The sequence below is a fragment of the Astatotilapia calliptera genome, chromosome 16 (assembly GCF_964374335.1).
Source record: "Astatotilapia calliptera chromosome 16, fAstCal68.1, whole genome shotgun sequence".
Classification (NCBI taxonomy): Eukaryota; Metazoa; Chordata; class Actinopteri; order Cichliformes; family Cichlidae; genus Astatotilapia; species Astatotilapia calliptera.
Window position 1 is genome coordinate 16,423,542 of NC_137437.1, and position 120,953 is coordinate 16,544,494.

At 40.1% G+C, this 120,953-nt stretch overlaps 7 protein-coding genes across 15 annotated transcripts in view; 4 read left to right on the forward strand and 3 right to left on the reverse strand.

The window, feature by feature from the left end:
• Nucleotides 1-220, reverse strand: part of piga (phosphatidylinositol glycan anchor biosynthesis, class A) — a 10,733-nt gene extending 10,513 nt beyond the window's left edge. For both annotated transcript variants that reach the window (XM_026145118.2, XM_080290834.1), the window contains exon 1: nt 88-220. The gene's annotated coding sequence lies outside the window, so the exon portion shown is untranslated. The remainder of the gene's footprint in view (nt 1-87) is intronic.
• A 2,841-nt stretch (nt 221-3,061) lies between these two features.
• LOC113007351 (uncharacterized) lies at nt 3,062-18,676 on the reverse strand. 3 transcript variants are annotated; one of them, XM_080290833.1, is made up of 7 exons: nt 18,468-18,653; nt 6,715-7,041; nt 6,370-6,633; nt 4,206-4,532; nt 3,858-4,124; nt 3,563-3,682; nt 3,062-3,392 (listed from the first exon to the last, which is right to left on the reverse strand). In XM_080290833.1, exons 1-7 carry the CDS (start codon nt 18,508-18,510, stop codon nt 3,322-3,324), a joined length of 1,419 nt encoding a protein of 472 aa, XP_080146959.1. In that variant the 5' UTR covers nt 18,511-18,653; the 3' UTR covers nt 3,062-3,321. The 3 variants fall into 3 exon arrangements, 2 of the variants coding, with proteins under 2 accessions (XP_080146959.1, XP_080146958.1); XM_080290832.1 differs by lacking the exon at nt 18,468-18,653 and adding an exon at nt 9,380-9,588; XR_013902345.1 differs by lacking the exons at nt 3,062-3,392; nt 3,563-3,682; nt 3,858-4,124; ... (1 more) ...; nt 6,370-6,633; nt 6,715-7,041 and adding exons at nt 13,060-13,976; nt 14,148-14,279; nt 14,453-14,719; nt 14,801-15,157 and having other exon boundaries at nt 18,468-18,676.
• Nucleotides 18,677-18,757: 81 nt separating this feature from the next.
• Nucleotides 18,758-39,305, forward strand: LOC113007350 (amyloid-beta A4 protein-like). Of its 3 annotated transcripts, none has more exons than XM_026143797.2 (18): nt 18,758-19,166; nt 25,607-25,774; nt 25,863-25,992; nt 26,091-26,203; nt 26,460-26,650; nt 26,730-26,950; nt 27,132-27,299; nt 30,759-30,892; nt 31,316-31,390; nt 32,206-32,364; nt 32,560-32,688; nt 32,789-32,888; nt 34,672-34,739; nt 35,039-35,177; nt 35,278-35,331; nt 37,023-37,114; nt 37,204-37,350; nt 37,428-39,305. In XM_026143797.2, exons 1-18 carry the CDS (start codon nt 19,107-19,109, stop codon nt 37,527-37,529), a joined length of 2,250 nt encoding a protein of 749 aa, XP_025999582.2. In that variant the 5' UTR covers nt 18,758-19,106; the 3' UTR covers nt 37,530-39,305. The 3 variants fall into 3 exon arrangements, with proteins under 3 accessions (XP_025999582.2, XP_080146957.1, XP_025999585.2); XM_080290831.1 differs by having other exon boundaries at nt 18,965-19,166; nt 26,094-26,203; XM_026143800.2 differs by lacking the exon at nt 27,132-27,299 and having other exon boundaries at nt 18,965-19,166.
• Nucleotides 39,306-39,360: 55 nt separating this feature from the next.
• On the reverse strand, nt 39,361-47,292 carry gabpa (GA binding protein transcription factor subunit alpha). 3 transcript variants are annotated; one of them, XM_026143802.2, is made up of 10 exons: nt 47,153-47,292; nt 44,740-44,817; nt 44,504-44,648; nt 44,302-44,386; nt 43,985-44,209; nt 43,681-43,875; nt 43,536-43,592; nt 42,347-42,472; nt 41,761-41,953; nt 39,361-40,094 (listed from the first exon to the last, which is right to left on the reverse strand). In XM_026143802.2, exons 2-10 carry the CDS (start codon nt 44,814-44,816, stop codon nt 39,872-39,874), a joined length of 1,326 nt encoding a protein of 441 aa, XP_025999587.1. In that variant the 5' UTR covers nt 44,817; nt 47,153-47,292; the 3' UTR covers nt 39,361-39,871. The 3 variants fall into 3 exon arrangements, with proteins under 3 accessions (XP_025999587.1, XP_025999589.1, XP_025999588.1); XM_026143804.2 differs by having other exon boundaries at nt 44,740-44,820; nt 47,153-47,283; XM_026143803.2 differs by having other exon boundaries at nt 46,776-47,283.
• A 2,265-nt stretch (nt 47,293-49,557) lies between these two features.
• u2af1 (U2 small nuclear RNA auxiliary factor 1) lies at nt 49,558-56,490 on the forward strand. The gene is made up of 8 exons (XM_026145663.2): nt 49,558-49,683; nt 51,175-51,262; nt 51,485-51,551; nt 52,492-52,541; nt 54,080-54,178; nt 54,275-54,408; nt 55,976-56,068; nt 56,161-56,490. The coding sequence occupies exons 1-8, from the start codon at nt 49,640-49,642 to the stop codon at nt 56,300-56,302; spliced, it is 717 nt and encodes a 238-aa protein (XP_026001448.1). The 5' UTR covers nt 49,558-49,639; the 3' UTR covers nt 56,303-56,490.
• Nucleotides 56,491-57,617: 1,127 nt separating this feature from the next.
• Nucleotides 57,618-70,461, forward strand: LOC113008357 (cystathionine beta-synthase-like). Of its 2 annotated transcripts, none has more exons than XR_013902348.1 (15): nt 57,618-57,726; nt 61,864-62,152; nt 62,913-63,019; nt 64,665-64,799; nt 64,892-64,971; nt 65,041-65,245; nt 65,727-65,818; nt 65,970-66,089; nt 66,167-66,251; nt 66,334-66,439; nt 67,709-67,786; nt 67,890-68,049; nt 68,850-68,958; nt 69,055-69,139; nt 69,454-70,461. XR_013902348.1 is itself a non-coding variant. In XM_026145718.2 (15 exons), the coding sequence occupies exons 2-15, from the start codon at nt 61,866-61,868 to the stop codon at nt 69,576-69,578; spliced, it is 1,749 nt and encodes a 582-aa protein (XP_026001503.1). In that variant the 5' UTR covers nt 57,618-57,726; nt 61,864-61,865; the 3' UTR covers nt 69,579-70,461. The 2 variants fall into 2 exon arrangements, 1 of the variants encoding a protein (XP_026001503.1); XM_026145718.2 differs by having other exon boundaries at nt 67,890-68,024.
• An 801-nt stretch (nt 70,462-71,262) lies between these two features.
• LOC113008172 (cystathionine beta-synthase-like) lies at nt 71,263-82,157 on the forward strand. The gene is made up of 15 exons (XM_026145409.2): nt 71,263-71,404; nt 72,852-73,172; nt 74,392-74,498; nt 75,204-75,338; nt 75,476-75,555; nt 75,634-75,838; nt 76,613-76,704; nt 76,909-77,028; nt 77,106-77,190; nt 77,273-77,378; nt 79,050-79,127; nt 79,239-79,373; nt 79,910-80,018; nt 80,115-80,199; nt 81,289-82,157. Exons 2-15 carry the CDS (start codon nt 72,859-72,861, stop codon nt 81,411-81,413), a joined length of 1,776 nt encoding a protein of 591 aa, XP_026001194.2. The 5' UTR covers nt 71,263-71,404; nt 72,852-72,858; the 3' UTR covers nt 81,414-82,157.
• The last annotated feature ends 38,796 nt before the right edge of the window (nt 82,158-120,953 follow it).

Consider the following 120,953-nt stretch of genomic DNA (forward strand, 5'->3'; position numbering starts at 1 on the left):
TATAAACGTCATGGAGACAAACACCTCTTCGCATTTAACCTTAACAAGCATCGCAGCGAACCGCTTTCACAGTCCAACCTGCCTTACCGTGGGTGGAAAGTCAGTCTTTTTCCAGATTTGATTTCATTTCTACATGCTAGCCCCGAGCTAGCCACTTAGCCGCCTGTGTTACTTCCTGGTGTTTTCTACGTCACTGGGAACGTGGTAGCTGACGTATGCTGCAAGGAAGTGAAACTATATGTGACATTTAAACTTTGAGGGTTTTGTTTTTTTTTTACAAGTAAAATAAAACCAAAGGTTAAGATTCGTTTTTCTTTCATACTTACTTGTTATAAACGTCTTTAAGTGCGAATGCTAAATCCAGAAATTATCACCATGCATGTTTTTTGTGCTTTGTTGCTGTTGTTGTTTTAATATTGTTAAAGTCACACAATAAAGTGAAGTAATGGGGACGATTTACTTACACACTTTTATTCCACAGCATTATCAACTGGTAACTTAAATTACGGCTGTTTATAGACTAAGCCTTTACAATTAAGGTTTTGCAATATTTTCCTTAAATATATAAAATTCTGTGAAATACAAAACACTGATACAAATGACAGACTGAAGCAGTGATCCAAAACCAGGTTGGTATGTGAAGAATCAGGAAAAATCTAGTAACGAGTGGCTTAAAAAGAAAAGAATAAATATGTTGTAATGGCACAGTAGAAAGTTCAGCCCTCATCTCGACTCACTGGCTGTGGCAGAACCTCAAAAGAGTCACACATGAATGACTGCAAACCTCAGTGAATGGAAACAGACGGTCAAATATTTCTCCACAGTGATGTGAAAGACTGATAAAGCCACAATAGTAAAACTGGCTATACAATCTTTTGAATCATAGTGTGTACTTGATTTAATATACATGCTTTTGTATTTGGCTTATTTTTTAATCAATAAAAAATGACACTGAGGTAATATCTGAGGTTTTATTTACTTCATTTTTCATTCAAATTATGTCCTGTGTTGCATGACTGTACATTAGTTACAGCAGAGATCTACTGCATGTTGTTACTTTGTCACAACAAAAACATTTTTGTTGATACTGCAGTTTTGCATCACTCTTATGTGATGGAGTACTGAAAGTGTGCTACACTTGACAAAAAAACAACAACAACGCAAAAACAGGATCTGTGTTCTTCTTGAAGCATGTGGTGTGCAAGTGTTCATGGTTCTTTAAAGAGAAATGAAATATCTGACAAGGAAATAAAAGTTACCAATCATGCAGTTTAAAAACACTTTATTGCTGAACAAAATGTTTGTTTTACTCTCTCTCTCTTTTTTTTTTTAGATATAATTTTCTTTTTGGTGCAGAAAAGGGCCACACATTTACATTTCATTACACTTCTCCATTCGTCAAATTTTGGCATACTGTCCTGACTGCAGTCACAGATTCAAGGCTGCTGACCTAATTCCCAAAAAGGGACCAGAGCTGCATGGCTACGTAGTACAGTGATGTTTCACAGTTAAGCAACATCATTTGCAAATTTCTTACTTGGCTCCTGAATGTTTTTTCCTATACACACATTACCCTAAACCTACTTATTTAAGTTAGGTTAAAAAGAACAAGAACAAAAAACAAAACCTGGCATCTGATATATACAGTAGCTTGCAAAAGTATTCGGCTCCCTTGAACTTTTCCACATTTTGTCACATTACAGCCACAAACATGAGTCAATTTTATTGGAATTCCACGTGAAAGACCAGTACAAAGTGGTGCACACGTGAGGAGTGGAATGAAAATCATACATGATTCCAAACATTTTTTACAAATAAATAACTGAAAAGTGGGGTGTGCGTAATTATTCAGCTCCCTGAGTCAATACTTTGTAGAACCACCTTTTGCTGCAATTACAGCTGCCAGTCTTTTAGGGTATGTCTCTACCAGCTTTGCACATCTAGAGACTGAAATCCTTGCCCATTCTTCTTTGCAAAACAGCTCCAGCTCAGTCAGAATAGATGGACAGCATTTGTGAACAGCAGTTGTCAGATCTTGCCACAGATTCTCGATTGGATTTAGATCTGGACTTTGACTGGGCCATTCTAACACATGGATATGTTTTGTTTTAAACCGTTCCATTGTTGCTCTGGCTTTATGTTTAGGGTCGTTGTCCTGCTGGAAGGTGAACCTCCGCCCCAGTCTCAAGTCTTTTGCAGACTCCAAGAGGTTTTCTTCCAAGATTGCCCTGTATTTGGCTCCATCCATCTTCCCATCAACTCTGACCAGCTTCCCTGTCCCTGCTGAAGAGAAGCACCCCCAGAGCATGATGCTGCCACCACCATATTTGACAGTGGGGATGGTGTGTTCAGAGTGATGTGCAGTGTTAGTTTTCCGCCACACATAGCGTTTTGCACTTTGGCCAAAAAGTTCCATTCTGGTCTCATCTGACCAGAGCACTGTCTTCCACAGGTTTGCTGTGTCCCCCACGTGGCTTGTGCCAAACTGCAAACGGGACTTCTTATGGTTTTCTGTTAACAATGGCTTTCTTCTTGCCACTCTTCCATAAAGGCCAACTTTGTGCAGTGCATGACTAATAGTTGTCCTATGGACAGATTCCCCCACCTGAGCTGTAGATCTCTGCAGCTCGTCCAGAGTCACCATGGACCTCTTGACTGCATTTTTGATCAGCGCTCTCCTTGTTCGGCCTGTGAGTTTAGGTGGGCGGCCTTGTCTTGGTAGGTTTACAGTTGTGCCATACTCCTTCCATTTCTGAATGATGGCTTGAACAGTGCTCCGTGGGATGTTCAAGGCTTTTGCAAAGAAGAATGGGCAAGGATTTCAGTCTCTAGATGTGCAAAGCTGGTAGAGACATACCCTAAAAGACTGGCAGCTGTAATTGCAGCAAAAGGTGGTTCTACAAAGTATTGACTCAGGGGGCTGAATAATTACGCACACCCCACTTTGCAGTTATTTATTTGTAAAAAATGTTTGGAATCATGTATGACTTTTGTTCCACTTCTCACGTGTACACCACTTTGTGTTGGTCTTTCACGTGGAATTCCAATAAAATTGATTCATGTTTGTGGCTGTAATGTGACACAATGTGGAAAAGTTCAAGGGGGCCAAATACTTTTGCAAGCTCAGACTTTACTCTTTACAAGGAAATCTGATAAATGGCATACAGAGAATAGACTCCTCCCCCTTTAGCTTCCAAAATAGATGTAGTTTCCATGAGCAGGAACAAAAGATGAAAACTAGATTTCGCAAACAGCCACTATTGCATCAGCAGTGATTAATCACCTCCTTTGGTTCAGAATAAAGTACATTCACATCCTCACTTAAAGCTCGTCTGAGTTTGTTTTTGTCTGAGAGAAGTCACCATTTTGCACATTTCTGTCACTGGGAAATCCTTCACAAAGAGAAAATGAAAGATTAAATTATTGGAGAGACACAGTAACAAAGTCAAATGTCAACAAACACTAGCAAAACTGTTAGTGGCTGATAAAAAGCTGCAGCAAGAGCAACAGAGTCACTCTGGTTTAACCAGTAATGCAATAAATGTAGCATAAGGAAACTCACTGTGAGACGTTCCACGACAGTACCAAATCAGCAAAAATCCAAGCGCCAACACAACAGGGACCCCTTTAAATAATATCCTGAAAAGGGGGTCCAGGCTGGTTAATGAATATAGATAATTCCCTGGAAAAAGAAAAAAAAATACAATAACTGATATTATGAAATGTTCCACAGTTGTGTGTATCATGACTATTACCGTCTTTGCATTTAATGTCACAGCACATTTATTGTAGTAGAAGTACCAGGCAACACCTCAGATCAATCTTTGCTGAAATAACAATTTAAAATGAATAATTACCAGATGGGCATGTGACATTGACTTGACATCTAGGCTCTGAGAGGAAGTTGCTTTCAGTCTCGAGTCTACTGTGAAAATAGTGGACGTCAGTTTCTTCATCCAGGCTGTATGTGGTAGAGATGTTAGTCGTGGTTGAATTTGACAGACACGTTCCATTGTTCAAAGTCCACTGAATGTTAGGCTCTTTGTAGCTGTCAAGCTTTACAACACATTGGTAAACGTCTTCGCCATTTGGAAGAGTCTTCTTGTGCTGAAAAATATGTGTCCCTGGTGAGAGACGATTTTTGTTAAAATTATGAAATTACATGAGTATTAAAATACTGTTGGTATCCACAATGGATGACTTACCAAAAACCACAAGATTCACATAAAAACGTTTGTATTGTGGAGAATAAAAACGACAACTGTATTTTCCCTGGTCTTCTTTTGTGATGTTTTTTAATAGAACAGAACAATTACTGCTGTACTTATGAAAAAATGTTTCATATCGGTGGGACAGGTTGTCTTTAAAATCTAAGGTCCCATCATTATATCTGAAGATCAATTTTGCCTCCACCCCTCTCTCCTCATCTTCTTCCACTTGCCACTTGAAGTCCTTATTCAAATCTCTATTAGAGCAGTCACATGGCAGGAGCACATCGTCTTTCTCAAAGCCTTTAACAGTGACGCCTTCACCTGCAACAGAAAAGATGACCAATCATAAGTCCAGTTATAAGAATCACAATGTCAGTTTTCCTGCTGCATTAAATTATCAAAAGTAAACTTGACAAAATAGGAAAACACAGAACTTGCTGCTTCTCAAAAGTTCAATAATCACAGAGAAACTGAGGAACAACTTGTGGGCTTTACAGCTCTGCTGTTAGAGTCATTTTCAGATGAAAGTATTTCTCGTGGGAATCCAACCAGTGACTCTCCACTGTGCATTATATGTAGGATTTGCTGTATCTTCTAAAAGACTTGGCATAATCATAAAAACACAATTCAGTGATTTGAGTTCATCAATAGTACAAAAACTACACCTACACCCCCCCCCCCCCCCCCCCCCCCAATTTTTTTCCACATGTCGAGGAGCGTGTCAGGCTACATTTCACTGTGTGTTATACTTGTATAACTATGCATGTGACAAATAAAGAACCTTGAAAACAGCACAAAGTCAAGTGTTCTGAAGTGGCTGACCTCTTATTTGCAACCATCGATTTTATTTATTGAAAAATCTGGGCAGAAACATTTGGGGAAAATAGTAAAGATACCAATAAAGAGAACAAGAAACATATCTTTATATTGTTTTCTTTCATTGAAGAGTGTGGAAAGAGTGAATAAATGAAAGAATGCAGGAAATAAGTTATTCAGTTATGTAAATGATAATAAATCAAGTAAAATAAAAGTTTGTTGTGATTTCATATCAACTGTGTTTGAGTTAATGCCATCAGTCTGCTGTAAGTTGCCAGTTACTGTTTCACTTCTGGAGTTTATTTCTTTGACACTACAGAGCTGGTTTGTTATATTTATGTAGGTTATAGTGAGTATAATAAACTAAGTAAGTAACTAATAGTTAAAGCTGTACTAGTTGTTTTCACCTAGTTCTTGTGTAATGTTTAGCTTAGTACATTCCTCCCTGTGAAATATTAACAATCAGCATATTTCACAACTGTACATTTCAAACAATCATCCGGCAACTCCACATTTTTCATTTACCATCCACACAATCACTCATGTTTGTGTTTGTTACTCTTGTTTCACTTTCTGATAAATCTCCAGTACATCTGCACAGTTCTTTGTGCTTCATGTTTTCCATCTGTTATTCTTTTACACTTCCTGTGATAACTGCCTAAATACTTCTATATTCAAATTATAATCCCTTCCATCGTGACAATTGCAGCATGGAATTTTGCAACGTGTTCTGGTTTAGGCATGAAACTAAGATATGTTTGCACAACCACTCCTTGTTAGAGATTTGAGCCTCACTTTGTTTGCATTTCTTCAGATTAAATAAAGAAAGTAGGGCTGCAGCATTCATCGAGTATTTCGAAGAATTCGATAATTTAAAAAAAAAATTATCGCCACAAATTCTTTGCTTTGATGATGTAGCGCGCCACTGTCACCATGGAAACCCACATTTGCGACTTAAACCAGACCTGCAATAGAAACGTATTTAGTAGCAGCGTTTGAATAAAAAGTCTGACCACATTAAGCCCACACAGCCTCCAGCTTTAAATAGAAAGCCTGGTAACACTGATATAACACTGATAACAGCAGAAGTGATGATGACCGCAAAGAGCAAAGGGGCGAAGCTGTTACCGAGACGAGGGCTGTGGAGACCGCACGCTTGAAGTACGGTGTGTACTATAAGTACGAGAAGTGAGGAAGTGAGAGGCTTGTGAAATGGGACGGTCTAGCCTTCGTCGCGCTGCCCAGGTTGCCTAGCAACCATGATACTAACCGGGAGAAACGTTTCATACAGCATCGTTTGACAGAAATGATGATGAAATAACAATTTAAAATGAATAATTACCAGATGGGCATGTGACATTGACTTGACATCTAGGCTCTGAGAGGAAGTTGCTTTCAGTCTCGAGTCTACTGTGAAAATAGTGGACGTCAGTTTCTTCATCCAGGCTGTATGTGGTAGAGATGTTAGTCGTGGTTGAATTTGACAGACACGTTCCATTCAAAGTCCACTGAATGTTAGGCTCTTTGTAGCTGTCAAGCTTTACAACACATTGGTAAACGTCTTCGCCATTTGGAAGAGTCTTGTTGTGCTGAAAAATATGTGTCCCTGGTGAGAGACGATTTTTGTTAAAATTATGAAATTACATGAGTATTAAAATACTGTTGGTATTCACAATGGATGACTTACCAAAAACCACAAGATTCACAACAAAACGTCTGTATTGTGGAGAATAAAAACGACAACTGTATTTTCCCTGGTCTTCTTTTGTGATGTTTTTTAATAGAACAGAACAATTACTGCTGTCCTTATGAAAAAATGTTTCATATCGGTGTGACAGGTTGTCTTTAAAATCTAAGGTCCCATCATTATATCTGAAGATCAATTTTGCCTCCACCCCTCTCTCCTCATCTTCTTCCACTTGCCACTTGAAGTCCTTATTCAAATCTCTATTAGGGCAGTCACATGGCAGGAGCACATCGTCTTTCTCAAAGCCTTTAACAGTGACGCCTTCACCTGCAACAGAAAAGATGACCAATCATAAGTCCAGTTATAAGAATCACAATGTCAGTTTTCCTGCTGCATTAAATTATCAAAAGTAAACTTGACAAAATAGGAAAACACAGAACTTGCTGCTTCACAAAAGTTCAATAATCACAGAGAAACTGAGAAACAACTTGTGGGCTTTACAGCTCTGCTGTTAGAGTCATTTTCAGATGAAAGTATTTCTCGTGGGAATCCAACCAGTGACTCTCCACTGTGCATTATATGTAGGATTTGCTGTATCTTCTAAAAGACTTGGCATAATCATAAAAACACAATTCAGTGATTTGAGTTCATCAATAGTACAAAAACAGCACAAAGTCAAGTGTTCTGAAGTGGCCGACCTCTTATTTGCAACCATCGATTTTATTTATTGAAAAATCTGGGCAGAAACATTTGGGGAAAATAGTAAAGATACCAATAAAGAGAACAAGAAACATATCTTTATATTGTTTTCTTTCATTGAAGAGTGTGGAAAGAGTGAATAAATGAAAGAATGCAGGAAATAAGTTATTCAGTTATGTAAATGATAATAAATCAAGTAAAATAAAAGTTTGTTGTGATTTCATATCAACTGTGTTTGAGTTAATGCCATCAGTCTGCTGTAAGTTGCCAGTTACTGTTTCACTTCTGGAGTTTATTTCTTTGACACTACAGAGGTGGTTTGTTATATTTATGTAGGTTATAGTGAGTATAATAAACTAAGTAAGTAACTAATAGTTAAAGCTGTACTAGTTGTTTTCACCTAGTTCTTGTGTAATGTTTAGCTGAGTACATTCCTCCCTGTGAAATATTAACAATCATCATATTTAACAACTGTACATTTCAAACAATCATCCGGCAACTCCACATTTTTCATTTACCATTCACACAATCACTCATGTTTGTGTTTGTTACTCTTGTTTCACTTTCTGATAAATCTCCAGTACATCTGCACAGTTCTTTGTGTGCAGATTAAATGTGAACACAAAGTGCAAATCCCCCGTTCACTTGAGGGCACGTACACAGACATGCCGTCGGGTGCTGAAAGATGACATCTGACAGATTCCTAAGCTGCAGGTTCCGTCACTCTCAGACCAAAATTCACTCACAGTTAAAAAAACAAAACAAAAACAAAAAACAACTTTACGTAATTTTACACATTTCTTATAATTTAACTCCAAAGAGTCATGCTGACAGATTTCTTTCTTTGTTACAGGAGCTTTTTCTTTATATTGAAAAACAGTTAAATATGCAACTTCTTTACACTGACAGAATAGGAAACTTCACCGATCCAGCCCGCTGACACCAAAGTGGGCTTTTTGTGGCCTGCAGTGTAAAATGAGTTTGACACCTCGAGTTTGGACATTAATGAATACTAAAAGCCTATGAGTTTGAATTGAATATAACTTTGCCACATTTAACACATAAGATTAAACAATCAATACTAATAAAAAAATTGAATAAAATAAAATGAAAGAACTAAACACAAATTTTATGCCTTCCTATATAGGTTAGACTTGAACTCAACCTTTTTTCTTTTTCTTTTTAAACACTCTAGGCTGTTTAAACAGTGGTTTAGTGGAATGATATGGTTGATGAAGAACACATTTCCAATCACGAGACATTAGCGGTAAATGTCTATAGAAAGTTTTGCCACTAAAAAGGAAAAGAATGTGCACTGCTGTGTTTTGCAAATTTTATGAGTCCATTTTTTTTTATCACAGATAAGGCGTGGACTAGAAATGTTTTGCAATGAAGCTCTGTTAGTCTTTTAGTCCAGGGTTAGCTTTAATCTACATCTGAGAAACTGGGTGAACGAGTCAAGGTTGAACTAACCTTGATACGGCTTTTAGGATGTCATTTGTTACAAAATGTATTCCTTTGCATTTCTACCCATTCAAGTGTTTAATGTTTTGACTATTAGATAAGAGCTGTGCAAAGTTAATATAATTATGCAACTGTCTTAATAAGACTAATAGGAGATTATTTGACATTGGTTGGATGTGGTTTTCATAGGATAATAATGTGTGTACAAAAAAATATGTGTGAGATATTTTTAATCCAGCAGCTCTGCAAACCTCTCTTATTTACGTGTCACAGAAGACAAGTTTTTACTGTACACTGACTTAAAGATTGACTGACTTTATTGATTTATACTGAGCAGTGTCAACAATATTCTACAACTGTGTTAGGGTTAGAAATTTAACACTAAGTAGTCCTGATTTTCTAACATTGAAAAATCAACACTGGCATTTCTGTGCACATTTTCAGGAAAAGACATATATCTCTTTGCATTTAAGTAATTTGACTGACATGGAGACGTGCATACCTGCAGACACCGCAAAAAACGCGGAGAGAAGGAAAAAACGCATGATTCCTCCACGGGTAGACTGATGCTCGAGGTAGTCTGTACTTCCCAGCATGTGATTTATAATATGTGTGGTAGTCTGCTCTTCTAACTTTTATCCTCTTCTCCGTGCACCTCGAAGCACTTGAAAGGTCACAAATCCCCACTAGGGCCCACCTGTCCTGAACCATGGTTGCTGTTCATTGATAGGGCGGCCAAAACATTATCAACACCCAATAATCTCACCACACGTCAACACTTCTCAAACACTGTCAACAAAACCGCACATCGGAAACTTTGCAGAAGATTTGTAGCTGAGTTTTTGCATTTTATGTAACATTTAAAAAAGTTCGAATATGAAGAAACCTTTTGCTTTTATCATATTCATCCAAAGTAACCTTTGCAGCGCAGTCTGAATATCATCACATACATGTTTGCACAGTGTGCCATATCAGCTCATAGACTGTGAGTACTGCCATGTGTATAAGTTTCCTACTCCTACCCATAACACCAGCCGAATCAAAACACTTGTACAGATTTGCTGATGTGAGGTAGCAAACTCCTCTAAAGCGTAAATGCACTGAAGCTTACACCTGTTATGTTTAAATCATGGCGACAAACGCCCTTTCGCATTTAACCTTAAAAAGCATCTGACCACTTTCCCAGTCCAAACTGCCTTACCCAGGGTGGAAAGTCAGTCTTTTTCCAGATGTGGTTTCATTTCTACATGCTAGCCACTTAGCCGCTTGTGCTACTTCCTGGTGTTCTCTACATCACTTGAAACGTAGTAACTGGCATGTGGTTTAACGGTGTGTACCGCCAGATCTTTAGGAGAGACCGGGGATAGTTGTAACATTTTTGACATTTCTGGTTGTAGCTTGGAGCTCTTTTAAGGTGTGGATTCAAAATGTAATGCAAAGTATTTACATGTCTCTGCTATTAAATAGTGCAGCTATTTTCTCTGCAGCACAATTACTTATTGCATGGTGTGGTCTCAAACACAAAGAGTGAAATGTTACAATTAACCCCATTGTCTGGGTTAGTTGTAACATATGCTGGGATGAAATGTAACACAATGAAATAAGGGTTCTGACAAAATCTTAACATCTAACCTTTTTTATTCAACACCAGAATACACTTAGAACTATTTATGTAGCTGTGTGTGTGTGTGTGTGTGTGTGTGTGTGTGTGTGTGTGTGTGTGTGTGTGTGTGTGTGTGTGTGTGTGTGTGTGTGTCAGAATGCAGAAATCTAGCTTTTGAACATATTCCAACCCCCAAAAAAGACAAATTATGGAATTTTCAACAATTGAATATTTCATTCAATTTGGTTGGTCTTCCTTGAGTTTGGCCTCATTGGCTCAATGGGCATTGTAACCTACAACTCTTGCACCAACTTTTGAATATAACAATGAAGCTGAAAAAATGTAGTTGTGCATCACTTGTGTAGTTGTGCAATTCCATTGCAATGTCCATGAGAAGAATTACTTTTTTTCATGGCTTACATTGGTGTGGTTTGCAAAGTGCTTCAGAAAGATGAGGAAATCTGTTTCTTGCACCCACCCTGATTTATTTCCACTACCAATACTTCCTACTGGCCCATCTCTGACAAAGTGGTCTGCATAACGTATGCGTCGGAACACAAACATTGGAGGAATTGTGTTGCCAATGGCATTAACCGCATATACAAAGGTGACCAGTGAACCTCTCTCTGCTGATGTCATTGCCCTAACTTGTTTAAAATAAGTTAAAGTAATAGTGTGGTAAGTTGTAACATCTGCATTATTGTTACAGCTGACCCAGACTCCTATAGCCATGAACTAACTAATATTACAGACAACTGCTAAAACATTAGCACTAAAGACCTACACAGAATATATCACCATATAGAAGGTCCTGAGTTCGATTCCATCATCAGGCTGGGGTTTTCTGTGTAGAGTTTGCATGTTCTCCCCGTGTTTGCGTGGGTTCCTTCCGGGTACTCCGGCTTCCTCCCACCGTCCAAAGACATGCAGCTTGTGGGGATAGGTTAATTGATTAATCCAAATTGCCACTAGGTGTGAATGTGAGCGCGAATGGTTGTCTGTCTCTGTGTGTTAGCCCTGCGACAGACTGGCGACCTGTCCAGGGTGTACCCCGCCTCTCGCCCTATGACAGCTGGGATAGGCTCCAGCGCCCCCTGTGACCCTGAAAAGGACAAGCGGAAGGGAATGGATGGAGTTTAACTGCAAAGTAGATAATGCTATTAGAAATTGAAATACATTTTTTAAAAATTACTTTTTGGCATAAAAATTACTTTTCTTCTTCTTAAATTGTCTGTGTTTGCCAAAATTTGCTCATTTTTCACATGTGATAGAAGAACTGAATTGGGCATGTATAGAATGAATCACATCATTTGAAACTTGATGTTTCCCTGATTGGAGAAATTGGAAGTGTTACAACTGACCCACATTACAACTATCCGGTCTCCCTATAGACGTGTGGTATCTACAGATTAACTGAGCCTCAGAGAGCGAGAGCAGAGACTAGAGCAATTTGCTGGTTTGGAGCATTCAGGTGTGCTCAGACACACACCTGAAGAAACCACAAGACTTCTGGAGGAATGTCCTTTGGATAGATAAGACCAAAGTGAAGACGTTTGACTGCCTCATACTCAGTGAAAAGTACAGTGATGGAGGGACAATCAATTCAGCTTGCTTTGCACCCACAGAACCTGGGCACCTTGAACTCCTCCATATACTAGAGTCAAATGTGAGGCCATCTGATTCCAAACACAAGAGGAAATCTAGAAAGGAGTGGTTTAAAAAGAAAAGAATAAATATGTTGTAATGGCTCAGTCGAAAGTTCAGCCCTCATCTCGACTCACTGGCTGTGGCAGGACCTCAAAAGAGCCATGGACGAATGACTCCCTGCAAACCTCAATGAATGGAAACAATTTTCAACAAACAGACGGTCAAATATTTCTTCATGATGTGAGAGACTGATAAAGTCACAATGATAAACTGGTTATACAATCTTTTGAATCTTAGTGTCTACTTAAAAACGAAACTGTTTAATATCTGAGATTTTATTTACTTCATTTTAGAACCATCTTTTTTTTTATTATGTCCTGATGTGATTGTGTCACATGACTGTACATTAGCTACAGCAGGCATCCACTGCATGATGTTTCTTTGTCACAACTAGAACAATTTTCAGTGGATCCTGCAGTTTTCCATGCAGGACTTTCATGTGATGGAGTACTCTGAAAGTGTGCTACACCGGACAAAAAAAAAAAACAGGATCTGTGTTCTTCTTGAAGCATGTGGTGTGCATGTGTTCATTAAAGAGAAAAAGGAGAAATGAAAGCTCTTAAATAGACAAAAATTACCCATCATGCAGTTTAAAAAAAACAACTTTAAAAAACTTTATTGCTGAATTTAATTTTACAAATCAATCTTGAAAAAATATAGAAAGGTGTTGCAAAATATCTGACCAGATCTCAGGTAGATTGTGTGGATGTAAATCACACTCAGTTTCTATTGTCAGTATTGTGTGAACAACACTTCAACCTTATTGTATGTGGTTATTAAACATGTTAGAATTGACATTAAAAATCATACGTCAATATATCAGGATACAAAACTATACAGGGTGTTAAACAAAAACAAACATTATCAGCAACTTTGTAAAAAACAAGACAAAAATGTTTATTTTACTCTTGTTTATACACTTTTCTTTTTGGTGCTGAAAAAGGCCACACATTCACATTTCATTACACTCCATTCTTCAGATTTTGGCGTACTGTCCTGACTGCGGTCACAGTTTCAAGGCTGATGAACTAATTCCCAAAAAGCCAGAGCTGCACGGCGACTTAGTACAGTGATGTTTCACAGTTGAGTTAAGCAACATCATTTACAAATTTCTTGCATGGCACCTGAATGGGTTTTTTTCTATTAACTATACATTATACACATTACCCTAAACCTACTTGTTTATAAAAGTGAAAAAAAAAAACAAGTATTAAAAAAAAAAAAACATTCACAGTGCTCCATGTACCAAAAAGACAGTTACAGAAGAACAAATTACACCTTTCCATGTCATCAAAGAAAAGAAGCCTTTACACAGAAACTTACGTTTGGTAATAAAATATATACATTTCATACATAACAAATTAGTATTTAAGTACATTGAGATAAACAACGAGAAAATATTTTGGTACAAATATTAGACTTAGGGAAAATAAAGCCCATAACCGATTAGTGCAGCAATGTCAGAATAATGTTGAGTAAACTAGTTATGGTACATATATAAAATATGTAAATATGGCACTTAGCATCTGTTATATATAATTCAGAGTTTACAAGGAAATCTGATGAATGGAATAGTCTCCTCCTCCTTTAGCTTCCAAAATAGATGTACTTTCCATAAGCAGGAACAAAAGATGAAAACTAGATTTCGCAAACAGCCACTATTGCATCAGCAGTGAGTAATCACCTCCTTTGGCTCAGAAGAAAGTACTTTCCCATTTTCACTTTGGAGCTCGTCTGAGAGAAGTCACTATTTTACACCCATTTTACACATCTTCCCTCACCGGAAAATCTTTAACAAAGAGAAAATGAAAGATTAAATTATTGGAGAGACACAGTAACAAAGCCAAATGTCAACAAACACTAGCAAAACTGTTAGTGGCTGATAAAAAGCTGCAGCAAGAGCAACAGAGTCATTCTGGTTTAACCAGTAATGCAGTTCACGTGGCGTTACGAAACTCACTGTGAGACGTTCCACGACGGCACCAAATCAGCAAAAATCCAAGCACCAACACAACAGGGACCCCTTTACACAATATCCTGAAATAGGGGTCTGGGTTGGGGTCTTTGCTGGTACCTGACATTGAACTCATCGCTGGAAATAAAAAAAATTATAATAATTGATATTATGAAATGTTCCACAGTGACCTGTATAATAAGTGTTACTATCTTTGCATTTAATGTCACAGCACATTTATTGTAGTAGAAGTACCAGGCAACACCTCAGATCAATCTTTGCTGAAATAACAATTTAAAATGAATAATTACCAGATGGGCATGTGACATTGACTTGACATCTAGGCTCTGAGAGGAAGTTGCTTTCAGTCTCGAGTCTACTGTGAAAATAGTGGACGTCAGTTTCTTCATCCAGGCTGTATGTGGTAGAGATGTTAGTCGTGGTTGAATTTGACAGACACGTTCCATTGTTCAAAGTCCACTGAATGTTAGGCTCTTTGTAGCTGTCAAGCTTTACAACACATTGGTAAACGTCTTCGCCATTTGGAAGAGTCTTGTTGTGCTGAAAAATATGTGTCCCTGGTGAGAGATGATTTTTGTTAAAATTATGAAATTACATGAGTATTAAAATACTGTTGGTATCCACAATGGATGACTTACCAAAAACCACAAGATTCACATAAAAACGTTTATATTGTGGAGAATAAAAACGTTTGTATTGTGGAGAATAAAAACGACAACTGTATTTTCCCTGGTCTTCTTTTGTGATGTTTTTTAATAGAACAGAACAATTACTGCTGTCCTTATGAAAAAATGTTTCATATCGGTGGGACAGGTTGTCTTTAAAATCTAAGGTCCCATCATTATATCTGAAGATCAATTTTCTCTCCACCCCTCTCTCCTCATCTTTTTCCACTTGCCACTTGAAGTCCTTATTCAAATCTCTATTAGGGCAGTCACATGGCAGGAGCACATCGTCTTTCTCAAAGCCTTTGACAGTGACAGGAATGCCTTCACCTGCAACAGAAAAGATGACCAATCATAAGTCCAGTTATGAGAATCACAATGTCAGTTTTCCTGCTGCATTAAATTATCAAAAGTAAACTTGACAAAATAGGAAAACACAGAACTTGCTGCTTCTCAAAAGTTCAATAATCACAGAGAAACTGAGGAACAACTTGTGGGCTTTACAGCTCTGCTGTTAGAGTCAATTTCAGATGAAAGTATTTCTCGTGAGGATATGTAGGATTTGCTTTATCTTCTAAAAGACCTGGCATAATCATAAAAATACAATTCAGTGATTTGGGTTCATCAATAGTACAAAAAGAGCAGAAAGTCAAGTGCCTATAGCTTAATAAAGTGTTATATTTATGTAGGCTATAGTGAGTATAACGAACTAAATAACTAACTACTAGTTAAAACTAGTTGTTTTCATGTAGTTCTTGTGTAATGTTTAGCTGAGTACATTCCTCCCTGTGAAATATTAACAATCATCATATTTAACAACTGTACATTTAAAACAATCCACCCGGGAACGCCACATTTTTATTTACCATCCACACAATCACTCATGTTTGCTTTTGTTGCTCTTGTTTCACTTTCTGATAAATCTCCAGTACATCTGCACAGTTGTTTGTGTGTTTCATGTTTTCCATCTGTTGTTCTTTTGCACTTCAAGTGATAACTGCCTAAATATTTCTATATTCAAATTATAATCCCTTCTATTGTGCCAATTGCTACATGGAATTTAGCAACATGTTCTAGGCATGAAACTATACATGATTGCACAACCACTCCTTGTTAGAGATTTGAGCCTCAATTTGTTTGCATTTCTTCAGATTGAATAAAGAAAAGACATCGAAAGAAAAGAGCTGAAAGAGCTGATGATAACCAGACGATGTAAACAGACAGCTCTGACCTGACAGTTCAGGTCATCTCCAATAAACTAAAATAATTAAAACAGTCAAGGCAAAGGTCTTCTGTGACTTTTTACTGGATTTTACAAAGTAGGCGTGTTTGTTTCTGTATCTATAAATAATCAAATTCTTTTAATCAAAGTATTTCTCGATTCTGATGAGAAAGGTTTCAGATTTTTTGGGGAGAATGTATATATGTGCATTCAAATTGCATCTCTGAGGATTCGCATTAGGTTTAGTCATTACTAAATACTAAAAATGTATGAGTTTTATATATATAACTACATGTAATTGTACCACATTTAGCACATAATTTGATTTTTATTATTGATTGTTTAATCTTACGTACAAACTGAATTAAAACAAATACTAAAATGAAAGAACTAAAAACAAATGATTGCCTTCCTATACAGGTTAGACCTGAACTTGACCTTGTTGTTTTAACAGTGGTTTACGGTTGAAGAAGAACACATTTCCAATCACGTGACATTAGTGAAAAAACTTTCTATGAACATTCGCTGCTAAAAAGGAAAACAAAGTGTAACTTTTATGAGTGTTAAAAGATGTGAACCTTAAGTAATCTAATAGACTTTACCACAGCAGCCCAGTAGTTACTCCCACTTTAGCTCATAGCTAAAAGTATGATTTAAAAAAACAAAAAATGATTGCAATGTCTTTGATAAAGGAAGAGCTAAAGCTTTCATAAGTCTTAAAACTTAAGTTTCACAGATTAAGGCATGAACTAGAAATGTTTTAGTCTTTTAGTTCAGAGTTAGTTTTAATCCACGTCTGGGAATCTGGGTGAATGAGTCAAGGTTGAACTGACTTGATACGTCTTTTAGGATGTCACGCACTACAGATTTTATTGCTTTGCATTTCTACCCACGCAAGTGATTCACCTTTCTGATTTTTAGGTAAGAGCTGTGCGAAAATTAACATGATTATGTAACTGTCTTAATAAGACTATTAGAAATTGTATGATGTAGTTTTCATAAGGTGATAATGTGTGTACAAAAAAAATGTGTGTGAGCTTTTTTAATCCAGTTTTGATTATAAAAGAACAGCTTTTCAAACAGCTCTTACACTGTGGTATTTTTAATTGCTGTAGCAGAACATGTAATTGAATTGTTTAAACTATTTATGATTTGGTTACTCATTGAATGTGGTCTTAACTTCATCTAGTTCACACATTAGTACTTTTGGCTACTCCCCAGGTGGACGGATCTGTGTTTGATTTGGCACAAATTCTTCACTGGATTTTCTGATCCAGGCTCCTGCAATCAAACTGGGGATCTTTGCACATAAAGCAAACATGTGGAGCACTAAAACCCCTGTCCCAGCTCCATCTGAGTTCCATCTATATGGTAAATGGCCTGTATTTATATAGCGCTTTACTAGTCCCTAAGGACCCCAAAGCGCTTTACATATCCAGTCATCCACCCATTCACGCACACATTCACACACTGGTGATGGCAAGCTACATTGTAGCCACAGCCACCCTGGGGCGCACTGACAGAGGCGAGGCTGCCGGACACTGGCGCCACCGGGCCCTATGACCACCACCAGTAGGCAACGAGTGAAGTGTCTTGCCCAAGGACACAACAACCAAGACTGTCCAAGCCAGGGCTCGAACCGGCAACCTTCCGATTACAAGGCGAACTCCCAACTCTTGAGCCACAATCGCCCCTATACACAAACACAATCTGTCTAGCATATTAATAGCTTTTCATGTACAGTAAACAAGTAAGATTTTTTTCTGCTAAGATAACCTCCATATGGTATCCAAGATTTAAGATTTAAAAATTTTCAGTATCATTGTAAGTGTGATAGAATTGCTCCACCCAAGAATAAGCCTCATAACATCTTGACCAAAGATGTCTTAATGGACCGTTGATGCGACTCAGAATAAACAAGCAAACTGGGAGTGTGTTGCTGAATACCTCCAAGAGGGGTCAAGGGAACCCAGCTATGAGCTGAAACAGGGAGGGAAGCATAAAACTCACGACTAGCATTAAGTCTTAACTTCTTAAGTTCAAGAGTTTACTTTTGTGTTAAAAGCTGACATGAAAGTGTGACCTGGGAACGGACAACCGATTAACAGATGAAGGTCTTTTAAGCATTTACAGCAAATATAATGCAGAATTAACACTCAAGAAACATCGTGAAGATTTTTTGTGTTAAATCAACACTTTTGAAGTTGAAGATTGACTGACCTACTTAATTGATTAACACTGAGCAGTGCCAATAATATTTCTACACCGGTCTTAGCGTTATAAATTCAACACTAAGTCGTGCTGATTTGCTAACATTGAAGAATCAACACTGGCATTTCTGATGTGTACCCTTTTTATGAGAAGAGAACGACATAAATCTCTTTGCATTTAAATGTTTTGCTTGGCATGAAGACTTACCTGCGGACACCACAAAAAACACGGAGAGCAGGAAAAAACGCATAATTCCTCCACGGGTGGACTGCTGCTAGAGGTAATCTGTACTTCCCAGATTGCGATTGATAATCTGTGTTAGTCTGCTGTCCTGATCTGCTCCTTCTGACAACACTTTCTGATGCTACATTTTCGAGAGCTCTGTAACTTCTGTGCGCCTCGAGCCAAACCACTCCACTTAGATGTCGTGTTATTGGGAAATGAAAGTCCTCTCCGGAATACCGTCACACTACGCCTATAAAAGGAAATCAATAACTAACGCGGCGAAAGTCTCGCCACCTACTGAGGACAAAGAATATTAAAACACTCGTGGGTTTGGACATTAGAGACTTGCAGCATAAATGTATGAAACACAATCTTATTTGAAATGGGTGATGTTGTAGTTGTTATTGTAAAGGTTCTCAATGACATGTAAGCGCGTGCGCACACACACACGCGCTCCCTCCGCCCGCTCCCACCAATCCAAACACATCCTCCAGCCTCGCGCCGTCACCGGGAGCTGGATCAGCAGGATCAGGACTGCGTCGACGCATATTCCGACATTTCTCTTTGTGCAAACGGACAAATCGTGAACATAACGGCGCTGCTGGACACCGGGAGGACGGTATGGGGGAGCACGCGGCGTTTCTGCTGTTACTCGCGGCGACCTTGACGCTTTCATCCGAGGTGAGTTTAGCGGAGAAACCGCAGCCTGTGGCGGCTAACCGTTACCTGGGCCAGACTCTTATGCCACCGTAGCTGTCAAACACTAACCCCGACACCCCCTCTCCATACGCACACCGTGTTTAATCTTCATAACGACTATTAAAAAATAACATATGCAGATTAGATGGAGTCATAACAACACGGCGTGGCTGCTAATGGATGACATAAGAGCTATTAGAAGGTGCTGCTGCCAAAGATAACGCGATGTAAAGGCTTGTGAGCGGCCCACGCAGCCTTTAATCCTATAAATGGATGTCCTCTGTTTTTAACAGAGGTGAAAATATGCCCTGTGAATCCACCTTAATCGCAGACCTGCAGTGTACACACACAGAGTCGCTGCGCAAAATAAACCACCAAACCAGGAATGTCAGCAATGCTACCGCGGCCTACCGTTAGATGTCAGTGGTTGGTATCTTGGCCCTGTCATGTCGGATGTTATTAATCACGGAGTGTGTTTTTTTTCATTCTTCTACTACTCATTAATGTTTGATTTTTACGTTAAGAGAAGTATTAACAGTTTAACCGCTACGCCTTTCGCCGGGTTATAGCACCGAGAAGGGTGTAGGGAGCTAACGGTGGCTAGCTTTTTTCTAGAAAATGACAACACAGCTGTAAATGTCAAGTCCACTGTTAAATACCTGGACGGATTTAAACCCAGTACCATTCTAGAAAAACAAGAAGGGTTGTGTGTAAATAACCCAGCTGTGTCCGGTGACACCAGCCTTTTATTTATTTATTTATTTTTATATAGCGTAGATAATATCGCGCTGGGCCGCCTGGTCCAGCGGAGCTGCGGGGCGGTGAAACTGCTGAGGAGAATGGAAAAAGGATGCAGCCTTATTAGTTTCACACAAGCAAGATGGCGCCTGCAGCTTGGTGTTCCTCTGATGGACCACAGAGGAATATGTTGCCCAGGACAGCTGGAAAAAAGGATGAATGGGCACCTGTAAATCAATTAGTGCATTTTCCCTCATTGTCACGTTACATTCACGGCGAAGGGGTTGTTTTTCACGCTGCAGGCTCACCAGCCCCTGTGTGTGGTGCAGTGAAAATGTCTCCACAGCAAAATTATGCGGTACACACTATCGACACCATACCCGTGTCTGTCGTGACATTTGAGCTGCATTTGTTTTGTAACGTTGAAATCAGCATTGTGCTGCCTTTTACGCACCAAGCCTCCGGCGATATAGAGATTATAATTTTCCACGAGGTTTGTCACGGTAAGCATACCGAGGATTGTTTTACTCTCTTGCCAGTTTAGTTTACCCCAGCACACACAAGCCTATTATGCTGTAGTGATTTCGCTTTCTCTATTTTTGTTTTATTGTTTGTTTTGTTTTTTTTGTCGTAATGTGAAAATGATATACAAGCCCTGCAGCACCAAAATACATTAAGTTATTTTAGGGTAATCTTGGATTGGTTTACTAGTAACATGCGGCTTTATGAAAAACTGGTTGAGGCTTAAATATGAAAACAGGCAGCGTCACTTTGAAAGACATAAATAAGTAATGGAGTATATGGTAGTGCTGTGATAACGCAAATTTGATATCAATGTGATACCAAGTAAATCAAGGGCCAGTGTTGCCTATACTTTTAACCAGGGAAGGCAGTGTGTCATGATTTATCAGAGTCAGAGAGACTTTATTTATCCCCAAGGGGCAATTAAGATACAACAGAGCAGCATGACGTTTAAGAACGCAAAACTGTTCAGCTGACTGGCCGGTCGACCACACGAGCAGCGACCCAGAAGGAGGAGAACTCCCCCCAGACTGAGCTCCAACAGGAAATCAGTTTGAGAAGGGAGGGGGCGGGAAGCGGGGGGTGGGTCTGTGTCAGTGTACATGCGTACGTGTGCGTGTATGGGCTCAAATTGTGGTTAGAAATATTTTGTACTTGTAAATCAGGATTTGTATGTGTAAAAAGAATTTGTGTGTGCGTAAAAAAAGATTTGTGTGTGGGCTTAGCCAAAAAAATATGTGTGAAACTGCATTCAAGTTGCAAGTTACAAGTATGAATTTTGACCCTATTTTTCTTCTGTTTGTCCAATGTCATGTCAATCACAAATTTAACTATCCAATCAGAGAACAGATGGGTTTGGCTATTGGAGGGGTGCTTTATGGAGCTTCAGGTCCTTGAAGGGAATAAATGCCCTTTTACATGCCAGCAGTGCAGCACAGCGTTTTCCTTCATCACCACCAGAGATGGGCAGTAACGCGTTACTTGTAACGCGTTACTGTAATCTGATTACTTTTTTCAAGTAACGAGTAAAGTAAGGGATTACTATTGCAAAATCGGTAATTAGATTACCGTTACTTTCCCGTAGGAACGCTGCGTTACTGCGTTACTAAAACCGTGATTTTTTTTGCGAGAATGTCTCATGACAGTGACGTAAGCAAGTGCGACGTTGGTGACAGCAGCTGTGTGCAGATCAACAATGGATAATATATCGAGTGCGGGAGAGAGTATGAGCGTGCAGCGTTTAAAGTGTGGAAGTACTGACCTTACTTTGAGTTTGATTCCATAAAAAGTGACAAAAACATTAGCGTCCATCGTGCGTGGGAAGAAAACTTCTTTTTCCAGCGAAAAAAACCCCTAAACTTCCGAGCAAGCACCGAGTAGCTACGACGTGATGGGAAACTCACAGAGACACTCGCGCGGATTCTTCAACTGACCGCAGCACACCTACACCAGGGTAACCCTCCGCCTACCCTGCTCCTGCTTTACAGGTGAAAATAGAGCAAAAGGACTGCTGAGTCTTTGACTTTATTTATTTTCTGCTGTGTTTTACTTGCATCTGTTTGAAAGAGTGAGTGAAAACACAAAAAATATTTAATTTTATGTGCTGGAATGTGTAGAAAATAGGTATAAATGTTAAACTAATTTATTCAAGTCAGAGAATGTTGCATATAATTAAATGTTTTGCTTGATGCATAAAGTTAAAAGATTAAAACTGATAAAACAAGTTAAAAAAAGAGACTTTTGCATTTGATTACATTTTGTATGATGGATTATGTAGAAAAAGTAGAATTGGGCTGAAAGATCTATCACTTTATCACCTCTTCAGGTTGTAAATCGTGTTTTTAAAAAGTAACTAAGTAACTAAGTAACTAAGTAATTAATTACTTTTGAAAATAAGTAATCAGTAAAGTAACGGGATTACTTTTTGGGGGGAGTAATCAGTAATTAGTTACTGATTACTTTTTTCAAGTAACTTGACCACACTGATCACCACGAAGGAAAACAGTCTGTGGTGGTCCGAGTTTTGTGTCACAGGTTTACGTGCTTAATACAGGGACCTCCAGAGCCTTTTCAACAGCGTCAGAGTCAGAGATAGAAACGACAAGGAGCAGGTGCATCTAGTACAGGTAGAGCTGCTGCAAAAACCCACAGAGCTCAGCAGCCGGGTCAGCCCTGACTTTGTGTTAAACTCATCCTAAAGTAATAATGGTATTTCTAACCACTGATATACCACAACTTTATCCTTTCAACAGCTACTGAAAGTTAGGGGACCTAGCTTCTATCGGATATTTACATAGAGATCCTCTAGCTTCCAACTGTATTACCCTTCAAGGACCTGCAGTTCAAAAAAGTGCCCCTCTGACAGACAAACCCATCTATTCTCTGATTGGATAGTTAAATTTGTGATTGACATGACATTGACCAACCAGATGAAAGGAAGAAAAATAGGGTCAAAATTCGTACTTGTAACTTGAAACAAATCTTTTTTACGCACGCACAAATTCTTTTTACATATACAAATCCTGATTTAAAAGTACAAAATATTTATGACCACAATTTGAGCCCATATGCGTGTGTGTGTGTTTTCTCCGTGTTCAGCCGAGAGAAAGTCTCCCTTTACTCGATTAGGCAAAAGTCCACAATCTTTGGTCAACACGGGTGGCCTTGAAGAAGGTGGGAGAAAGTCACAAAAACAGTTTTGTTATCTAAGGGAGAATTTTGTTATTCCTATCAGCTTTTGCCTTGAGCATCCAGCTGGTGCCAGGGGGCAGAATGAGGTGAGATGGTAGTTGTTTTGGTCAGTGCGAACAAACTGCATCCAATTTTGCAGTTGGTCTAATGTCCATCACTGGCCACCAGGTCTCTCAATTCCCGTTGCAGTGTCACCTCAAGATCTTATCCATATTGCAGAGCCATGAGCTTCTCCAAGATCTTATCCATGTTGCGTTCAGTAAACACAGTCTGAGTACTCACAGCCCTGCCCATTGTCTATCATGTTGGCCAGCCTTATGGGAAACGTCTCCGCAGGACAATCGGGCTCTCCCAAGCCCCGGCTTCTCACCGAGAAGAGGTTGCTTTATGATCTAAAGCATCATCAATCTGCAAATTGTACAATGCAATACAGTTTTATGTGTATAGCAAATTTAAAATCAGAGGTACACCAAAGTGCTTCACAAAATCCAGTAAAAGTACCGGTAGTAGCAAAATGCAAATAAGCTAGCAGGTAGAAAGCATTGATTAATTAAGCATACAAGGTAAGCAGATATCAAAATAAAACTTCAAAGGTAAAATCAATACAAAACATTGTTCAACAAAACAGAAGAAAAGGGGTTCCATGAGAGTATACTTACAAGAAGCGTACTCTAGATAGCCAGGAAGGCTAAACCAAATAGATACGTTTTCAATTGAGATTTAAAAGTCTGGATCGAATCAGACACACAAATAGCTTGTGGGAGATTGTTCCAGATGTTAGGTGCAACTGGAGCGAAAGCACGGTCACCTCTGGTCTTTAGCTGTGACCTAGGTTGCACCAAGAGCAATAAGCCTGTTGATCTCAGTGCTCTCCTGGGAATATAGAGGCTGAGAAGATCAGTAAGGTAGCTAGGTGCAATATTTTTTATGATTTTAAAAGTAAGCAATAAGATTTTAAAATCAATGCGATATTTAATGGGAAGCCATTGTAGGTCAAAGAGAATTGGGGTAATAGACTCAAACCTACCAGTTCCATTTAAGAGGCGTGCCGCAGCATTTTGAGAAAGTTGCAGTCTATGTAGAAGGGCAGATTGGAGACCAGTGTATAGGGAGTTGCAGTAGTCTAATCTAGATGTGACAAAGGCATGAATATGTTTTTCAAGATCCTCATGTGGTAAGTATGGCTTGGCTTTAGAGATTAGACCTAGTTGGTAAAAACTAGGTTTAACTACAGAGGACACAAGAAGGTTTTTGAACACATTTTGATGACCACTAAATCATGATTTTCACAGCTTTCAGCTTTTCATGTAGTTTGAGACTGCTTTTTTGGGGTGAGACCTGGAATGCACATCTGCCCCTCTCTGAAGTGCTTTGGGTGAACTTCTGTTGTTTAAACGTGCTATAAGCTGGAATAAAGTAAATGTGACAGTCAACACAAAAAGTTTCAGACATTTTTTAAAATTAATATTTGAGCTTTATTCTTACATTTCCAAAAGAAAATATTTTTTTAACACAATTCAGTGGGCTGTATACTGAACTCGGAGGGTAGAAACAAAGTATCGATCCTATTGCGCTCGTATCGATCCAATACTAGTACCAGCGTTAGTATTGATGCTACAGATATTTGGAGCGAGACACCCACCTAGTATATGGGGTGAATAGCTATGAGTGGAATGATGTGCCCTTCAGCAGATATTAAACCACACACATCCTCAGTTGATATGCCCCAAGAAGATGTAATTAGAAATATAAATAAGTGAGTAATTGGGTAACATAATGCAGACCAGGCAGAACAGCTACTAGAAACAATGGGTTATGACATGCATATTCACAGGAGTCTAATTATGTGCTGTTATTCACAGGCAAACGCATCATAATGTCAGAATTAGTCATTTAATAATTGGCAACAGTTGGCTCAGAGGCTAGCGTTTTGTCAGTGTGCACCATCAGCTTTTTTGTGTTATCTGCCAGAAAATCAAGGCCTCACAAAGGCGAAAACACATAGAGACTTCCACCAATTGTGTCCCAAACAAAAAGGATGGAAAAATATGCTGATAGCAGTATCCTATGAAATCGACTGCCAAACCCGGTTCTATGGAAAGACATTATTTATACCTTATGGGGGTTTTTTCGTAGCTAGAATTTAATACCTTGTAGATTACTTTTATTTTCCCTTCTGAACACTCCCATTGTACTTTAACTAATGGAGTAAAGCCAGACTTGACAGACAGATTAAGAAAACAAAAAATGTGCTGTTCTATGGCAGTAGTATTGTTGAGGAATTTAAAAGCATTCATCTTTATGACTTACTAATCTCACTACTTTATATTTGAAGTATGCAGTAGAATGACTTCAGAGGAACTTGGTACATACAGTATAAGCTGCATGATGAGATATTTATGGATAAGCTATACTTTAGGGAGTTTGGTAGTTTTCGTTATTGTTCTGTTTTATACTTTTTCTCTGTCCAGGTGCCAGATGATGACTCGGTGGGTTTGCTAACCGAGCCCCAGGTGGCCATGTTCTGCGGGAAGCTCAACATGCACATCAATGTGCAGAGCGGCAAATGGGAGTCCGACCCTTCTGGTACCAAGAGCTGCATTGGCACCAAGGAGGGCATCCTGCAGTACTGCCAGGAGGTATTTCAACCGAGTAAAACAGCACTGCAGAGAGAGAGAGGTATGAAGTATTGCAGCAATAACATTCAAATCTCCCATGTTTGCACAGGTGTACCCAGAGCTGCAGATTACAAATGTTGTGGAGGCCAACCAGCCTGTCAGTATCTCCAACTGGTGCAAGAAGGACCGCAGGCAATGCCGCAGTCATGCACATATTGTGGTGCCACACCGCTGTCTGGGTGAGCTTGTTTTAGTCCCTTTGTTACTGAGTGTGTTTATGCATGGTTGCATCTTTAAAAGTGTACAATACATGCAAAAAGGTGTATTTCTGTTGCAGTAGGAGAGTTTGTGAGTGACGCCCTGCTCGTTCCCGACAAGTGTAAGTTTCTGCACCAGGAGCGTATGGATCAATGCGAGAGCCACCTGTACTGGCACACTGTAGCCAAAGAGGTGAGGAGGGTGGCTTTTTGTGTCTGTTTGCTTCCCTCATTGTCCTTCTGTTTCTGTGGTAGCGCCACTGTATGACTCAGTGCTGTCAGCCTTCCCTGGCACTTTCTTCTGAGTTATTCTTGCCCTTTTCTGTGCTGTTTATATTCAGTAAGCCATAGTTCAGGTTTCTGGGTTTGCCGCAATTAGCTCTCATAAGGATTAAACCGATTGAACATTATGGTGTTTGATTTTGGATGCTGTGTGCTGTTAAAATTAGTACTGCGGAGACCGCTCCATGAATCTCCACGACTATGGGATGCTGCTGCCATGTGGTATAGACCGTTTTCGAGGGGTGGAGTTTGTGTGCTGCCCGGCCTGGGCTGAACGGGAGTCAGACAGCGCACAGCTTCAGGGGGAGGAATCCGATGTGTGGTGGGGCGGAGCTGAGAGCGAATACTCTGATAACAGGTACGATCACAGGTGGACTTTGACTCGTTTCTGTGCACGCCTGTTGATACAAAGGCTGAACCACCCGTTCTGACCGCAGCATGACCCGCCCAACGGACATACAGCTGGCCGCCAGGGAGGATGACGAGGATGTGGAAGAAGAGGTGGAAACGTTTGAAAGGGATGACAACGGGGATGGAGAAGAAGATGACGAGGAAGTCGATATGACGGATGACCGAGATGGCGATGAGCCCAACGCTAGCATCGCCATGACAACAACGACAACCACCACCACTGAGTCAGTTGAAGAGGTCGTTAGAGGTGAGAAATGAAGCAGTTCTGCCCTCTTCTCACTCTCCTTAAGTTTTTTTGTTTGTTTGTTTTTTGTTCATGGTTTGATTTCCATCATGTGTCGCTATGTTGAGTTACTTCTGTCTCCCATAAAATTCCAAACCTCACCTTTTGCATTCATGTTTAATTTGCCTATGTGTACATGTCTCAGCGGTTTGTTGGGCTCGTGCTGAGTCAGGCCCATGTCACGCCATGCTGGAGCGTTGGTACTTCATGCCTGAGACGGGCCGCTGCGCCCCCTTCTTGTTTGGGGGCTGTGGGGGCAACAGGAATAACTTTGAGTCGGAGGAGTACTGCCTCGCTGTCTGCAGCAGCTCGTGTAAGTCCCGGGACTGAAGCTACAATCTGAAGTGTCCACATCAGGAGCCTGATTCCTGTCCTCAGGCTGCTACAGACTGTTTCTCTGGCTCGCTCGTTCTTTCTGTCTCTCACTGACCTTATCGTCTGAGGCCTGTTAACCTTTCAGAGCACTGACAACTGGCTGTAGTTTCATTCATTTCATCATTTTTTCCATCAAGATAGAAACTGTATTTGTAACTGTAAGAAAAAAGAGGGCCACAACATTACAAGGCTGTGAGCAAACCTAGTTCAAAAGGACCAAATCATTGTTAGTTCTACCTGAGGAGAAAAATCTTTCAAAAGTCAAAAGTGAAAATGTGGCACACATACAGTGTACCAAATAACTGCTGACACTCTGGGGAATATTGCTCATTTTGTTTTTTAGGTAAAAAGAGAACCCCCCCCCCTAACTCTAACATTAACCCTCTCAGGCTCAAATTAAACCTTTTGTTGCTAATGCACAACCAAGTCCTGCAGTGGTACTTCTGAGTAGAGATGGCACGATACCACTTTTTTATGTCCGATACCGATACCGATATCATAAATTTGGATATCTGCCGATACCGATATGAATCCGATACAGTGTTTTTTAATCAACAAAACTGTTTTTTTTTAATATCTTGCTGCATTTTGTATAAGTTCATACTCAAGTTTAAAACAACAACTACACTAAAGCTATTCTGTTATACCTATATGCAAAAAAAAAATATTTCATAGTTCAGCAATACTGATCAATCTAATAAACTTAAACCTACACCATCCTCCCTATTCTGGTATTTTAAAGAGTACTTAGCGTAAATATTAAGCAACCTAACTAATAGGGTTCCAACTCCCAGCAACAACAAAAATAAATAAATAAAAAATAGGGAATCACCCCTAACGCTCCACCTCATGATGCTTAATCGACGTAATCAACCTTAATTTGATGCAGTGTGAAAAAAAAGCACAGAAATCAATTATTTTTCAAGAAATATTAAATAGATTCAACATCTTTCTTCAACAAAATTGCAGACTGCACAGATGGTACCTTCCCAAAGGTACCATCTGTGCAGTCTGTACAGATGGTACCTTCCCAAAGGTACTATAGTACTTTTTCCTTCCCAAAGGAAAAAGTACTATAGCTTACTAGGGTATATATATTAGACTTAATAGTCACTATATACAGTAATTGACTTCTATTCATTTTACATCAAATTAAAACTTTGGGTGTAAGATTCGGATAATTATTTATTAAAAGCTAGACATTTTAAATGAGAATAAGAAAGAAAAGTATGTCTTTGTGCCCCCTTTTCCCTGTTAATGCCCTATCGGCCCCCCTGGCTAAACTTTGCTAGATCCGCCCCTGCACAGTTACCAGCCGTCAGCTACGTAGAAAAAGATCCTCGAGTAGAAAGTAATAATAAATAAATTCTAACAACAGCTGATCAAGCTTAAACGTGCTGCTGTTGTTCAGCCGCTGGTTTCCTCTTTCTGGTGCAAAGTGGGCCAAAAACAAACCAGAGAGACGGACTCGCGACAGAAAAGCCGATCAGCTGATCGTTAAGCAGTTTCATGATTGAAGTAGCAGCAAGAAGAGGCAGTCGCTCCATATATCGCTTGTTAAGCTTAACGCAGGAATGCTTTACAAACATTCAGAGATGGACTTACACACTTGCTTTACTTCTCTCGGGGATAACTTTGTCGGAGATGAAATGCCGGGTTGCTAGCGAAGCTCCACATGCTATCCAGACCACCGACAGGTCCCGCATGCCACAGCCGCTCTATCACGTGATGCATACTGCTCCGACGTGCTAACGTTCTGAGGTGAGTTACGGCGTGTTGAAAGTTTTGTGAGGTGCTTTCGTGATATTTAATGGATCGGATTACATTTTTTATTTTTCTCCGATATCCGATCCAGTAATTTAGGTCAGTATCGGACCGATACCGATACGTAATATCGGATCGGTCCATCTCTACTTCTGAGTAAAAAAAACTCATAAAATATGTATGTGGGGTAATCAGATTGTTAGTTGCAAATCGGCAACGCCTGCCTCGAGAGAGTTTAGCTGCTGCCTTTGTTATAGATTTCACTGTAGCACACGAGGTTCAAACACAGCGTTAAACAAACACATGTGGGGTTTTTGGCTAAGAGTGCAGCTCAAATGTTTACATAATTTTCAATAACATTCTTTTGTGTTCTTAACAGGTGTAGCTTGCACAATAGTGTACTCACCCTGTGGTAGCTCGATGTTGAAATACATCTTTGCTGGCGTTAACAACAGATAACGTGGCATGTAGATTTATTTTATTTATTTTTTTTGGAAATCCTATTTTCCTAGTTAGTTTTAATGTGTGAAATCCTACAAATCAAACTAATTTGCATTGAAAAGTGACTTTAACATTATATAAGTAATATTGTTAACGTGTCAGCAGGCTTCACAGATCTGTGATTTCACTGCTTCTTTGCAATTCAGATACCTCTTTATGAGAACTCCCTTATAAGTCAAACCCACATATGAAATATGAAAAAAATAAATTTCATTATTTAAATAGGCTGATTACTCCCTGAAACCTCTGGACACTGTGGGTTTAAGCAAATCACTAAAACAGGGTTAATTCTGCTTAATTAGAATGATAAACGAGGGATTAAATGAAGATAAACTGCAGTTTTATTAGTGCGTGACTCAGTGCCAGCAGTGTTCTGTTTTTGTTTTTTTTGTTTAGTTTAGTTTTTTAAATCCTACTGGCCAACGGGAGAGTTTCCATGGTGCAGAGTGGCCATGACACAGTCGTTCACCTCCAAACCATTTAATCACTCATTGAATCATTTCTAACCCGCACCGCCGTCATAACAGTGTGAAGACCCAACGGTGAATGCCACCTTGTGTCTGCATGCGTTTCTATACCCGTGTGTGTCTGCATGCTTCACACTGCAGTGTGTGTTTGTAAAAGAAAAAAAAAATTGTGCCTGCAGCTCTGTAGTAGTGAAGATTCCATCGGTGTGTCTTAACCAGATGTGTGTTGGTGGTGTGTGTGGAAAAAGGGAATGCACTCTTTTAAGTTTTAAGCTGGTTTCCGTTTCCTCACGGCGAAATCATCAGCGATACAGTCGGCCCTCATCCTGACTGAGCAGTCCTTATCTCCATGGTCCCACATTCAACAGACACACAAAACTGTGGGAAACACTTCACTTTCTGTCCCCTGAAATCCTGCTTATCTCTTATGTAAATATTTACATAGAATTTCCATTAATTTTCTGTGTGTACCTAATCTCTCAAGTCCCTAACCCACCCTTTCATCAAACAAGTGGAATTGTTTATAACTGAATGCATTGTGGGTTTCCAGCTGACCGATTTCAGTGTTTTTCCTGCATTTAAACATCTGTCTATCTCTGTTCTGCACCTCAGTTTGCTTTCAACTGCTCTGTGTTTAATTCCCATCTCCCCGTACTCTCATCCAGTACCAACAATGGCCCCCAGTCCTCCAGATGCTGTGGATCGCTACCTGGAATCACCCGGTGACGACAGCGAACACACAGACTTCCAGAAGGCCAAAGAAAGCCTGGAAGCCAAACACCGTGAAAAGATGTCCCAGGTGTGTGTTTGTGTGTTTTCTTATCGTAAGCATTCCTCTCAATGTGATGTAGACCAGCGGTCTCCAACCTTTTTTCGCGCCACGGACCGGTTTATGCCCGACAATATTTTCACGGACCGGCCTTTAAGGTGTCGCGGATAAATACAACAAAATAAAACTAGTACCGGTACCGAAAAAAAAAAAAAAGATGACACACGTAAAAAGACCCAGGAAAACCGAGTTAACGATAAAAACAATAACAAAATAACGCTGAAAACCGATTAAAACCCTGAAAACCATACATTTCACACCTGAGCCTCAACTCTCGCGGCCCGGTACCAAATGACTCACGGACCGGTCCGAGGCCCGGGGGTTGGGGACCGCTGATGTAGACCATGACAGAAGCTTAAACGTCTTGCTTTTTCTTTCAATCTGACACTTCAGGTTATGAAGGAGTGGGAGGAGGCTGAGAGGCAGGCCAAGAATCTGCCTCGTGCAGACAAGAAAGCAGTCATCCAGGTAGGAATCAGGCCACAGTGTCTGCTGTAAATGTCTAATTGCCAAAAAGAGTTACATTACATACATATACATTACATAACTGAGATTTATATTATCCAGGACAAATTTGGCAAAAGTTGAAGAGAAATAGAATTTAGAGTTTCTTGGTTACGGGTGCATTTATAAGGGAGATTACATTTAAAGCCAGTTAAGTGAGTTATTATATCTTAATTAACCCTAATGAATTGAATGGATTTAAATGTCCATGGAGTTTGCGATGGGGAGCTAAAAATAAGATTTAATAATTGTAATTGACGATGTGTCAGCTGATATTCTGAAAAGGGTCAGCGAGAGGTTAAACTTACACTTGAGCAGTAAAAGGACGATGGGGTGCTGTCGTCATCCCGATGGGTGGCTGGGCGAGCAGCATGGACATCCAAGTTTATGAACAAGACAATTCAAGAATGAGGCAACGTAAAATTTGAAAATTGATACCATATGTGCATCTACTAAAATACTTGACCTCAAGGTCCACATGTCAAGTCTTCTGAAAATCTTGTAAATGTGATAACTCAAGAAGGCTGAGGAGTAGCATTGGAGGTCGTCAGTATTTTTAACCCTGTAGAATACATTTCAGATAAATAAATGATGATGGCCAATATCAGCCTGTGATACTTGTTAGCCAATATATCTGTCAGGCCTGAGGTTGAAAGTGTATCATTGTATTTAATGGTGGAAATAAGACAGACCTCTTCTTTCCAAACACATGTTTCTACCGTAATGCAGTGTGGGTATTTGTTCATATACCGACTGTGTAAAAAGTACTGTATCTGCAGCACTTCCAGATAAAGGTGGAGGCTTTGGAGCAGGAGGCAGCGGGGGAGAGGCAGCAGCTGGTGGAAACCCACATGGCCCGGGTGGAAGCTCTGCTGAACAGCCGCCGACGCCGGGCTCTCGAAAATTACCTAAGCGCCCTGCAGGCCAATCCTCCACGGGTACGTGCACGTCCCCACACACCTAACAACATCCTAATAACAGGAACGCTACATTGATTTAATACTCTAAATTGGTGCCAAACAGTTTCGATCAATGAGTCTTTTGAGGTTGTTTATCAGCAAGGCGCACATGTTTAAGAAGCGTATCCAACGTGTTATAATTCCACTTATTACATAACCCTGTGCCACCACCAGCCCCGTCAAGTTTTGAGCCTGCTGAAAAAGTACATCCGCGCAGAGCAAAAGGACAGGCAGCACACGCTGAAGCATTATGAGCATGTCCGCACAGTCGATCCCAAGAAGGCTGCTCAGATCCGCCCTCAGGTATCTGGATCAAACAGTCAAAGTCTTTAAGCATCATAAAAATAAGTTACGGCTTTTAAAATAGACACAATCACAAAGTGGGTTTTTTTCTCATCTCCAGGTGTTGACTCATCTTCGTGTCATTGATGAGAGGATGAATCAGTCGTTGGGTCTGCTCTACAAGGTGCCAAGTGTGGCAAATGAGATCCAAAACCAAGTCGGTATGTGTTTATTCATGTCTTATTCTTAAAAGTCAAAGGTTGAGGACACTCATCACAGTAAATCCCCGAAACATCTATTACTGAGAATTCATCCAAATGTCATTTGTAGCTTCCAGTGCCTCACTGGTTTTAGGCAGTTGGTATTAAAATTAGGTCATAGGTTGCGAAATCTATGAAAGTATTCTTGTTGTTTTATTCACATGCTAAACGCGATTGCTCACTCAGCAAGAGGTACAAGTGCTCAGCAGACATAAAGGGATTATTTTGACAGTCCTATTAAATGGCTGTTTTGTTGCCTTCAGAATGGGAAAAACCTTCCACCTGTCAGCACTTGTCTTACTTGGCATATAATAATAATGGGTGGATGACTGGATATGTAAAGCGCTTTGGGGTCCTTAGGGACTAGTAAAAGCGCTATATAAATACAGGCCATTTGCCATTTACCATTACCATAATAGCATGTTTGTTTAATTGTTGTGAAAGCCGATGACTAAAGTTTTTCACTTATATTTTATGTTGTTTGTTTGTTTGGTTTGTTTGACGGGGCAGTTTACCTGCTGGGAGAAAGTCTTTCTCAATTCGTTCCTAAGGCATGCTGTTCAGGCATGGGTCAAAGGGACCATGCTTGAACAGAATGTAATATTAAAAAGAAATAAAGGCGAGCATGGTTCATCGAAAGACTGATAGCTTAGTTTTGATTTGCGTTTTAACCAAGAAAGGTGAAGCAGAGGAGATCTCATGTAGATATGCCAGTTACAGCATGAGGTGTGTACCAACTCCTACAGATTATATGTAACTGCAAAAGCCTGTATTTGACAATGGCAGAAATATGAATATGCCTTTCAACATTAGTGTAGGGCAAAGCATAAGTCCAGCCACAGTGACAGTAATATTCAACGGACAGAGTCTCAGCTCATAAAAGAGAGTGGAAAAAGTCAGATAATAAATGTTGCATCTTTCATCGGGTTTTTTGCAGTTCCCCTGTTTCACCGTTGTAGTCCACTACAGATGGCTACATATCGAATCAGACCAGTTTTGGCCGTTATTAAGAAAACAAGTGTAATTGCGTTCATCAAAAAAAGTGTGGGAAGCTTGTCTTTTAGGCCCCAAGGTCCCAAGATTCATTCCCTCTACCTGTCCCAAAGGGTCATGCGGAATTTGGAATTTCCTCCTGAAATAAGTGAGAATCAACTAAAACTTGAGGGACTGCTCTAACTTCATGAATTTAAGGCAATTTTTAAATTCCTCGGATGCAAATGTTTCGCCTGAGTATTATTACCTTTGTTTCCAGCATTATCCAGTTACTTTTACTGAGGTATTCATTTTTTATTGACAACAAAGTTTATAAATTTTGGTTGTTTCTCTGTTTTTATGTATGTTTATTTTCTAATTGCATGTACTTAACTGTTGTTATGTATGTGCTGCTACTTTGGGCAGCATATGTAAAAAGAGATTCTGAGATCTTATGTTGTCCTGATTAAATAGAAAACTTGAGATTATACAATCTGTGTTATGCAACAACCATCCAAACCACACTTATTCAGTACCCTTTAACTCCCTGTAGTGTGAATTAAAGCGATGCTTTTAACATGTGTTTGAAGTCCACTGATTACAGGACACTAAAACACTGATAATGCAGTTTCATTCCGCCATGATTACTTTCACCACTTTAGGCTATTGTGTAGCCTTGATTTGTTTTTCCCTCTAACCGCCACATTCCTTTCTCGGATTTGTCATCACTTAACCATCTGCTTCATTCTCATTTTGTTCCTTTTCTTTGTAGCAATTATAATGCAGCGAGTTCAGGCGGAGCTGTTTCAGCAAGTCTCTTCACTGCAGAGCGATGGTCGGGTGAGTCAAGTTGCACCAACTCACAAATGCAAAGTCTTCTTTGTGAACGTGGACATTCTGGCATAAATATTGGAATCACATAGACTGACATGACAAAACAAAGTCACTGTAACCACTGACGTGATGGGAGTAGTGTAATTAAAGCGATTAACAAAGAAAATGATGTTGTGATACTGCGCCTGTTTAAATGAGGTTTTATTAGTGATCTTTTCCACATAGACATCATAATTTGATCGGGTTATAAATAAAAAGCCACCCAAACGCCACGTATCCTGATTAACATTCCTCTGTGTTTGCAGATGGATGGCAGGGTGAGTTATGGCAACGACGCTCTGATGCCTGATCAGGCCTACAGCTCGGCTCCTATGGACCCTGGCCTGGATGGGCTGGGGTTCATTCACCCTGAGAGCTTCAATCAGCCCAACACAGAGAACCATGGTAACACACACTACATTTTGTGACATAAATTGAATTTTATTAACTTTTAAAAAATGTGGTTTGATATTGAATATTTTTGTTACACGCTGTATTTCTGTAGTTGAACCCGTCGATGCTCGTCCAATTCCAGACAGAGGACTCCCCACACGGCCTGGTATGTATGTGAAGTCCAAACGGAAACACAAGTACATACTTACATCCTCACTCGTATACATTTACTGCATATTAAGGACAGGTTTCAAAATTCAGGTCGTTTCTAACATTGCACTTGCCAGACCTCATGCTAAGAGTCAGTCGAAACAGCAGCACAGGTGCAACTTGTGCTCCTCTTAAGCAGATGAGAGAAGGAGACTGAAGAGAGAAACCTCAGGGAGTATGAACATAATATAACACTGGCTATATTCAGTTTCACTCAATTCCTGTTATTTAATAAGCACCAGTTCAACAACAGTTGTTATAAGGTGCTTTATACTATATGAAAAAGAGCCTAATATATTAGAGAGAATCCCCTGTGAGGACACACATGATGAAGAGACCTCTGGCAGAACCAGGCTAAAGGAGGGGGAAGCGTTCTGGCACGATTGGTTTGGGGATGAGGGAAATGAGAGGAGGAAGAAGAGTGGCGTCTAAAAGCATCAGGAGCGAAAAGCTAACCTTAAATGAGTGATTTTAAACTGTTAGTTGGAGAGCTGAAAGACAGCAATAAGTTATTACAGTTTCCTGAGTCTTTATAATTCCACTAAAGCTTTCAGGCTTTCTTTAATATTAGGTTGTAGCCTTTTTGATCCTTTTGGAAAAAAAAACATTTAGTGTTTGATAGAGAAGTGTCTCATAGATAAACATAAGTGAGCTCCATAACGGCAGCGACATCATCACCAAGAATCGGAGCACCACAGTGTGACAGGAGACTCACACCTAATGATGGTGGGATCATGAGGTGAGAAGAATATCTGAGAAATTTTTAAAAAGGTGGTACCCTGTATTCCTGACATTATGGTAGTAACTCATATTTCCCATAAAGAGGGTGAGACAGAGTAGACCGTGACTCACATGCTGTGGTGCTGATTGTGGTTTTGCAGTCTTACTGCACACATGTTCTCATAACACTAAACACACACAAACAAGATACTGGGCAGTAAAGTGATTGAAATACTCTACAATGTTACATTAATAAGTGGTGTGCATATGTCCATATCAGTGTTGCAACATCTGCACAAAGCTGTTGTAATCCTTTCCTGTAAATGATTTGTATTTGAATCACACGCAAGTTTTCTATCAGTTGCTGTTGGTGAAGGATTAATGATTATAATTGGATAATAGCAGTTGACACTTATGCCAAATAAAAACATCTCAAAATTACAAGGCAGGTCTATATCCAGTTTCGAGATTCATTTGAGATGTGGTTGGCTCCTGGGTTTCGATGAGACTCTTTTAAGTGTCCTTTGATCCACCAAAAATTGTTCAACTACTTGATAGATTAATACGGGGGCAAATAATCCCACGTACTCTGAGGACTTTACAGGAATCCAGTGTCAAATGAAATCACCTCCTCCCGCTGTTTGTGTATTAAAAGACAGTTTGGGGTTTTATTTCACCTCTAAATGTCTTTCTACTGCTTCATTTCCTATAAGACTAAGGATAAGAATCTTTTTTTTTTTTTTTTTTTTTAATCCCAGAGGGAAATTCATATGTCTTAAATAGCTCATCTGCTATTTGGATGAGAATTAAAAGGTCGATGGCTGTGGGTGCAAATGATTTTCTGTTTCTCTCTGTTTTAGGAGAGATGCAGAAATCCATGTGCTCGATTTCTGGGATTAATTTGGGTGATTGATTCTGTGGTTTCAGTGTCTGCCCTGAAGCCGGAGGAGATGCCAGAAGTGCGGATGGACACTGAAGAGAGGCAGAGTGCTGGATATGAAGTTTATCATGAAAAACTGGTAGGAAAACCCAGCAAACCCAGTCATCAAATATCATCTCCTTCAGGGATTTATGACTGACTTACTATTATTATTTTCTTTAATGTCAGGTGTTTTTCGCTAATGACGCTGGATCCAATAAAGGCGCCATTATCGGGCTGATGGTTGGTGGGGTGGTCATAGCAACAGTCATTGTCATTACCTTGGTGATGCTGAGGAAGAAACAGTACACTTCAATTCACCACGGCGTGATCGAGGTAAAAGGCTCACCAGTTTGTGCTCATAGATCAAACACGGTTCGCGTGTTAGTAACTCCTCATCCTCTTGTCCAAAGGTGGATGCAGCTGTGACGCCAGAGGAGCGTCACCTGGCCAAGATGCAGCAGAACGGCTACGAGAATCCCACCTACAAATTCTTCGAGCAGATGCAGAACTAAAAAGCTGCACAACAACATTTCCCCCACAGTGTCAGCCTGCGCTCTGTTCCATTCAGCTCCTTTGCCCTCAGCCCCAGCACCTTCAGCGCCCTGTTCAGGAGGTGAAGGGTGCGAGGATGACTGCATAGCCTGGTTTGTGTCTTTGAAAGTAAGGAAAGGAGACATTTTTGTCAGGGGTTTGGGCCAAAGAAAACTGATATGGAACAAAGCCTCCTTAAATCCCTTGATTGTACAGAGCTAAGCATTACCCAGCAGCCCGGTTAGACAAAGGTATCCTGTTACACCTACACATTTCAGTCAGCCCCTGGAGTTCTCATAGCATTTGTACTGGAAAACCCCTCGTCGACTGTTTATACGACATCACGGCAGTAAGACACCCACAGCCGAAACTTGTAATTTACCAATTACTCCCTCACTGCTCCTCAAACCGGTCCGACGAGAGCTCTCAGAGCGACCCGTCGCACGAATAGTGTTTCAGGTTTATTTTTCAAAAAATGAGAAAAAAATGAAGAAAAAAATACATAAATATATACAATCAAAAATATGTAAAAGCAGGAAAACATTTTTTTTTTAAACGTGTAATATATTAAGACAGAGATTAGCTGTAAGTATATGTAGTGCATGGCAATATTGATGACTGATTAAAAGTATACTGTATGTGAAGGTCCTCAGGACGAGGAGGGGGAGGGGGGGGGGGGGGTCCTCTCCCTAGATATTTTAGAAGGATTGTACATTTCTGGCGTCTTCTTTGTGACATGAAGAAAAAAACGAGTATTCAGAATCCGGTCTGCTTTGTCGTCACAGACTTGCTTTAACTGAATCTTGGCTCTTTATTGCTCATCTCCATGCTTCACTGTTGTGTTAGCTGCATGGGCAGAAAAAAAAGCTCTATGTATGTAATATATGAAGTGTAATAGTATCCGAAAGGAAGATGATTGTGTTACTTGTTTGCGTTCTATGCACTCTTGTCATTTTTGGGAGTTTTGATTATTGCCACCAAATATTGCTGTTACAGTCTCTGATGCCAACTGTCGCTGCACTTTGGATTTTTCTTAGAAAGAGGCTCGAGGTTCAAACCTTTTAAGATGGAAAGTTTTTATGAAAGCCTATCATTCCACTGTCTTTGCTGTAAATAATTCAGATGACGACACCTTCCTTCACTTCCATTCCCACTTCCAGTCATTTCTTTCCCAACCCCCCTTCCCTCATGTTTATCCTCTCCTTCTTGCTGTGTCAGCAATATTGTACATTGCGGCACTTTGGGACGTCGTATGTGAGCATTTCATAAATAGGACTGTTTGGGCGTGGGGAAATCAGACATTTTCTCCTCTGTGGACACATTCCTCCACCAAATGTCACATTCTATTTTTCTACATCACCAATGTATACGTGTACAGCGCTTCTGTTTGTCCTGTGCTCAATATTTCAGCTCCTGTCGAATCTGTAACTTATTAGGAGGAAACATGGCCCTCTCTCTAAATTATTAACCATGAATGTGACATATTGTGCATTTCTATGAGAAATACAACACATATCGCCTGCACATTGCACCCACACGTGGATAGACACTGACTGAAGCTCTTAATCAGGCCAATGTTTCAATTTGTATTGATGCTCACTCTGGGTATCTTTGGAGCCTAGTGATGAAACAAACTCTTTGTCCCTCTGCTCATTGATTCAGTGACCTTTCTCTGTGTGTAGTTAAATGAACAATTTGCTTAGAAAAAGCTTTCTACACTCACTATACCATCAATAAAATTTTGAATGTACATAGAAGCATTTGGGTGTCTGTCAATGTGAGTCTTAAAAAGAGAAACTTCTCACACAGCTATTAAGAAAATGCTTGCCACTTTATTCCCCCAGTGGACAAAAAGGGTCCAATAATTCAGGGAACAAACACTAAATAAAATACAAAACGGGTCCTCTATAAATGGAAAATATGAAAATACACTTGCCCTTGTGGCTATCAAAAACATGAAATACCGGTATATACAGTGGAAATGGTCCTAACTACAGACAAGGAACACACAACACAAAGCTCTTAACTGGATTTTTCAGTCACACTCAAGCATTCAATGACATGCACGCAACAATCAGTAATCAGAAAGACATTCTCCCTTCATCCTGAACACTCTTCTCTTGGTTAGAGTAACAGAAAAGCTAAAAAAAACTTCACCTGTCTCAGTCTAACTTGAATCAAACTGTAAAGACAATAATAAAGGTGGTAATCCACGCTGATCAGAGACCAGCTTTGCATTTCTGTGTCTGAGAGACGTTTTTTATCAGCAGTGGAGCGCACGTTTTGTCCGCAACACCTGACAAGCGCTATAATGTGACGACCTTCAGCTGTCCTTGTCTAGCGTCGTGGTGGCCAGGGTCACTGTAGTGATCGGCTGCCCGATGCCGTGCATCTGCATGCGAGCCAGTTTCTTCTGCTCGCACTCGGTCACCAGGCTGTTGAGCTCAGCAGCGCTGTAGCCAATCAGAGTCCTCAGGTCACACACAAACTTGTAGACAAAGCGCTTTCCCTGCACCTTGCAGATCATGTCCCCGTCGTAGTAGTATCTGAATGAAAATACAAAACTCAGAATCACACCAAAGTATATCAACTGATGAGAGACAACAGATATGCAGATGGCTTTCAACAAATGAATAATGGACAATACATCAGTGTATCCGTTCTTTTATATTACAGCAGCTTTACATTTTAAAATATCAGAATAATCAGGTTTGTTCTAAGTTCTCTTAGTAGCAGAAAGAACCTCTCTTCTTCCTCTTCATATCCTCCTATCTTGGATCGTCACTCCTGCCTACAGGCCATCACTACTAGGGTGACAGTCAATCAGCTAAATATCAATGGCAATAAAACTTATCCTGACTTCACAAAATAAACCATTTTGTTGTCTCTAAAGATGGTTGTCAGGTCCACACTTCCCAAAGCGTCAAAAGTCTTAAAGTCATCTTGAACAATATTCTTTATCGTCCACATCACATTCGGCCTACTACCACCCACTTAAGATTTCTAGACTTCTTTCTCAACACAGCACTCAAGTCCTGGTTGCCTCCCATTTGGATTCCTGCAATACCACTCTCTCTGATCTCCCAGAAAATCTCCTTAATCAGCTCCAGACGGTACAGAACTCTGACCATATTACAGCCATTCTCATCCAGCTTCATTGGCTCCCTATTCCTCAGCATATCCAATGCAAGATTTTCCTTCTCGGTGACTTGGCAGCCCCATATCTTTCAGACCTCCTTCATCCTTACACCCCTTCCCTTTGCTCAGCTTGAGCTGCTCTCCTGCTGAGCGATGAGTGCCAGAGCCTTTAGGTGTGATGCACTTTGTCTTTGGAATTTACTTCCACTTCACTTTTATCGCCTAAATTCTTTGACACAGTTCAAATCGCACCTCAAAACCCTGCTATAACTAAGCTACGACCATTTCATTTATAAAGTGGGCATGTTGCACTACATGTATAAAGGCTCATTTACACCATGGTGCCCTGCTCTCAAAAACCTGACAGATGTCACGCTGTCTGTGAAGCTGGATTTAAGATAAGTGTTTAAAGTTTTGAGCGCCATCTTGTGTCAGTACAGAATGTGTCATCTCCAGGTTAATTGGTTAATTACTGCTAATAGACTTACAGTAGTTTATTTTAGCTAACTAATAAAAACCCCCAAAAAAACCCAATAACTCAGTCAGAAAAAAGGGCACTGAAACTGAAAATAAGGGGATCACTCTTCTGCTGTCCCTGGCTGCAACAATGACATTTTTGTTAAGAAATCAAGGCTCTACTGTCCACTTTCACTCTGTCTCTTAAGCAGTAAGTGGTTCTCCGTTGTTTGGCTAGCTACACTGACAGGAAAATCCCCCTTTTAGCTGTAATGTTCAGGCTTGCAAAGGGTGTGTTTGAAGGGCGCCAAAAAATAAAATGTACTATTGTTTTTATTATTGTTATTACCACATAAGGGAAACAGTCAGCATCATCGGCCTACTACTGGAAATATTCTGTTTTAAGAAGACTGCTGTCTGCGTCTGCAGGAGGAAGCCTTGCTAACTTGCAGCTACACTCTAAATCGACTTTGTACTGGAAAGTTGGCAGCATGTTTAAAGTCAATCTCACTGCACCAGACATTTGTCTGCGGTGCCTGTGAGGTAATGGCTTATGTCTGGCTCCAAACTTTAGATAGAGTGCCACAAAAAGTTGCCATTAAACAAAAACACACAAACCTGAGGGCTCGACTGAGCTTCTCATAGTTCATGGTAGGCTTGTTCTTGCGCTGCCCCCATTTCTGTGCCACGAGCTCAGGCTGGTTGAGTTTGAACTCTCCCTCCTCGCCTACCCAGGAGATGCAGTCTCTTGCGTCCTTGTCGGTCAGCAGCTCGAGCAGAAACTGCCACAGCTGGATCTGACCATTGTTACCTGACAACAGAAAAACAACACAAAGTATTTGAAAAAGATTATTCAAATAAAATGTGTGTATCTGTAATAAAAAGACAATTTAACAGCCACAACTGATTAGAACATAACATTAGAAATGGTAATAGGAGTATTTTGTACCATTACTAAATCTGCCAATTCTAAATGTATTCAACTATTTAGTCTAAAATAGCGCATTAAGGAAGGTTTTGTCAGACAAAATGGCTAAAAACGTTGCATTTTCAGTTTGAATGCAAAGCAACATTACTGTCAGATTGTAAATTTAAAAACTAAAACCTAAAATTGGTGACAAAACTATCCCTGAACACTTTTGAAAACTTTCTGACTTTACAAAAAGTGAGTTGCCTAGAGAGCGGCTGTGTGCGTGTGTCCTACCTGTACGGTTCCCAGGTGAGCTGCGCTCCTCCCCTCCTGAAATGCGAGGTGCTCTGGGACCACGGTTCTGTTTCAACACCTTTATAGCAGTGGGTGTGCTCACTTGAGCTGGGATTATCTGCACAGCTGGAGGAACAGATGGGAAAACTCTTCATTAACATGTGTTTTGGATCTGAATCTATTTAATAAATAACTTCCTGTTAAATATATGGATTTTGTCCAGAGTTTAACGAGCAGAACTATGTGGAGGGCATGGTCATGTATAATCAGACAAGATAACCCAAACAACCGAGGGAATTTACAAAGTTTAAACATAGCACAATAAAGTTGATTATCTTTATCTGGACGTTGGTGATGAAATGTCTCTCACTGAAAACACAATGTTCCCTCTAATTTTTCACGTGTCTGAGCGAACACACAAACTCCCTGAGCGGTCCCTTGGACCACTGTGAGCAACAGCAGACTTGTACACTGTGGTCACGCCAGCATCGAATCCATCCAAGTTACATGGTTTATTAAAATAATCAAATTACAGCATTTACATTTATGTTAGACTGGTTTTAATTAACTGCTTTAGCCCACTTACAATGAAAATTAATAAATAAATCTTGTCCATGACCTGTTTAGTATGTTAACACTATTGGAACTCCAATTTTGAAAACAAAATTTTCTTTCTTCTTTTTTTTTTTTTAATAAAGCTGACTTGTATTATGAGTCAGTGGTCTGGGACAGAGTCCTGTAACTCTGTCTGCAAAATACAGTATATAATGACCAATGTTGGGCAATTAATTATATAGTTCTTCAAAAAAGAGTTATGCAAACAAAGTTTTTTGCAGCTGTTTACCTAAAAATGCGGCCAAGGCGGGGTTTTTTTTTTTTTTTTAAATAAACATTGCAAACTATTTACAGAACATCGTTCTAATTCCATACGGGAGCAGACAGTCACTTACTGACTAACACTGCAAAAGAGAATTGTCAGAGTATTAATTTTAATTTCAATTCAGGTTAGATTTTATTTTGTGCGCAACGCAGATTTTCTGTGCGCAGAGACCGTGCCAGCAGTGCGCAATTGCGCACACGCGCAGCTTAGAGGGAACATTTGTTCATCACTCATCCATTTGAGTTCTTCAGTGTAAGGTAAACAGTTATTTTCTTTGTCTTTTGGATGATTTTTCACGCTAACACTTACGCTGATCAATCGTGACGGTGGCGTCTCCTCCAGACTGGTCCTGGCTGGCCAACACGTCTGAAATTAGCACAAAATATTAGTTTCATTTTGGCATGAAAACACATTTTATTCCATCAGCTGAAACAAACATTTGAGTCAGACCTACATTTGCGAAGGAGTTCCAGGTGACTCCAGAGTATCTCTCCATTGGGCACTTTCTGAAGGAACTCCTCCTGAGTGAAAGTGCAGAGGTCTCGCCCCTGGATGTGAATGCTTCCTATTTCCATCTCATCAATGTTAAACTCTTTCATTACCCACACAGCCCAGTGGATCACCTGATCAGCAGACCAGAGCATAGGGTCTGAGGAGAGAAACCTCACACATTACCAACCGTGTTTGTGTCTTTGTTTGTTAGCACAATAATGATTGTTTTCCACTACAATAAGGTAGTTCATTCAAGTATTCCTCACCGTACGGTATGCCCAGGCGGACTTGCTCTTTCCGGTAGCCTTCGAGAGCTGCGGCCCAACGTGTAACCTGCTCTGAGGTCTCATCAGACAGGGAAGACCGCTCTACAGCAATAAGCTGTCCCTCCTCCACCAGAGCACCCTCTTCCCCTGCTGCATCTGGATCAATCACTACTTCAACTGTTTCTACTGGCTTTACAATCTCCAAGATGTTCAACCTCTCCTCTCCTAGAAACAAAAGTAAAAACAATGCATTTTAAAATGTACTCTCTCTTTACTAACTTGAGTACTTGATATGAAATGTGTCACGCTTTTGGTACCTGGTTTGGTTATTATCTGCAGGCTGAGCTGCACTGTGCCATCGGTCTTTACTCCCTGATCGAAGAGACTGTGATCAGGGTGGAGCTAAGAGGAAAAGAACAGATAAAGCGAGACAGCAGTGAGAAACAGTTCAACCCAGGACCAAACAAAAATCATTTAATCATGAACAGATTATGAAAGGTGTCATTATCTAATTCTTACCTGAATGTCCTGCAAACAAATTTCATAAGCATCCAATGAGATTTGGATACGAGGCTCCAAAAGCTTCTTCAGATTACCAATTGGTTCGTTTATGTCGATATCTTGCTGAATCAAGTCTGACGCAGTGATGGTCTGCTCCTCAACACTACAAATCAAATAACATGAGACAGAAATGTAAAAACACAGCTGCTGCATGAACAAATTAATTGTTTTATTTATGCAATCATCTCTCTCACCCTTCTTCCAGGCATGCCTGTTTCTCCCGTTCATCTATCTCGATCTCTATCATCTCTTCTGGCTCACTTTTAGACATTCTGCTGGGAGATAACGTTTTACCAACACGAATATAAAGTGACACATTAAACAAAAATTACTGTCAACCAGATAATCAGCATAAAAGAAAAGAACCAATAAACTCTTAATTAGGTAGCTGGTCACACTACCTAATTAATCACTTAAAAAATGCTAAAATTAAACTAAAACTATAATTAGCTTCTATCCTCCTCACTGTTAAATTAAACAGCTAATTTTAATTAGAAAACCCAAAAATCTATCCAGCACATCAAATTGATGTTTGTAGTGATTATTAATGGCATTCCATCCATCCATCTCCTCTTGCTTATCCAGTTTACGTTCACAGCTGGGCGGGAGTCCAACCCAGGTGATGGTGCTAACCAACACAACACCATGCTGCACTGACTTATCAATGCATGTGCTTTTGTTTTGGGTTTTTTGGAATAACTTTATAACATGAGATGCACCATTATTTTTTTTTCCAAAGTAGGCCTCTGGGGGTCACTACACATGTAAGAAGGACTGGTCCACATATATTTATATGGGGAAAGAGTCTTTGTTACCTTAGTTACTTTTAGACAATCCATAAACAAAAATATATTTTAATCAGAATTTAATTAACCCATTTGTAAAGACTAATATTAATTAAATTTATTTTTAAATCACAAAAATTATATTAAACAGCCAAAGTTGGTGCAAGCAAATTTTGGTTTTGTAAAACAAAATTATAACAAATACAGTATGAAATCATTAAACAAAATTTATCTTTTTAATCAACTAATAAATAAATCAAGTAATATTTTTTACCTAAAATTGTAAAAAAAAAAATAATAAAAAAGTTGATTTTTGATAGAACTAATAATCATTTAAAATACTAATTTAAAGTTAAAAAGAACTAAATAAAAGTGGATATTTAATTGATCTTTTATTCTTCTACTAAATTTCTAAACTTACTTTCTTAAAAATATTTAAGTAAAAATAAAGTGAAAATAAACATAAAAGTGGTTGTTTTGATATAGCTTGTAATCTTCTAATAAATTCCTAAAATAAAACATACTTGAAAAACGATATTTAATAGATCTTTTAAACTAATAAATTATTAAACGAATAATTACGTTCTTTAAAAAAGTTTAAAAATAAATATGAAACTAGGTATTAACAGGGCAATATCACTACAATAACACCTTTCTGTTGTAATTTCTTTAATCGAAGTAATACAAACAACTAATACATACTACAGTGTAAATAACAATAACGACTTCACTGTCGTGTAACTTAAAGAGCATACTGTGCCTGTTAAATAAAACAGGGCACTTTGATGGGGGTTTTCTACCATAAAGGCCTCTCAGCCTCGACTCCTCATTGGCCGTCTACAACAGTTCAGTGACTGCTAACGTTAGCCAACTCGAGGGCGAGGCTGTGGCTTCTAAAGGCCAACTAGTAGGCCAGTAGTTACAGAAAATAGTAACCACGTATAACTACACGTCCAAAAAACGTGTTGGAAAAATTCACCAAACTCAAATTTATGCGTTAGGCTACACGTGTACAGTGAAGCAGGCCTACAAAAAACAAGTTAGCTTCAATATAGCAACGCGGGGCGAGGCAGCTGCATTACACAACCATCGATCCCGGCGTGCTAAACAACCGTGAAAATATCCTATAAACTCCGAGTGCTTCGTAACTTCAGCAAATCTTTGTTAAAGCACACTTTAACTCTGCACGTAGAAAACTTTTAAAACGGAAATAGAATAAACGGAAACAAAACAGCATAGGGCAAATGGAAAGGAGCCGGAAATCCTGGCTAAGGTTTTACAGCGTTGCAAGACTTCCGAGAGCAGCGATGATCGATCCAACGACAAGTTTTAGAGGAAAGCGACCGAGATACACTGAAACAACGCTCGTTTAGACGTGTAAATGGATAATAAGGAGAAGAAAGAACTAAAAAAATCTGTTTCACCGCGTATGGAATTATACCCACCCTGAGTTTGTGGTTGGACGGTAATCAGCACCGCGACAGTACGCAGCTTCTCCACTGTGCTGTTAGCAAAACAGCTAACTAGCGACTGCTATAACAACCAACGTTATTTCTATTTTCAAGCCGAAGAGGAAGCAAAAGTCCGAGGGAGCCAGCGTTAGCCTAGCCTTTGTGGAAGTTGGCTAATACTGTGGGTTTCTGCCTCGTAGGTGGGCGGCCTCTTCCCAGCAGGCTGACTAGGAATCAACAACACGCTAGCTAGGTTAGCTTTGCTGCTTGAGCTACATAAAATAGCGGGAACACCCCAGATACAACAAACGTGACGACGGTGTGGTACATTTTCCTCACAACAAGCATATATGTCTCTGAAATAATCATACCTCTTAAAATTTAGACCTTCAGAGATGTTGATGTTCTATTGTGGAAGATAATCGGCAAAAAAATGCACACAGTCGAGAGATATCATGCAAGTTTTTAGCCAACTACACTCAATCTGAGGAGGGGCGGAGACTAACCGGAGAGACTGTAGTTACCTTAAAGTCTGTGTAGTGGAAAAACCGCCAGCTAAATGTTTCAATAGTAGCTGGACGTGCCTTTCTCAGCTCCAACTTTGTGGCAATTTAGGAACAAATGTCTAGTCCAGATGTATCCTGACTAGATAGCATTAATGGCTAAATAAAACTGCCTTTTAATAGGACCAACTGTAAATATAAAGGTAGTCTCTTGAAAATGTTACCATAAATTTAATCAGTTTTACTGCAACCATGCCCTCCCGTAACTGATTTTTAGTTTTTCTCCTTAATGTATGCTACAGACTGTTTTCAGTACTGAAAAGCATGTGAAAAGCAAAAGTTTTGTACTGGGCTATTTCAAATATTTGCAACAGTTCCTCTGGGCAAAGAAATGAGCTGTGTGCATCCCCACATGATCCTCTATCTCAACTTCTTTTTCCTTTTAGGAGTAGGCTGAATTTTCCGCCTTTGACACACACCACCTCTGTAAAAAGCAGATTTCTACTAAGATTATGTTATTCTCGCATTTTTTTTGGTGTTCTCTTTTCTAACATGTTGGGGTTTTTTGCTTTAAACTTCATTTTAAGTTGCTATTATATTTTTATTTCTGGTTATTCCTACTTTTTATTTTGTACAAAACACTGTGACTGTCTGTCTGTGAAAAGTGCTACATTATAAGTAAATATATAAACTTTTCAGGGTCTAGTTTCAGTTTTTTGTCCATGCCTATATTGATGTGCATTATTATCACTGATGGGATTATAACTAATAGGAAAGCTAAATCATTAAAGTTTTATAGAAAAGCGCTATACAAATACAGGCCATTTACCATTTACTTTGATGGGTATAGACCCTACATGTGTTTTTGCTTTTCTTTTTTTTTCATAAAGGAGCTGCAAACATAATGCAATGGACCAGCCAATCTATCCACTAAACATGTGGTTATGTTTCCTTTTGATTCCCTGTAATGTTTTGACATGTAAAATATAGAGATTACTAAATAAATATCTTCTGATGAAGTCCATAGCATTCATGTTTCCTTATTTTATTTGTAAAACATTGCAAGTCGGTTTTGTGTATCACTTTCATGTATTTCAAGGCGTTGGATGTTGCAGTAATTTATCATTTTGTTTTTTTAATGATGTAATATGAAAATGTAATCAAGAAAGCTAAATCGGTAAATTATTAAACCATTTCTAAGGAAAACAAATACACACACGTACATGTGAACTATTGTTAAATCCTTCATTTAAACAGGTTGATGCACTGAGAATGAGATCTCCTTTTCAAAAACATTTGTGTACAGAAAGAAAAAGAATACAGGGATTCAGATGCAGATCCAATGAAATCAGAGACTTGTTGCTTGTTCCATTTAAATCTAATTTTTGATTTAATAGTAATCAAAGAGTAGAGGTAATCAGGCAATCTTTGCAGTATAACTTTGGAAATAAACATCACACAATGCTACCATCACATCTTTTCATATTATAGCAAGGTTGAATAAGAAAAGATTCTGCTTTGATAAATTACAACTGTGAGACTGAATCAAGAAACTTGAAGATGGATGCAGAAGCATGTATATTAGCAATATTACCATAATAACACAGAGACAAAATTGTGACTTGTAAAGCTATGTGATGACTAATGATTGAAAAACAGAATTTGTTTCAAAATATGAATCCAATCTTTCCTTTTGATTTTCTTCACAGGTGTTCCACATAGGTCTTAAAAATGAGACTAGCATCCAGGCAGAGTCTTAAACATCCATAAGAATCAGTAGTTTCATTTTGTTTCAATATGGACTGGCTGGATACTTTTAAATAAGCATGTGTATAATATAGACCTTATTTTATCAGAATTTAAAACAAGTTTAAGTTGATTAGTGAATTCTGAAATATGTCAACTCTAGATTTGCTAGATTAAGGGTCGAATTAGCTGGATATAAAATAAATAATCAGATGTAAAATCTGTAAGAGTATGGGGCTTTTGTACAAATATAAATGATTTTTCTCTGTTGAGGAATATTTTGGGAGTTTCTAATCTTAAAAAAAGGGGCAAGAAACAAAAGAAACTTTAACTCTTGAGCCACACATAAATAAATAAATTTTAACCGTTCATTGTACAGGGGATAATTTAACTTAATGATGCCACCATTATGCAGTTGAGCACGTTTTACATTTTAAATTTAAAGGACAGTTCCCTATGCTGGTAAAAAAATAATTTTACAAAGATACTATGAATGGGTGCCTTATAAACTGTTAATTTTTTTTTATTATTAGCGCAGACAGAGGTTAGGCTTTTACTTTGGAGGCCCTTTACCGGAAATACAATTGTTGACGCTACAAGCGAGCCAAGATGGCGGAGTACCTAGCATCCATTTTTGGGACAGAAAAAGATAAGTAAGTATTTAATGTTAACTTGGTAATTTCAGTATTAATTTTCATCTGTTTATCCTATGGCTACTTTTTGCTGACAGGATTTGGTCTTGTGGTATTTACAGCATGCAGCTGGCTTGGCTTCTGTGGCTTTATCTGCTAGCGCGATATGCTAGCTTTCGCAAGTGAAAAACCGCGCGTGCTAAAAGCTAGCTAGCAACATCTGGGTGATGAACAGTGCTGAGCTGGTCAGAAAGCAATCACAGCGGGTAACTTTAAATGAAAATATAGTAAATTCATATTCCAAGTTGAGCGTAAGTGGTGCACAAACTAGACCCTTTATTGGCGTTAACAAATATCATACTTTGTAAAACTCACACGTGTTTGAAACAATGGAAACCTCCAACGTACTAGAAGTGCTCATTAATCGCATTTAGGTAAATGAACTTCGTCTTTGTAATTTGTCTAGACCGCTATTTTATTCATTGCACTTTTTTTTCTATTGTCCTCTTTCCGGGTTGTAACAGTTAATTTGCTGAACCGCCAACAAAAAAGCGTTTTATGCCCAATGAAGCAACGTAGCCTCGTAGAAATGTAAAGCAGACATTGAAATGAAAACGTGTAAAACTTCATGGGTTGTTATTAAAAAATTTTTTAAATAATAATACTGAGTGAAAACGGTTCAATACTGAGTAAAATGATCATGTAAAGTGAAAGTGGAATGTGTAACCAGCAGTAGTTTGGGTGTATTAGAGCAGGGCGATTATGAAGAAATTGAGCTGATTTTTTTGTACAGTAGAATTTTGAAATTTACCATTTAAGTAAATGGTACAACTCGAAGGTGACGGAAACGTACTTTTTTCAGTATTATAAACAATTCTGAAATATTGGGCCATACAGTCATCCGAAACAACAGTTGAAGAAGAGTGTGCAGGCAGGAGTGTCAGGGGTGAGACCTGCTATGATGCATGGTTTGGAGATAATGGCACTGACAAAAAAACAGTTGAATATGCTAGATTGACATTGAGAATGACCTTGATGGACAGGATTAGAAATGAGTATATATGTAAAATAGGATGACTCAAGTTAAGTGATTTGGAGACAACGATAGAGAAGCAAGGTTCAGATGGTTTGGACGTGGTGAAAATACTGGACAAAGGATGTTGAATATGGAGCTGCTAGGAAGGAGGGAAACAAGGAAAACAACAGATAATTGATGAATGTAGTGAAGGAGGAAAGGCAGATTGAGGTAGGAGCAGCTGGAAGAAGATACAATGAAATAATGTCAGTAGTCATGTAAACTACCAGGAGTTCACAGGGTTTTCCATACTTGTTCTTTTTAATGTTATTTGTTATGTGTTGCATGTTTTCTAGTCCCATCTAGATCTTTTAGGGTATCAGTTTGTTTGGTTTTTTTTGTATTCAGAAATATTAATAAACATTGTTTTTATGTTTACCTCACCTGAGAGTACAGCCTCCCATTTTTCAGTGCTCTTAATATATTTTGTTTTACAGGGTGAACTGCTCTTTTTATTTTAAAATTGGTGCCTGCCGACATGGTGACCGCTGCTCCAGATTACACAATAAGCCGACATTTAGCCAGGTAAGTTGCCGATCCTCGAGTTTTATTTCTAGTATTCAAATTGATAAAAGAGCAGCACAGACCTCACAGAAATGGCAGATAAGAGTTAATAAACTGCGCACAAAATAAAAGTGTACTTTACAATCACAATTTTTGATTTTGGGATTGGCTTGATCTGCTAAATATTGTAATTTGATACCCAATGTGTATAAGTGCTCATCATCATCAACGTTTGTGCTTCAGACGATTGCCCTCCTGAACATTTACCGGAACCCCCAGAACAGCGCCCAGTCTGTGGACGGCCTGACCTGTAAGTAAAAAAAAAAAAGGCCATTATTATTATATATTAAAATATTACTATTATTAAAAATGTGGTCTGTGAGTGTCTGAAAAGTTATTTATTTTTTATTGACCTTTACCCATGTTGTGTCTGTTTGCCACCCGTGCTGCTGCGAGTAGACAGCAGTTGAGGTTTAAAGTGACACAATGAAGCGAAGCTTATCAAGCCCTTTCTAATGGTTTTATTTACATAGTTAATTAAAATCAATGTGTTAGCTGTACTTACAGAAACACGCCAACTGAAAAGTGTCTTCTATCTGGAATATAGCAAAAATTACACTGTGTATAGATTATTCATGTCTACATCTTAAGCACTTATTCACTGGATTTATTTATTCTGTTATTTATAACAAACTGTTGGTTAGCTGTTTTTTAATCTTATTCGACATTTGTTACATTTAAAGGTTAGCTTGGTTTAACCTGTGTTGTTTGGATCACAGACAAATTAGACATTAGAGTCTGAGGTTTACTCTGAAAGAGCGTTCTGCGTACAGGGATTTTAAGACCGATATACTGATAATGACATTTGCTGATATTAAAATCTAAAATATTTAAATATATCTGTGGATATGTTTTATTTACTTTCAAGCATATAAAGTATAAACAGATTTCCCAAACAGATGCGAGCTTTCCCTGGCTCTGCTCAGATCAGTTCCTAATTTCTTGCTCCAAGCATAGGTTGCCAGTGCCACTCATGACGCTGTTTAAGGGTGTTTCTCAAGTCTCATTTATCAGATATTTTGAATGCTAACTCACACCTATTAATTTAAAGAAATGCATTTGCACGTTAATTACGTTTACCACCTGAAAACGAGCAGTTAATGTGAACTGACCATTGATGTCATTGCAAGCAATTATTTTATGCAACTTGGTGTTTGTTGCTGAAACTGTGAATTATCTTTAACCACTAGGTACCATCAGTGACACGGAGATGCAGGAGCACTATGATGAGTTTTTTGAGGTAATTCATTCCCTTGTGAAGTATTTCTCATGTTGTGCCTCTCTGCCTCAAACCATGACCGCACCGCTTTTCCACTGGTGCATTTGTTTCTAACCGTGTTTGAGGTAATTAATGAAGATCCATTCTCAAGAACTAAAAATAAAAGATGCAAAGTTGTTGGATTGGTGTGACATCATGCAAAATATAGTTTTTGTTGGGCAATTGGATGACAACTGATGTCATTCTGATGTCTGTATGGTGAACGTCAACCAGCAGTTAGTTTGCTTAGTCTAAGATAAATACTGGATATGGGGAACAGCTTGGGTTAAAACAGCTAAATGTTGTGTTCATTGATTTGGAAAAAGATCTATTTTGGTGCTCTTTCAAAGATTTTACATGCGTATCTTAACTAACTGATAGCTGCTGTTGCACATTCACTGAACAAACAGAAGAGTGGGTTCAGATATCTTCTTCAGCTTCCCACTGAGAAAGGAGTCGTGCATATTTTCCTTTAACAGGCTCTTAACTGATTTGTTGTAGTCAATGCTCACAATGCGCACACAGTGTTGGGAAGGTTACTTTTAAAATGTATCCCACTACAGATTACAGAATACATGCCCGAAAATGTATAAATGTATTTTGTAACGTATTACGTTACGTTACTCAATGAGAGTAATGTATTCTGAATACTTTGGATTACTTAATATATTATCATGTTTTTTACAACTGCATGAATGTACTATTGCTGTGTGATTTATTACTATTACTGAAGGTCCGCAGCTCCGAACCGTAGTAAAGGGACCTCTGACTAATACGGCGGGGTCCCTGTCGGCTCATAGCCGAAAACTAGCTTTACTTTGTCGTGTGAGTCAACTTTGCTTGCGAGAGACAGAGAGAGGGTTGAAAGGCTGCTCCAACGGAACTTATTGTTTCGGAGGAAAACAGGAACACAGTGTACAATTGAGTCTTAATAGCTTACTTACAACTGGGCTCGTCAGGCACTCTTCTTGGCTGAAGTGGTTATTATTATATTTACATGCTTCCAGCTCCCGTTTCTACTCGATGACAGCTTGTACTTTTCTACTTCCTTTTTCTCCCTCCTCACGCTCACAGACACATAACGTGTATGGCAGTCCATTCTCCCTGCAGCACAGACTACACTGCCCATGAGGCTACATTCTTTAGGGCTATGCCTGTAGCATTCTGTAGCTTAGCACAACAACAACAACAAAAAGGCGCTCTCTCACCCAGGAAACACACAGTCGCAGAGAGTCTGTAACCATGGCAACCATAACGCTGCCACCTGGAACCTAGCTGTCAAACAAAACCCAAACAGTCCTGACCCACGACAATATGAAACAGGAAAATACCGCCGTGTAATCCATTTATTTCAACAAAGTAACTGTATTCTAAATACCACCTTTTTAAATGGTAACTGTAACGGAATACAGTTACTCATATTTTGTATTTTAAATACGTAACGGCGGTACATGTATTCCGTTACTCCCAAACACTGCGCACATAACATCAGACTTGACTTCTCTATCATTTCCTCACAGGAGGTGTTCACAGAGATGGAAGAAAAGTACGGCGAAGTGGAGGAAATGAACGTATGTGACAACCTCGGTGACCACCTAGTTGGAAACGTGTATGTGAAGGTGAGTGTCAGGCTTCCACTTTCCCTGAAATGTAGTGAAATTTGGCTTTGATCCACTGACATAACTTTTCTCTTCGACTGCCATCTCTCTTTGTAGTTTCGTAAAGAGGAGGACGCTGAGAAGGCTGTGATAGACCTAAACAATCGGTGGTTTAATGGACAGCCCATCCATGCTGAGCTGTCTCCTGTCACAGACTTTAGAGAAGCCTGCTGTCGCCAGTATGAGATCGGGTGAGTTTTACATCAAAGGAAACAGCTTACAAGCTGTATTTAACCCCAAAAGGCCTTACAGAGGGTCCAGAACAGGAATATCCAACACAGTCAGGGTGGGCCAGCTTTCTGATACAGAGTCAGATTATAATAGTTTGGTAAATTCACAGCTAGTGAGCAGATGCCTGGTGTGTGTCGTTCCCCCCCCCCCGTTGCATTATTATTCGCTCTGTTTAGCCAGCTGCTTCAGCCAAAACCAACACAGTATTTCCAGTTGTTTAATGTTGTGTACCACATGTAATAAAGGACAGCTTCAGACTGTGTCCTAAACTGTTTTTTGTTTTTTCCAACATCAAGTTCATTTGCAAAACCAGCTATGTGTTTCCAGTAGTTCAGTATTTGTTTTATTGAACTAAAGTGAGGATGGTAGAAATATGATATTGTTTAGCAGTGGTGAAATTCTTGTTCAGTATAGGTTTGGCCAGTTTTGATTATTTTACCTTGTTTTATGTATTTATTTATTTATTGTAAAAAAAAAAAAAAAAAAAAAAAAGTGCTGGAGAGAAACAGAAACTCAGATCTGTTCGGCAATTTCTGATCATTTAATCAGCACAAGTAAGACCTATTTGCCAATTAGCTGATTCATTTTAGAGGTTTAAAGTTTAAAGCAGTGTTTGGTATCCTATTCATGGTGCGCCTAATGAAAGTCACTGTCACAGTCCACTCATGAGTACTTCTTTTTTTTTGTAAGTTCAAGGTAAAGTTTCTAACTAGAAACTTCTGTTTGTTCCTGGGAAAAGTAATTAAATTAATTTTTATTTATAAAACGCCAAATCACAACAATAGTTGCCTCAAGGCGCTTTATATTGTAAGGTAAAGTCCTTAAAATAATACAGAGAAAACTCAACAATCAGATGACTCCCTGTGAGCAAGTGGTTTGGCGAGAGTGGGAAGGAAAAACTCCTTTTTAATGAGAAGACACCTCCAGCAAAACCAGGTTCTAGAAGATTCTATGGAAGAGCTAGAGATTAATAATAACTAATGATTAAATGGAGAGTGGTGTATAAAGTCATAGTGATTGGAGAGAAAGAACGGGGAATGAAAAGGATACACTTAATGCATCATGGGAATCTCCCAGCAACCTACAGCTATTGCAGCATATCTAAGGGAGGATTCAGGGCCACCTGATCCAGCCCTAACTATATGCTTTAGCAAAAAAGAAAAGTGTTAACCCCAATCCTAAAAGTAGAGCAGGTGTCTTGTCTCCCGAATCCAAACTGGGAGCTGGTTCCAGAGAAGGGGACCTGAAAGCCATTTTACTTTTAACTACTCCAGGAACCACAAGTAAACCAGCAATCTGAGAGTGAAGTGCTTTATTTGGGTGATATGGTACTATGAGGTCTTTAAGATGAGATGGGGCCTGATTATTCAAGACCTTGTATATGAATTATTTTAAATTAGATTCTTGATTCAAGAGTGAACCAATGAAGAGAAGCCAGTATAGTAGAGAGATGGGTGAAATATGTCCTCTGGGTTCTCTGATTCTTGCTGCCCTGGTTTTCATATGCTTTGTGTGCTCTCTCCACAGGGAATGCACTCGTGGTGGTTTCTGTAACTTCATGCATCTGAAACCCATCTCACGTGAGCTGAGGAGAGAGCTCTACGGCCGTCGAAGGAAGAGGTACAAACTTTGCATGTCAGGCACGTCGTTAAACCTTCGGATGTTTCACATTTTTTCACGGTTCCTAATCCTCTACTTCCTCACACCTACAGCCGCATCAGGTCTCGGTCTCGGTCAAGAGACAGGCGGTCTCGCTCGAGGGACAGGGACAGAGACAGGGACAGGGGTCGAGGAGGCGGCCGTGACCATGAGAGACGTCGCTCCAGAGACAGAGAACGTTCGGGGCGATTCTGAACTTCGAGCAGTGACTACTTGCCCTCCCTGTGTTCATCCCTGTCTTTTTTTAAGTTTGTACCCTTGCAGATCTGTTTTGGGACTAACTGAAAGGTAGCTGTTTCGAAGATGTGAATCCACTGAGGAGTTTGGTTTTTCTTGATTTCTGAAAATGACTTTCACTTCATTAAATTTAAATTTGTACCAAACGATAATGATTACTGAGTCTCATTTCATATTTCATAGTAAGCATTCATTTCAAAATCAGATATAGCCACTGATGAGTCATTATTCCTCACATGTAGTGTGTTGTTGAACTTAGTCGTGAAGAAGTTCATGATCTAGGATAATTTCTTAGTTTAAAAATTTAAAAACAGGATTTTCTTGCCCACTCATTTCTGCTGCCATAGTTACTTCCATTTCTATTACATGTGATTCAAGATTTTATATCTCATATAGGCTGTAGACAGAAATTGGATCATTTGTTTCATAGGCGGATAAAACAAATCCGTCTGTGTAAAATGTAAATAAAAACAATGCAATGATTTGCGAATCTCATGAGAACATTTATTTGTTTGTTTGTTTGTTTTATTCACAGTAGAACAGAACTGAATGTTTAAACTACAACTGAGGATTAGGGCCACCGAGGGGAAAAACATGGGTATGTCCTTTTTCTTCTTTTCCAGAATTCTGAGAAAAAAGTCAGAATTCTGACTTTAATCTGGAAAAGGAGAAAAAAAAGAAAAGATGTGCCCACGTTTTTGTTTTTTGTTGGCCCTAATCCTCTTCCGTGGGGAACTGAGACCAGAGGCCCATACTATGAAGCACTTTTGTTTTATCCAGCTAATTTCAGGATTAACTCTGTGTTTCCTGCACATTTAAGGTGGTTCACTTCTTAAAGGAGGAGTGTCTCCATGGAAACCTATGCTGTGACCATAACCTGCTCTGAAGCCGGTTGTAGTTTTAAGATTAGAGATCCGCTGGTATGAAATCACCCTACTGACCAATCAGCTCTCTGGAAAATAATTTAAAGTATTATCGCTCTATAAATACACGATGTCAAAATAGAGCATTTATTTGTGTTTGCTGACATCAAATTTGCCCAGATTCTGGATTTTGTTCCGCTTTAAACAACAAATGCATAAAGATTTAATATATATATATATATATATATATATATATATATATTATAATCCCTAAAAGAATAACGCGACTTTACGATGGAGTTGTAATTTCAACAATATTGAATTCTATTAACCTCTTTCCCCGTGCTTCTAACTTCTTATAATATAGTTTTATCTCTCTGAAGTCAGTCGCACCGCTTGTGATTGGTCAGATTCTGCTAACGCCACCCCTTTCATGTGAACGCGCAGGGAAACCCAGGGTTAATAATCTATCGAGTTGATCGTGTGGCCGCTCATTGATTTGATTTGTGCAGGTTACAGGTAAGTTGATTCAGATAATGTGAAGATATCACCGAATGTGGCGAGCTAGCTTCGTTGTCCAGGACCCAGATGCTGGACTTTTGGGAGAGGACTGTTGTTCCATTGTTGTTTCATAGAGGATAAGTTGCTCGACAGCCCCGGGTCTTCTTTGTTGTATTCGTCATCATTATTTTTCATAATGCTCCAGATGTTTTCATTTGGTGAAAGGTCTGAACTGCAGGCCAGTTCAGCACGTGGACTCTTCTACTGTGAAGCCATGCTTGTTGTATAGATGCTGTATGAAGTTTAGCATTGTCTTGCTGAAATATGCAAGGCCTTCCCTGAAGTGGAGGGGGACATGTGCTCATCTGATCACAGAACAGTTTTCCACTTTGGCTCGGTCCATTTTGAACGATCTTTGGCTCAGTGAAAACAGCAGCATTTCTAGATCACGTTCACGCACTTTCTTTACACGATGGAGCTTTTGTGGTTGGTACAGTGAACTGCATTCACAGAAAGTTATTTCCATGTCTGCTTTTAATGCATTTCAAAGACCCAAACATCACGGGCATCCACTACAGATTTTCATACAGAACTTTCTCCAGATTCTCTAATTTATTATTTTTTTTTTTTTTGACGATGCACGGTAGCAGCACTGTGAACAGCAATGATGCCAGAAACGTAGTATATATTCTTCATGCCACAATATATTTTAGGAGAGTGGCAGTTTTTGTGATTTTAAATCAAACAATCATTATGCGGTTGAAGCCCGGACCTTTAAATTCATTTAAATTAGGAATGCCCCATTTTCAGAGGCCTAAAATCTGTATCGATGTAAAATTACAGATTAAAAACACGTTAATTTGAAAATTAAGAAGTTATATACATGAAAGTTCTCAGAAATGGCTTCTTTGTAACAGTCAAAACCACATAAGCGTGAAACTGAAAGCCCACTGCTAAACCCTGCTGTGTGAGAGACTTCTTTGTATGTTTGGATAGTAACGGTAGAAAATATAGATACATTTTGAAGTAAAAACAGTTCTATAAAAAGCATCCTGCGATCGCTGAACATTCATTGTAAGAAGCGTCCACGCTGCATGCTATTGGACATAAATGCTCAGGGGCAAGACCAATCACTGTGCGCTGATTGGCGGATAGGGCCCTGTTAATAAAGCGCAGAGAACTCAGGTGTCCATCTGACAGCTGCAAGGGTTCATGTCCGGCACACAGGTGAGTGCACTGCCCTTTTCGTGTTGCTCAATATGAATGGCTTTAAACACAGCAGAGATTCAGTACTCTGGTGCACAGCTGTGGAAAGACTGGTTTTGTTCTTATTTCCAGGCTTTCCTGAACTCACTTGTGCGTTATCAGGAAAAACAGAGCCCAAGTTTACCTGCTGAGATGTTACGACGTTATTACAACGTTGTTTTTTTATGCTAGTCGTGAGCTATTGTTATGTCGGGAGAAAATATGAACACATTTAACTATATTTGACACTATTTTGACACTATTGACACTATTAAATTTAAAGGCCTTTTATCTATTAATTGTCTAGCTTGTAATTCCCAAAAACTGAAGTTGTATAATGTGAAACGAGGAATGGCTATCACTTTTTAAATTATTAAATAAATCGATTTGTTGTTTACTGAAGCAAATGCCAATCAGGGAGAATGTGTATCATAATTTTTCCAATTCGTATTCATGTTTTGATTTTGATTCTGGAGCAAAAATGTGCTTTTGCTTGTTAGCCAGATGTCTAAAGCACTGCACTGTGGACAGTGTTGGGAAGGTTACTTTTGAAATGTATTCCACTACAGATTACAGAATACATGCCCGAAAATGTATTTTGTATTCCGTTACGTTACTCAATGAGAGTAACGTATTCTGAATACTTTGGATTACTTAATATATTATCATGCTTTTTACAACTGCATGAATGTACTATTGCTGTGTGATTTATTACTATTACTAAAGGTCCGCGCCTTGTAGTAAAGGGACCTCTGGCTAATAAGTCGGTTCTGTTGGTCTCATAGCCGAAAAATAGCTTTATTTTGTTGTGTGAGTCAACTTTGCTAGCGAGAGACAGAGAGAGGCAAGGCAAGGCAAGGCAAGTTTATTTGTATAGCACAATTCAACAACAAGGTGATTCAAAGTGCTTTACAGAGACATTAGAAACAAGAACAAATAAAAAGCATGATTTAAAATTGATTAAAACAAGCAAATAAACTAACTAACTAATTAACAAACAAACAAACAAACAAACAACAGTATATAAAATCAAAACAGATAAAATCAGAACAGTAGATAAAATCAGTAGTTAAATGTAAGTTTTGAAATTTAAGCTTAAAGTGTGGATTTGGTGCTTTATTCAAATGCAGCTGAGAACAGGTGAGTCTTCAACCTGGATTTAAATAAACTGAGTGTTTCAGCTGATCTGAGGCTTTCTGGGAGTTTGTTCCAGATATAAGGAGCATAAAAGCTGAATGCAGCTTCTCCGTGTCTGGTTCTGACTCTGGGAACTGATAAAAGACCGGATCCAGATGACCTGAGGGATCTGGATGGTTCATACTGGGTCAGGAGGTCATTGATGTATTTTGGTCCTAAACCATTCAGAGCTTTATAGGCCAGCATCAGAACTTTAAAGTCTATCCTCTGACGGACAGGCAGCCAGTGTAAAGACCTCAGAGCTGGACTGATGTGGTCCACTTTTTTGGTCTTAGTGAGGACTCGAGCAGCAGAGTTCTGAATGAGCTGTAGTTGTCTGACTTTTTAGGTAGACCTGTAAAGATGCTGTTACAGTAATCAAGCCTACTAAAGATGAATGCATGGACTAGTTTTTCCAGGTCCTGTTGAGACATCAGATCTTTTATCCTTGATATATTCTTGAGGTGATAGTAAGCTGATTTTGTTATTGTCTTGATGTGTTTTTCTAAGTTTAGGTCTGCATCCATCACTACACCCAAATTTCTCGCCTGGTTTGTGGTTTTTAGATGTATGGATTGAAGTTCTCTGGTGACCTGTAATCGTTTTTCTTTGGCGCCAAAGACTATTACCTCAGTTTTGTTTTTGTTTAGCTGGAGAAAATTGTGGCACAACCAGTCATTAATTTCCTCAATGCAGAGGGTTGAAAGGCTGCTCCAACGGAACTTATTGTTTCGGAGGAAAACAGGAACACAGTGTACAATTGAGTCTTAATAGCTTACTTACAACTGGGCTCGTCAGGCACTCTTCTTGGATGCAGCGGTTATTATTATATTTACATGCTTCCAGCTCCCGTTTCTACTCGATGACAGCTCGTACTTTTCTACTTCTTTTTTCTCCGTCCTCACGCTCAAAGACACATAACGGGTATGGCAGTCCATTCTCCCTGGAGCACGGACTACATTGCCCATGAGGCTACATTCTTTAGGGCTATACATGTAGCATTCTGTAGCTTAGCACAACAACAACAACAACAAAAAGGCGCTCTCTCACCCAGGAAACACACAGTGGCAGAGAGCGTCACCCTGTTACCATGGCAACCATAACGCTGCCGCCTGGAGCAAAACCCAAACAGTCCTGACCCGTGACAATATGAATCAGGAAAATACCGCCGTGTAATCCATTTATTTCAACAAAGTAACTATATTCTAAATACCACCTTTTTAAATGGTAACTGTAATGGAATACAGTTACTCATATTTTGTATTTTAAATACATAACGGCGGTACATGTATTCTGTTACTCCCCAACACTGACTGTGGCGCTGTGATATAAATGAGCAAAAAGTATAAAAACCGATTAAACACTAGAAAATTATGTAGGATCCCCCCCCCCCCCCCCATATAAATAAATTGTACCAGACACATATTTTGTGCGGGTCAGTGCTACTGCCTCACAGCAACACAGCTTAGGTTCAAGCCTGCTTGCATGCTTGGGCCTGTCTGTGTGACGTGTATGTGGCCAGACTGTACCAGTGTGGGTTTTCTCCCACTGTCCAAAGACAAAGTTGGATAAATGGAATGTGGAGACAGAGACAGAAGAAGCAACAAATTCTTAAAATTATAATTGGAGGATATCAACCCAACTGTTTAATGCTAGTTGTCTTTGAATTAATGCATGGTTAGATAAAATAAAAAAATACAGCTTGATGATAATATATGTCTCATCCCACTGCAGCCATGCCCTCTGTTTCTGGTGCTGCATCCTTGGAAGAAGTTCCTTCTCCTTGCACATCTGCAGCTAACCCAACAAATGCAGAAGTCACTTGTGCTACAGCAGCTGTGAACAGTTGTGACAGGTTATCTGCTGATGGTGAAGATAAGGATGAATCATTCACTGAGAGTCAGCTGGAGAACACAGACGAGACTCCTGATGAGACGAAGTGGATCCGTCCTGATTTGCCCAGCAGATGTACTTGGAAGCTGGGCGCGCCCATGTCAGAGTCGCCTCATAGCCACTCAGCATGGTAAGAGTCTGGAGAAATAAAGAGGTCGCTGTGTCTTTAAATAAAACTAGTGACTCTGTCTACTTACTTTTTGCAGCAGAGTTGAGTCACCAGCAATATTTAATTCTGATTTGACAAACAGATGTCACACATACACTGATGTGTCACTTTATTAGGTACACTTGTTCAACTGCTGGTTAATGCAAATATGTAAACCGCCAATCACATGGCAGCAACTCAGTGCATGTAAACACGATCTAGATGACCTGCTTAAGATCAAACAAAGCATCAGAATGAGGGAAAATGGTAATGTTTTTCCACCACATTCAGACGGCAGGGTTAGAATTTGATGTAAACAACATGAAAACATGGCTCCATCTTGCCATGTATCACATGTATCAGTGGTTCTGGCACTTTGTGTTGGTGGATTAGTGTACACTTTTTTTTACACTTTTCCCTCTTTAGTGTTTGTAAAGCTCAGATGATCTCAGCTCACAGGTCATCACATCTCAATCCAAAAGAAAATCTTTGTGAGGTGATCGAATTGTGTGATAGTATCATGTCGACATGGGTCAAAATCTCTGAGGAATGTTTCCCGGGTTGGTTTTCAAGCCAGTTTTGAAAACCAACCCAGTGCTTGCAAGGTGTACCTCACAAATTGCCCAGTGAGTGTATGATGTGATGATATTTCTGACAATTCCACTAATTTTGGTTAAACTCTCATCAGATACATGAAATCCTGTATGGTATCTCCTAGTGTGTGTTATCTCTTACATTACAGCACCAAGCCCTCTGACATCCTCTCCAGCATCCTTGAGAAAATTGGACACACACCTCTGGTTCGCTTGAACAAAATCCCCAAAGAGTTTGGGCTCAAGTGTGATATCTGTGAGTAAAAGATGTGACAAATTATGTAAAAGTAAGAAGATGATTTAAAAAAAAGACTTATTTTTGCTTACGGTTTTGCAAAATCTTTATTATTATTCTGCATTCAAGCAAATAAGTCTAATTGAAAGTTTGCTTGTAAAAGCAGAGGCTTGAATATTACACAACAGGGTAAGCTAATTAAATAAATAAGTAAAAAAGAAAGGAAAAGGAAACTTAGAGAAAGGTTCACATTTTTCATGCTTTAAGTTTTAGTACTATACAAAACAGATTTAAACAGAATTAACCTTTTAGAATATAAAACATGACATTAACCTTGATAAATAAATAACATGATCCTTAACCTGACTGCTATCCATGTACTTGTACTGCAAAGCTACAACTTTAATCCAAAAGATATGGGTTTATGGATATTTATGGATGTGAAATGTTAAGTTTTCTCTCTGAATAGTCCCCTTCGCTCACCCCAAAATGACGTTGATATGTCCTTGCAAGAAAATGAGCAGGAGTGCAGTCTTCTTATTTTCAGGATAGAAGATGCTTTAAATGTCCTAACAGCAGCTTTATTGTTCTCCCTCCTAAGCAGCGAGAAAGCTGATAAGTTTACTGTGTTTAGTGGGGTGAAAAAAACCTCTGCTTGGATGAGACTGTAGTTGAGCAGCAGCAGATTACAGAGTGACATCTCACCTGGCTTACCATATTTGTGTAAAAGAATGTCTTTTAGGGGATATGTTGTTAAGTTGATGCATCCGAGTGGAAGAGGTGCCGTTGTTTAAGCTAGGGCTGTTGAACCCACTGTGTCCCTCTTGGCTTCCTGCTCAGCTGTTAAAAAGGGAGCGTTGAAGTATCATGTAGCTGGTGGCCTTATGTTTTTTCACTGTGCAACTGTTGTTTTCTTGTATGAGGGGGCAGCTCGCTCCCCTGGATGGAGAGGTGAGACTGAAAGACTCTTTGTTCTGTCATCCAACAGAGTAAAAAGAAAACCTTTGCAAATAAAATGCAGCTCTAAACTTGAGAAATAATAGAGTTTATATTTGTTCCGGTACCTTAACAACATGTTGTTGCTGATGCAGTAGCTGGCAGGCATGTCATTATCCCTGTGTTGCTATGAGTTTGCAAAAGAGCAGATCCAGATCTCACACTCCACAAATTGAATTTCCTAATTCCTTCAAACACAGTCAGTCAGGATTACAGAGGGAGATCTGACATGAACTGTTCTCTGTGGAAATAAAAGACGTGGACTGGCATAGACACGCACTTTCAGCAGGACAAATAAAAGCAAAGTAAAAACTAGATTCTCGTGGGAACCAGAATCTAGTTACAGATGACCGAAGCATGCTTTTCATACTTGTTAACCTTTTAGCGGGTGATTGGGGAGCCATCTAAGTTTAGAGTTATATATAGAGGTTTTATTTCAAAAGCTTTAAGATGTTTCCTCTCAAATTACCAACCATAGATGGGTCGTCAGTGACCTGGTAAAGGTTAATAGATTAACTATTATTCTTCTCTCTGCACTGGTTCAGTCCTAGTTATTTACAATGCATATTAAATTTGTCACGCATTATCTAATGCAAACCTTTTGGATTAACTTTGAACACTCCCTGATGCAATATATCTTTTTTTGTTTTTAATGGGTGACTGTGTTTAGTGGCCAAGTGTGAGTTCTTCAATGCAGGAGGCAGTGTGAAAGACAGGATCGCCCTGCGCATGGTGGAGGACGCCGAGAGAGCCGGGGTCCTTAAACCAGGAGACACCATCATCGAGCCCACCTCTGGAAACACGGGTACATCAGTTTGAGCGAATGAGCTGACGGCTGTATTATAACTATATAATGAAGGAAAAAGGTCATTTAAATAAATCTTGCTCTTTGTGCAGGTATTGGCCTCGCCCTCATAGCTGCAGTAAAAGGCTACCATTGCATCATTGTGATGCCTGAGAAGATGAGCATGGAGAAGGTAAGTAGCTCTGTTTCTTCTTTTCAATGTGAGGAATGTATTGAAGTCTCATCCTCTCCTGTGTCCTAGGTGCATGTCCTGCAAGCTCTCGGGGCAGAAATTGTCCGCACACCCACAGCTGCAGCTTTTGATTCACCAGAGTCTCATATACGTACGGCCTGGCGTCTGAAGAACGAGATCCCCAACTCGCACATCCTTGACCAGTATCGCAATGCAAGCAACCCCCTGGCTCACTACGACACCACGGCTGAGGAGATACTGGGGCAGTGTGATGGTTCGAGCTGATAGAAACTCTGATTTTTGATGCATCTTCTAGCTTGAAGTTGAATTTTTTCAAGAAATGACCCCCCACACCATTAAACCACCACCACCTTAAACCATTAACACAAGATGATCTTATCTTTTATGCCAAATTTTGACCTTACCCTTCGAATGTGGCAGCAGAAGTTTCCCATTCACTCCTGTCAGTGACACCCAGTGTGGTCTTCTGCTGCTGTAGCACAAGATTTGTCTTGTGCAAACAGAGATGATCTTTTGCAGACCTTAGTTGTAACAAGTGATGATTTGCCTACAATTTCATGGTGTGTATTTTATATTTCCTGGAACTTAGATCTATACGTCAAACTGACATGAATGAAGGAAGGCGTAAATAGTTTTTCCTGTAACTGCGAATCCTCATGGAACAGGTGTTTATTTGAATCCCAAAAATATATGTTTTTTGTAGTTTGGAAAAGAAAATGTGTTTCTGTTTTTAGGTAAATTGGATATGTTGGTGGCCGGAGCCGGCACGGGCGGCACACTCACTGGTGTTGCTCGAAAGTTAAAGGAAAGATGTCCAAATGTCAAGGCGAGATTCCCAACCCACTTATCTAGAATCTGAAATAAAAGTTTTGTTTTACTGAAATTTATATTAATCAGTGAAGCAATCCGTATATTGGCAGCTCCAACCCTGCACCGTTTGCAGCCTCTTTCCTCAGTTCTCATCTCTGTTTTTTTAGATAGTCGGTGTGGATCCTGAAGGCTCTGTTCTGGTTGGCTCAGAGGAGAAAAGTGAAAAGGTTCCATTTGAAGTGGAAGGTATTGGATATGACTTCATCCCCACAGTACTGGACAGATCTGTGAGTATTTTTGTTAACGTGCACATTTGTAAAGTGAGTATTTTTGCTAAACGCCCGTCTCTGTTGAATCTGCACAGATTGTGGATGTCTGGTACAAATCAACCGACACAGAAACGTTCCTTATGTCCCGCAAACTGATCAGAGAGGAGGGTCTTTTGTGCGGTAAGTTCATATCAGTGAGTTGTGGTATGTTATGAGCAACCTCAGTTTGCTCTAAATGATCGATTTGCCTGTTTTGCTGAAGGTGGCAGCTCTGGCTCAGCGATGGCAGCAGCTGTGAAGATGGCTCAGCAGCTGGAGGAGGGGCAGCGCTGCGTGGTCATCCTGCCTGACTCTGTCCGCAACTACATGTACGAGACACAATGGCAGATACACTTTGAATCCAGTGAGAGTCTGGAGTGCTCACAGGCCTTCATGCCTTCAAAAATACAGTTGTGGGCAGACGTTTACATGCACTCATCATGCCCATGAACATCAATACTTTTTAAATAGGGGTGACGTTAGGACTTTTCAATGGTCATTTCACAAGTTTGCTATTTCCATTCCAAAACCAGTTTGGATGTGTGTTTGTGTCCTGCTGGAACACCTTAATGTGTCCAGGTTTTATCAGGTCAAGTTTATCTAGCTGTTAATTTGATGTAAAGTTTCAGAATTTAGAGGTAGTTTTCCTTCTTCATTATTTGTGCATCCATACACACTACTGGGCGCAAAACACCCTTGAGCATGAACAGATGCTATAATCTTCTTTGTTGTGAATGCCTCCGCTTTATTCCTACAAATACACCTCTTGTTACTGGCCGAATAGCTCAGTTTTTGTCCCTTCTGATCATAAAACGTTGCTTCAGAAGGCATTTGGCTTGTCTATGTGGGGCAGCTGCTCTTTTCCGTTGAACTTGAAGCTGCTGATTTTGGGCCAGGGGCTGGTACGTATACTTTTGATCCTGCGTGGATTAGAGAGAAAATGTATTAAAATTTCTGCTTCCATTCTTGTTTTTTTTAGATGATTAAAGATGTATGCTTTATAATCTTTCCCCATTTAAAAAGAACATTTTAATGAAATCTTTAAAAGCCAGTGAATGAACATATGTACCAAATTTAACCACAGACCATCCAATAGTTTTTAGCTTTGTCCTCAAAAATGTGTAAATGTGTGTAGAAATGATACAGTCCATTGAACAGTTTAGAGATCTTCATGGTTTCAAAGAGTTGGACTCTCTTCCTCTGAGCTATGTCTGGCTAAAAGCAGTAATCATGTGGCTCCCACCAGCCATTAGTTAGACAAGAATTTAACATAAAAGCACTTTCTTTTGAAACCCTTTGTGTGGATGTTTTTCCCATTATTAAGGACAGAACAGCAGTGACAGGAAATGAGAGAGAAAGAGACACATGTGTTTCAACTAGGATGCTTTCTTTCTTTCTTTTATTTTTACAGCCATTTCCTATCCCTAAAATAACCAATAAATCCCACAATAAAGCTGTCAGCATTAAAAAAAGAAAAACTGACGTAAAGCAGTGATGCAGCTGATAAATAACAGATTGTCTAGAGTCAGATGTGTTTTAGGTGGAACCCTGGCTGAACTTTAGCACACTTCTTCAAACTCACCCGTATCTTCCCGCAGGTCAAAGTTCCTGAGGGATCAGTGGATGTGTGAGAAAGGCTTCCTCTGCTTGGACGCTCAAATGGACCCAAAACCCTGGTAAAAAACAACAAAAATCCGCAAATCAGCTATAGCTTATACCCCTCAGAGGAGGTATGACGGGGCAGGTTGGTGTTAAAACCTCTGTTTTTCCGTCTTGCAGGTGGTGGAACCGGACTGTTCAGAGTCTACACCTGTCTGCCCCCCTCACCATCACACATTCTGTGTCCTGCCAGAAAACCATTGAGATCCTAAAGGAGAACTCACTGGGTCAGGCACCAGTCGTCACTGAGTCAGGGTATGTCTCTTCTTCTCAATATCAGGTTAGTATTATAAATGCTCTGTTTGGATATGACCTTGTATAAACAGGAAGAGGACAGGAACTTCCAGCATAAACACAAACAGTGGTCTCCATGGAGATTTCAGGGAAACAGATCTCATCCTCTGTATCGTCATCTTCGCTCGTGCAGAGCAGCTAAATGCTCGGCAGATGTTCCACAGGTCGTAGTTTGATCTCAGGATTTCACAATGAAACGTGGCTCTGTTCTCGAGTTGATGGTGGAAATTGAATTTCGGGATGACATCACAGTGTCAGGAAGAGATTCTAACACTTTGTCTGTGACCTTTGTCTTGTCTGATCTTTTTGTCTTATTTTCATCTTTATATAACTACCCAACTGAAATATTTTTAAACATAAATAATATGAACATGTGAAGCTTGTATTTCCCACAGCTTTTAAAACCTCAGTGATTATTTATGTTTTTATTAACACTTCCAGCAGTGTTGCTCACTTGTAGTCAGAGATGTTAAACTTTGCAGGGATGTAGTTTAAAGATGTGTGTGGGCAGCTGGACGTCTGATGGGTATATACACATACATTACAACTCTGTCCCTCCAGTGTAAATCCCCATGTGAGGTAGCTTTATTTGAGTGTGTAACCATATAAGTTGGATCTCGTCTCAAGATAAACTCTAGTTAAAAACTATATTGATTAATCGTCCAGTTTGGTTACCCATTTTTTAATCTTGACATTTGGTTGAAATAAGCAGACAGAGACATGATGGGTTAGTCTTCTCGTCACCTGAGTCTGATGGGAGTTTGTGGGTTTTGTGTATTTCCACAGGGCCATCCTGGGAATGGTGACTCTGGAAACCATTCTGTCCTCTCTGTTGGCGGGGAAGGTTGAACTTTCAGCGGCTGTCAGCGCGGTGCTCCTCAAAGCCTTCAAACAGGTCAGTCAGAGAATGCAGAGCTCTTCATGGCGACCTTTGATGACATAATGAACGTTTTTACACGCTTGTTTAATCTTCCTCCACTTGTGCTTTCAGGTGCACCTGACAGACGACCTGGGGAAGCTTTCCCATATCCTCAAAACTGATAACTTTGCCCTGGTGGTTCACAATCAAACGCAATGTGAGAAAATCCATTTCCTAAATAGTGTTTATGCAGGACATTTATGTGCAGATCATTATTATAATGAGCTGTTTATTGCATGGTTGATAAATGTCATTCACAAAGCTTCATTTTGGTTGTGACACCCAAAGACACTGATTTACAATCACACATTTGCATTCTCCTGGATCATGTTCACATATGGCTCTTTCTTTCCATCATTGAGCTAAAACCTGTATTTGTGGACGACATGGGAAACTTTGTTCATGAGCCTGTGCAGTAAACAAACCACAACAGTCTTCTGTGTTTAACAGGAGTTTTGTGTCTCTGTGCAGACGGGGTCGATGGGTCGGCCCTCCAGAGGGAGATTTTATTTGCTGTCGTGACAGCGATTGACCTTCTCTCCTACATCACCACACACGAGGGGCAGGACTGCAACCATCAAAGTCAGGCAGTGTAACCCAGTGACTGTGTCCTGTTTAACGTGGATTTTACTTCCTGTTCATTGAGGGACAGCAAACGATCACCTGTAGTGTCACTGAAATAATCATAATAATAATGATGATGATAATAATAATAGAGCTCCAGAGAGGACAGAGAAGTTGTAAAGCACTATTCAGAGCTATCTTTGTTCTTTTTTTTAACACTGTGCATCTTGTAATGAGTGAAAAATCTCCAGTTAAAGGGCAGCTTAGTTTTTTTTTGGAGGGACGTTACCATCATCTTTCTGGAACTGACTCTTTTCTCTTACAATACAGTAAAAATATTTCTATTCTTTCTTTTTTTCCTGCCACACATAATGTCTTTTTTAAGTGTGGTGCCTTTGTGTTTAGTGTTTTTTCTTTTTTTGTACATGTTTTTATCAATTTGCTTTATTTGCTCCGTGTAAGTCACTTAGCATTAGCCAAGAAGTTAGTTTATACATTTAAAAACTAGCAAACCAACATAACCTAAATTTGACTAAGAGAAGCCTACGTTGATAAAATAGTTTATTATGTTGTATAAATGAATATAGATACAATTATGTCCAGAAGTATGATATAAACAGAGGCATATTTTGTTTCTTCTGTGTACCTCACAATGCAAAGCATATAACATCATGACAATGTTATTGGTCAGTTGCAATGTTGATCATGGACCAATATTATGATGATGATGCAGAAACGGCACCAATAGGAGATATCAGATGTTGTTGGTGTTGTGCCAAAAAAGCCAAACAATGATTTCTGCTGTTCTCGTGTGCTTTTATGTCTAATATTTACTTACGTTGTAATTAGACTGTAGTGAACGGGGTTTATTATGTGGTTATATAGAAAATAAAGAAATAACCTGTTTTGCAAACATTTTATGACTCTGCCTTCTTGCAACTGCAGTATAATCAATCTAGTTCTTTTTGGTCTCTCAGCGTGTTCACAGAAATTGGATTTTTTAATTTTATTTCAGCTGCCCTCATGGCCGGATCACTCTTGAATAAAAACATTTTTAATGTTGGTGAGACATTAAAATTAAAAGGAAATATAACAGTGAATACACAAAAAATTGTTATCGCTGAGTCAAAATGACTTGATATTATATGTTTGGCATATCTTAGATGCCAGCAATCATTTATAACTGTTTAAATTCCAACAATCATCTTTATGGCAAATATTGGAAATCAGTTTTTGACACACTACCAGCACACAGGTTTGTGTCTTTCTGCAGACAGGGAGTGCAAATGGTATGTTTTAATCTGATTCAATTTATCTTGAATTTCTAAACAGCGGAGGAAGATCTATTCGTTCATGTGTATGGAGGTGGGCGTCACTCCATGCCTTTCTGTGAATGTTATTGCACACCACTCCTTTAACTGCAGTTAGTAGGAATTCAGCATTTCAGTACACAGTTAGAGAAACATGTTGATTCCTGTTTTTATCTCCAGGCTGCGGTTATGCTGAAACTAGGACTCACCTGTGTGCTATCAGCAGAAAGCAGAGTTCACTTGTTACAATGTTATTACAATGTAGCCCACTAGCAGCAACTCTCTGTGTGTCTTATTTTACATTCTGATTTAGAACTCCAGCTCTTAGGTTAATTTGTGTATTACTGAAGTTTGGATTCCCCTAGGGCATATACTGAAATTCTATTGGAGGGAGGAAACAAGTCCCGCCCACTCCGGTTGAACCTGAATGCAACAACACAGGAGTGGGAAAAAAAGCCTGTTGTTTCTTCTTCTTGTTGTTTAGGAATGAAAGTAAAAGTGATTGTGGTACCAGCTTGATAATGTCCAACTACTTTCTCATGGTCTTGGTGAGTAAATGTTTTAGTAAGTTTTTAGCTAAGCTGATTTAGCTAACTGTATCAGCCAGCGAGAGTTGGGTGTGGTTTCCTCACCTGGGTCATCCTTAAAATGCAGAAGTACATCTGTGCTGTGTACTTTTAGTACTTTTATGTTGTTGTTTTTTTAAGTTGTCAGTGTTTTCAGTAGTGCAGTATATGATTTAATTCACAAAATAAAGTATGTAATCATATTCCATGGTTTACAAAGTGAATGAAATTGTCATTATATTTATTATGAAGATTAAGCAGAAATGTTGGGTCCCTATAGCCACAGATGACTGTAACATTGTGACTGTATATATTAATGGTTTTATTATTATGCGGGCTGGGCGTTCTTGGAAGTCTTTTGAAACTGGAGTCGGAATATGTATTTCTTCTTTAGGCTGTGTGTCAGGCAGGACTAAGGTCCTAAACGTAGGACTCAGGAACAAGGCTACGATGCAAGAGAGACAAAGGGCAGGGATAATATATATATACACACAGAGGGTAATGAGGGAACAGACACACAAAGAGAGAAGGAACAGAGGAAAAATGAAATAAACAAACCTAGCAACTCAGGCAAGTAGGAGACAAAAGGCACAGAACACAGGATCATATCAAGCACAAGGAAAGTAAGCGTAACCCCACAACCAGAAAGCTGAAAAACAGCACAGAATAAAGGATCATACTACTACTGCGGTCTGGCCGGGGCCTGTCTGTGTGAAGTTTGTGAGGCCAGACTGTGTCTGTGTGGGTTTCCTTTCACTGATTAGACGTGCTTGCTAGGATAATTGATGCTTCTAAATTGTAGGTGGGGGTGTTATAGTGTGCGGTTGTCTTTTTCTCTGTGTTGGCCACGTAATGGACCAGCGACCTGTGTCGGCCAGTGGCAGCCAAAACAATGTGTGGGTGGACACAGAAGGAGCAACATATTCTTAAAATTATGTCTGGAGGACATCAATCAAACTGTGTCATGCAAATTGGCTTTAAATTAATTTAAGGTTAGATAAAATAATGTGTAGCTTATTTATTGAGTTCAATTCCACCATCAGGCCTGGGTCTTTCTGTGTGGAGTTTGCATGTTCTCACTGTGTTTGTGTGGGTTCTCTCCGGGTACTCCAGCTTCCTCCCAAATTCCAGAGACATGCAATTAGTAGGGATTAACTGGAAACTCTAAGTTGCCTGCATATGTGAATGTGAGTGTGAATGCTTGTCTGTGTCTATGTCTTAGCCCTGCGACAGGCTGGCGACCTGTGCGTGTACCCTGCCTCTCCCCTAAGACAGCTGGGATAGGTTAAAGTGCAGCTTTTTCTGATACAAGTCATTGATGAATGAGTCAAATTAAGTGGCCACTAAAACAAAAGGTCTTGCCAACTTGTCAGTAACTTTTGAAAGCTTGATGTAAATGTGGTGTAATATGTGTCCCATCTTGCTGCAGATGAACCATGCCCACTGATTTTGGTACAAAGTCCTTGGAAGAAGTTCCTTCTCCTTGCACATTTGCAGCTAACCCAACAAATGCAGAAGTCACTTGTGCTAAAGCATCTTCAAGTGTGTGTCAGGCTACAGCAGCTGTGAACAGTGGTGACAGGTTACCTGCTGATGATGAAGATAAGGATGAATCATTCACTGAGACTCAGCTGGAGAACACAGACGAGACTCCTGATGAGACGAAGTGGATCCGTCCTGATTTGCCCAGGAGATGTACTTGGAAGCTGGGCGCGCCCATGTCAGAGTCGCCTCATAGCCACTCAGCACGGTAAGAGTCTGGAAAAAATAAAGAGGTTGCTGTGTAGAGGAGAGAATGCTCTGAGCTTAAGCTCAGTCTTTAAATAATGAAACTCTATTACAGCTGTAAAATAATGTTGATTCACAAACAGATGTCACACATACACTCATGGGCAAACATATAAATAGTCAACCAGACAGCAACAACTCAATGCATGTAGAGATGATCAAGATGATCAAGATGATCAAGATGACCTGCTGAAGTTCAAACTGAGCACCAGAATGAAGAACGGTGACTTAATTGACTCAGAACTATCAGAAACTGCTGATCTACTCAGATTTTCTCACACAATCATCTCTGTGCTTTACTGAAAACGGTCAAACAAAGACAATAATATCCAGTTCTCTGGGGGGGAAATGCCTTGTTGATGACAGAAGTTAGAGGGAAAAGACTTGTTACAACTAAGTTATCAACATATCAAACCTAAAACAGATGGGCTACAGCAGCAGGCCACACTGGATGCCTCTCCTGACAGCTAAAAACCAGAAACTGAGGCTACAGTTCACAGGGACAACTGGACAATAGAAGGTTGGAAAAACTTCACCTGATCTGAATTTGGCATAATCAACATAAAAGCATGGATCCATCCTGCCTTGTGTCAGTGGTTCAGACTGCTGGTGGTATAATAATTTGGGGGGTATCTTCTTGGCTCACTTTGGGTTCCTTAGTATAAACTGAGCATCATTTAAACCCCACAGCCTCCCTGAGTACTGTTACTGACCATGTCCATCACTTTATGACCACAGTGTACCCATCTTCTGATGCCTGCTTCTAGCAGGATAGGACACCGTGCTGCAACGCGCAAATCAACTCAAACTGGTTTCTTGAACATGATGATGAGTCCACTCCACTCAAATGGCCTCCAGTCACCAGATCTCAATCCAGTAGAGCATCTTTGGGATTTGGTGGAACGTCAGGCACCTGGTCTGCAGCACCAAATGGGTCATGTCACCCATTTGATGCCATAAAGAATTAAGGCATTTCTGAAAGAAAAAAGGGCGTTAAACCCAATGATAAAAACGTGTACCTAACAAATTGGCCAGTTAGAGCATGTTGTAGTGATACTTCTGATACGGTATTTCTGGTATTTTGAAATTAAATTCTCACGAGATGTAATGAACATGACATGCTGTATGGTATCTCCAAGATGGTAATGACTGTTAATTGTGTGTTATCTCGTACATTACAGCACCAAGCCCTCTGGCATCCTCTCCAGCATCCTTGAGAAAATTGGACACACACCTCTGGTTCGCTTGAACAACATCCCAAAAGAGTTTGGGCTCAAGTGTGATATCTGTGAGTATGAATGTAAAATGTGACACACCCACACATGCCTGGATATCAGTACAAGCAGAATCCATAAGCTTCTCTGCACACAATCACTTTGACTATTTTTACTTTCAGTTTCTGCAAAATCTTCCAAATAAACATTAGAATGATTATTATGCATTTCGTGCAGATTCATTATGTGAATGAATCTGCACGAAACTTCGCTTGTTTAAATGGGAGAAGTAAACAGCAGGGCCTTGAATGACTGTGGCACAGCCGTAGAACAAGCAAAATAGCTGAGAAGGGAGCGTTGAAGTATCATGTTTCCTACTGTGAGACTGTTGTTGTTTTGTATGAGGAGGCAGCTCGTTCCCTGGATGGAGAGGTGAGACTGAAAGACTTTCTTTCTCTGTTGGATGAAAGAACAAAAACACCTGTAAATTAAATTGAGCTGGAAAGCTGAAAACTGTTTGCGCCACCTGTGTTTCACACTGGCGGCCCATCTCAAAATCCAGGTTCTTTGATCTTTTCAAACCTACGTTGATGATCCGAACGCAATGTGCCAAACACATTTAGCTTTTCCAAGATGAGAGTATAAATTCTCTATAGGCTCCTCTTGTTCATGCGTTTCTTTTATCTGTTTATTTATTCATTTCTGTTAGTTTAATTTCAGTTTTTACACATTATCTGTGTAGTATGACAGTATTCTTTTTAACGGGTGACTGTGTTTAGTGGCCAAGTGTGAGTTCTTCAATCCAGGAGGCAGTGGGAAAGACAGGATCGCCCTGCGCATGGTGGAGGACGCCGAGAGAGCCGGGGTCCTTAAACCAGGAGACACCATCATCGAGCCCACCTCTGGAAACACGGGTACATCAGTGTGAATGAACAAATGGGTTGAAGGCTCAGTGTTTGATACGGTTTAACATAAACCAAACTGAAGTGCAGTATTGTAGCTCCATGATGAAGGAAAAAGGTCATTTAAATAATTCTTGCTCTTTGTGCAGGTATTGGCCTCGCCCTCATAGCTGCAGTAAAAGGCTACCATTGCATCATTGTGATGCCTGAGAAGATGAGCATGGAGAAGGTAAGTAGCCCTGTTTCTTCTTCTTCTTCTTTTCAGTGGGAGGAATGCATTGAAGTTTCATCCTCTCCTGTGTCCTAGGTGCATGTCCTGAGAGCTCTCGGGGCAGAAATTGTCCGCACACCCACAGCTGCAGCTTTTGATTCACCAGAGTCTCATATACGTACGGCCTGGCGTCTGAAGAACGAGATCCCCAACTCGCACATCCTCAACCAGTATGGCAATTCAAGCAACCCCCTGGCTCACTACGACACCACGGCTGAGGAGATACTGGAGCAGTGTGATGGTTCGAGCTGATAGAAACTCTGATTTTTGATGCATCTTCTAGCTTGAGTCTAATTTTTGCTGTACATGTTTAATTCAACAACTGATTTTGAGGGTAATGAAAAGAAACACATGGCTCTGCCACTAAGTCTTTTCTTTCTCTCATTGAAGTAGAAAGTCTGAGCCTGGCTCTGAGGAGCAGCGTTAATTTTGTTCTCAACAACCATATTTTTTTTCCTGATGAAAACAAGAACGAGAAAAGACAATAACCAAATAAAAACGAACGCACAAAAAAAGTGTCAAAATTATGTTTTGACACTTTCATCAACAAAAAACAAAGTATAATGAGAATTTCTGGAGACATGAGGTGGGACGAGTTTGGAAGTGATCCAATCAGAAGTAATCTTTTTGTGCACTGAGGTTAGACTTGCACATTTGATCTGCCCATGGAGGCGTGTGAAACAGCACATTTAACTCCCGTTCCCACTGTTTCTCATGAAAACATGACAAAATGTCGACGGTTGGGAGGAGACGAACAGTAAACCTATGGACAGATTCCACATTATTTGCACAAATGTATTAAATTACTTTTAATCATACAAGAAACATGCCTGAAACACTGAGCTGTATATCAAACTGCACGAATATATGAAGGCATATAGCTTGTCCTCTTTGTTAAACCTTGAAAATTCCTCTAATCGTTCATATTAGCTTATTAGGCATGAATGTGAAATTATATTATTATTAAAAAAAAACTTTTTTACAGCTTGAAAAAGAAAATGTGTTTTTGTTTTAGGTCAGTTGGATATGTTGGTGGCTGGAGTCAGCACAGGCGGCACGCTCACTGGTGTTGCTCGAAAGTTAAAGGAAAGATGTCCAAATGTCAAAGTGAGCACCACACAACCTATCAGTCCACAGTCTTTAATGAATGGTTTTTATTTACTGTATTCTTCTTCTTATTATTTCTGACTCACACTGATGCATATCCATCAGTGAAGCAATGCATGTATTGGCAGCTCCATCAAACATTACTTGATAACTGTTTAACCCTGCAGTGTTTGCACTTACCCAATTCCTCATGTCTGTTTTTAGGTAGTCGGTGTGGATCCTGAAGGCTCTGTTCTGGAAGGCTCAGAAGGGAAGAATAAAAAGTTTCCATTTGAAGTGGAGGGAATCGGCCTTGACTTCATCCCCACAGTACTGGACAGATCTGTGAGTATTTTTGTTAACGTGCACATTTGTAAAGTGAGTATTTTTGCTAAACGCCCGTCTCTGTTGAATCTGCACAGATTGTGGATGTCTGGTACAAATCAACCGACACAGAAACGTTCCTTATGTCCCGCAAACTGATCAGAGAGGAGGGTCTTTTGTGCGGTAAGTTCATATCAGTGAGTTGTGGTATGTTATGAGCAACCTGAGTTTGCTCTAAATGATCGATTTGCCTGTTTTGCTGAAGGTGGCAGCTCTGGCTCAGCGATGGCAGCAGCTGTGAAGATGGCTCAGCAGCTGGAGGAGGGGCAGCGCTGCGTGGTCATCCTGCCTGACTCTGTCCGCAACTACATGTACGAGACACAATGGCAGATACACTTTGAATCCAGTGAGAGTCTGGAGTGCTCACAGGCCTTCATGCCTTCAAAAATACAGTTGTGGGCAGACGTTTACATGCACTCATCATGCCCATGAACATCAATACTTTTTAAATAGGGGTGACGTTAGGATTTTTCAATGGTCATTTCACAAGTTTGCTATTTCCATTCCAAAACCAGTTTGGATGTGTGTTTGTGTCCTGCTGGAACACCTTAATGTGTCCAGGTTTTATCAGGTCAAGTTTATCTAGCTGTTAATTTGATGTAAAGTTTCAGAATTTAGAGGTAGTTTTCCTTCTTCATTATTTGTGCATCCATACACACTACTGGGCGCAAAACACCCTTGAGCATGAACAGATGCTATAATCTTCTTTGTTGTGAAAGCCTCCGCTTTATTCCTACAAATACACCTCTTGTTACTGGCCGAATAGCTCAGTTTTTGTCCCTTCTGATCATAAAACGTTGCTTCAGAAGGCATTTGGCTTGTCTATGTGGGGCAGCTGCTCTTTTCCGTTGAACTTGAAGCTGCTGATTTTGGGCCAGGGGCTGGTACGTATACTTTTGATCCTGCGTGGATTAGAGAGAAAATGTATTAAAATTTCTGCTTCCATTCTTGTTTTTTTTTTAGATGATTAAAGATGTATGCTTTATAATCTTTCCCCATTTAAAAAGAACATTTTAATGAAATCTTTAAAAGCCAGTGAATGAACATATGTACCAAATTTAACCACAGACCATCCAATAGTTTTTAGCTTTGTCCTCAAAAATGTGTAAATGTGTGTAGAAATGATACAGTCCACTGAACAGTTTAGAGATCTTCATGGTTTCAAAGAGTTGGACTCTCTTCCTCTGAGCTATGTCTGGCTAAAAGCAGTAATCATGTGGCTCCCACCAGCCATTAGTTAGACAAGAATTTAACATAAAAGCACTTTCTTTTGAAACCCTTTGTGTGGATGTTTTTCCCATTATTAAGGACAGAACAGCAGTGACAGGAAATGAGAGAGGAAGAGACACATGTAACTGTAAATGTTACACGATGTGTCTTTATAAAGTCGGCGCCAATAAAATATTCAAGTTTCCAAAGTCCAAAGACTTTAATTCCAGTTTTTCTATTTGCTTTAAGGACTGACATAATGAAAAAAGCAAAATACAGCAGAGGCTGATGGGAATGCCAATTTGTTTTTATGGTATTTGAGGATTTAACAAAATGTTTTTGAAAAAACTTTGGCCTCAATCTCATGGTGCTGGATTTAAAATAAGGGCCTAAGGCATGAATGTGTGCACCAAATTTAACAGTACACGAGCCAATAATTGTTAAGCTAACTTATAAAACATTTCAACCGATGTTACTGCTTTTAAACATGCTAAAGAAAAATCAGTAACCTCTGCAGTTAGACATCAGTACACAAACACACTTTCTTTTTTATGTGGATTTTTTTCTACAAGACAAAGGTGAGAGAAAATGAGAGATGGCTTTCAGCTGTTATGTTTTTTCATTTTTATTTTTTACAGCCACGTGTCTTTCCTGTCCATAACTGAAATGCTGCAACCATTACAAAACAGATTTTCTAGAGTCAGACATGTTTTAGGTGGAAGTCTGACCAAACCTCAGCACACTTCTTCAAACTCACCGATTTTTACCTGCAGGTCAAAGTTCCTGACGAATCAGTGGATGTGTGAGAAAGGCTTCCTCTGCTTGGACGCTCAAATGGACCCAAAACCCTGGTAAAAAACACCATAATAACAAAACACCTCGAATCAGCTATAGCTTATACCCCTCAGAGGAGGTATGACGGGGCAGGTTGGTGTTAAAACCTCTGTTTTTCCGTCTTGCAGGTGGTGGAACCGGACTGTTCAGAGTCTACACCTGTCTGCCCCCCTCACTGTCACATATTCTGTGTCCTGCCAGAAAACCATTGAGATCCTAAAGGAGAACTCACTGGATCAGGCACCAGTCGTCACTGAGTCAGGGTATGTCTCTTCTTCTCAATATCAGGTTAGTATTATAAATGCCAGGCCTGAGGCTTCCTGAGCCTTGGTCCCTGTGGGACATGGGACAAGTTCCTGCCTTCCTGTGAATGTTGGTACTTGGCAGTTCTTGGTTGCCTGGGGTCCTGTCCTTGACTTGTGCCAGGATGACTGCCCTCTAGTGGACTTAACTACTCATTGCCTCTGGTCAATTGATTCAGCTTGCTAAGATGTGTATTGTAGTTTAAAGACGTGTGTGGGCAGTTGGACGTCTGATGGGTATATACACATACATTACAACCCTGTCCCTCCAGTGTAAATCCCCATGTGAGGTATCCTTATTTGAGTGTGTAACCATATAAGTTGGATCTCGTCTCAAGATAAACTCTAGTTAAAAACTATATTGATTAATCGTCCAGTTTGGTTACCCATTTTTTAATCTTGACATTTGGTTGAAATAAGCAGACAGAGACATGATGGGTTAGTCTTCTCGTCACCTGAGTCTGATGGGAGTTTGTGGGTTTTGTGTATTTCCACAGGGCCATCCTGGGAATGGTGACTCTGGAAACCATTCTGTCCTCTCTGTTGGCGGGGAAGGTTGAACTTTCAGCTGCTGTCAGCGCGGTGCTCCTCAAAGCCTTCAAACAGGTCAGTCAGAGAGTGCAGAGCTCTTCATGGCGACCTTTGATGACATAATGAACATTTTTACACGCTTGTTTAATCTTCCTCCACTTGTGCTTTCAGGTGCACCTGACAGACGACCTGGGGAAGCTTTCCCATATCCTCAAAACTGATAACTTTGCCCTGGTGGTTCACAATCAAACGCAATGTGAGAAAATTAATTTCCTAAATAGTGTTTATGCAGGACATTTATGTGCAGATCATTTTTATAATGAGCTGTTTATTGCATGGTTGATAAATGTCATTCACAAAGCTGCGAGGGCTCCACTTTTTTGACTGACTAATGGACCAAAACCAAAGATGTGTTAGGTATGGCTGTGTGCAGGCAGGAATAGGACCCAAGGTGCAGACTCTGGAGACAGACGTGAACTCAAAAAGGCTTTAATTTAAGACTCAAAATATAACATGACTGAAAAAACTCAAAACAAACTTAAACTAGAAAAATGACAAAACACACAGCAAAGTAAACGGTAGATCGCGACACGGACACAGAGAAACACAGGGCTTAAATACACAGAGGGAGCAATCAGGGAATGGGTAACAGGAGGGAAACACAGCTGGGGCAAATCAGAACTGACGAGACCAAAGAAGCATAAACTGAACACACTGAGAAAAGACAGAGACCTTCAAAGTAAAACAGGAAACACATAACACAGACTGAACAAAGACACAGGCTCATAAGCAGGCACTACAAAGGGAACAGAGACGTGGGAACAGGGCAGACACAAACACTGACTGAACACGGGGATATAGGAACTTAAGATACACATAGACGCGAACTAGACAAGGGGATGCAGGTGATAGGGGAGACAGAGCAACTAAAGACGACAGAGACATAAGCCATAAGACGGAACTCAAAGAAACCAAAAACTAGACAGTATAAATAATATCGTAAACTCAAAAACCCTGGGTCGACGACCCAGGCATCCTAACAAGATGTTGAATTACAGTCACACAAAAGAGACCCAGAGGCTGGATTAATCAACTGTTAAATGAGTGAATTATTACTCCCCCCCCTAAAAAAAGCTGATATTTTATTCACAATAGAACTGATTTTAAATTTGATGTCTGAATGAAGTTGGGACACGGCCGTGTTCGACACTGTGTAACATTGTATTATTATTGTAACGGTGTGTCTCAGTTTAAAGATCTGATATATTTTCTATATTGTAAATAAAATACGTGTTTATGAGATTAGCAGATCTGTGTCCATCAGCAGTTTTGTGTCTCTGTGCAGACGGGGTCGATGGGTCGGCCCTCCAGAGGGAGATTTTATTTGCCGTCGTGACATCGATTGACCTTCTCTCCTACATCACCACACACGAGGGGCAGGACTGCAACCATCAAAGTCAGGCAGTGTAACCCAGTGACTGTGTCCTGTTTAAGGTGGATTTTACTCTCTTCTCACTGAGACACAGCAAACAATCACCTACAGTGTCACCGAAATTATAAGATATACAGTCGCAGAGAGGACAGAGAAGTTGTAATTATATTTATAGCTGTTGTTGTTGTTGTTTTTTGGGATTTGTTGACAGTTGAAGCAAAATAGAAAATAACATTATCTTTTTTTAACTTTAATCCTGTCAGTGTTGTTACAAGTAATCTGAGTGTATTCACCTTGCAGCTTTAAATGCTGTATGAGGGACTTTACCATCATCTTTCTGGAGCTTTTTGACTCTTTTCTCCGACTTGTGCGAAATGAATGTGTTCCCTTCACCGTCAATAATGCAGCGACCGGCTTAGGTCTGATATCTACATTTAATCTTTGAATGGTGGAAAGCAGGCCTACAGTCTCATTTCTTACAGAATAGTTCAGTGTTTATATTCTTTGCATTTTACTCCTACTATTAAAGACTTGAGCCATACGGAAAGTGTGGGGCCTTACAGATTCTGGTTTGTTTTGCTTTTCTGTGACATGTTTTTATTAATTTGCTGTATTTCCTCTTAGCTAGCAGGTACCTAGAAACCTTCAAACCAGGTACCTGCAAAACAGAAAGTGATGATAAATTCAGCTCACTGTTTTACTTACTTACTTGTTAAGCTTAGTTATAAGCTTGTTGCACCAAAAATGCTTTTGCAGTGTAATTAAAGTGAATAGAGCTTCAAGGTTGTCCAACTTTTCTCTTTAACTAAGTTTACGGCACAGCTCATAAAACAGGGTTTGTGATCTGGTGTTGCTGCTTTCTACATTTTACTTCATTTAAAGGAGGAAACAACCTCAGTTTAACGTTTCAAACTTTTTTTTTCGTTTTGGCTAAATTGTCACTTGTGGCGTTGTTATTGAGGGTAAGGGCTTGCATTTCAAGCTTACATTAAATACTGTGAGGACACCTGATTATCTGTTTGTCAAGTTGCACCGTGGGAAATGTAGGCATCATGCAGTGAAAAGACAAAAGGTATCGGCTTCTTCTGCAGAGATACTTTGAGGCCTTTTCCGCTGTTTATACAGCGCTTATTTTATTAATTATTTTTTTCATTTGCTGCTCAAACATTAGTTCAAATGTCTTAGAACAAAGTAGAAAAGGGACAATGTCAGATTTTGTTTTATTCATTTTCTTATTTTTTAAAGTCCCTCTTGTGCTCCAAAACATGTTTGAGGATGTTTCTATTCTACTGCTTAATCTGACACTAGATTTCATTTTTGTCTATAGTCGATTTAAATAGAAGACATGCATAAATGCTGGCATGTGCTTTTTTTTTAATTGAGCATTTCTCTCACTTCTGTGCATAAACCTAATTTTACTCACTGCTCTGCGTTGAAGTGTAATGACTCACTAAACCACAGGGAGGGAGTATTGGCACAGGTAGACCAGCTGTGCAGCTCTCTGTATATTCAGTTCCTCCTGGACACACACAGATTGTAGGAGCGTCATCCTTCTGACCTTCAGCCAGTAATGTCAATAATTCAAGGTGTAACAAGGTGTAACTTAATGCCCTGCCTTGGATTTAATAAACTATCTTGACAACAATTAAAGCTGAGACCAAATGGCAGCTTTTTAAAATTGTTTTTATTGTATTTAATTGTTATTTTTGTTTTGAAATCTTTTATTGTACATAGATAAAAGTGCAAAAAGACCCAAATAAGAAGGAAATGACATGAAAGTCATGTCTGAATGCTGATTTAAAACAAAAAGATGCAAAAGTGGATAAAGGAACATGCCGTATTTAAACTTTCTACTTATTGTTGACTTTTTTTTTTTCTGCAAAGCTTTTATTTTTCTCAGCCGTGTTTTTTCCAGCAGCGAGTCTGGTCAAAGAGAAATGTGCTGAAAGTCTGCTGCTTCCTTCCTTCATTCTCACCTGTCGTTGTCAAGGAGCACATCACATTTAAAAAGCAACACACTGTGATGTATCTGTCATGTCACTGCACCATTATTTCCTGTCTTGTAAAAGACTTCGTTTTTAAACTAACAAGGTGACCCTCACATCAAAATGACCATTAACACCATCACTCTAAAGAGCCAAACTAGTCATTGCACAACCAATATCAGAGCAGATGGAAACCCACTGTCACACTCTCCCTGACTGTCCTCTGCACATCACAGCCTCGCCTGATCTGTCATCACCAGCAGGCAGAGGCAGTATCCCATGATGACGCTGGTCTCTTTCACACCAGGCTGTATCCATGTGCTTACACGTTGATTTCCAGAAACTCCAACTGGATTAAGTGACCCCCTGAGTGTAGAAAAGCCTTCTAAAGCAGCTATAACAATATTTTGTAGGTTAAAATGACATGGAAAGTGGTTTTTCATGGTAAAAGACACATAATTTAAACTTCTTATCATCAAGCATAAGGAATAAAACCACATACTTTGACTTTAGTAAGTTATAGTGCCAGAGGCACACAGACAGACGGGCTTTCACACTTTCATTTCCTTGTTTTAAATCTCTTCAATCTTTAAAGCCCTGCTGAGTTTCTTTACCCACTCTAACATAACACTACTGCATGCCGATGTGGGTCTATTTAGTTTGGAAAGATGGTTGTTTAGATCCGGCTGGTTTTTGACGTAAAGAGAAAATGAAACCATTTTCAGAATCAACAGGTTATCCAAAGTGCTGCAGATTGCTGCCAGTGTGTGACTGGCGACTAAAAACAGTCGGCGCATTCGAAAATTAAGCATGACGCACTTCCAGCTCAGGTCCTCTCTGTCTTTCAATGCTTCTTTTGCCTGCTGGGATAATTGCAGAATTGGAGGTTAATTATTTGCCCTGGGCCTGCAGGCTTGAAGCTACTAATCAGGAAGGGCGTGTTTGAAGTCACAAAACAGACTTTTAAAAGCAATCAAAGTTTTAATGTTACACCACAGACAGAGGGGAGCTCTGGAACACTTAAATGACCTTAAACGCAGAACCTGACTTAGTACAATACATCTGTAGAGAGAGTTTGCAGTTTACTTTTCAAGGCTATTACAATATGCCTTAATTTTAGGGGAGCGAGACCAGTAAGCTAAAAGACAAAAAATGAATATTGAGCAAAAAAGGAGTTCAGCTTATTGTTGAGGTCCTCCAGTTCTCATGTGGCCCCTTGGGAAAATTAGTAATCCACTATATCCAGCTAGTACGTTTACCTTCTTTGACTTTTTTCTGACATGGCTCTTTATTGAATAATAATAATAATGACAGGAATTACAAAGCCTCCTTTATAATTCCTAATAGTTTAAAAAGGTCTTAGTAAATTAAAATGAATAGACGTGTTCACTGCCAGACTTACATCTATGCATAAAATACAAATTAGCCTGTTAGCTTAGCATAGCACTTAGACCAAGCAGCACCCGAAGCCAAAGTCGGATGCCAAAAACAATGAATCCTTGAGGAGGCTGGCTTAAAAAGCCAGTCAATAAAAGATGGATGCAACCAACCTGGCTTGAGATTGATAAGTTGTTATCCAAATACCATAACTTACAAAACTGACCACATTTTCCATTTAATATCAACAAAATGCTTCTATAAACTAGAGTTCATGCTTACACAGGTCACACAGCGAGGGGGCAGTAGGTTGTTCCCCTACAGACATCTGTACAACATGTTCTATACAAAAGATGGACATACTGTAGCTTCTGGTTCTTAAAGGTGCCTTCTGCATTCTTTTCAACGGCCACCTGGGAGCAATAGCTGTGGTTGAAGAACACTTCTGGTCCTATGGAAGTCTGTGGGGGAAAACAGTCCTGCCCTGACCTTTGTAAGCATTTTCCTCATGAGTTTGTGGGTTCAGTTGCACATTTTGGGTCGCGCTGGACCGAAATTTTGGTCCATTTGGTAAATCGTGGTCATACTATGTTCCAGATTATCTAGATATGCTCCTTGGCTCATGAACTGTGAAGTCATTAGCTAATTGGTAGGCACGTTTCCCAGTCCGACCGCCCCTCTCTCATCACATCTGGTTTCAAAGCATTTTTATAATGTCTCTGTATAAGAGCCAGTAAAAACAATGCAGCTTAAAGGCAGTAACTCATTTTCAGGGGGAGCCACTTCAGTTTTTGCACTAAATATTATTAATCCCCACTGGTCAACAAGTCTGCAGTAGTCTTTTATTGCTGTGTACCCCTTTATGTTAGCATGATGATCGGTTTTAAATAAACCATGACGACTAAAAGAACCAGGCTTAAAGCTTTAAAATGCCCATGATGGTAGCTACGAGCATCATATATATGCGGTCTGTATGGTTTGCTCATGACAGGTAGATAAGAAGTGTGATACCACTCAAGCATTTGTATGTCAGATATGATGCAACAACCAGCATGCAAAGCCTACAAATGAGTGGAAAACTGTTTGCTGAACAATAACAAATTGCTCCCACAAGCATCTATAAAGCTCACTAATGAACACATTTTTATCTTGTTTGTACAAAAAATAAAGTGTAGAAACTCCACGCTGTGGCCTTGTGGGCGTGGTTATTTGTTACGTGCTGCGACGCTTGTTGGCTGGGAGCAGCTGTCGGGCAACTGAGACTCCAGGAAGGGAGATAAGATCTCGTAAAATAGCAAACTGACGTTTATGTCTCTGACTGAAAAGCTTTGCTTCGGGTAATTAGCTGCACAGTTCATGGTTTGGTTTGCGAACAATTGGCTACAATAGGCATGTGCACAATCACTAAACCTCAGTGGGTCTTGCAGACCAACAAATATTCAAATAAAATGGTATTACTCTGTAGGTAATACCTACATGAAGAGACTGAAAGTGTACTGTAATCATTCAGACATGTTTATGTTTGCCATTTAAAAATAAAGACGTGAATAGAGTAAATGTGACTAATATGAGGTCGCAGAGAAAAATTAAATACTAACGCTGTCTATAACATTATGCGTCATTATCTGTAATTACAAACGTCATTGCACACAAATGATGTCACACAGCACTCCACAAGCGCTCGGGTGCACTGCCCCCTTTATTCTGTGCATACAGGATGTTGTCTGTGCGGTGCTGTTTGTGAGGCACGAGCAGGAAGACGCGCAATCGTGAACGTGTCCTTTCCTGTCATTTCTTTTTTCTCTCTCCATATGTCACTTCCTTATCACGGCTTATCAGGGCCACTAAAGGGGGGGGGGGGGAACACAAGATTTTTACCTTTAAAGTGCCAAATGCCCATTGTGCTGTAGTTCTTGGTACACAAACACTATGACCTCATCCAAATCAGTGTGATGCTTTCTTCTGAATAGACCCAGTTCATGATAAAGTGGGTGATTCACACTAAAATCACAAGTATTTCTTTGTTACTAAATCCAGTTGAAAAGCCTCATGTAATTAGGTCATCTAATGTTGGCATAGTGCACACCAAAGAGATGTGCAAAGCGATGAGTTGCCTTGATGAAATAATTATATTTTCTGAGTTATTCCTGGCAAATTTGCCACTTTTCTCTTCAGTGGCCCTAATATGCCATTGTACTTAAACAGCTTAAAGACAACAATCTTTTCAGAGTGAGCAAAAACACATTTTCTTCATAATGATTAGAAATGTTAAATCAGCCTGTGACCTTCACTCAAATGCCTCCATGTTTGGAAAATACAACTTTACAATCTTGGTACTCGCCATCTCTGCCTTTCTCACGTCTGCATCTTCCCCATTTGGTCGTTAGCCCTCAGCCACAAAACCACTGAGGCTGACCCTCATGCAGGCTGACCGCTTTACAAGCTCACTTGAGATACATTTGCAAATGCAGAGTATTACTGTTATAATCACATTATCACATGCAGTTCTGGGAAAACTAAGTATATCCTTATTGCATCCATAAGAATTAAGAGCGTAAGCAACAGCCATGTGTTTCTTATCTAATGCACTTGAATAACTGACCATCATCAACTGTGAGCACCTCAATAAAAGCATTAGTTTTGACAGTTTTCTGTTCTGGAGCAATGCTATAATCTTCCTAAGAAAATTCACTCAAGCCTCAGACCCAGACAGAGAAACTGCAAAAAACCCAGGAGCTACATCTCAGACTCTACAGGCCTCAGTTAGCATGTTAAATGTTAAAGGTCACAACACTACACTTAAAAAGTCTGAATACTTATGCTGTGTTTGGAAAAGCTGCCAGGAGGAAGCCTCTTTCGCATTAAAAGAACACGGCAGCATGGATTAGGTTTTCCAAAACTGCATCTGAACAAGACGTCTGGAAAACCTCATACCAACTTTGACCCAGCCAAAGTCCAGATGAGCTGTAAAGAAGACTGCAACCAAAAGTCTGATTGCATTTTCCTTCATTTAGGTGTGCTTAATATAACAATATAAACTGACAGTGTACCTCATGTACCATGCCTCCATACATACATACAAACACATTTCACTGATTATTTTGGGCCCATTGTTCCTGCACATCTCTTATCGCTCACTGACTCTCAGCTGGTACTTTTAACCCTCACCCTGTGACCCTTGGTTCCCAGATGGTTAAAGACTGTGACTGATGCCTTATTCACTTGGCCCTGCATTGTCATTAAGTCTCAAGTTAACGTCATGTGGTTGGTGGTCATGCCACTGCAAAACCTCAGCTGGAAAGAAGGCAGGTTTAAGTCACTTCTGCAATGGCTTGTTTTTTGTTTTGGAGATATACCAAGAACCAGAACACAGACGTCAACTTACTAGCTAGCTACGTAGTGTATTATTAATTTCTAAAACTTCTGGAATATGATGTTTTGTTTTGTTTTTTGCTTGTTTTTTTGTTTTGTTTGTTAATGTGGTTCTGTTTTTACTAAAAGAAACAGCGCCTTTACTCTTGCCACTGTTCATAAGCTGAGCCACACAGCTTCTTCCTGTCAGAAACTGAAAGGTCTTCCGTGAGAAACCATGAAGCTAACACATCATCATAAGTGTCTGTAAATAGTGTGAATATATTTTGAAATCACTTTTACACTTTACACCTAACTTGGCAACATCTTCTCCAAGAGCTTGTTTGCTTTCAAGCATTTGGACCTAGTTAATCACTTTAGTCTTATAGACAGAAGAATGTAGAATTTAATATTAGATGTGCAGTCAAAAGCTCACAAAATGAAGAAACTAGCATGACAGTAGAGTTTGTCATTACTGTTAAGTGCAACACATCCCATTAAACGATGCATGTGGTTTAGGCCGACTGACATATTTTTTAAAGACTAATATTGAGAAAAATAAGGGGTCATTTAAAAATCCAATATATCAGCTGGTACTTTTTGGTACATTAAAAATGTTTTAATGTAAAGGAGACGTCTGCTACAGATAGGGTAAGATGGATGCAGATGATCTGCTGTGGAGACCCCTGCAAGGAGCCGGAGAAAGGAGGAGACACACAAACATTGAGTTTTCCCCAGCATGAGTCCTTACTGAGCTAATAAGACAATGCCTTTTCATAATAAGGTCGTTTCACCTTCACAACAAGTGACTCCTTGACGATCTGGCTCTATTCAGATCAGCTGGTTGGTGTGTTTGCAAAAACTGCAGGCTGCCCCCTGGTGGACAAAATATCCAACAACAACACTGGTAACATGGCTGAAGGGTGTTTCTCCCACAGCTTTTTCACTTTTTATTAAATTATTTTCCTTAAAAATACCAACACTGACATATTGGCAAATATACTGTTGGGCTCTAGCATGTAATATGAAACATACATACAATACATACATGTATTATGAGAGGAATCCACACAGAGATGTAATTTAGGCAATGTTAGCCTGTAGCTTAAACACAGATGTGCCATGTATGGTGTATATGTATGGTATGGAGCCACAGAATATATTAGTCTTATAATAAAGGTGATCCAGCCTGTTAAGTCTAAATCAGACTATCAATATTATAAGTGGTGTAAACATTCAAATCTATAATCACTTATGCCTACGCTGTGCTACTTATGACTGTTTGGATATTCCTTTAAATAATACCATGTTTTTCTTGAAAATGAAATTAAACACTAAAAATAAGAAAAATGCTATTTCCTTTTTTATGGAACAATTCTCAAATTGGGGAAAAAAAAACAATTATCTTGCATAGGCCTAATTTAAAACGGAGTAGATATTAATCTGTGTTGGTCAATTTGAATGCTACCTGTGTTTGTGCAAATGAGTCCTATTAAAATTACTGATAAGAAATAAAACACACAAAAACCCAATAGTTTTAAAAATAATGAAAATTTAAAAAACATAGGCCACTTTCAGTTTAATTTGACCAAAGTCCACCTGCAGGTCATGCACATGGGACAGCAGCAGGGTTGGTTGATGCACAGTTAAATTCATGCACAATTAAATTCTTTATATTCAAATTTTCATAACAGATAAAATTAAATAGCAGGAGTCATGACTAGCCATTTATGTGTGTGCATGGGTTCGGATAAACTAATGAAATAAAGTGATAGGCATAAGCAATGGCACATTTAAGCTGACAAAAAAACTAACTTTATTTTTAAAACTTGCAGAGGTTACACCCTTTAACACTTGGAAAATTTAGACTTCCTTACAATGATAAATAAAATTATAATTTATATATTATTCCTGTTCATCTAGATTTTAATCAGAGCCACAGCAGAAGCTTCATGCAGCCCTGCAGTTGCAGGTTAGAGAGCCCTACCCTAGACTGCATAAGCGCTGATCTCACCCGTGCAAGGTTACATATTATGCTGTATAACCTGCATACAAGACATGGCTCCATAGTTTTGTTTCCCCATATATGACAAAGCATATCATCTCTCGCAGTTGAGTTCAGAGATTGTGCTGCTATGAAAAAAATGCCTGTCTGCTCTCTGTTTAGTGTGCAGGGAATCAGATGGAGGATGCTGAGATATGCAGGAAAGACGTAATCGATGTGCTTGTCAACACATGCTCGACAGTGACACACACACGGAAAACACACACTGAGGTGTGAATGACATGTCTCTGTCTAAGTGGCCCAAATTGAATCTCATCATTTCCGAGCCGGTGCACAGCTACCGGCAGTGATGGAGGACTCTCGTCACTGGCCTGTTGCCTTCAGTTATGTCACTTAGTGAGATTCGGGACTCAAATCCCTCAGTGCCAGTGCCACTAACAGTCCTGCTGGTACAGCACATCACACCTCCCGGCCACCATTATCTAACCCAGTAGAGTGAAGTCACCGGGTCACACACCTGCAGTCACGACCCCTCGCCAAGAAAGTTACACTTGCGTCAGTGCAGCAAATGGTGCAACCTCTAAGCTATTATCATTGCAAATCCTTTCTGGGAAATCAATAAAGTTGAAAATAGCACAGTTAAATGTTTAATGATGAAGAATACACCGTGTCCAGAGAGCTACTGCAGCACTCTGGCTCAGTCCCCACAGGTTTGCAAGTGCACATTACAAATAAATCTTGAAGGACTTTAAGGAAAATTCAGTGAAAAGGGTTTCATGTGAGATTTACAAAGAACTATAAAATTCAGCATTTTAATCCAGACCAATGATGATTCATTGATTTAATCCACTGAAAACGTATGTTTGGAAAACTTTCCCAGAGTCTTGAAAAGTAAATTTTGTCTGTGTCACAAATGTATGAGTCAAGAGATCCAAGCAGGAGAAGCAGACAGCGGTAGCTAGAAACCATTTTTGGCTTTAGGACGATTTAGTCCAATTACTGTTAAAGTTCAGTGAATGCCATCCACGGGGACTGAAATCCACACGTAACACAAACACTGTGTGGTCTCTTTGTATGTGTAAATGCAAAGAAAGGGCAAAGTTAATTTTTATTATATAGGTGACTGAATATTTCCACTGAATCCCCACGACCTGAACTCAGGTAAGAGGCAAAAGTTGGATGGAACGTTTGAATTCTGTATTTTCAAACTATTCATTTTTTTTGTTGGAATTTCTTGCCACAAAGGCTTCGAGTTACACATGAATTATACTAGGGGTGGGCAGTATAAACGATATAAATTTGGTCAACGGTAGAGATTTTGACTATACCGCTCTACCGCATGTTGATGGTGTCATCAAGCGGCACCTGTTTTGGTCAAAAGCATTGCAGCGGCTGCAAACAATATCATCTGCAAATTATGCCGGGCAACAGTAATAGCAAAGAGAGGGCTGGGGCCCTGGCTGGGTCTTGGGGGCTTGGGTCCTGGTTGGCTCAACCCTGGTGCAGGGTGCCGCCGGTGCATCGAGCCACCTGGGGGGCTCTTCAGCTGGTGGGGGAGGCTGTTATATCTTGCAGGAGGTCTCTTCTCTCCAGGAACTGACTCTGCAGGTGGGGAGAGATATACTCAGCCTGGGTGTCTATTGTCTTGTGTAGTCTGGAAGATAAGTGGATGGGTGCAGTTTTCTCTGTGGTGGGGTCGGGTGGGCTGCCCCGGGTTCTGTGTGGCTGGGCGGCGCTGCTGAACTGCGCCCAGTCTGGATGGGCCTGGACCCCTTTCCCTGGTGGGTTGCAGCGTGTGGGGGTGCCTACTGGAGTCAGCTGGGAGGGGGCCAGCTCCCCCGCTGCTCTTTCCGGGATAGTGGCACGGTTTCCCGGGCCCGGGCCTCTGGATGTCTGGAGTTTTGATCTCCTCCATACCTGCTTCATGCCCTGGAGGACGGGGCTGTGGCTCCCCACACCCTCTAGCAGATCATTACATGAAGGAACCTTTTAACTACAAGCGCGCTCATGCTCACAGGTGTACACACAAACTACACCCTTTTTGGCTGCTACCTAAAAGCACACTGTGCGCTGTCGATCTTGCGTGCTGCACAATAATGTTTAATATTTAGTATTTACTGTTATATTCACATAGATCATCGTGATGATGTTGTTTATTATATTGCTCTCTTTTTCTTTGCTTGTTTTCTCTTTTTTGTTTCTCAACATGTGATCCAGGTGATTGATATATGTACTTTTTGTCTGTTTGTTTTGTTGGTTTTTGGTTTTTGCCCCTTATCACCGCCCCTCTTCCCCGATCTTTTTCTTTCCCTTTCTTTCTCCCTTTTCTTTTCCCCAGTCAAGTCTGTCCTGTGTTCAGCAAATGAAAATAAAATAAACAATAAAAGGAAAGGTGACTCAAATAGACCAATACAGCAAGGCTGGGATGGTCCATTTGGTAAAGTAAATCCGTTGGGCATCTTTCTTTGCCTTTAGACAACAATTCTGATGGCAAAAGAATCAAACGGGACAGGCAAAAAAAAAAAAAAAGTAATAGCAAAGAGATGAAGCACTTTCGGAATATGGGGAAAGCCAAAAACTGCGCTTTCTCCACTTCCGTACCATTGATTCATTAATGCCGAATTCTCTCTCTATTCCCATGTTGTTGCAGTATATTAATGACTAACCTCGTATTGTGGATGAATAATCTCAGTTGTTCTCCTGACTGAAGTTTGGCCCGTGTATAGCATCCTGCCATGCAATTGCATTTGTCCCTAACAACTAGAAACCCTCACGTCAACTTTTATTGAGTGGAAAAAAAGTTGGCGTTCATCCTTCAGCTTCACTGTGCTAATGTTATGCTAACATAGCTGTTTTGCTAGCAATCACGTAGGACATCATTATATACCAGCTAGTCCAACTTCAGTAACCCTCCAAAAGTCACTGCTGTTTAGTTTTCTGTCTTCATTCATGTTGGAAGTGATAGCAGAGCTGTACGTTTTCATTTTTTCAGAAATCTCTCAGTCAGAACATGGCATATCATGTTTAGGTGGAAACCAGCGAGCTAACTTCCTGCAAACTTCTAACTCCGTTGAATTTAATAAATTCTGTTTTCATGGATGCCTGGATGTTAAACTTAATTGTTACACCTGGTAAAACAGCAACGCTGATCATTTTATTAAAGATGAAAGAATTTAGACAGTTTTTAACTCTCAGTGTGCCGCAGTGTTCGTTTGACTTTGGGACCTAAAGAGGACGGAGTTTTGGAACCAGATTACTCCACGCGGCTCCGTAATGCTCCGGCAATCCATCAAGTGGTGCGCCTTCATAGCTTTCCAAAGTTGTACTAAAACATTTTTGATAGATTTCTGCGCGCTGTGTACTACATAAAATCGGTCCAAAGTCAGTAAGCACAACCAGAATTCATATATAAGGCACACTGTCGATGTTTGAGAAAATTAAAGGATTTTAATTCAATTCAATTCAATTTTATTTATATAGCGCCAAATCACAACAAAAGTTGCCTCAAGGCGCTTCATAGATACAGAGAAAAACCCAACAATCATATGACCCCCTATGAGCAAGCACTTTGGCAACAGTGGGAAGGAAAAACTCCCTTTTAACAAGAAGAAACCTCTGGCAGAACCAGGCTCAGGGAGGGGCGGCCATCTGCTGCGACCGGTTGGGGTGAGAGAAGGAAGACAGGATAAAAGACATGCTGTGGAAGAGAGACAGAGGTTAATAACAGATATGATTCAATGCAGAGAGGTCTGTTAATACATAGTGAGTGAGAAAGGTGACTGGAAAGGAAAAACTCAATGCATCATGGGAATCCCCCGGCAGCCTATGTCTATTGCAGCATAACTAAGGGAGGATTCAGGGTCACCTGGTGCAGCCCTAACTATATGCTTTAGCAAAAAGGAAAGTTTTAAGCCTAATCTTCAAAGTAGAGATAGTGTCTGTCTCCTGAATCCAAACTGGAAGCTGGTTCCACAGAAGAGGGGCCTGAAAACTGAAGGCTCTCCCTCCCATTCTACTTTTAAATACTCTAGGAACAACAAGTAGGCCTGCAGAGCAAGAGCGAAGTGCTCTAATAGGGTGATATGGTACTACAAGGTCATTAAGATAAGATGGGGCCTGATTATTTAAGACCTTGTATGTGAGGAGCAGGATTTTGAATTCAAATCTGGATTTAACAGGAAGCCAATGAAGGGAATCCAATACAGGAGAAATCTGCTCTCTCTTTTCAGTCCCTGTCAGGACTCTTGCTGCAGCATTTTGGATTAGCTGAAGGCTTTTCAGTGAATTTTTTGGACATCCTGATAATAATGAGTTACAGTAGTCCAGCCTGGAAGTAATAAATGCATGAACTAGTTTTTCAGCGTCACTCTGAGACAGGATATTTCTAATTTTAGAGATGTTGCGCAAATGGAAGAATGCAGTCTTACATATTTGTTTAATATGTGCATTGAAGGAAATGTCCTGGTCAAAAATGACTCCAAGGTTCCTCACAGCGTTACTGGAGGCCAAGGTAATGCCATCCAGAGTAAGAATCTGGTTAGATACCATATTTCTAGGCTTTTCAGGGCCGAGTACAATAACCTCAGTTTTATCTGAATTAAGAAGCAGAAAGTTAGTGGCCATCCAGGTCTTTATGTCTTTAAGACATTCCTGCAGTTTAACTAATTGGTGTGTGTTATCTGGCTTCATGGACAGATAGAGCTGGGTGTCATCTGCATAGCAGTGAAAATGTATGCTATGTCTTCTAATGATACTGCCTAAGGGAAGCATGTATAATGTAAACAGAATTGGTCCTAGCACTGAACCCTGTGGAACTCCATAATTAACCTCAGTGTGTGAAGAGGACTCTCCATTTACATGCACAAACTGGAGTCTATTAGATAGATATGATACAAACCACTGCAGTGCAGTACCTGTAATACCTGTAATTTTAAGTGTGCCTTATAGTGTGGAAAATACGTTATACAGAAGAAAAGAATATATCGCGATATATATCGTTACCGCACATGCCTCAAATTATACCGTGATATGGATTTTAGGCCATATCGCCCAGCCCTAAATTATACTTTGCGTTAGATCGTCATACCTTATGCCGTAAATGGAACCTCATTTTAACCCAATGCCACAACCTTCTATGTAACATGATGTAATTGCATGTTGGGTTGACTCACAGCATACTGACTTGATTGGCGTGGAAGGTTGCGACATAGGGTTAAAAGTAGTTTGGTTACCACGTAAGTTAAGACATGCATTTCTTGCAGTCTAAATCTAGCTTTACACTGAAGTCTAAAAAAAACCTCTTTAACGTTAGTAAACCTCAACTTTCTGGATGATCTTATGTTTTACTTGTTAGCTTCAGGTCGTATGCATGAAGTGCATTTCTTAAACTGAGGTATTGATTAGGGTCAGAAAGGAGGAACACCCTGTGCTTCAAAACCTCAAGATGGTGACTATGAAAACCCTCATTTTGAGGCATCATCATCATCACACTAACCAGTGGGTAACATCATGGCTCATCTTTTGTTCTGTATCTGACAAAAATGCCCTTACAGTCCAGCATTATTGTAAAGCCTCACAGAGAAGTAATAAGCCAGCTGTAGATTGCATGTTTTTGGATGACTGAACACATTTTTTTTAGCCCAAATGCACTTCTAATTCAATATATCTGTCATTATAATGTAGTTATAGAGCACAGCCTGTCTTTTTTTAACCTACTTGAATGTTTCTCTTGCTGGGATCCTTTGTGACGACAGCTGGCACAGAATTTGGTTTGAAAATGAAAGTGAAAGATCCGTTCAGCTTTAATCTTTTTACCACCTTGACAGCTCTCCGCCTCATCCATCACCAGCACTTACACAACTAGTCTTAAACAGAAACATCTGGTTTTCCACTTGAGCGTTTTGCCTTTGTACGCAGTGAGTAATACTTTTGTGTAACTGCACCAAGGTCAGACTGACTGCAGAGCAACTCTGGTCCCTGCTTTAAGTGACTTTTCCCCTTAAGAACGCTCAGTTTCCTCTCAGAAAAGGAGTCCCGGGATTCCTGTTAGGAAATGCCACTCTGGCCAGGAGGAACGCAGCCCAGTGGAAAAGAGTGTGAGAGGTTTTTATTACAGACTGCGAAGTAAGAGCAGACATAGCTGACAGGAAGAAACCATGTCCTAGTTTTAACTTTCTCATTCTGCGTCATTCCTCCGTCAAAACATATAAATCAGAAATTCGTCGTCCAACGAAATGACGAAAGACCCCTGCTGCGACTCGTCGTGCTTTTGCCACACTGTGTAGTGGCTAAAGTATTTTAGCCCTGCACACACAGCTGGAATGTATACTGATTGACAAGCAGATAGCCAAAGAATTACTGAATCAAAGAGAGGAAAAAAAGTCAAATGAATGGAGGGTAGAGCAGCCGTTTGCTCTGATTTCTGTTGTGCGTCACACTCAGGCCCCTCAGGGAAAGTGTAGCAGTTTGAGGCTAACCTTTGCATTTTATTGGGAGGGATACAGTTTACAGTTGTGCTGGTTGCCAGAATCTGTTTATTGTTTCCCATATGTTTTGACAAAGTCCCTTTGGAGAGACTGAATGTTGAATCCCTCACCTGCTGTTCATGCTGTGATTTCTCTCCAAGCAGCTGAATCCTGAAGAACTGAGATTTCTTAATCATTTACATCAATACAACCTAAAGTTCTTAATGACCACTGTGCCTGGAGGGCATCACAGTCCAATATGACCTCGAAAGATAAAAAGCTGCACACATCTACCCATATAGATTTGTTTTTACACAACACTATCCCCAAACATCTGGGAGAACCCACTGTGAACCCCAATATATATATAGCCCCCTGTGACCCTTTAGGCCCCTGTGACCCTGAATTTGATATTAATAAAATGCAGTCCTGATCAAAAGTCTAAGACCACTTGAAAAATGGCAAAAAGTCATATTTTGCATGGTTGGATCTTAACAAGGTTCCAAGTAGAGCTTCAACATGCAACAAGAAGAAATGGGAGTGAGACAAAACATTTTTTTACGCATGCAATTTATTGAAAACAACAGAACAGCATCTGGTGGACAATGACTTAAAAGTCTCAAATGCAATAAATTAGAAGCAGCATGGAAACACAATAAATACAGCATCCATTTTAATCATGGTAGTACAGACTGATCTGTCCAGTGCATGTACCAAACTCAGCCCCATTCTCATGCAAATAGGCTTCATTTGCATCATCTCTTCAATCTCTGGGTTTGAAGATACAAAAGGTTTAATATGTTTAACTTGGTTGGTGACGTTAGCCACTGTTAATAAGCTGGGAGTCACCTATTTCGCCCACTTTGCCTCACCTATTTTGCACATAATTGGCACGAACATGCGTGAACCTGTTTGCTGGGCGATTAACAAAGGATGACTTTGTGTAATTAGGTGGTTTTGCTTATGAGTAACTAGTAATATCATTTGTTTTTCAGTGAGTAACCTTTAATGAGTAATTAATGACATTTTTGGAGTAATTCTTAAGGCTGGATGTTACCTTGGGAAATGAATCACAGCACAGATATAGCATACAGAGTGCTGACGTCAAAGATGGGAATAAACCAGAAGCTAAAGAATCCCTGCTACACTGAATATGCCTGATATCATTTATTTACAGCACATATATAATTCTTTAAGCTGTTAAAAGCATGTAAAGGAGAGAATTAGGTCTTAATACATAAGATTAAAGTATAATCAAGAAGATATAAATTCATAAAAATCCAAACAAAGCTGCAGTGGTGAAACAGACACGACAGCTCAGACCTATCTGTGAACCAGAGAAATGCACAAAGTCAGTCTTAACTTGTTTTTATCACACGAACTCCAGACAGAAATGGGAGAATCAAAGTGGGAAATTATTAAAATGTGGCACAAAACAGGAATCTTCTTCTTCATCTGTTCTCCCTATTGTTCTGTGCGCTTTAGAGGAAAGCACACTTTGTACAAGGGAGCTTGTACAAGTCAAAGATTAGCTACTGTGCACATTTCTCCATGCAACTCTGTTCAGGTGATCTCTTATAAAGTGCAGGGCTTCGGTGCACAAACATGGTTCTCTATAGCAAGATTGGCATAAGCAACATCTGGCCCACAAGCTGGTAAAGTGGGTCCAGATTACCATTACGCCATAATCATAATTTGCAAGCACTTTCCGTTCCTTAGGTAGATCTGTCCTTTGTCGCCGTCTGCTCATAAGTTTTATGTACAGAATTTTCCAGGAGCGGCCGAGGGGTGGAGGGTATCCGGTTCTGTGGTCTCAGTATCACATATTTGCTTTTTTAAGATGATATGTTGACCTTCACGTTGCACTGGCTCGGTTTGCAGCCGAATACGACATGGCTGGGTTGAGAATTAACGCTTCCAAGTCTGAGGTCACGGTTCACAGCCTGAGAAAGGTGGAGTGACCCTTTTCACCCCGGGCTCGGGAGTTCTCGCCTCGTTTGGGTGTTGATCACGAGTGGGGCAAGAGATTAACGGACTGACTGGTATCATTGCAGCTGCTGCACTAAAGATGAAGCTGTTGATTAACTGGTTGATCTACATTCCCCTCCTCGCCTGTGGCCACAAGCCGTGCGTAGTGACCGAAAGAATGCGATTGCAGATACAAGCGTCGGAAATGAGCTTCTTCCAAAGGGTTTCTGGGCTGACCCTTAGAGACGGGGTGAGGAGCTCAGTCATTTGGGAGGAACTCTTGCACATCAAAAGGAGTCAGTTGAGGAGGTTTGGACATCTGACAGGATGCCTTCAGGTTGCCTCCCATGTGAGGTAGTTCAGGCATGTCTAACTGGAAGGAGACCCAGAGGCAGACGCAGGACACGCTGGCGAGATTATGTCTCACAGCTGGCTTGGAGACACCTCATGTCCCTTTGGAAGAATTTGAGGGGGTGAGGCAGCAGAGTGGGCAGGGCTTACCTTGCAGTACAAACCCAGAAAATAAACTGATGAACAATTGTGCAGTAACCTTTATGCACAAAGAAGCTCCGTGTTTAATCTGGTCTGGCCCTCTCAGTTGTAGTTTTAGCAGCATCTTTATTAAAAAGAGGGATGATACAAACCGGCACAGTCATGTTCTTGGAGCACACACACACCCATGATCTGCCTGCCAAGCTAAATGTGGAATTGTAAAAATGATGGGTGGGAACACTTTCAGCGCTTTCTCTTTCCTTCTAATGTAACAGTGTCGAGAGTGCACAGAGTATCTAAAGAAAAAGATTACTGGGGCAAAGAAGCACAAGTGCAGAAGATCACTGGCACAGAGACACACACGTACGCGAGCACAAAAACCCCGCCGTGCCTCTGAGAGGAGTTTGATGCTGATGTGCAGTGAAAGGCAGAGGTGGTGCATTAGATGGAGCGTAGAGCTGCTGTGAGTCAGCCTGTGCTGCTGCCGTGTCAGCTCGTCCAGACAGACACTGCTCTCCGGGCTGTGTGTAGGTGTCTCTCAGGGGACAGGCTTTTCTGCTACGAAACCCAGAGTTCGGGCCAGTAGTCGCTGCAGCTTTTCAATACTTTATGACATGCAAGGGCCAGTATTAAAAACATCTTTGTAAGCCAGCCGTGCCTGTCAGGTAACGCAGTGGAGCACTTCATAGGAGGGTCACAGTGCTCCAGAATTTTCTTTTTAAAAAAAAAGGGTTTAAATCAAACGTCCATTAACAGATTATTCTCAGCCCTCATTACGTCAGAGTGTATATTCGCAATATGTGCTTTAGTCAGTTTTAAGCTTCGTTTCTACCTGTTATTTAAATAAATGGTTTCCATTGCTCATTTACAGTCACCGCTGCAGTTTCGTCATGCTTGCTGTCCTCCTGAGCAAAATGCATTCATGTGTGATCAGCAGCTTGTTGATTCTTTTTAAAGATTTCCATAAACTACAGTTAGCTGATTAAGCTACATTTCTTATAAACTCTCAGTGTGGTCAGAATCAACCGAGGCACTCCCAGTTTTTGCTTGATCAGTTTTTATTTAGGGTTAAGTGGGCAGACCTATTGGATTTTCTGTGGTATAAGAAATAAAACTTAAGATTAGGATGAAACTGTCATCAGAACTCCTTTTACGTTTCCATTTCCCTGACATGTATTTTTAGCTTGTTTTGTAGTTAATTCAGTGAAACTTGCAAGGCATACAGAAAGTAGATTTTCTAATATATCAAAGTGTCTGTAGCTCTGATTGTAGAGAGGGTCAGCCACTAATTACTCGGTCATGTGAAAAACTCTTTCCATAACTCTACACAGTGCTGTAAAAAATGAAGTACTTTGATTTTTTGCTTTTGTAACTATTCTGTTGTAGGTTTTGTTAGAAGCATGAACCAGTTTCAGCCAACCTTAAGCTGCGGGACAGATGGTTTCACATTTGACTCTAGAAGACTTTGGTGTACAGCAGTTCGTGGCCACCTCAGTGACATCACCCATCCTCCACCGTGCTTGACAGTTGGTACAAGGTGTTTGTGCTGATATGCTGTGGTTGTTTTTCACCAAATGTGGTGCCATGCGTTTTGACATCTCCATTTTAGTCTAATCCCTCCAGAAGTCTTGAGGATTTATTCAGATGCAGCTGTGCAAACATAGGCTTTACTTGCATGTTAATAAAGACCAGTAGACTTCTCTTAATTAATTCTAACCTTACTTTTACAACCAGTTACTTGTTGTTTTCAATGTGCCCATTAGAAGCATGCCCTCTTAACTCTTGGTAGTTAGCATTTGCTGTTACTCAGAAAATATAGATATTTTTTGTAATTAAAAAACGGGATGCATATATCTTCCACTCCATAGAAGATAATGTTTTTGTAAATAAGTGTAGAGAACGCCTAAAGATCATCAAAGACTAAAGAAAGAAAAGAAAACCCGTGAAAAACTGCAGATAGTATCAGAGGCTCTTTATATTCCTTTTTTCCTCCTCATGCCGTTGACCCCATAACACTGACATTTGAAGGACCGGCACTAAAAATACTGGCTGCAGTGCCTCTTAAAGTTTATCAGTAACCTCATTCTGTGCCGCTTGCTATCAGTCACCTTGGCTACCACGGGCTTATGTAACGTCAGTGGTTTCTGTTTTCACCAACACAGCTCAGACGCAGGGATCTATAAGCTTGGTTCCGCCTGAGTGAGATCCCTCTGCAGCATGTGTCTGCTCTCATGCAGGACCGCTATTAAACACGCCAGGAGCTGTGCAGCAGGCTGCGTGGCGTACAATTGATTTGATGCAGCAAATATTAGATCTCAGTGGGGAAAAAATTAAAGACAAATACCTGCACAAAAGCTGTGTGTACATGTAAATAAAGGTTTGTGTGGGTTTGTGTTAGATGCCAAGGAAGATGCTCGTTGTTGTTCAAACTTGGGAGCTTTTTCCATTTTGGGAGCCCCCATCCTCCCATGTGTCTGTTCCGCTCTTACGTCAATGCCTCCCGACTGCGTCTGAGTGAGAGGGTTTTCCCGCTCGATGCCCCCCGGGAGCTGCTGTCGGGCCTGCATTTTCACAGCCCAGTGGTTTTTTGTACAGGCTAGAGAGAATAACTTCAGTGGAAACGGTGAGTAAACTTCCTGACTAGCCTGCCAGCTTCCTTGTTCTCCTTTGTTAAGGACCTGGCATTTTCCAGGCAGGTGTTTGTCCAGTGAAATCGTGGACTAATTTGTGATTTTGTCCACTAAGTGAAACGCAAACTGAACATCAACAGGATATGCGATCACTTCCCCTCGCTCCTGTCACTGGGGTTGATGTCATGAAATAACTTTCTCCAGCTGAGGTGGGAGCTGAGTTTTTTAAATACAGGCGGACAGCAAGGCAGAGGATTTAAAAAAGTGTCACACAGTCACCTTTAAAATCCTCTGCAAGGATCTGGCTATGTGACACTGAACATACAGCGGTCGACGAGGAAATGAAAAAAAATGGAGCAAATGGAAAAAGACAAGCAAATGCCTCAAATCTCTCAGCTCAGACTTAATTACCTTGACAAATACAACAGAGCCTCATGACTGCTGGGCTTTTTGTCTCAAACAATCAGTTCCACTAATGCCAACCCTTGCCCCCGTGCTCAACCCACCTCCCTGCCCTCTGTGCGGCTGCACAAACACACATGACCCATTTAAAGAGGCTCACACACTCTCTCTGTGTCATACGCACACACACAATCTCTGCAGTCTTGTATAACCAACAGTTCTGAGAAATGAAAGGCAGACTTGTAAACATCTTGCAGACTGTTGGCTCTATTGTGAAGCTGGCGTAGCTGACGTCAGCACAGGACGATGACTTCATGCGTTTGCTGCAGCCCAGGGGGTGACAGACAGAAAGACGGAAAGGTGACACACAAAGACACACAAGCAGCCGGGCAACGAGTGGAGAGGGTGCGTGGCGGGCTACTGTGCTCCATGATAATAATAACTAAATAGTTGGAGTTCATTTGTAATTATTTGGTTTGGAGCAAGCATATACTCATTTTCGCGTGGCTTTTTATTATATTATATTATATATAATTAAACTGTTATAATACGCACCAACAAAGAGCAAAAATCACGGTAGCACGCACAAAGTCATGTGAAACGTGAGGATTACTGCATGCACTTTGAGCTAAAGTGTTTCTTACTGGGAGCTCTAATCAAAAACATTGTTCTTCCACCAGCACACAAATTTGTTTTGAGGTTGAAGTTGAGGGAAGAGTATATGAAACATTAAATATGACCTGCATTAAGGTTCAGTGTGTTGTGATGCACAAACCGTGGCAAATAATCCACAGCAAAACATGCAGATTGTAGATTAGAGGTAGGCCTTCCTTAAAGTGTACCCTGCCCTACCGTCCTTTATTTGACTCTAATGGGACCATAGTTTACAAAATGTACATTATGCTGTACTTAACACATCTTGAAACTTGTGATTTGGTCCTCAACCTCATTAGGAAAATGTTTGCTAAAGTTATTGAGGAAGTATTTCTGCTCTTGCTCTTAACGAAGGCGGTCGCACTTTTCTCCTCCTCCTCCTCTCCCTTAGCTTTCCTGCTTAGCCTCTTATGTCCTTGTCTAGTCTCGTGTTTTTTGTATTACTTTTCCCTGGAACACTCTCTGTTCTCTAAAACCTAAAAGAGGAATTATGGATTTGATCAACTGGTCCCTGAATGCAATTGACACCCCTTTCTCAACGAGAAGTTTGGGCTTGGGTGAGCCTGAGTGCTGAAGATATCTACCTTTTCGGAACCATGGTAACAGGGTTCTGGCTGATCGGAGCTGGCTTGGCCCTGATTTATCGAAGAATTAAGAAAGCGGAACCGGCTGTTCAAACCCCCACAAGGCTGCCCGCTGGGATTGAAACGATGGGAAGAGGCGTGAGTTTCTCAAAATGGGTTCATTGAGTGCAGCACGGATAAGATCTTGGAGAGGCTACGGCTGCTGTGAATACTCAGAATAAAATCTCTGAGTGCAGACTGGATTACATCTTGGAAGGGCTCGCTCGGAATAACACCTCTGAGCGCAAATTGGATTACATCTTGGGAGGCTCATTGTGGTCGTGAGTTCTCAGAATCGGCTCTTTGAGCACAAGAATGACAACATCACAGAGCGCAAGTTTGATAGCATCATGGAGAAGCTCACGGCTCTCCAATGGGAGATTGAGAGACCAGTGTTGGACTGTTAGAACTGCTTTGAAATTCATATGAGCTGTTCGCACTAAAGTAAAAAGCACCATCACTTCATGCGGATACCCTTTCAGCGCCAGCTGCGGTCTCAAGGCTGGAGCCGAACAAAAACTCCCTGATAACGACTGTGTTTAGTCTGTTCCTTCCCATTCTGTGCAAGGCCACCTGGGTTGGCTGGAAGGCTGTTTACTTAGCCTGGCAGGGCGAAGGACACTGTCCCAGCTGAACTCTGGACACGCACACACATACATATACACTGATATGCACACACTCATCTCCCCTCCCTTTCCAAACGCCTTCGATGCTTGTTCCCTCCTGGGGAACACGGCGGGTCTGAGCCCGCGTTGGAATGGTAGCGCTGGGCAGGATGGCTGCTGTGTTTGCTTCGGATTACTCCTCACAGCCCACCCGACCCTGTGGCTTGTCACGTGTTCCATAATGTTGTGCTGTGGACATTTATGTGCTTTTTTGTGCACAGGAGTTTTTTTGTTTCTTGTTCTCATGCTGACCTCCCAGGAGCCCAGCATGAGTAGAGGTGTCTTTTTTCCTCTTGTACTTTCCCATTGTAGTGCATATTTCAGTGTTGTTGTTTTTTTCTGTAACGCTACCGATCTCCGACCTGTATCCCCATGTGATGTCTGTGTTGTGTGTGTAAGGTCGGGGGGGGGGGGGGGGGTGGGGGGGGGGGGTTCCATCGACCTCTGTAGAAATGTGACTTCTTTTTTCATCTACAGGAGTCGCCCCCCATGATTGACTCTCTTACTACTGGAAATAATATGGTGGGGGTTCAACAGATGAGGCCTAGAAGCAAAGAAAGACTGCAATCTAGACCTTCTGCTGGAAAGCTTTGTTAAATTTGAAGGAAAGCTAAATTAATTAAAAATTAATTAAACTAAAGCTAAATTTGAAAGGAAAATTTTGGACTATTTCTATTTTCATAAGTAGAAACTCTTTACTTTTACTGATAAAGACCTCACACATGGCCATTCATGCTGCCCCAAAGTAATTAGGTAATAGATAAAAATTTAAATAATGGAAAAGTTCATGTTTTTTTTACAATCTGCTGTAGAAAGGGAGCTTCAATGGTCTGGCTCACTTAAGATCAGAGTGGGCTGTAACTGGTCCGTGATGTAAAATGAGTTTGACATCCCTGGAATATGGGTTTAAGGCACTTTAGCTCTGGATTTACATTTCAGAAATTATCTCCATCTTTTTTTATTTCACAGTATGTGCTAAAACAGTCTACTTTTGGATAGTTCACCCTAAGAGCAAGGGGAATGCTAGTGAAGTCTTAAACTTAAAAGACAACACACAGCAAAATCTCCAGTGTTAAATTAACACTGGAGAGTGTCTATATGGGTCCACACCTCTGAGTGTTAAATACAACACTGTTGAGTGTTAAATTAACACTTTTGACAGTGTTATATGTTTAAAAGTAACCTAGTCAGTTTTGAAGATTAACAATGGCTAACACTGAGCAGTGCTGATTTTCTAACACTGGAATATTTCTAACATTTTGAGTTATTTTCCAGTGTTAGAAAATCAGCACTGCTCAGTGTTAGCCATTGTTAATCTTCAAAACTTACTAGGTTACTTTTAACCCTTGTGTGGTGTTCGTATTTTTGTTACTCAGCCAGTGTTCATGGGTCTGGTGGACCCGCTAGAGTTTTGGCTTTCCAAATTAACACTATCAAACAATTTTATGTTAAATTACTCAACAGATGTTTACTTCATCCCAATTACAAGACATATGAACAGCAAACATGGTTAATTTTTTCCCTTTACCTTTGTTAGATCACATTTATGAATTAATGTGCTTCTCGTTTTTCTTTTATATAAAATGTTATAAATAAATCAGTTATAATCAAGTGGAGTGAGTGGAAAGACACAACACATTTACACGTGAAAAAATAATTAATTGTTTAATTTTTCTTTTGAAAAAAACTGAACACGGGTCTCACAGACCCGAACACCATACAAGGGTTAAACATATAACACTGTCAAAAGTGTTAATTTAACACTCAACAGGTACAACAGTGTTGTATTTAACACTCAGAGGTGTGGACCCATATAGACACTCTCCAGTGTTAATTTAACACTGGAAAAGAATTGCATTTATCCACAACTGCTGCACTATCACCCCTGTAATTGGTGTAAATTTAAAACTTATTGAACCTCTGGCCATAGAAAATATGACATTCTTCCACAATGAAAACAGGCACTCAAACAACAAATGAAAACAAACAAATGCTCCCTATATTTTAGGGAGCAAGGAGCAGACGGCTGAGTTTATTAAACTGGTGACGCAAATCTTAAGGCTAGACCGTCCCATTTCGCAGCCTCGCACTTCTCGGTCTTCGAAGGAACCACATTTCACGTGGCTTTATGCGCATAGCCAGTCTATGTAAGAAAGTATACGAACATAAGCATCTACAGCAGCTCTTTGTGGCTGTGCAAAACAATGATTCTGAGTTTTATGCCCTTGTACACAGTGGCAAATGGCTAATGTGTAAAACGTAATATTTCTTTGCTAATTAATACTATCTTCAAAAAACAAATCACCGATACAAATCCTAAAAGAAATAGAGGAACTGACAGAAATAACATTTTATATACAATTTGACAAAATAATAAAAATTTTAAAATGTGGTAGGAACTCCAAGAAAAGAAGAAAGTCATTATAATATTATTCTGGGTAAAAGATTGCTGTTTGAACTAAATTTCAAGACAAATGATCCAACAGTGACATGTTACAAATACAAATCTGTCACTAGGGGAAAAGTCAGGAGTTCAAATGTAACTTTTCCAAGCCTAAGCTGTGCTGCCACATTCTTTGTATGTAGAAGAAGTTTTCCCTTGGTAACCATCGCAAACAAGCCATACTTATTTAGTGTTTTTCGAGTGGTACTGTCACGAAAGTTAAAACTTAACATGCTAACCGAGGCCATTGCGCAACCTTTTGCACACAGTTTTTCAGAACTATGACAGCTTACATTCATCCATTTCCTTCTGCTCAACAAATTCAGGTTCGGGGTTGAGTTTAAGTTTGTCTCAGCTGTCAGTGTCTTAGGTGAGTACAGGTCACCAGAGAACTATTCTTGCTGACATTCACACTTATGGGCATTGCCAGTTAACCTTACAGACTTACAAGGTACAGGGAGAACATGTAGACTCCACACAAAACCAAGACCTTACTGATGTGAGGCAACAATGCTAACGTCTTCCATGGCACCACTATGCTGCACTTTATAGAGTTTATAGGGTTAATTCCATCATAAGTCCTATTGGTCTGACCGCTTCAGAGACTACAGACAGGCCTCTTTGTGCAGCAGTGTGGCGCTGGGGATGGCAGGTGACAAGCATTGATGATACCCATGATGCGTACATGCGTTACGATGCTTCTGGTGTTACACGCCAGGTGTAACAGGAGCAGGAGTCTCATTGACGCACTCGCTATCTGACCTCAAGTCCTCCAAGTTTCCACAGAAGCACAACTTCTGACACTCCTGTGTCATGACATGAACACGAGGTGCAGCAAGTCAGTGTGACTCTGTTTATCGATTTCCTCATCGTTTCTCTTACGTAAAGTCCTTGCAGAGAAAGACGAAACTGCCGGAGTAGGAAATTACTCAATAGAGAATTAAATAAACCGGACAAAAGGTCGAAGAATGCAGTGAATCACATGATGCACAACACATCATGTGGTTTTTACTGGGACTGTTTTATCACAATCACTATTTATCACTTTACTGTGGTGTCATTACCAATTCATCTCACAAGCATATTTGTTTGGGGGACCACATTTAGAAGCCTGGGGTATTCTCATGAGTTTTCTTTTTCAATGAAAAGGGTTGATGGGTCACACCGTAAACAAAGAGGTAGTGAAAGTGAAAATAAACACTGACTGGGAAAAAAGATTCAAAAACTCCAACACAAGACCACATTACTGCTGTGATACCGACACCTAAGGACATTTTGGGTGCATTTGCGCATTTGTATAGCGCTTTTCTAGTCCCTAAGGACCCCAAAGCGCTTCACACTACATTCAGTCATTCACCCATTCACACACACATTCACACACAGGCGATAGCAAGCTACATTGTAGCCACAGCTGCCCTGGGGCGCACTGACAGAGGTGAGGCTGCCGGACACTGGCGCCACCGGGCCCTCTGACCACCACCAGTAGGCAAACATGGGGTTAGTATCTTGCCCAAGGATATTTAGCATGCAGCCAGGAGGCAGCCTGGGATCGAACCACCGACCTTCTGATTAGAGAAGGCAGAGCAGTCATTAAGTCGACCTGCTCTGCCACCTGAGCTACAGCCACCCCAATGTTTAGCAATGTTTGATATGCTTTACAATAGTAAAGTGGTTAATAGGTGTACAGAATGAAAGTACACCCACTACTAAGGTTTAATATGTTAAAGCATAATAAAAGTCATATATATTACACTGTGTCAGTATTCTATTAAACACAAATTAAGCCAAAATGCAAAGTATTTTAAAGCAGTGCATGAAAAGCTAAGCCCACACTTACTGTTTTCATAGGCCGGTAAGTAGCAGCTGAGTGCTGGTAATCAAATGCACTTGATTATGTGATCATCAGCTATTGCGAGCACGTCGATTAAAAGTTTTATTTGTTTACTGGCCGGTGTGTGGAAACTCAGTGTCACTGGGGAAAGACATCAGCAGCGATTGGAAGGGTTATAAGATCATTCATCATTCTACAGAAAGTGGAAAACATTCAAGACAGTTGCCCTCCCAGGAGAGGACGTCCCAGTGAAGTCACCCCCGGGTCAGATTGTGCAATGCTCAGAGAAACTGCAAAAAACCCAGAGAGCCTGCAAACCCCAACTATCAGCACAGTGGTTGGAAGAGTGATGATTTGGGTTCGTTGTGCACAGGATCTGAGCACATTGCAGTCATTGAGTCAACCGTATGTGAGATGTGAGGCCATCTTTTTGCCAGAAGAAGCTTAGCTAGGTGTAGCTACAGGACAATGATCCAAAAACACAGCAGAAACTATAACAGAATGGCTGAAAAAGAAAAGAATAAAGGTGTTGCAACAGCCCAGTCAGTCCTGTGGCTAGACATTTAAAGAGCTGTGCTTAAATGAATGCCTGTAAAGCTCAATGAACTGAAACAACTTCGCAAAGAAGAGTGAGCCAAAATTCCTCTGCAATGACATGACAGACCGATAAATTTAAAAAGAAAACAATTACTCCAAATCATTGCTGCTAAAGGTGGTTCTACAAGCTACTGAATCACGGGAAGCGCTTCAATTTGGCGTTTCGGCTCAGATTTGTTTAATAAGTAAGGACACAGTAATATGTCATGTGTTGAGGCTCTAGTTAGCAAATACTAACAACTAAACTAAAGAAAGTGCAAACTTTCACCCAGGCTGCTCACTCTCTGGGTAGTATTTACTTTTAAGGAAGCAGAATTTATTTTGCTTTTTGTTTTGTTTTCAAACATACCATAATACGTTTTCAGTGTAGTCAAAATCAGATAAGGGTAGCATGACTGATGTTTGCTCTGATTACACAAACATTATGTAGGAGTAGGTAATGAATAACAGGTATTGATTTGTAGATAACTGGACATGAATACCTGGAACTTATTATACTACAGCAGGGGTGGGCAACTCCAGGCCTCGAGGGCCGGTGTCCCTGCAGGTTTTAGATGTGTCCTTGAACCAACACAGCTGATTTAAATGGCTAAATTAGCTCCTCAACATATCCTGCAGTTCTCCAGAGGCCTGGTAACAAACTAATCATGTGATTTAGGTGTGTTGACCCAAGGTGAGATCTAAAACTTGCAGGACACCGGCCCTCGAGGCCTGGAATTGCCCACCCCTGTACTACAGTATATTTCTAAGTATAGGCAGCTTCTTCTTTCTCTCAACGATACCTTCCATAAAGATGTAAGACACTTTGGGGTCAGCTTGAAAGAAAGCCAGATGAGAAATGCAAAAGTGAGGTCAGAGGTCAAATGTGACATGGTATTTGGATGCACTATAATGCCCTCATAGCTGCATGATTTCTTAATTGTTGTCAGTATTGACAAAGGCAGTGGAAGTTCAATGATAGTTTTTAAAATAAAAGACATTTTAGGAATGTTTGACCTTATTTGACCTTGAAGAAAAGGTCAGAGGTGCAAGGCAACGTGATAGTTAGAATCCCCGTATATATCTCTATGTTGCAAACGCAAGCAAAAACAGTAGGAAACTTCATTTAAATGGATCTATAATACTGTATTTTCACCTGGAACTTGATCTTGAAGGAGAGGTCAGAGTTGATTCAAGACTTTGTATTGTGTGCTATTGTGTTTACGCACAGAAAGAATGACACACGCACAAACGCTAGCAAAAACCTAAGCTTTTCATTAACCCCCTGCAGATTACTACAGTAGTTCAGATGGTGAATGTACATGTGAAGCACGTCAACACGATGAGTTTAGACTTCCTCTGTTAACATGTGCACAGACAAACATTAGAGGTCTTTGGCAGAGATACAAGCTTGGGTCAGTTTACTGTTTGATGTGAGGGATTTGGTAATTAAAAACCATACAAAGCATAAAAGAACTTGAGCAACCTGAGTGTGTGTTTGTGACTGGGAGAGAGGCTAATTCAGCACACAGCTCAGTGTGAGCCAGTATTGGAATGTAATGCCTGTAATGGAATGCTCACACAGACGCCAAAGCCTGCTGCACAATATTAACGGAGCCCGACGTGCGTCATAGCTCTCACAGCTGACAGTCTCTTTCACTGTGTGTGTGTGTGCTATGCTCTTCCCTTTAATCTCTCTCTACTGTAGTGTCACACCAGTCTTGTGCTGATGTATGAGCCTCCAAATCAGAGTACTGGGTGGCGTCTCCATAGTGACGAGAACAATGGCAGCGCTGCACATTAACGTAATGCACGGGGTGAGTGCTACGTGGAAGATTAGAGCTATGAATGGAGTGTGAGATAAAGAAGGCAATTAGTTATGTGGTGTTTTGGTTCCTCAGGCCTCATTGAAGATATAATAGCTCCTGGTCCTTTTTCGACTTTGTGGGGTGATTATGATGACGATGATTTTCAAAGCTAAAAAGTGAAGGCAGCTATTCAAGTTATTATAGTAGACATTTTGAGAAGTTGTGCACAAGTTGACATTTAAAGAGTAGTTCCTCATTAATGTGGCTATTGTGCCTCGTGGGTTGGCAAAAAACGGTTCACATTAAGCATAATAGATATTGTTTTTGGAGTCTGAGTGAAAATGAACATGGACATTACCCAACTGGAACAGCCATTTGGTTATTTTTTCAACTGGTCTCGAACCTACATGGATGAATACGTGTCGTCTGAGCCAGTCACTGGAGACATTCATCAGTGCAAGCTGGTGCAAGCGAATTTCAGTGTTCTTTGTACTGGAAAGTGTACCAAGAGTAATACAAAAGCCAAAAATGTATTGGTGAATGTAGGCGGATTAAAAGACAAAAATATTTGAGAACTTCCCTTTTCAGATGAACAATAGGGCACAAAGGCAGGTGCAACCATTGCATTATCCTACTAATAACAATCTTTCTACAGCTGTTAGCTGGTTTATCGTGTGGGTTGTTTTAAAGGTCAGACCTTTACCTTCTCCCATAATATGACTCAAAATCTTTACAGAAAACTAAGCTCCTTGTGTGTTCTTTATTAATCATTGAATGGAAAAAGAAAACGTTGATGTGCAAAGTAATATCTGGCAAAATCAGTGGACTGATTCCGCAATTAGACCATTTATGGGAAATGATACAAAAAAGAGGAAACGTCTGGTGAGCAGCAGTTCTCAGGGTGAGAATGCCTTGATGATGTCAGAGGTCAGAAGTGAAAGGCCAGACCGCTTCAGGCTGATAGGAAGGAAACAGTAGCTCTAATAACCAAGATATGCAGAATCCATCACTGAATGCACAACACCTCAAACCTTGAAGCAGATGGGCTACAGCAGCAGAAGACCACACTGATGGCATTCCTGTTAACTGAGGACAGGAAACTGAGCCTACAATTCACAAAGGTTCACCACAATGGAACAATAGTACATTGATTTCCAACATTTGGGTAGCTGAGTCAGAGTTTGGTATGAAAACACCATGAAATCATGGATCTATCCCGACTTTGATCTTCTTTCCTCCCAACTGTAAGGTGATACAGGTATTGTTGAACACGTTGATTGTCTTGTTTTTGTTATTTGCAGAAGTATATTGTGTATCACTGTGAAAGGGAAATTATACATTACATGCTTTTATTCCATCACACCTAAGTTATACTAAGTCATTATTGTTTGCCTGAGCAAATCATCACTTACAAAAGGGGTACAGAATTCTACTCGCCATCTTCTCCTCTTAAATGTCCCATATGAAACTGGTTTTGCACTGGCTCCCCAGTAAATTTATACCTTGGTACTCTTAGAACCAAATGAACATCATTTCACAATATCACAGTCTGAGGATTGATGCTGACCATGTAAATCAGGGGTGTCCAACTCCAGGCCTCGAGGGCCGGTGCCCTGCAGGTTTTAGATCTCACCCTTGGTCAACACACCTGAATCACATGATTAGTTCGTTACCAGCCTCTGGAGAATTTCAAGACATGTTGAGGAGGTCATTTAGCCATTTAAATCAGCTGTGTTGGATCACGGATACATCTAAAACCTGCAGGACACCGGCCCTTGAAGCCTGGAGTTCGAGACCCCTCATGTAAATAGACTAGTTTGTGTATATCTTTTTAGCACTTCTATTATCATTTAGATCAGAAAACAACTTGGGGTTCAGTGTCTTGCTCAAGAATCCTTTGGCATGCAGACTGGAGCAGCCGGGGATCAAACTACCGGTACTAACTTTCCAATCATGGAAAGTTAATCCATGAGTCTAACAGGTAGTCCTGTTCTACCTCCTGAGCTACAGCAATACCCTTATGACCTCAGTGTACAAATCAGCCATATCAAATAGCACAAATATTCTCAAAATTGTTTCTTGAACATGGCAATATGTTGACTGAACTCAAGTGCCCTCCACAGTCAGCAGAGCTTAATCCCATAGATTACTCATGGAATGCGGAGCAACACGAGATAAGCATCATCTATGTAGCGCAAGTATGGGATGTTATCATGAAATATGCAGAACAAAATCCCAGACTGAAGTCTGAAAATCCCATTTTCCAGCACCTTGTTGAATTTATGCTACAAGAAATTAAAGCAGTTCTGACGGCACAAGGACATCCTATCTGGATACGACCAATACCAACACAACACAATGAATCTTGATTGTTCTGATAGATCAGTGCGTGTTTAAGGTGACACTTCTGTTAAGACATCTGTTCCTCCTTCATCACCTGTTTATACTTCTTCACCATTTTTGCTGCGGCTGCAGGCAGTAACTGAAAAATCCAACTGAAAAACTACAAGTTTAATGACATTTAGGTGTTGTTGTGAAATGTTGCTTCAAAACATACTTCTCTGTGTGTTATGCCTGTGACATGACACACAGAGAAGTAAACTATAAAACCCCCCTGCAACTTCTGTGCTGTCACGCTTCATGATTAACAACCTGTCCATGTTAACAAAAACAGACATGAGGGTTCCTTCCTCGCCTTTGTTATACACTTCCTCCTGTTCATTCTGGTCAAGTCGGTTTTTACAGCCTGGAATCATCATCACCATCAACAACATCTGACAAAGTCTCTCTTTTTTTTAAAGGAATGAAAATAAGATACTCCACCAGCGAATGGGATCAAATGCCTGGTTTGAGGTTTGACGAGGATCATTAAAACTTCAAAGAGCAATGTTATAACTCATTCAGGCTTGAGAAAGTGTCAACCATTATTGTGAGGTCGACAAAATGAGTTGATATTGGCTATACACTTCAGTGAAGCTATAAAAAGTAAACCAAATGAAAGAGACAAGACTATTAACCCTCTAACATCTAAAGCCTGATTATTCCCCGTTGCTGACAGACATGGACAGCAAGAGACACGATGGCCAAGCAGTCATTCCTGATGTACTTCTAAGAAGTCTACTTGAAATCTGGTGCCTGTGATTCAAGTGCAGTTGGTGCATTGTAATGTAAAATCTCTATGGATGAAGACTTGACTATTCTTAATTTATAATTTGATTATATATTACATATGGACAGCTTATGGAGAAGGGTTTAAATGATGTGATACATGATGTGGATGACATGTTGATAGAATGCTGACTTGTTGAAAAGTGGAAAGGGAGCGACAGTGGAGTTCACCAGGAATGGAAAAAGATCAAAATTTATTAATTCATTCACTTTAATTGATTTCAAATTCAATATTCAATTCATATTTCACAGCATCACATCACAACAACAATCACCTCAAGGTGAATGTAGAGACCCTACAATATTAAGAGAAAAACCTCACCAATCAAACCAAGCACTTTGCAAGAGTGGGAAAAAGAAACACCACATCAAAGAATAAAAATACAGAATGAAAAGTACAGGCTGAGGCTGAAATGGATACTTCTCGTTGTTTTAAACCAGGGGTCCCAACTCCAGGCCTCGAAACCCGGTGTGCTGCAGGTTTTAGATCTCACCCTGGGTCACCACATCTGAATCAAATTAGTTCATTACCAGGCCTCTGGAGAACTGCAAGACATGTTGAGGAGCTAATTTAGCCATTTGAATCAGCTGGTTTGGATCACGGACACATCTAAAAACTGCAGGACACTGGCCCCCGAGGCCTGGAGTTGGGGACCCCTGGTTTAAACACTTGGTTTTACTTTAGCATTTTGCATGCTTTAACTTCATTCGTCTCAGAGACTGGTTACCGGAGCACAAACAAAAGTAGCCCACAAACCAGTTATACTATATACTTTAGACACTTCTATCTGGCAGCAGATAAGACCATCTGCTATCTGCTAAGTCTGTAGCTGCCAGCAGACTGCCAGTACACTACCACTGCTGAACCAGTGGCACTCCACTGGGGGCAAGCAAGGCAGGCAGTGCTTGCCCGCTGAACTCTAAAAGCAGACAACTATTAAAACTCAAGTGAATGTGATCTCTCTCCTTTCATCTCAAACAGTGTTCTGTCATTAAGGAGATTGATGGTAGACTACCAGGCTAAACAGGCTGCTGCTGGCCCTGGTTTCACTGCTCTGAGATCAGTTACCATCTGGACATTTGTAGAAACAGAGCTAGCACAAGCAACTAGATGAACTTCAGTGATTTAACATTGTATGATTTTATATTCATCATAGGTGACAATCCTGTATTTTTGGAGAAAATTAAAACTGCCTTTTGTGAGAAATGTAAATAATTTCCAATGTGTGTAAGTTGAAATTATTGTTTTATTTGTTCCCCGATTGCAAAGACTTGGAAAACCAGTTAATAAAAATAAACACTGACTAACTTGTCCTGGACCTCCAGATTATTTTGCATTACGTTAGTTTTGAGTTAGTTAGTCATGAGTTTTTTTTCCCCAGAAGAAATCTGCAGTAGTTTCTTTACTTTCTCAGTCAACATGTGCGTACTACTACTCAGGCTTATAAAATAAATTCAGCATATTGTTTTAAATTCCCAAAGCTAAGCTTGAAAAGTTTTTTGTTACTGTCTCTTTTTCCTGATTAAAGGCTGAATGATCTGTCCAGCCAACTCTGTTGTGCAGAGTCATGATGAGCACTTCCTGTGTTGTTTATTTACCTTGCACTGAGCTTCCAAGAGTTCCACAGATCCTCTGGTGTTCATGCTTGTCCTGCCAGAGAGCTGAAGCACTGGCAGTGACGCATGTGTACAGTTTCTCGCTCACGTACACATAATCAGGAGTGTGCTAATCTTTCAGCAAGGGGCGAGATCTTAAAGCTTTTACGCTGCCTTCATACCAATATTTCTTTGCTTTTCGTCATGTTCTGGGCTTTTTGTTTACACCAAACATTAAACTTTATAGTTTCTTATGGAGTGTTTTTTGCGACTTTAGTATCATTGACCTTTTGAGTATGAATTTCTCTTTAATAGTCAGAGATAAACTTCCTTCCCTCTTATCAGTAGCTCATCCTTAGAATGGGAAGTTACTTCTCATTTCATTAGTATGATTACACTTTTTCAGTATCATCTCCTTCCCCACCCACAACCGCCCGCCCTGCTGCTTCTACCCATGCAGATTCTTGGAAACCTTTTTGCTCCATGTACTTTGACTTTTGACAGCTGGCTTACTCAAGAAAATGCCTGTGTGTGTGTGTGCATGTGTGTGTTTCTGAGTAAGCAGGAGGTGACATTGGATATGTTCCTTGAAGTGCTTCTCCTACAATTCCTTGTAAATTTCAATCTGATTGTGTGGAAGGTCGCTGCTAAACGTGTCACATAGTATACAAGAGAGGAAAAATGTTTTGTCTTCCTGCCTTTCCGAAACTCCAGGACTGTTTACATCTCAAGATGTGACTGTGGATCAAACAATTAAAAAAATCAAGCCAACAGCAAAGTGCTAGAATCTACAGTTCCTCCCATGGCCTGCTGATACTGGAATCCAAAAGCAAGTAAGATCCCACCATGGTGTTTCAATTGGGTTGAGGTCTGGACTTTGACTAGGCCATTGTGTTCATTGGTGTGTTTGAGGTCATTGTCCTGTTGCATGAACCAGTTTGGCCAAGGTTTGGATGGCAGACAGATGGCCATTCCAGTTTTAATTAAGCCAAAACCAAAGTGCCTGAATCTGCAGTTCCTCTCATGGCCAGTCGATACTGGATCCAAAAGCGAGTAAATCCTCATAGACTCCCTTGTTAACAGGAATTTATGCTACCAAGTTAGTTTTCAGAGATGTTTAGCTCCAATAGAAATAGGATGCACTTTCTTTTTAACATGACTGTATGCAGAGTCAATAATAATGAGTTTGCCCTCCAAAAAGCCAAGTGTGTGTAGCCTGATGGCAGGGCTATTATGTGTAGACAGAGTACAGGTGTCTGTAAATTTAGAACAGAAAAGGAAGTGACAGCAGAATTCACCACAAAGAGGAAGACGAAAAACACCCATCAAAGATCAAAAATGCAACATGAGAGGTGGTTTTCATTATTTTTAACACCAAGTTTCACTTCACTCTAAAGAAGTTATTTGTGTAATATAATTCCTGTCTTCTCCACGTGCAGAGGCTGAACACACCAACCGCAGCCTGAACAAGGGTCACCAACAGCCTGCTGATGATTGTACAAAGCAGCTATGGACTGTAAAACCAGTGCTGGTATCTTTAAACTATCCAACTAGATGACAATAAATACCATTTAGAGACTGGTACTACTATGGTTTTGCCCTCTATGGACAGCTTCCCCCCTTTGTGCCTTTGTTTCACTATACATAACTGAACCTCTATCACCAATATACACATAACATTACAGTCATGGTCATTATTTCATTGTTTCGTTGTTGTTAATATTGTTGTTAACATGTGAATAATTCAAAGGCCATTTAAAACATGTAAAACGTAAGTACTTCCACATTTGGAGTAATATTTTTTTTGTTTTGTATCAGATGACATGCTGACCCAAATTGCAAAAAAGCAGACATGCTGTTCTGCTCAAACCTGCCTATGTGATATGTGATCATATCTCAGGATTCAGCTGTCGACAGCCGCTTAGTCACTGGCAGCTGAGATCCAAGTGCTCTTTACATGACTTGCAAAGAAGAAACACTACCTGGGTGTGTTGGTCGTTGTGATTTCCTTTGTAAACTGTCGAGATTTCCACAGTTCCTGTTTTCACGATCCAATGTCTGTAGACTTTTTCTACAGCTAAACTTAGTGATTATTGGTTGTGACACAGTTTTGGCCCACTCTTCTATCCACAGCTTTTTAAGGTCACGAGTTTTTAGTCAGGTTGAGGTCTGGACTTTGACTGAACCATTGCTCCATCTTGATTTTCTTTTTCAGCCATTCTGTTGCAGATTTTCTGCTGTGTTTGAGGTGCTCACACTCAGCAATAATCAATTGTAATCAATAGCTGATTATCAGCATCTGGCTGCTACTTATCCCTTTAAATCCCACGTAAGCAGTAAGTATTTTTCACAGGACTGCACTCAGTACTGTGGAAGCGTTGTTTTTTCATATGACTTTATGTATTCAGTTTTACTAACATGACATTACATATTGGGACTATTCTATTGACCAATGTGATCGTGCATGTATAAGCATGGAAAAACCCAAGGCATAAACACTTGTCTCTTTGGGGACTGGGAAAATACAGCAGAGAGAAGCATACTGCACCAGAGATGTACTGTTGAGATCAGTGAGGGACAGAGACACACATACACATACACAGGTACATGTAGATAGAAATTCCTTGATTTACCAGCGAGATTATTACTACATCCAGTGATAACAAATCACAATGCAGTACAGCCTGACTCAACACGTGTTGAGGCATTCATCAGACTTTTACTTACTCCTATCGATAAAGAGAAACCTATACAAACAATTTGTTGTAACAGGCTGGTTAAACCTGTTCATCAAGCCCCAAGTGAAGCAGCAAAGAAAACAATAAGTGGTTTTGTTTCACCAACCACCTGTTTCATTCTTTTCAAGCCGGTCGTGTCACTTCCTGGTAAGAGGAATTTGACTCTGGTGAATAAATGGTGCAAAGAAACCCTGTAAGTGCACAATATCAGAGTTAATGTCAAGACTGAGTATGTCCTTGTTTGGATACGATAGAGCCCTGAGATAAAAAAAAAACACAAAAAAAAACGACCTCCAGTGAAGATGACTACCGGTACAATTATATTGTTCTCCAGTTCAGTTGTATTTATTTAACAGCAATTCATCAGAACAGTAATCTCACAGCGAGCTTATATTGTAATGTAAAACTCTTTAATTCCAGTAGCGACAGTGGTGAGGAAGAACTAGTTTTTCAACTGGAAAGACCTCTGACAGCAGCAGTCAGAGGTCGCACGTCATAAATGCTGCAGATGGTCACACAGTTGCTGTGAACATGTTGCAAAAATCTTATTAGACAAAGTCACTTGTGCAGCAGGCAGCAGCTGATGACGGATGTGTTTGTAGCAGCTGGACATCCAGTTCCTTTCAGGCTGAGCCCTCACGAGCAGCTCCCCGACAGTCAAAATGCCAAATGTCCAACCATATGCTACACGTGTAAATGTGAGTGACCCCAGATGGTGTAAATCTGCACATGAAGCGAGCCGCAAATCCACGCATTTCCCCTTTTTCTGTTTTCTTTCTGTCTGGTTTGACTGGACGGGTGGAGGCGGGCAGCAGGCTCTGGCTTCTCTTTTTCAGTTTCGTCGCTTGACTCCCACATAGCCCTTCCTGTCAAACATCAGAGCCCTATCCTGTCTTATGTTTATGAATAATCGACCAGCAGGAGGTTGATCAGGGCCCGATGCAGTCATCGTTGACATCATCGCTGTGCATCACACCATTACGATGGGGTGCTAATGCATCATCATCAGTTAGTGGAAGAGGGTGAAGCATCTTAGTGTCAATGATTCTGTGATTAAGACGTTTGTTTTTCACTTCTAGTTTAGTATATGAATATTGAAATGCTAGAAAGTGAGTGTGCAGCCACTAAATGTTGCTTAATTCCAAGGCAATGCGACAGATCTAGAGACGTTCATTCTCCATCCTGATGGCCTGAAGGTGTTTTCTGAATCTCTGAGAGTTTAACCTCAAAGTTTAAGCTGTAATCTTGAATCAAAGAGATCTAAATAAAAAAATTAGTCATCTACAGAAATGTAAACAGTATAGAGGGGGTTAAAAAACACATCCTGCGGTTTAACAAGAAGTCAGACCACAAAAGAAAATGTTTAGGAAGTGAACTTTATTTAAATAAATAGCCACATAAATAAACAACTTTCTTCAACTAACATTTCTTCTCCTTCCTTCCTCCCTCCTTCTGTTCCTCTTTATAACCTCACACACACACACACACACACACACACACACACATCCACACGCATGCATCCATACACACAAAGACGTGCTCATGCTCACACAGTCAAGTAACAAATCAGGAAAAAAAAAAAAAACATGAAATACTTCTTATCCAAAGTTTATCACAAGGGTAATTTTACAGGTTTGCATCGAAAGTCTTAGTGTTTCAAAAGATTTGTGATTTTTTTTCCCATCATGAGAAAAAAACGAAAGAAAAAAAAAAAGAAATATGAGTAAAGTGCAAATCTCGCTTGTTTAGATAGCAAGTTCAAAGGTCAAAGAAAATATCAAAGGGGACGTCTGAGGAAATGTCCTGTAATGGAGCCATCGATCGTTTTTTCTTCAATGTGGGGATCAGAGAGGAGGGGCTGGGGGTGGGGCAATCTGACTGCAGTTTGTTCAGGCAAAGGCACAGGTGTTGAAGTGAGTGCAATAAACCGAAGGGGGGGGGGGGGGGGGGGGTCAATATAATTTCAAAAAAAGAGCCGGGCTCGAAAAGACACAGCTCTCACCTACAAGATGTTTCACAGACATGAGACAGCTAACTACACTCACATTAATACACATCTGTTACAGCTTTCAAACACCTTAACTCGACTGCCTGCACATGCAATTCAGTGCAGGACATCTGTGTCTATTTCAAGCTACTACTGAGCAACTGAAGAAAGTTCCACTTCCTGCACATTATGGTATTGCTATGTTCTGATTGTTTTCTTCTTCTTCTTCTGTTTTCTTCTTCTTCTTCTTTTTTCTTTCTTTCTTTTTTTTTTTTTTAGAAAAGTACAAAACAAACACTACCATGGTCCTCATAGTAACAGCTAGAGATACCCACAATACACGTAGCATTAGGATTTGGTGGCAGCGGGAGTTTTTCTTTTCTTTTCTTTTGTCTCACAGCAAAAGGCTAAGGAGATCGTGTGAAATTGGTTCGCTACACCACCACGCTACATCTTGGAGACAGCATTCAAAGAGGAAAGTCAGTAGTGTGTCTTTTGACAGATCCTCTATTTCTTGTGCTGTTGAGTCTTTGGTAAAACCCAAATTCTTCCTTTCGGATCTACAAGCATGCTGTGTGAATAAAAAAAGCAAAAAAAAAAACAAAAAAAAAACAAAACAGCATTTTGAAATGCCTCGAGCCTCTTCTCTAAGTCACTACAGTATCATAAGAAGTACCTCTTCTAGTCAGCTAGCTAGCACGGCAAGATGAAACACACACACAAAAAAGAAAGACGAACACAAAACCTCAGGCAAGTACACGTGGAGTTTTTGACCATCCTATGTTAAGCCTCATTTCCATTGGTTTCTTTCATGT

What these genes read in the sequence shown, in the direction of transcription:
- LOC113007350 (XM_026143797.2), top strand. Translation starts at nt 19,107, where the DNA reads ATGGGGGAGCACGCGGCGTTTCTGCTGTTACTCGCGGCGACCTTGACG. An exon ending in AGTTGAAGAGGTCGTTAGAG is followed by an intron (nt 26,951 to 27,131) that starts GTGAGAAATGAA and finishes TACATGTCTCAG; the next exon opens with CGGTTTGTTGGGCTCGTGCT. An exon ending in CTGCTCAGATCCGCCCTCAG is followed by an intron (nt 32,689 to 32,788) that starts GTATCTGGATCA and finishes TCTCATCTCCAG; the next exon opens with GTGTTGACTCATCTTCGTGT.
- LOC113007351 (XM_080290832.1), bottom strand. Translation starts at nt 9,473, where the DNA reads ATGCTGGGAAGTACAGACTACCTCGAGCATCAGTCTACCCGTGGAGGA. An exon ending in GTTTTTTGCGGTGTCTGCAG is followed by an intron (nt 7,042 to 9,379) that starts GTATGCACGTCT and finishes TTTCTGTTGCAG; the next exon opens with GTGAAGGCGTCACTGTTAAA. An exon ending in CAATGTCACATGCCCATCTG is followed by an intron (nt 3,683 to 3,857) that starts GTAATTATTCAT and finishes TTCTTTTTCCAG; the next exon opens with GGAATTATCTATATTCATTA.
- LOC113008172 (XM_026145409.2), top strand. Translation starts at nt 72,859, where the DNA reads ATGCCCACTGATTTTGGTACAAAGTCCTTGGAAGAAGTTCCTTCTCCT. An exon ending in GCCCACCTCTGGAAACACGG is followed by an intron (nt 75,339 to 75,475) that starts GTACATCAGTGT and finishes CTCTTTGTGCAG; the next exon opens with GTATTGGCCTCGCCCTCATA. An exon ending in CCACAGTACTGGACAGATCT is followed by an intron (nt 77,029 to 77,105) that starts GTGAGTATTTTT and finishes GAATCTGCACAG; the next exon opens with ATTGTGGATGTCTGGTACAA.
- LOC113008357 (XM_026145718.2), top strand. Translation starts at nt 61,866, where the DNA reads ATGCCCTCTGTTTCTGGTGCTGCATCCTTGGAAGAAGTTCCTTCTCCT. An exon ending in GCCCACCTCTGGAAACACGG is followed by an intron (nt 64,800 to 64,891) that starts GTACATCAGTTT and finishes CTCTTTGTGCAG; the next exon opens with GTATTGGCCTCGCCCTCATA. An exon ending in CCACAGTACTGGACAGATCT is followed by an intron (nt 66,090 to 66,166) that starts GTGAGTATTTTT and finishes GAATCTGCACAG; the next exon opens with ATTGTGGATGTCTGGTACAA.
- gabpa (XM_026143802.2), bottom strand. Translation starts at nt 44,816, where the DNA reads ATGTCTAAAAGTGAGCCAGAAGAGATGATAGAGATCGAGATAGATGAA. An exon ending in TTTGTTTGCAGGACATTCAG is followed by an intron (nt 44,387 to 44,503) that starts GTAAGAATTAGA and finishes TTTTCCTCTTAG; the next exon opens with CTCCACCCTGATCACAGTCT. An exon ending in AAGCTCAGTCGAGCCCTCAG is followed by an intron (nt 40,095 to 41,760) that starts GTTTGTGTGTTT and finishes ATTTTCATTCAG; the next exon opens with ATACTACTACGACGGGGACA.
- u2af1 (XM_026145663.2), top strand. Translation starts at nt 49,640, where the DNA reads ATGGCGGAGTACCTAGCATCCATTTTTGGGACAGAAAAAGATAA. An exon ending in ATAAGCCGACATTTAGCCAG is followed by an intron (nt 51,263 to 51,484) that starts GTAAGTTGCCGA and finishes TTTGTGCTTCAG; the next exon opens with ACGATTGCCCTCCTGAACAT. An exon ending in TACGGCCGTCGAAGGAAGAG is followed by an intron (nt 56,069 to 56,160) that starts GTACAAACTTTG and finishes TCACACCTACAG; the next exon opens with CCGCATCAGGTCTCGGTCTC.